Source organism: Thermobia domestica, chromosome 12 (genome assembly GCF_964235325.1).
Source record: "Thermobia domestica chromosome 12, izTheDome1.hap1.1, whole genome shotgun sequence".
Classification (NCBI taxonomy): domain Eukaryota; kingdom Metazoa; phylum Arthropoda; class Insecta; order Zygentoma; family Lepismatidae; genus Thermobia; species Thermobia domestica.
Genome location: NC_137465.1, coordinates 173,208,656 through 173,352,834, shown reverse-complemented (window position 1 = coordinate 173,352,834; position 144,179 = coordinate 173,208,656). Strand labels below are relative to the sequence as shown.

Sequence of the window (144,179 nt, the reverse complement as noted above, 5' to 3'; positions counted from 1 at the left end):
TTTCAAACTACGGGGCTGCCGTTTTCAAACCCCTCTGAGTTTCGAAACGAGACCTATGCAAATCGTTTAACAACATTTGTGTCGGAATGTATCGCAAACATTTTTGTTTGTATCACTTCCAGTGCAAAAGTATGACAGTTTTAACTAGGGGGCTGCCGTTTCCAGAACCCCCCATCTTGGAATTTCGAGATAAGACTATGTCAATCGTTTGTGGTACGTTTTTACCGGAATGTACCGCAAAAAAAAAAAAAGTGCCTGAAGTTGGCCCCCCACCTCTTCCAAATTACACCAAACGTTGCACATCGTTAATGCATCGTTAGTGCACGTCAGTGCATTTAGAACTAACGTTAGTGCTATCAGCGTTTACGAGATATTGAAGAATTTGGTGGGGGACCAACTTCATATGAAGTTAGCCCCCCACCCATCTTTATGCAGACAGATTTTCACTAAACATAGCGCATCGTTAGTGCATCGTTAGTGCACTTAAATACACTAAGCACTACCGTAAGTGCTACCATATTTTGGGATTATTCAAGATTTTCGGTGGGGGGCTAACTTCAGAAATATCAAATTCTATACAAATAGAGGTAGAAACATGGGGTTGACGGTAATCGTTAGTGCATTGTTAGTGCACTTAAACGCAATAAGCACTAACGTTAGTGCTACCATATTTTGGGATTTATTCAAGATCTTTGGTGGGGGGCCAACTTCAAAAATATCAAATTTTATACAAATAGAGGTAGAAACATGGAGTTAATGGCAATCGTTAGAGCGTGATTAGTGCACTTAAATGCACTAAGCACTAACGTTAGTGTTACCACATTTTGAAATTTATTCAAAATTTTTGGTGGGGGCCATTTTCAGAAATATCAAATTCCATACAAAGTGTCAGTATTTTCAGGAATCAGTAACGAATGCACTAATTACTTTGTTAGTGCTTGAAGAGGGCGCAAATTCACGCTGACCACCAAAGATATTTTACTTGTAGCACCTACACTAATTGAGCACTAACGTTAGGGGTTGGTGCACGAAGAAGCACTAACGATGGACTAAGGATTGTACTGGAAATGATTTTTAGTGCTTTTTAATTTGGCAGAAATTTGACACAATGAAAAACTCCCCTTAAATTTCTTATGTGAGTTTCCTGAGATGTAACTGGATATAACTACACTAATAGTGAAGCACTAACGAAAACGGCTCTAATTTTTTCGTTATCGGTTGAAGTGGGGCGCCAAGTTCATGAAAGCTTCCAAAGGTTTTTTTACTTGTAGAACCTACACTCGCTAAAGCTCGCTGGGGGCTCCGCCCCCAGACCCCCGGTTGTGGCTTTGCCATAAGGTGTCAAGTTCTAGAAAACTATTCCTTGAGGAATTCACTTCCCTTTACAGCACACATCTGTTACCAACACATACTTCAATTGAACCGGTATTATTTCTTCCATTTAACTTTGGACAGCAAACACACAATTTATAAGAAAGAACTCTATTACTACTTCTATTCTGGCAATCATATACATGGCTAATTACATACACTTTACGCACATCTATACATGTTAGAGACAATAACAGAGTTTTTTTTTCTGAAACATAAACCGCGGAAACTGTCTTGCAATAGCCTACCAATTAAACCTTTCATTTTCCGAAAACACTCACTGTTTACAAATGTGAATTTTTCCACCCTTTTAAATATTATGTTTTGCAGTGTAATTTAGTGCGTACAATGTATTATAATAGTGTCCCTGTTGTTAATTCTACATACTTTCTGCACTAAAAGTAATTCACATCTGTGATATAAGAGTGCGAAAATATTTCAGGCTTCCTGTATATTTATTCTTGTATTTACAATGAAGACTACAATTTACTAGGTAATTTACAAATATTAATATTGTTGGAAATATTTAAATTTTTTTCATAGCATTTGAGTGAACACTACTTTTGTACTGTAATGTAGTACAGTGGATTATAATGGAAACCTTGGGCATAGTTGTACATATTACTTGCAGCAAGACTTTTTCAAATATTTCATATTTACTGGACAATTTCTTGCAGTCAACCAGTATCTCTCGTCTTGTATTTTCAATAAACACTACAATTTGTAGGTAATTTATAATAATGAATTTTGTTAAGGCTTTTTAAACATTAGTTCAAAACATTTGATTCAACACTAGTTTTTGCAGTGTAACGTAGTACATCTTATTATAATGGTGTCCTTTGGTAAAAAATGTACTTACTGGGCAGCAAGACTTTTTGAAATGTTTATATACACTGGGCAATTACATAGAGTCTTCGTGTATCTTTACTCTCATATTTTCAATGAAGACGAATATTAACTAAGTAATTTAGAATATGAATATTATTGGAGGCTTTTGAAAATTTGTTTATAGCATTTTAAACAAACCACTTTTTGCATAGTAGTATAACAGTGTATTAGAATGGTGTCTTTCTAATTTCTTATTACAATTAAATAAAAAGACATCATTTCCTTAATGATACTAAAAAACGCATATATAAACCGATTACTATTCCGATTTTAGAGGTGTAATTCCCCACAGATGCAGGCCGCAACGTACCAGTATTATGTAAGCAGTAAGAACGAAGTCGAAAATCTAAGGAAATCGGTAGTGTAGGGGATTGACGTGAGCCTACTGGACAGGAGACCTGGGTTCGATTCCTAACAATCTTTTTCTCACTTTTTCTTTCTTTGAAAGTTTATTTTTATAGCATATATTGTTTGCCTAAAAGGTTGAGTCCATTATAAAACGCATTTCACTCCAACCGGTCCTGTAAACAAACTACTGAACCGAAAGAGGCACTATTCCACGTATCCCGTTGGTATACACATCTATCTAAACGACCAGTATAAAAAGGGAGATTGTTTGCAATTATTTCCGGTTTGAAGCACACACTATCCTCGCGAGACAAAATGTATTTTTGTCTCGTCTCTATACTATATCGTGCAAATGATGCTCAATGTTTTTTTCCAAAATGTTTTTTGGGGGTACACTGCCTCCTTGGGGCTCTTAGAGTGCCCCCGCAGGAGACCAAATAATACGTGTATAATAGAATAATAAATAGAAAACTATGAGCAGTGCCCCTGGGAATACTAACTGTGATCCTCAGGAACATTGTTTCTGAAAGAAACACTGGTGTTGCCCCACCTCTAAAGCTACATATCTTTCTTTCTAAATAGTTGAGTATCGTCTCGAAGCTTCACACGATCAAACTGCCTAGTTTCAAGACGATATCAACAGTTAGTGTATAAATATATTCTTTTCGTCTATGTCTGTAATAACGAAAATATTTTGTTCACGCAATGCCAACAGAAATTATTTTGATAAAACGAAGCAACATGATAAGAAAAAAAACAAGATAAAACAAGGTCCGGCGGGGAATCGAACCCAGACCTGCTACTCAGAAAACAGACACTTTACCACGGAGCTAACTTAATACGTTGAACTTTGTATGTTTTATTCTCCTCAATATACCACATAAGAGTCCAAATGAAGGCAATTCAAAAATATGGCAATTTTGCATTCAAGATGGCGACTTCTCGAATGATTTGTTTCTTCACTTAAACTGAACTACGTCCTTAATAACATAGCGAAACCTGGCTTACCTACCAAGAGCACAACTTACAATTTTCATGGTTACAAATTTTTGAGCCGCCATTTTGAATCGAAGATGGCGACTTTTCCAACATGTCGGAATTTTCCCCTCACATACGCTGTAATCTACATACTTGAACGCAATTTCGTGATTCCACCATATCTACAAGTTGTGTAGAATTAGACGCCCCCTTATAACATTCCTAGCACCATCTTACACCGAACATGACTATTTCTTTCAAGTTTAAGGGCGGATTCGCAAACTACGCATCAGAATAAACATCACCTCGAAATTTCAACGTCCTACATACAGCCATTACAAATTTCACATTTTTTCGATTTGCGCCGCGAAACGAAAACGAATTTTAATGCCCTTTTTTCTATCATAAACTATGTTCCTAGCTTCACTGCCTGACAAAATATGACGTTTCTATTGTGTGTGGAACTACTCTAAAAACCAGCATTTCGAAACGACGAAAAATTTCGACACTTCATTTCCATGGAAAATGTCGCCTTTTTCGTGATATCGGAATTTTCCCATTACTCACATCCCATGACGAACAAGTATGCAAAATTTGGTGTTTGTATGTTTTGTGGAAGTATGCAAACAATTAAGTGTGTTTCCGATTATAGAGGTATATAATTCCATGGACGCGGGCCCGCTACGTACCAGTACTATGTGAATAGTAAGTAGGAAGTCCAAAATCTAAGGAATTGAGTAGTGTAGGGGAACGACGTGAGCCTACTGTGCAAAAGATCTGGGTTCGAATCCCAACGAGTTTTTCTCTCACTTTTTCTTTCTTTGAAAGTTAATTTTTATAGCATAGGAGATTGAAAATAAGCTTGCCTTTATTATATACGGCATTTCATTCCAACCGGACCCGCAACTAAAACTATTAAATCGAAAGCGGCACTTTTCCACGTATCTTATATATTAAAATTATGTACGCTGCCGACGAGACAATTTTCAAAAGGTGCCCATTTGTGTGTGTGTGTGTGTGTGTGCGTGTATGAGCGTGTGTGCGCAGTAGCGTACGCAGGAATTTATTTCGGGAGGGGCCAAACTCAATATCAGTGTATTTTATATTGAAATTCCTAAACTTGTACCAAAAATTAGGCTAAATTTACTCAAAAATTGAAATTTCGGGGGTGGTCCGGACCCCCAGGACCCAACCCCTGCGTACGTCCCTGTGTGTGTGTGTATTTCCTTAAAATTAATATTTTATACTTTCCATTTGTGGTATTCACTTCAAATTTGGTATACGCATATATCTTAGCGAGGAACATAAAAGGGGAGAGAGATATTTTGCAATCGTTTCCGGTTTCAAGCAGACACTGTTGTCGCGAGACAAAATGTATTGTTGTCTTGTATGGACACTATATCGTGAAAATGATGCCCAATGTTTCTTTCAGACTCTTTTTGGGGGACACTGCCTCCTCAGAGCGCCCCTGGCGAGATCAAAATAATACGTTTATAATACAATAACAAATAGAATGTTATCAGCAGTGCCCCCGGGGTAATACTCCCCTCCCCCGAACATTGCTTCCGATAGAGACACTGGTGATGCTCCATTTCCAAAGCTACATATGTTTGATTTTAAATACTTCAGTATCGTTTCGAAACTTTACACGAACATACTGCCTAGCTTCGAGACCATCTCAACAGTTAGCGTATAAATATATCCTTTCCGTCTATGTCTGTAATAACGAAAATATTTTGTTCACGCAATGCCAACAGAAACTATTTTGATAAAACTAAGCAACGTGGTGAGAAAAAAACGTAAGATAAAACAAGGTCCGGCGGGGAATCGAACCCAGACCTGCTACTCAGAAAGCAGACACTTTACCGCGGAGCTAACTAACAACGTTGAATTTTGTTTGTTTTATTCTCCTCAATATACCACATAAGAGTCCAAATGAAGGCAATTCAAAAATATGGCAATTTTGCATTCAAGATGGAGACTTCTCGAATGATTTGTTTCTTCACTTAAACTGAACTACGTTCTTAATAACAGCGAAACCTGGCTTACCTACCAAGAGCACAACTTACAATTTTCATGGTTACAAATTTTTGAGCCGCCATTTTGAATCGAAGATGGCGACTTTTCCAACATTTCGGATTTTTCCCCTCACATGCGTGGTAATCTGCACACTTAAACGCAATTTCGTGATTCCACCATATCTACAAGTTGTGTAGAATTAGACGCCCCCTTATAACATTCCTAGCATTTTCTTACACCGAACATGACTATTTCTTTCAAGTTTAAGGGCGGATTCGCAAACTACGCATCAGAATAAACATCACCTCGAAATTTCAACGTCCTACATATAGCCATTACAAATTTCACACTTTTTCGATTTGCGACGCGAAACGAAAACGAATTTTAATGCTCTTTTTTCTATCATAAACTATGTTCCTAGCTTCACTGCCTAACAAAATATGACGTTTCTATGGTGTGCGGAACTACTCTAAAAACCAGCATTTCGAAACGACGAAAAATTTCGACACTTCATTTACATGGAAAATGTCGCCTTTTTCGTGATATCGGAATTTTCCCATTACTCACATCCCATGACGAACAAGTATGCAAAATTTGGTGTTTGTATGTTTTGTGGAAGTATGCAAACAATTAAGTGTGTTTCCGATTATAGAGGTATATAATTCCATGGACGCGGGCCCGCTACGTACCAGTACTATGTGAATAGTAAGTAGGAATTCCAAAATCTAAGGAATTGAGTAGTGTAGGGGAACGACGTGAGCCTACTGTGCAAAAGATCTGGGTTCGAATCCCAACGAGTTTTTCTCTCACTTTTTCTTTCTTTGAAAGTTAATTTTTATAGCATAGGAGATTGAAAATAAGCTTGCCTTTATTATATACGGCATTTCATTCCAACCGGACCCGCAACTAAAACTATTAAATCGAAAGCGGCACTTTTCCACGTATCTTATATATTAAAATTATGTACGCTGCCGACGAGACAATTTTCAAAAGGTGCCCATTTGTGTGTGTGTGTGTGTGTGTGTGTGTGTGTGCGTGTATGAGCGTGTGTGCGCAGTAGCGTACGCAGGAATTTATTTCGGGAGGGGCCAAACTCAATATCAGTGTATTTTATATTGAAATTCCTAAACTTGTACCAAAAATTAGGCTAAATTTACTCAAAAATTGAAATTTCGGGGGTGGTCCGGACCCCCAGGACCCAACCCCTGCGTACGTCCCTGTGTGTGTGTGTATTTCCTTAAAATTAATATTTTATACTTTCCATTTGTGGTATTCACTTCAAATTTGGTATACGCATATATCTTAGCGAGGAACATAAAAGGGGAGAGAGATATTTTGCAATCGTTTCCGGTTTCAAGCAGACACTGTTGTCGCGAGACAAAATGTATTGTTGTCTTGTATGGACACTATATCGTGAAAATGATGCCCAATGTTTCTTTCAGACTCTTTTTGGGGGACACTGCCTCCTCAGAGCGCCCCTGGCGAGATCAAAATAATACGTTTATAATACAATAACAAATAGAATGTTATCAGCAGTGCCCCCGGGGTAATACTCCCCTCCCCCGAACATTGCTTCCGATAGAGACACTGGTGATGCTCCATTTCCAAAGCTACATATGTTTGATTTTAAATACTTCAGTATCGTTTCGAAACTTTACACGAACATACTGCCTAGCTTCGAGACCATCTCAACAGTTAGCGTATAAATATATCCTTTCCGTCTATGTCTGTAATAACGAAAATATTTTGTTCACGCAATGCCAACAGAAACTATTTTGATAAAACGAAGCAACGTGGTGAGAAAAAAACGTAAGATAAAACAAGGTCCGGCGGGGAATCGAACCCAGACCTGCTACTCAGAAAGCAGACACTTTACCGCGGAGCTAACTAACAACGTTGAATTTTGTTTGTTTTATTCTCCTCAATATACCACATAAGAGTCCAAATGAAGGCAATTCAAAAATATGGCAATTTTGCATTCAAGATGGAGACTTCTCGAATGATTTGTTTCTTCACTTAAACTGAACTACGTTCTTAATAACATAGCGAAACCTGGCTTACCTACCAAGAGCACAACTTACAATTTTCATGGTTACAAATTTTTGAGCCGCCATTTTGAATCGAAGATGGCGACTTTTCCAACATTTCGGATTTTTCCCCTCACATGCGTGGTAATCTGCACACTTAAACGCAATTTCGTGATTCCACCATATCTACAAGTTGTGTAGAATTAGACGCCCCCTTATAACATTCCTAGCATTTTCTTACACCGAACATGACTATTTCTTTCAAGTTTAAGGGCGGATTCGCAAACTACGCATCAGAATAAACATCACCTCGAAATTTCAACGTCCTACATATAGCCATTACAAATTTCACACTTTTTCGATTTGCGACGCGAAACGAAAACGAATTTTAATGCTCTTTTTTCTATCATAAACTATGTTCCTAGCTTCACTGCCTAACAAAATATGACGTTTCTATGGTGTGCGGAACTACTCTAAAAACCAGCATTTCGAAACGACGAAAAATTTCGACACTTCATTTACATGGAAAATGTCGCCTTTTTCGTGATATCGGAATTTTCCCATTACTCACATCCCATGACGAACAAGTATGCAAAATTTGGTGTTTGTATGTTTTGTGGAAGTATGCAAACAATTAAGTGTGTTTCCGATTATAGAGGTATATAATTCCATGGACGCGGGCCCGCTACGTACCAGTACTATGTGAATAGTAAGTAGGAATTCCAAAATCTAAGGAATTGAGTAGTGTAGGGGAACGACGTGAGCCTACTGTGCAAAAGATCTGGGTTCGAATCCCAACGAGTTTTTCTCTCACTTTTTCTTTCTTTGAAAGTTAATTTTTATAGCATAGGAGATTGAAAATAAGCTTGCCTTTATTATATACGGCATTTCATTCCAACCGGACCCGCAACTAAAACTATTAAATCGAAAGCGGCACTTTTCCACGTATCTTATATATTAAAATTATGTACGCTGCCGACGAGACAATTTTCAAAAGGTGCCCATTTGTGTGTGTGTGTGTGTGTGTGTGTGTGTGCGTGTATGAGCGTGTGTGCGCAGTAGCGTACGCAGGAATTTATTTCGGGAGGGGCCAAACTCAATATCAGTGTATTTTATATTGAAATTCCTAAACTTGTACCAAAAATTAGGCTAAATTTACTCAAAAATTGAAATTTCGGGGGTGGTCCGGACCCCCAGGACCCAACCCCTGCGTACGTCCCTGTGTGTGTGTGTATTTCCTTAAAATTAATATTTTATACTTTCCATTTGTGGTATTCACTTCAAATTTGGTATACGCATATATCTTAGCGAGGAACATAAAAGGGGAGAGAGATATTTTGCAATCGTTTCCGGTTTCAAGCAGACACTGTTGTCGCGAGACAAAATGTATTGTTGTCTTGTATGGACACTATATCGTGAAAATGATGCCCAATGTTTCTTTCAGACTCTTTTTGGGGGACACTGCCTCCTCAGAGCGCCCCTGGCGAGATCAAAATAATACGTTTATAATACAATAACAAATAGAATGTTATCAGCAGTGCCCCCGGGGTAATACTCCCCTCCCCCGAACATTGCTTCCGATAGAGACACTGGTGATGCTCCATTTCCAAAGCTACATATGTTTGATTTTAAATACTTCAGTATCGTTTCGAAACTTTACACGAACATACTGCCTAGCTTCGAGACCATCTCAACAGTTAGCGTATAAATATATCCTTTCCGTCTATGTCTGTAATAACGAAAATATTTTGTTCACGCAATGCCAACAGAAACTATTTTGATAAAACTAAGCAACGTGGTGAGAAAAAAACGTAAGATAAAAGAAGGTCCGGCGGGGAATCGAACCCAGACCTGCTACTCAGAAAGCAGACACTTTACCGCGGAGCTAACTAACAACGTTGAATTTTGTTTGTTTTATTCTCCTCAATATACCACATAAGAGTCCAAATGAAGGCAATTCAAAAATATGGCAATTTTGCATTCAAGATGGAGACTTCTCGAATGATTTGTTTCTTCACTTAAACTGAACTACGTTCTTAATAACATAGCGAAACCTGGCTTACCTACCAAGAGCACAACTTACAATTTTCATGGTTACAAATTTTTGAGCCGCCATTTTGAATCGAAGATGGCGACTTTTCCAACATTTCGGATTTTTCCCCTCACATGCGTGGTAATCTGCACACTTAAACGCAATTTCGTGATTCCACCATATCTACAAGTTGTGTAGAATTAGACGCCCCCTTATAACATTCCTAGCATTTTCTTACACCGAACATGACTATTTCTTTCAAGTTTAAGGGCGGATTCGCAAACTACGCATCAGAATAAACATCACCTCGAAATTTCAACGTCCTACATATAGCCATTACAAATTTCACACTTTTTCGATTTGCGACGCGAAACGAAAACGAATTTTAATGCTCTTTTTTCTATCATAAACTATGTTCCTAGCTTCACTGCCTAACAAAATATGACGTTTCTATGGTGTGCGGAACTACTCTAAAAACCAGCATTTCGAAACGACGAAAAATTTCGACACTTCATTTACATGGAAAATGTCGCCTTTTTCGTGATATCGGAATTTTCCCATTACTCACATCCCATGACGAACAAGTATGCAAAATGTGGTGTTTGTATGTTTTGTGGAAGTATGCAAACAATTAAGTGTGTTTCCGATTATAGAGGTATATAATTCCATGGACGCGGGCCCGCTACGTACCAGTACTATGTGAATAGTAAGTAGGAATTCCAAAATCTAAGGAATTGAGTAGTGTAGGGGAACGACGTGAGCCTACTGTGCAAAAGATCTGGGTTCGAATCCCAACGAGTTTTTCTCTCACTTTTTCTTTCTTTGAAAGTTAATTTTTATAGCATAGGAGATTGAAAATAAGCTTGCCTTTATTATATACGGCATTTCATTCCAACCGGACCCGCAACTAAAACTATTAAATCGAAAGCGGCACTTTTCCACGTATCTTATATATTAAAATTATGTACGCTGCCGACGAGACAATTTTCAAAAGGTGCCCATTTGTGTGTGTGTGTGTGTGTGTGTGTGTGTGCGTGTATGAGCGTGTGTGCGCAGTAGCGTACGCAGGAATTTATTTCGGGAGGGGCCAAACTCAATATCAGTGTATTTTATATTGAAATTCCTAAACTTGTACCAAAAATTAGGCTAAATTTACTCAAAAGTTGAAATTTCGGGGGTGGTCCGGACCCCCAGGATCCACCCCCTGCGTACGTCCCTGTGTGTGTGTGTATTTCCTTAAAATTAATATTTTATACTTTCCATTTGTGGTATTCACTTCAAATTTGGTATACGCATATATCTTAGCGAGGAACATAAAAGGGGAGGGAGATATTTTGCAATCGTTTCCGGTTTCAAGCAGACACTGTTGTCGCGAGACAAAATGTATTGTTGTCTTGTATGGACACTATATCGTGAAAATGATGCCCAATGTTTCTTTCAGACTCTTTTTGGGGGACACTGCCTCCTCAGAGCGCCCCTGGCGAGATCAAAATAATACGTTTATAATACAATAACAAATAGAATGTTATCAGCAGTGCCCCCGGGGTAATACTCCCCTCCCCCGAACATTGCTTCCGATAGAGACACTGGTGATGCTCCATTTCCAAAGCTACATATGTTTGATTTTAAATACTTCAGTATCGTTTCGAAACTTTACACGAACATACTGCCTAGCTTCGAGACCATCTCAACAGTTAGCGTATAAATATATCCTTTCCGTCTATGTCTGTAATAACGAAAATATTTTGTTCACGCAATGCCAACAGAAACTATTTTGATAAAACGAAGCAACGTGGTGAGAAAAAAACGTAAGATAAAACAAGGTCCGGCGGGGAATCGAACCCAGACCTGCTACTCAGAAAGCAGACACTTTACCGCGGAGCTAACTAACAACGTTGAATTTTGTTTGTTTTATTCTCCTCAATATACCACATAAGAGTCCAAATGAAGGCAATTCAAAAATATGGCAATTTTGCATTCAAGATGGAGACTTCTCGAATGATTTGTTTCTTCACTTAAACTGAACTACGTTCTTAATAACATAGCGAAACCTGGCTTACCTACCAAGAGCACAACTTACAATTTTCATGGTTACAAATTTTTGAGCCGCCATTTTGAATCGAAGATGGCGACTTTTCCAACATTTCGGATTTTTCCCCTCACATGCGTGGTAATCTGCACACTTAAACGCAATTTCGTGATTCCACCATATCTACAAGTTGTGTAGAATTAGACGCCCCCTTATAACATTCCTAGCATTTTCTTACACCGAACATGACTATTTCTTTCAAGTTTAAGGGCGGATTCGCAAACTACGCATCAGAATAAACATCACCTCGAAATTTCAACGTCCTACATATAGCCATTACAAATTTCACACTTTTTCGATTTGCGACGCGAAACGAAAACGAATTTTAATGCTCTTTTTTCTATCATAAACTATGTTCCTAGCTTCACTGCCTAACAAAATATGACGTTTCTATGGTGTGCGGAACTACTCTAAAAACCAGCATTTCGAAACGACGAAAAATTTCGACACTTCATTTACATGGAAAATGTCGCCTTTTTCGTGATATCGGAATTTTCCCATTACTCACATCCCATGACGAACAAGTATGCAAAATTTGGTGTTTGTATGTTTTGTGGAAGTATGCAAACAATTAAGCGTGTTTCCGATTATAGAGGTATATAATTCCCCACAGATGCAGGCCGCAACGTACCAGTATTATGTAAGCAGTAAGAACGAAGTCGAAAATCTAAGGAAATCGGTAGTGTAGAGGATTGACGTGAGCCTACTGGACAGGAGACCTGGGTTCGATTCCTAACAATCTTTTTCTCACTTTTTCTTTCTTTGAAAGTTTATTTTTATAGCATATATTGTTTGCCTAAAAGGTTGAGTCCATTATAAAACGCATTTCACTCCAACCGGTCCTGTAAACAAACTACTGAACCGAAAGAGGCACTATTCCACGTATCCCGTTGGTATACACATCTATCTAAACGACCAGTATAAAAAGGGAGATTGTTTGCAATTATTTCCGGTTTGAAGCACACACTATCCTCGCGAGACAAAATGTATTTTTGTCTCGTCTCTATACTATATCGTGCAAATGATGCTCAATGTTTTTTTCCAAAATGTTTTTTGGGGGTACACTGCCTCCTTGGGGCTCTTAGAGTGCCCCCGCAGGAGACCAAATAATACGTGTATAATAGAATAATAAATAGAAAACTATGAGCAGTGCCCCTGGGAATACTAACTGTGATCCTCAGGAACATTGTTTCTGAAAGAAACACTGGTGTTGCCCCACCTCTAAAGCTACATATCTTTCTTTCTAAATAGTTGAGTATCGTCTCGAAGCTTCACACGATCAAACTGCCTAGTTTCAAGACGATATCAACAGTTAGTGTATAAATATATTCTTTTCGTCTATGTCTGTAATAACGAAAATATTTTGTTCACGCAATGCCAACAGAAATTATTTTGATAAAACGAAGCAACATGATAAGAAAAAAAACAAGATAAAACAAGGTCCGGCGGGGAATCGAACCCAGACCTGCTACTCAGAAAACAGACACTTTACCGCGGAGCTAACTTAATACGTTGAACTTTGTATGTTTTATTCTCCTCAATATACCACATAAGAGTCCAAATGAAGGCAATTCAAAAATATGGCAATTTTGCATTCAAGATGGCGACTTCTCGAATGATTTGTTTCTTCACTTAAACTGAACTACGTCCTTAATAACATAGCGAAACCTGGCTTACCTACCAAGAGCACAACTTACAATTTTCATGGTTACAAATTTTTGAGCCGCCATTTTGAATCGAAGATGGCGACTTTTCCAACATGTCGGAATTTTCCCCTCACATACGCTGTAATCTACATACTTGAACGCAATTTCGTGATTCCACCATATCTACAAGTTGTGTAGAATTAGACGCCCCCTTATAACATTCCTAGCACCATCTTACACCGAACATGACTATTTCTTTCAAGTTTAAGGGCGGATTCGCAAACTACGCATCAGAATAAACATCACCTCGAAATTTCAACGTCCTACATACAGCCATTACAAATTTCACATTTTTTCGATTTGCGCCGCGAAACGAAAACGAATTTTAATGCTCTTTTTTCTATCATAAACTATGTTCCTAGCTTCACTGCCTGACAAAATATGACGTTTCTATTGTGTGTGGAACTACTCTAAGAACCAGCATTTCGAAACGACGAAAAATTTCGACACTTCATTTACATGGAAAATGTCGCCTTTTTCGTGATATCGGAATTTTCCCATTACTCACATCCCATGACGAACAAGTATGCAAAATTTGGTGTTTGTATGTTTTGTGGAAGTATGCAAACAATTAAGTGTGTTTCCGATTATAGAGGTATATAATTAATGAAGAACTAACGTTAGGTTTTAATGCACTAAGAAACACTAATAATTTCAGTAGAAGAGGTCATTAGTGCTTTTGATTTTGGCGGAAATTTGACGCAATGAAAAATTCCACATGAATCTCTTATGGGATTTTTGTGGCATATAATTGGCCATATCTACATCAATAGTTAAGCATTAACGGAACTATGAGTGTTTTGCAGAAGCGCTAACGATACATTAACGAATGGACTTATTTTTCGTTACTGCTTGAAGTGGAAACCAAGTTCACGCTGGCCCGCAAAGGTTTCTTACTTGTAGCACCTACACTAATGAAGCACGAAACTTAGGTGTTGGTGCACTAGGAAGCACTAATATTACAAGGAAAGAAAACTTTCGAATTTATCGTGAACTTAGCCCCCACTACAAGCACTAACGAAAAAATTAGTTTTATACGTTAGTGCATTGTTAGTACTTCTAGAAGATACAAGTAGTTTCGTTAGTGTTTCACCATTAGTGTAGAAATGGCCAATTATAAGACTCAAAACTCCCATAAGAAACACATGGGAAATTATTCATTGTATCAAATTCCCATCTCATTCAAAAGCACTAATTACCTCTGTTAGTGCAATTGTTAGTGCATCGTAATTGCTTCTTAGAGCACAAACACCTAACGTTAGTGCTTCATTAGTGTAGGTGTTACAAGTAAAAAAAACCTATGGGGAAGTCAGCGTGAATTTCGCACCGACACTTTAAGCACTAACGGAAAAAAATAGTCCAATTCGTTAGTGCTTCTATAAAGCACTAACAATTTCGTTAGTGCTTCACTATTAGTGTAGTTATGGCCAATTACATATCACGAGACTCACAAGAAATTAGGCAAATTTTTCATTGAATCAAATTTCCGCCAAATTCACAATCACTAATGATCTCTTCTAGAGCGATCGTTAGTGCATTGTTAGTGCTTTTTAGCGCATCTACACCTAAGGTTAGTGCTTCATTAGTAAATGTGCTACAATTAAAATACCTTTTGAGGCCAGAGTGAACTTAGCGCCCCCACTTCAAGCACTAACTAAAACTTAGTGCCATTCGTTAGTGCATTGGTAGTGCTTCTGGAAAACACTAACAATTTAGTTAGAACTTCAATATTAGTTTAGTTATGACCAATTACATGTAACGAAACACATAATAAATTTATGGGAAATTTTTCATTGCGTCAAATTTCCGTCAAATTCAAGAGTACTAATGATCTATTCTAGTGCAATCATTAGTGCATCGTTAGTGCCTCTAGAAAACACTAACAGTTTCGTTTGTCCTTCAATATTAGTGTAGTTATGAACAATTAAATGTCACTAAACTCCTATAAGACATTTATTGGGAATTTTTAATTTCATCAAATTTCCGCCATATTCAAAAGCACTAATGATATCTTCTAGTGCAATTGTTAGTGGTTCTTAGTGCACCAACCCCTAACGTTAGTACTTCATTAGTGTAGGTGCTACAGGTACAATATCTTTGGAGGGCACGGTGAACTTGCGTCAACTTCAAGCACTAACAAAAAATTAATGCCATTCATTAGTGTATTGTTAGTGCTTCTAGAAAGCACTAAATGTTTGTATGAAATTTGATATTTCTGAAGTTGGTCCCACCAGAAATCTTGAATAAATCCCAAAATATGGTAATGCTAACCTTAATGCTTAGTGCATTTAAGAGCACTAACGATGCAACAACGATTGTCTTTAACTGCATGTTTCTACCTCTATTTGTATAGAATTTGATATTTCTGAAGTTGGCCCCCATCTAAAATCTTGAATAAATCCCAAAATATTGTAGCACTAACGTCAGTGTTTAGTATTTTAAGTGCACTAACGATGCACTAACGATTGCCGTTAACTCTATGTTCCTATCTCTATTTGTATAGAATTTGATATTTCTGAAATTGACCACCCCACCAAATTTTTTGAATAAATCTCAAAATATAGTAGCGCTAACGTTAGTGCTTAGTGCGAATAAGTGCACTAATGATGCACTAATGATTGCTGTTAACACTATGTTTCTATCTTTATTTGTATAGAATTTGATATTTCTGAAATTGGCTCCCCCACCAAAAATCTTGAATAAATCCCAAAATATGATAGCCCTAACGTTAGTGCTTAGTGCTTATAAGCGCACTAACGATTCCCGTTAACTCAATGTTTCTATCTCTATTTGTATTGAATTTGATGTTTCTGAATTTTGCCCCCCACTTTAAAACTATTATAACTTCGTACCGGAAGTGGTACAAACGAAAATTTTTGCGGTACATTCCGGCACAAACATAGCACAAACGATTGGCATAGGTTTTGTTTCGAAATTCCAAGGTTGGAGGCTTCCGTTTCTCCAGCCCCCCTCCCCCCCACTTATAAACCCTTATAACTTCGTTCCGGAAGTGGTACAAACGAAAATTTTTGCGGTACATTCGGGCACAAACGTAGCACAAACGATTGGCATAGGTTTTGTTTCGAAATTCCAAGTAGGGAGGCTGCCGTTTCTCCAGCCCTCCCACTTTAAAACCCTTATAACTTCGTACCGGAGGTGGTACAAACGAAAATTTTTGCGGTACATTCCGGCACAAACGTAGCACAAACGATTGGCATAGGTTTTGTTTTGAAATTCTTGGGTGGGAGGCTGCCGTTTTCCCAGCCCTCCCACTTTAAAACCCTTATAACTTCGTACCGGAAGTGGTACAAACGAAAATGTTTGCGGTATATTCCGCCACAAACGTAGCAAAAACGATTGGCATAGGTTTTGTTTCGAAATTCCAAGGAAGGGGTTGCCGTTTCCGCAGCCCTCACATTAAAACTCTTATAACTTCGTACCGGAAGTGGTACAAACGAAATTTTTTGCGGTACATTCCGGCACAAACTTAGCACAAACGATTGGCATAGGTTTTGTTTCGAAATTCCAAGGTTGGAGGCTTCCGTTTCTCCAGCCCCCCCCCCACTTATAAACCCTTATAACTTCGTACCGGAAGTGGTACAAACGAAAATTTTTGCGGTACATTCAGGCACAAACGTAGCACAAACGAATGACATAAATTTTGCTTTGAAGTTCCTAGGTGGGGGGCTGCCGTTGGCCCAGCCCGCCACTTCAAAACCCTTACAACTTCGTACCGGAAGTGGTACAAACGAAAATTTTTGCGGTACATTCCGGCACAAACGATTGCCATAGGTTTTGTTTCGAAATTCCAAGGTTGGATGCTTTCGTTTCTCCAGCCCCTCCACTTCAAAACCCTTATAACTTCGTACCGGAAGTGGTACAAACGAAAATTTTTGCGGTACATTCCGGCACAAACGTAGCACAAACGATTGGCATAGGTTTTGTTTTGAAATTCCTAGGTGGGGGCTGCCGTTTCCCCAACCCCCGCTTTAAAACTCTTATAACTTCGTACCGGAAGTGGTACAAACGAAAATGTTTACGGTACATTCCGGCACAAACGTAGCACAAACGATTGCCATAGGCTTTGTTTCGAAATTCGAAGTTTGGAGACTGCCGTTTCTCCAGCCCCCCCCCCCCACTTTAAAACCCTTATAACTTCGTACCGGAAGTGGTACAAACGAAAATTTTTGCGGTACATTGCGGCACAAACGTAGCACAAACGATTGGCTTAGGTTTTGTTTCGAAATTCGAAGTTTGGAGGCTGCCGTTTCTCCAGCCCCCCCACTTTAAAACCCTTATAACTTCGTACCGGAAGTGGTACAAACGAAAATTTTTGCGGTATATTCCGGCACAAACGTAGCACAAACGATTGGCATAGGTTTTGTTTTGAAATTCCTAGGTGGGGGGGCTGCCGTTTCCCCAGCCCCCGCACTTTAAAACCCTTATAACTTCGTACCGGAAGTGGTACAAACGAAAATTTTTGCGGTACATTCCGGCACAAACGTAGCACAAACGATTGGCATAGGTTTCGTTTCGAAATTCCAAGGTGGGGGGGCTGCCGTTTCCCCAGCCCCCCACTTTAAAACTATTATAACTTCGTACCGGAAGTGGTACAAACGAAAATGTTTGCGGTACATTCCGGCACAAACGTAGCACAAACGATTAGCATAGGTTTTTTTTTCGAAACTCCAAGGTGGGGGGGCTGGCGAAATGCACCTGTAAGAAACGTTTTGTAAGTCGAAAATTTTCTTTCTACGTCAGCAGAAGTCACTGGTGCATATAAAAATCATCAAATGTCTTCCTGTGTTACGTTCTCTTCCAATTCCATGGTTCACCATTAAGTACATTTGCAATGGCACATGTTGTTTTGTACCCGGGATTTTTGCCTAGAAAATAATACTTTGCAAAGTTTATCTGACGCTATTTTCGCAAGACCGTGAGTTGTTTCACTGGACAAAGTCTGCGATAATTCGCCCAAAGGAGAAAAAGTCCGCGATAACAAGGAGAGTGAATGCTGCAAAGCATTCTTACGGGATTCCAACTGTCTGATAATTTCAGGTATTCTTGAGAAGTGGTTGTGTATGTACTTAATTTTGTTCTCAATGCCACTTGCAGAGAAACATTTCTAAGACACATAAATAGCGGCTTCATCATCGGGACTTAATGAGTCTACAACTGTCTTCACTTGATTTCAATTATATGCGTAATACGGCACAGCTTCTAGCTACGAACTCCAATGGTTGAGAAGGTAATGGAAAATTTTTCGCAACTTCGCGAAAGATAGGTACGAGCGACGGATCTTTGAGAAATATTAATTCACAAATATTCTTAGTTTATTACAATTACAAATATCAATATCCGAAAGTGCCTGAAGCTCTACCTAGGTATTTTCACTTAGATATCTCATCTCAGGTAAGTAAACAGAAAAAGGAAGAAAAATTGAAGTCTTGCAAGTAAAATGCAAACAAATTTACTAATGTTCAGAAGATGCTGTGTAAAATGCACTGAGCAGAGTGGGTTGTAGGTCAGAGTGGGTCACGGTGGGTGCTGGGTCGCAGTGGCTCACATCCTGTTGACCCACGACCCACTGACTCACAAATCTTGACCCACAACCCACTGACCCACTCAATTTCTGGATGTACTTGAATGTTTGGGAAGAGCACGGTAGCTCAGTGGTAGAAAAATAATCTCTATTGTAAGGAATCTCTGGTTCGATTCCAGGCCAAGTGAGTTTGTGGTGTACAACATCATGACTTGTAGATTTTCCTGGAATTTCCCGTTTGCTCCCACATTATAATTCCACCAATTATTTTATTATCATCCACTTTCATTAATAATTCATCTCGTTTAGTCTAAAGAGCATTTGGAAGTCCATAGGCGAATATCATTAAACATGGTTTTCTTATTTTTTCCTTAGGAGTATAATCTTATTACTAAAATTATTCAATCAATATTCGACTTAGTGTTTCCAGAGACATGAACAATTCTTAACTCTACTAACATCCTAATCTTGGGAAATGGAATTAGGTGACACTGACTTAAGGAATAGCCAATGTTGGCTTCCTCACAGTATAACCTGCAACCACCTTTTGAGCCCATCCTAAAACTTTTAGTTGCTTGTTTAGGTAAATATTTTGTTATTGTTAATATCATTACAATAACAAATAATAATAATAATAATAAGAAATACAAAATAACAAAAGTTCATTTTGGTTGCAAGGAGAGATAGAAAACCTAATTCAAAATTTTACCTAGTTTTTCCGGCCTATTGTTTCTCGAACAGAAGAAGACACTTTTGTTTGTTCGTTTGTTTGTTTTCTTGTTAGTTTACTTTATAGTGGAGGTTTCTGTTCTCGTTAACTTGACGTCAGTTCTTTACATTATTGAAGAAGGGATGGATTTAGTCATTTCTTGTTTTCAGAAATTCAAGTGTTTTGTCAGAGGCAGTATTTCATTTGTTGTGGTACTCTGACTATCCCAGTATTTTCTTTCTTATTTTCATCAGACATTATTTTTTTTTTTCTGGAGACTGGCGTGCATTCAGAAATGAATATTCAATATGCAGAAGCTGTTAAAATCAGATTAAACTGTGCAACTTGTTATCATAAATGTATTCAAACTTTTTTCTTGGTATACGTAGCTCATTAATGAAAATAGTACAGTGCAACCTGTAAATGACAACCACTGGTGGAACGTGATTATTTGTCCGTAATTGAAAAATGTCCGTTACAAAGAGATTTCACAAATTTTGATTACAATTCATGTCATAATTGTATGCTGTATCTATGCAGTAACCATATTAATTTCAAAAATTTAAACATAAGCTAATATCAAAATACAGCATTCTGTATTCGAATTACTGCAGGAATATGAGGTGAAAATTTCTCCTGTGTAAAGAAACTATAAGTATCGATGAGAGATGTATTTGCATGTTATATTTGTACTACAAAATAGAATCTTTCTATGATAAGTTTCTTCTCAAGCCCAAGTCATATCATACCTCTATAACAGTATCTTCATTCCGTTCCTACTGTTAAAAGTAATTCAATAAGAATATTCAACAATATTACAAATTTCATGGAATAAAGTCTACAAAAGTTGTCTGCCCTGAAATTCTGCAGACTCTGGTTTCTTACCTAGCTTGGCTTAGCTCAATTAAACATGAGTTTTCAAATTTGCAGAAAGCATTTTCCATTCAAATATTCTACGTCCGAGCTGAGAATAATTGCTATCCGTTATGAAGAGATTTTGGGGTAGACTATGACTGTCCGTGTCCGTATTTGGTAGTGTTTTGTAAAAGGGAGGGTTCTTTCCTACTTAACAATGCTTTTTTTTTTTTTTTTGACAATGACAAAAAAGTCTGTTCGTATTATAGAGGTCTACTATTGAGAGATGTCCGTTAAGGGATGTTTCATTATATTAAAAATATTTTGATTATGGCCCTAGTAGGCCAGAACATTTAGACAGGATGGCTGAGATTATTTTGGGGAGTAACTTAAAAACATCTTACATTTTTTCACGGCTTATTTTCTTAAAAGACATGCGCTATATTTATCTAAACAAACAGCTAAAGGCTTTAGGGCGGCTGGGAAGCGGAAGCGATTTCTATCGTAATTTGGAAAGCTCATTAAGGTATGTTTATTCCCACATATCGAAGCAAAGATATGCAGATTATGGGAGGTTCAGGCCCAGTAGAATCGTTGCCCATGGCGCTGAAATACATGCTTGGGACACATCTAGACTAGTGTTGCCACGAGACGAGACAGAACCCTTTTAGACGAGACACGAGACGAGACGGGACGTCTCGTGAAATGTCTTGTCTCGTCTCGTGTCTCGAAAATCAAAACGCTGGCGGGAATGGCCAAGATTGAAATTGCCAGTGGTCATATAGATTGCAAAAGGAAAATCCCCTTTGTGAGAAAACATGTTGAAAAGTCTTCATAGAGAAGTGTCCTCTGTCTATTGAATGAAACAATCGTGATACGTGAGCATCCAGGAATATCATCCTTAATGTCTTGTCCCCAATTCCCCTTGCTGTAAACTGAGGAATTCTCATTTTTTTTTTAAATTTCTGGCTGGAATGACAAACAAAATCAAAGACAGGGAAGATTTTTACAAGGTGAAGAAACCGAACTACCACCACCATCTATTCAATTTGAAAACTGGGTAAGGTCTACACTCATTACAGGCTGTAGTTTAAAGTTCTGGCTGAGATGACGGAAGAGAACAAAACAGACTACAATTGTATTTATTCTCTGGTGGCGGTATTCTTTTTGCTATATGAACCGAAAACGGCAATTGAAGTATGTCATCTTGCAACTAAAATTTTGTATTCTCTCTCTCTCACTCTCTCACACACATAGGCCTATATATACACACAAAAACACACTTTTACCATTTTACTAATCGCTCGCTTATTATACAGCAGTCATGTTGTAAAATTCACCTCTTCGTTTGGAAGGCAGGCGAAGGACAAAGAAAGCAAAGATATTATCGACGAACCCTTCAAATTGTTTGTTTTCAGCAAATTTATGATACTAATAATAACAGTTTAGGTGAAGAGGTTTTACAGAGGGACCTTCGTTTTGTTACGCGGAAATGTTTGATCTGACCAGAGTGCGAAATTGCCCTCTGCTTCCATGTTGAGAGGAAGGAAATACTACCCTTTCCTAGTGAATAATATTCATTAGGACCTGAATTATCTTCAGAAATGGTTTCTTGCAGAGTGTAAAGAACATTTGGTATAATATTCATGGAACTCCGTTGAAAGCAGAAAATATCATGAGAATGATCAAAATTCGAACATTGAAGAACATAATTAACAGAAAAGAAATAAGATACCGAAAACATATTTTTAAACCTACAATAAAATGTATATCCTATATTTTTACTAATTCCTTACTTCCATGAAAGTATCCTGGAGAGGATATTCTCTCCATTTTTTTCAGACTGAAATCCTTTTATCCCGTACTATCCCCCCCGACACAATACGAAAAAACAAATGCTGTTAAAATCCATACACATGACCCTTCCGGGACTCAACCCAGGGCCTTCAAGCCGGTGGTCTATCGCCGCAGACCGCTCGGCTTGGTATGAAGATGTATGTTGTATGATTGCGAATAGATCACGACAATATAAGAAACTTTAATCCAAAATGGCCACCCAAAAATCAACTTTTTTATATACCACTAGCTAATCTGGGTGTACTGTCATGAGTTTGTTACACAAACGGGGCCACCACCACATAGTAGCACACACCCCGCGGTTATGAGAACAGATTTGAACCATGGAGGTGAAGACTGGCCCGAAGCATTCTTTCGTCCGATGTGTCGTTCAGCTCCCATTACTATGGCACTTTAAGTAGAGCTTACTGTGCAGTAACATATAAAATTTCAATCAAATACTTTCCATTACTCAATAAAATTATTTGGTTCCGAGCTTTTTTTTTCAATAATAATAATAATAATAATAATAATAATAATTGCAAAAAATCTAAACATGCCAAAATGGAAAGTAGTTTTTTGATTGGTATGGGTTAACACTGTGAAACCTAAAGGTTGGAATATATGAAATCAAAGTGTACACACATATCTATCTCTCTATTTATCTATATATCTTTCCATCTCTCTCTCTCTCTCTCTCTCTCTCTCTAGTGTATATATATATACACTATAAAGCAAGTGGGCTGATAGTATACGATAGTGTCGGGGATGGTGACACCTTCACATCGACCTTTGCTTGTCGTGTAAACATTATTTGACATTAGTGTCTTCATCTTCGACGTACCTATGAGCAATTTACTGTATGTTCGTGTATTGAAACTGGTGAAACAAATTTCAATGTTTCAGAATGTAAAAAAAAAAAAAAAAAAAAAGCCAGGGTCGAGAAGCCTCAGACAATTAACAGCAGAGATATATTACCTTGTAAACTATTTGTCCTTGCCTTGTGAGCTTATTTGAATTTATTTTTAAGACCTTTAGGCAACTTTGGCCGAATGGATGATGATGGGAAATTTTAGGGGAATGAAGAAAGTGGTAAAATACTAGACAACTTCGAGAAAACATACACATTCGAAAAATGAAATGAAATCTTTGAGTTTTACGTCCCACAGTTATGCCGGTTAGGCTAAAGGAGACAGTGATGATGAGTAATGAATGAAATGGTGGAATGAAGAAAGTGGGAGGAAACGGGAGAACCCCGAGAAAACCCACGCACACGGTGTTTGTCCACCACAAAGTTCACTTGGCGGGTGCTGGGATCGAACCCGAGACCCCAAGCACCTGAAGTGAACGTTCTACCACTGAGCCACCGCGGTCCCCAAACACATTCAATGTTTGTCCACCACAAAACTCACATGGCACTAACTGAGATCGCACCGAGTACCACATACACCAGAGGTGAAGGCTTCACGGTGTAGCTACCGTGACATTTCTTGTCTTGTGAGTTCTGGGTAATACTTGTAACTTAGTTGTATCATGATTAGCATGGTGCAGCCTGCCACATTTTACTTTCGTTCCCATGGTATGTTGCTATATTTTTTACGAGACAAGACGAGACAAAACGAGACAAACGGGACGACGAGACGGGACAGAACCTCTCGAGACGAGACACGAGACGAGACATGCTTTGCACGAGACGAGACGAGACATGCTTTGCACGAGACGAGACAGCTTGAAGTCTCGTCTCGTCTCGTCTCGTGGCAACACTAATCTAGACCTATATTTCTGGTCAAGTTTTCCAATATTCCCAACGATGTACTGTTTGAGTATTTAAACAAGAATTTTAGGAATGTTCCCAAAAAAATGGATCAAAAGATTGCGATCTCTGCCAATAATTAGTTTTTGGATCAGGGGTCACACAATTTTTGATTTTTTTTTTTTTTAACGGAATAAATACATCATACTGAGTTAAGTGATAGTTTGGGTTTGGCTACACTCTATGTAGTTCTCCAGATATAAGGCGTACAAGAAAATTTTGGCCTGAAATATTTTGGATCTTTTGATTTAAAAAAAAATGCGTATAGTGTATGGAGGAAATAGCAGCAGACCAAATAGTAGTGTTAAAAATATGGATCAAGGTATAATTTGACATGAGATAAATCATCACCCAGACTTATCTTTAGTTAGATTCCTACGTGTCTCTTCAGCTTTAGTCTCCATGTACTAATTTGAGTGATAACAAAAATCCGAATTGTAAACATTCCATTGCGGAATCTGGTCGCAGTCGCAGAGAATCCCCTCTCTCGTCCTCCTCCCGGAAACTTCTCGGCATTTGAGTATAATATTAGCCTGTGGAGACATATAGATCCTCGCTTCGCAAAGCCAATTGTGTGAGGCGGGAAAAAGATTATATAAACAAGAGGATGCGGTTCATCTCTGAAGAAAGAACAGACATGTCTTTGCTGTTGTGGCACCTGAAATACAATCATCTCTGGTTTTGCCAGTTGCCCGCCGCGTGTATATAAATGGCTCTCATTCGACTTAACGACATAGAAAAATAAAGAAGGAATGCTCATTGTATATTGTTATGGAGACGACTGTTCGTGTTCGATGGGTCTCGGCGCGCGAAAGAAAGAGATAAAAAAATCGGTTTGTAACAATAATAACAGAGCGAAAGGAAGTTTGGTATTGACTTTTCACGAAAATCACGTGTTGTCTTATGAAAACACACGTGGCTAGGATTGGTGAGGGTTAGAGGGGCGGAAGGCGAAATAAAAAAAAACGAAGACTTGTTACAAAACCCCTTTTAACCACGCCATTTTACCCTCCTGTCTCCACACATTGCTTCCTCTTGGAACCTCTCACCGAACTCTTCATTGGCCGACGCATCCACTCGTGCCAGGCGTTGAGTACTGTGGGGCGGGACTTGTGTCTTCATGACGTCACGTATCCTGTGCCGCCTCTTTCTTGTGTGTTGGATACCCCGGATGACTCTTCCTCCTCCAAACCGAAAAGATAAGAAACATTGAAGTAGCGACAAACTATCGGAACAGTAGCCGGCTGCCCTCGGTTTTTTGGGGACACACCGTAACTAATCCAGTGACGTTTTTGTTCGAATTATTTCCCTCCAAAGATGGTTAGAGTTGTAGTGATCTCAACTTGACTCTTTTATACTTTTCTTTGAGTGACTTGAACTTTTTTCCAAAAAAAAAAAAAAAAAAAAGGAAAACTTTTAAAGTTTAACCAGTGTTGTAGGGCAACATTGGTCATTCTGTCAATCAAGCAGGTCATGGATCTCGTGCCAACGTCACTTGGCGTGGGATCATCTGTGACCCCCTTCTCCATTTCGGACATTTTGACCAAAGATGTTTCTAGTAGAGGACTTCAATTAGTGGCACATAGTTCGAATCCTGGTGTTACGAGAGGAATGGGACAAGACGAAGCACTGGACATGACGCAAAAGCCGTCAATAAAACAAGGTATGTTTTTTTTTTCTTTTATTTCTCTACATAACATAGGTATATTTTATTTTTATTTATTAATTATTTTTTTTAGTTCAATGTTCCCACGATTATGCACAAAGGTTAAGGGAGACGGTAAAGGAAACGGGTAATTAGATGGTGATATAATGACGGAAGAAAGTAAGTGGGAAGAAACGAGAAAAACTTCGAAGATGCATAGATACACGGTGTTTGTCTACCACAAAGCTCACTTGTCAGAAGTTAGGATCTAACCAGGAACACCTCTTAAGGGTCTTCACTACAGCGAAATTAAACTACCGCTAATTTTAGAGTTTTTCTGTAATATCTTCAAAACAAGTAAAAAATATTCGAAAAGTAGAAACGTAGTAAACTAGACAATACAATTTTGCATGTGATACCTTTACCACAATTCACCTATCTGCTTTTGGTATGCCGCTATTTACAGAATCCGCAAAAAAATGCTAAATCTATCTACAGTTGCAAATCAAAAGCAGATAGATGAGTTGTGATAACGGTATCACATGCAAAATCGTGTTGTCTAGTTCATTACGTTTCTACTTTTCGAATATTTTTATTTGTTTTGAAGATATTACAGAAAAACTCTAAAATTAGCGGTAGTTTAATTTCGCTGTAGTGAAGACCCTTAATAGATGTTTAAGTACATATATTTTGTAATGTAAGTCTGAGAATATCGATTGTTTCAAAAATATTTCTTTAGATTTTACTTACTTAAATTCATGAAAATTGTGAGAATATCTCTACGTTTGTTTTATGTCGTGGAAACTTGTGTAGAGTGTTCACATTGCGAGAGGTTCTTGGTTCGATGCTAGTCTACGTGGACAAAAATCGTGTCAAAGGGTTTTCTCGAAATTTTTCCAGCATCTTTCCCTGGTCTTATTTCACCTGTTCTCACACAATCATTTGCTTGTGAGTTCATCATCCGCCGCCACCTTTGGTGTAAAGAACGCAATCATTGTGTATTGGTTGTTACACTAACAACACTGGGTGTTACATACTAGATCCCAAAGTAAAAATTCCACTTAATTTACAAATGTCATACAAGTAATATTTTAATAGAAAATATTACTGAAATATTTACTGAAAAGTATTATTTACATATTATCTCCATTTCAACATTTACATATTTACATATTATTTACATATTTATAACTATTATGTACATATTCGATACTTTTCATAGAAATGTGTATGATCCAAGGACTAGGCATTTGCTCGAGATTAGAGTTGCGAGATTTTTCAGTGAAAAAAAAAATTTTTTTTTTTTGAGCGATATGCAGTATTCATTATAAAACGTTCCAAAAAAACATAAAACTTAAGATCAGGGAAAACATAAGATCTGGTAACCCTTCCTAGATGTAGGCCTGTATTAGAATTCATATAAATAGATGTTTATTTATATACCAGCGTATATACACATTAAAATTATGTACACATTAAAAATAAGTATAATTACAGCGAATTACTGACAATTGTGTTGTCATTATGTCGTTATTATGATTCACTGTATTAAAATAAACAATTGTTCGCTCTTATTTCATATCATATTCATGTAAATCGATAATTCGATAATGTATTCAATAATTCGATATCATATTCATGTAAATCCCATACCTTTGTTTACGTCTGATTGTAATTAAGCAACGGAACAATTGGCAACAAAATTGTCAATTTTTAACTGTATTCTCACATTTTTTTTCGTAAGTTTTACGCAGACGGTTCACCCTTCAAGTGTGGATGGCGTGTTTTAACGTTCTTTGCAATATAGAGTTGTAGTGCGGAATTCGTATATAGACTATACGCTCTGAATTTCGGTTCTATTGGATTTGAATATGGAAGCCGTAAATATAGGCTCTAACAGACATCTTTTCTTGCCAATTTCGTCACGGAATTAGTCGTAGTTTTGTTGCAAAGAGTACGGTGAAAATACAAATTTATTTATTTATTTATTTTTAGCATTTTCATTTCTACTTTCAAACAAATTTGCAAGGGAAGAAGTATACCGAAAGACCTTACTTTTCAAAGATGATTAGTACCGAATAATTCCACACTTGAGAAGTTGCCGTATGTTCATTAATGAGATTTAATGTAGATTTTATTATTATCATTTACTTGGCCTAAAATTTTTTATATCAACTTACAGCTAAATTTACTAAAAGAGACCATTATAACAGGTAAAAGAGATAATTATAATAATAATTAGTCTCAACATTAAAGGCGATTCTATTTTTAAATTTTATGCTTTTAATAGACAATTTCTTCACTTCTTTTTATTTTTACCCATTTTTTAAATTGAATTTATTTTCCCTTAATTTTGTAAAAGCACGTATGAATTACTTCTAACAGCTAAGCCTACCTGATTTGATTTGATTTTGAGTTTAGCGGTCTTTCAGCAACTAGGCTATATGAGACGCGGACCTACTACTTAAGGTGGCATACGAACCGCATGAGCTCCCATCGGGAATCGATCCCAGGTCTCCCACACCAAAAACATGTACGCCAACGGGTTAACTACAAGCGAGCTCAGCAGTCTTGTTTAAAGTAACTTGTTAGAGGTTTCACCTTTCTTCATATATGTTGCACTGTTACGAAGGAAAATTTTAGTAGTCTACTTCCGTTTAGTAGCTATCACAATTGTATAAAGACGATTTACGTTTGTTCCAATTAGATACAACTAGAAATAAAAATAACTAATTGTTTTTTCAATGAAGGCTGGCAACCCTGGTCTTTTTTTTTACAAGGAGTAAAAAACATATAATTGTTTAAAGCACTTACAGAAAAGTCTGTATTAGCCCAATCACTACACTGAAGTAGAGTAATCCAGAGGACGAGGTACAGGCATAGAACATTTTATAGAATTGTCTTACAGATGGCATTAATATGAAATAAAAGGAGTAACATTTACTATTATTTGTTCAGTCTAACTTCGATACAACCATAAACAAAAAAGCATGTACAGTGAAACCTCTTTAAAGCGGACAACCGTGGGGAATCAATAATTGTCTGCTATAGAGAGGTGTTCGCCTTAGAGAGGTCTTGATATTTTCTTATGTAAATTAGTAAAGAAGGTAATATGCAATTAGTAACAATATTTTTGGATGAATCATGTATTCACGAATATTACCAAAATGTTACTGTACCTGTGTTGTCCTCTGCTGTCCAATACTCTGTGTTCGAGGCACAAGATGGAAATAAGATGTTATAGTTCTCTGCACTTTACACTTACGTTTTCAGTATGTCGCTTTAATTTGTGGGTTAATTGCAGTCCAGTAGTGTTTTTTGTGAAAATACGCATACCCGCAGGCAAAAACTACCGAACTTGTCTTCGTTAGAGATTCCAGCAGGACAGTAGAATAACGTGTTATTTCAAATGGCGGGCAACTGTCACTTTTGTGTCTAAAACAGCTTGGGTGGGAGTGGAATGCAAGCAAAGGACATGAGAGTGTTGTTAAACAGAGACACTTAATCTGGATTGCTGAGTAGACAGTTGAGGAGACAAAATGTCACAATGCTTTCTTGGTGACACATGTATGAATTACTAAAAATGTATTTTTACAATACTTTTCAACTTACTTATAGAGAAAGTGTCCGTAATACGGAGGTAAATAATACCTATAAAGGACAGAAAAGACTGTCCGTGTCCGTACTAGAGAGTGTCCGTTTAAGAGAGGTTTGTCAATATGTTTTATCCTATTACAGTGTTTGGGGATTACAAAATATGTCCGTTACGGGAGGTGTCCGCTTTATAGAGGTGTCCGTTAATAGAGGTTTCACTGTATTACGAAACATGCTGATTTGCTCCTGGCTTATTGACGCATATGCTTATATGCAAAGTGGTGCATCACTAGGAGTATAATATAATTATGAAATAGACATAAAAAAAAATAAGACATTAGAATGAGAGACAGTAAAAGATAAAAATTACGTTATAATACTGCAATTCAAGTTTACACTTCATGAATAGTGTTATCACGAAATGAGAAATTTCTCGTCTCGTTTATATTTTCGTCTCGAAAGTGAGACGAGTTTTGGAACAAGAAGTGCATTTTCAAATTCGAGTCGAGACGAAAAACTATAAATCTATAAATTGATTCTACGAAGATGATGGAGAGCAGTTATCAACGTTTAAAGATAAAAACGTCATTACACACTAGAATATAGTTCAATAATAAAAATGTTGTTTTACTGTTGTTATTTAAATAATTCATGAACTTCTCATGACGCGGATGGATTCTGAGAACTACTTGACGAAATTATGAAAATCAGGACATAAATTTTCCATAGAAATTTTCGAAATGAGATAAAAAAAAATTCTCAAGATAAGACGGGAAAAGCTTTCCGAGAGTCGAGATGAGACAACAAAGAATTCGAGAATCGAAAACAGACGATAATTCGACCAAAAAAAATTACAAGACGAGGCGAGAAAACTTTATTTCAAGTCTCATACTGTCTCATGGGTAATACTAATAGCTATTCAGGAAATAAGAGACATATTCCATATAAGCATCTGCGATGGTACACTTTCTCATGACACCAATTTGTTGTAAGTTGAGGCGATGACCAGGGGTAAAAGTGCCTGGGAACGCGGAGGGACGCCGTCCCCTCACTTCCCGAAAATACAGTATCTGTGGGTTCCCCCTTGTTTCTAAAAAAAAAATTACAAGGGGCAAAGATAGGCACGGGGGACAGCTTGACGTCATACGTCCCCCTACCTTTTCAGATACACTTTTACCCCTGGCGATGATTAATTCCTGTTTAGCACTTGTGCTTATCAGTATAAAATAATTGGTTGACCAGGAAATTTTAGCAAATAAAAAGAATAAAGTTTTACAACGCACTCAGACTTGTCGAAAAACACGTGTATAATTTGTATCTCTCTGTAAATGTAGAATTGAGAGGGTGAGAGCAACAGTGGTCTAACCCATATTTTTCAAAAATGGAAAAAAATCAAGTTAAAGTTAAACACATGTGCTTTTTGTAAAATATACCAAAAGCAACCATAAGAGGTTAAATGTGTCATACATTGTATACACGACTCCAAAAGTGCATTACCACCTGCAATTCTCCTTTTCCTGCAATAGCAGGCAACCCAAAAAGCTCGGCGGTTGGGTTGGTTACGAATTCGAAAGGCGTTGGACAAAACCTCAATTTTGTCACAAATATATCAGTGTGGCAAACTGCAAATAAGGGAATAAAACAAATTGTTAAGAATGACAATTTTATTATTGTGATGGAGTTGGATGACATCAAAAGATACAAAATGACTTACTTAAGCAGTTCAAACAAGATGAATGGTAAGAAACAGATATCAGAAGAAAGCATTTCTCTCTTTCCCCCCGCCCCACCCAAAAAAAAGAAACTCATAAAAAGAAAAAGTTACATAATATAAAAGTTTCATATAAAAGCCTAACAGCACAAAAACAAATATCTACACGAAACGAAAAAGAGACAAACACAGAATAGGGGACACCAGTGGCGTAGCAGACTTGCGGCCTTCCCATGCAAGATAAAGAGACAAGACCCTAGTTGTAAACCCCATTGTTATAATAATAATAATAATAATAATAATAATAATTATTATTATTATTATTATTATTATTATTATTATTATTATTATTATTATTATTAAAAAGTCGTTTCCTTTTCTAAATCTCTGACTCTGCCTTAGAGCATAAATGCATATAGCGATCATGTGTGCACCTTTTGTCAATTAGCGGTCCCAAAGGCCAAAAGAGATGGTAATCTCCAAGGAAGAGAAACAAAAAACTTTCTTGCGGTAAATTCTAGTTCAAAGTTCGAAGTACTTGCTTTTCCACGTCATTTTTTGTTTCTTTCTTCAGGGAACAAAAAAGTTCTAGCTCCTAAGAAATTACATCATATAATATTGCAAATTTGCAAGTGGATGTATTTACATTGCAATGTTTGGTAATAAAGATATTATGATTAGAAAGCAATCTTGCAAAAAGTAAGTTTAATTTCTTCATCCATCGCAAGTCTTAGGGGACCTTTATACCTCGCATCCCCACACCCCGAATATCGATATCGAAAATTTAGAATGATTATATTCATGTCCATATATTTGCGATATCGAATGTTGATATATGATAATATAGATATTGATGATAGCGATATATCGACATATCACAGGCCCAGATTCCGAGAAGTGATGCTTGAAATATACTGGAATCAACAATCAAATTCTAAATAAGTTTTTCATTTCCGTATCCAATGTTGAGGGGGAAGGGTGGGAGTCTACTTAGCTACAGAGGCCATATCAATTGTGTTCTCAAACCAGCCATTACACCTGCTATTATCAAAGTGTTAAGTCAGCCATTGTCTGCGAGTTACCCCAGTTCCATTTGAAGTTTGAATTGAAAACCAGAATTACAAAACATCCCAAGTCCACTCTTTTTCTTCGTATTTTTCGTTTTCTGTTTTTTATGTTAGCATCTATGTTTCAGAGATATTCACTTGCATAATACGTAAGTCCAAGTCAAAACTTTTTTTTAAAAAAATCAAAATAATTTCAGCTAAACAGAATAGCATTCCAAGTATAATCTTCTTGTCTTTCTTCTAAAAACAAAAAAGTACTCCGGTGGACTTCGGATGTTCTGCAATTCAGATCCTCAATTTTATTTACGGTCTTTAACCATCTTTAACTCGCAGGCTCCTTGCTTTCATAAAAAGCATTTTTTGTATAGATTAAAATCAAAAATGAATTAATCTATATTCTTGGGAACTTATTGTTGCACCAACACACATATATACAGGGTGTAACAAAAAGGTACGGCAAAATTTCAGAGGTGGATTCCTTATGGGTAGACAAGCAAAATCGTTCATATGACCATATGTCGGGAAATGTATCATTACAGAGCTACGGCCCTTGAGCCGCCTAATGGTGGAAATAGTCATATTCTGGTCGCTCCTTAATGTGACTCAATTTAAACCTCAATAACTCAGACCCTAATTAACCTAGGAAGATATTTTTGATATCTATGTATTTCTAAAGGACGATGCTTTCCGCTTATATATATAGGGTGAGTCAAAAGTCTTGGACACCAGCATAAGTTTTAAAATCGACGGGAAAAGTAAAAAGTGATGATGGGAAAAGAGGTTTGATGAGGGGCTGCAACTTTTGGAGTGTATGTCATTCATGGCCGCCATCTCAAAATCCGCCATTTTGGATTCAAGTCTTTTTTAAATGGGAAAGTGTATGTCACATCAAATAACACTAACTTGAGCTAAGAAATTTAGTGGTGTAATTTGTTTTTTTCTATCTTGTACAGTTTAGAAGTTATTTTATTAATGTTCAAAAGTGGGAAATTACCTTGATACTGACCCAGTTCTCTCTGTTCCATGTGATCTAAAATAGGCCTGACAAGTGAACAGAAGATCGAAATCATCCTTATATCAGTGGAACGCAGCTACCGAACAATAGCAGCTGACTACAACCGACGGCACTCAGACAGAGAACCGGTATCGCACAGCACGGTGGCTCACGTGATCACCAAATTCCGAGAGACGGGCTCTGTTCAAGATAGGGCACGTAGTGGGCGACCAAAGACTGCCACCAATGACGAAACTGCAACGGCGGTTGTTGCGTCGTTTGTGAAAAGTCCTACACGAAGTAACCATCGTGTGTCCCTAGCATGTCCAATAAGCCAATCCTCCTTTATCCGGATATTGCACACCAATCAGTGGCATCCTTACAAGCTGCACATGCAACATAAATTGAACGAGGATGACCCTGATCGCCGGTTGGAGTTCTGCATGTGGGCTACTGAACAACACGAACTGGATCCGGCGTTTGTCAAGGGCATACTGTTCAGTGACGAGGCGTATCTCACTTTGAACGGGGAGGTTAATCGACATAATTGTCGACATTGGTGTGACGCAAATCCGATCTGGGTTGGCCCGAGTCGAGAACATAGTCCAGCGAAGGTGATGGTTTGGTGTGGCATATGGGACACCCGCATCATTGGGCCATTTTTCAGTTACAACACCTTAACTGCACCACAGTATCTGATGCTGTTGCAGGACTTTGTGTTCCCTGCCACACTGAACGCTGACGGCATTTTCCCATCTTATTTTCAGCACAATGGACCCCTCCACACTATAGACTTGGTGTCCGTCAATGGTTAGATGAACAACTGCCACGGAAGTGAATTGGTCGCCGTGGTCCCGTGGAGTGGCTGCCCAGATCCCCTGACTTAACGCCCCTTGATTTTTATCTATGGGGACATCTTAAGCAGATAGTGTATGCTGAGACAATCCGTGATTTGAGACACCTGGAGGAACGCATCCAACAAGCCTGTGACCAAACTTCTCCAGACATCTCCTCCGTATGAGACTCCAGTCAGAGTGGTTGCAGGGACTATAGTTGTGCATTGCACGAAATGGACAACACGTAGAACATGTGTTGTAGCATTCAGTATCAAAGTAATTTCCCACCTTTGAACATTAATAACTTCTAAACTGTACTAGATAGGAAAAACAAATTACACCACTAAATTCCTGAGCTCTCAAGCTAGTGTTATTTGATGGGTCATACACCCCCTTCCCATTTAAAAAAATGACGTGAATCCAAAATGGCGGATTTCAAGATGACATACACTTCAAAAGTTGCGGCCCCTCATCAAACCTCTGTTCCCATCATTACTTTTTACTTTTCCCGTCGATTTTCACTTATGCAGGTGTCCAAGGACTTTTGACTCACCCTGTGTATTTTATGTATGTGTGGGAGTACCACGGTGGACATGGGAGGGTAATTATTTGTTTTTTGTTTGATTTTTGCATCAGCATTTTGGAGATGTCATTCCTTGGGGATACACTCATAAAATGCATGTCAGCGGAAAGCTTAATTTTTGCAGAACACGTTGCTACTAAAATTACCTTCCTATCTTAATCAGAGTTTGATATATTGAGGTTTAAATTGAGACACATTAAGGAGCGATTAGAATGTGACTATTTCACACCAGTAGTCGGCTCAAAGGCCGTAATTCTGGAACGACGCATTTCCCGACATATGGTCATCGGAACGTCTTTGCTTGTCTACCAATAAGGAATCCACCCATGAAGTTTTGTCGTACCTTTTAGTTACACCCTCTATATACAAGATCCGTTTTGTTGATTTACGAAATCACTCTTTTTTCCTCAAACAATTTACAAAAAGGGTCTTGAATGAGGTGGTCGCACTAGTAATGACATCCCGTAGCGTCGTTACGTAACACACACAGTATAAATAAAGCTTCAAAACCACAAATTGCAAGTTCTGCCGCAGAAAATTCGGTAAGGTGTCTGCTTGTTGAGTGGACAACCCAGATTCATATCACGGCTGGTACGGTTTGCTTTTTTTCCCTTTCAAAATACGTTTCTATATGTTTATATTTCCTCTTAATAATTACTTTCTTGCAATCTTAAATTAGTCGGGGTTAAGTAGTCAGAAGATTAAAACACATGTATGACTACTTTATCCGTGTGTGTGTACTCATATATGTATCTTTACATATTTGTTTCTTTCTTGGGGCCGCGGCGGCTCAGTGGTAGAGCGTTCAACTTTGGTGCTTGGGGTCCGGGTTCGATCCCAGTCCCCGACAAGTGAACTTTGTGGTGGACAAACACCGTGTGCGTGGATTTTCTCGGGGTTCTCACGCTTTGTTCATTCCACCATTTCATTCATTACTCATCATCACCGTCTCCTTTAGCCTAACCGGCATAATCGTGGGACGTAAAACCCAAAGATTTCATTAGTTTCTTTCTTTCAACTAGTGTTGCCACGAGACCAGACAGAAACCTTTGATACGAGACACGAGACGAGACAGATTACTTGTCCCGTCTCGTTTCCGAGACGAGACGAGACGTCTCTTGAAATGCCTCGTATCGTCTCATATCTCAAAAATGAAAAGACAGTTTTTGAAATTGTTTAAAAATTTATTAACTCGGAATAAATTATTGCCTTCGAAAGTATACCAGCGTTTACTATTTCAAATGAGAACTATGATAAAAGAACAAGGAAGACCTAAAGTTTTTTTTAAATGATTCTTACAAACAGCTTTCATTTCTATTTTCCAACCGATTCAAGTTTAAATATTTAGTGATACTGTTCCAGATTCAAGTAAAATGTTAAACCATTCTTTGAGATCAGTGTTTCAGAATATTTCATTCCGAGGGCTGGTGGTTATATCTATGTATAAAAATCCTTTATAGAAATACAAGTTCTCTTAATGCCAGTTTCATCAGCAACTAACCATTGTTCATGAGTTTTCTCGTTCCGAACAAAGACAGAAACGTGTAGGCCTTTTCCTCTACTGAGTTTGAAAGGATGCTGGTTTGACAATAAAATTTAGTTTCGTTTTATTGTTTTATGTTGTTATTCGAACCAAAGTCATTTTTGAAATCAGAAAGTCACATGGGCCTTCTTATATTTTGAAGTGGCTCCAGAGGTTTTGAAAAAAGGATTTCAGAATAAGTGGGGAAGGCTTGCCTTTCGACTGTACCGACGATATTGACAAATATTCCTGTCGTAATAATTCATTACTGGAAACCATTGGCGCCCGAAGAATTTTTAAGGGGGTCATCTCCTTGATTGCTATATTACGCTTGATATTTAATATACGTAGTTTGCTATATTACACATATATTTTCGTGAGCAAGGGCGGCCGGGCCCCTTCCCCCTCCCTTCGGGCGCCCGTGGTCGATACTAAGTAGTCGTTGTTTTAAGCAGTGTTTCTTCCAGACATGTTTTTGGGGGGCTACCCCCTGGAACTCTAAAAGTACCCCCCACGGGGAGACCAAAATAATACATCTATAATAGAATAATACCAGCAGTACCCCCGGAATTCTAAATATACCCTCCCAGGAACATTATTTCTGAAAGAAACACTGATTGGAAGATTGTAGTCGTGTTGTGTGTTGTGCTGATGACCAAACAAATGTGGTTAAAAGCTGTAATTTTAACCACTTTGTATAACAACTCCTTTTTGTGGGCCTCATCCGCTCTAGTGTTGCCACGAGACGAGACATTTCTCGTGTCTCGTCTCACGAGACTAGAGAGCTTGAAGTCTTCTCTCGTCTCATCTCGTGGAAACACTACTTTCGACCATGTGGGTTACTGCCTCGATCTTGGAAATGTCCTCGAAGGGATTGTGCTATGAATAACAGATTTTATTCGAACTAATTGACTGACTCCGATGCAACATTGTTCCAATTTCGCCTATTCGCAATGTAATGGAATAGACAAACATACGTTTATATGGTTACATGAAGGCGGTCCCGTGTTCGATTCCTGGTGGGGGCACTCGGTCGAAAAATTTAAAAGTTTTTCTGGCCAGTCACCTTGAATGAGATTTTCCTTGGTTTTCCACATTCACACCAGGAAGATGCCAGGGTGATACCTTAGGTTTCAGATCACTTCCTTTCTTCCCCAATCCTTTCTTCCTTCCCTTTCCCTGGAAAGTGTGTTCGCCTAGAGATGTCATCCCTCGAACGTGACGGGTTAAATGGTCTCAGATGCCGAAAGCCCAGAAATCTAAATCCTAAATCCTAAATTTACAAAGTTACATCTGGGAAACATTGTTCTTTCAAAATATATTTCTATATATTGATATTTATTATTATTAATTGCTTTCTTGCATCTTTCCTACATTATTCTAGATTAGTTACCATCGGTTAGTTTAGTCACATTATGTATAGTTAAATACGGTTACGTATGTTTACCGTTTCTTTTCTTTTTTTCAAAATACGTTCCTATCTGATCACATGTATTGTTAATAATTTATTTGTTGCATTTTTTAATAATTTATTTCATACACACAACAGATAAAACAACTCATACATTTTAATTACACAGCAAATAGTTCTTTGACATGGAGGGAAATCTCCTTTGGCTATAGGAACATATAGTATTACCAATGGGGATTTCCCTCATCCCCCTTGTAATTCGCACATCGTCAACAGATATAGAACATTGTTGAACATTTCTTGAACCACTTTATCACACTCCTGGCCTTGTGACATGGTGCATTATTTTGTCGAAAAATGCCACTACCGTTGGGAAACATGGTCGTCATCAAGGGGTGTACGTAGTCTGCATGCAGTGTGCGATACGCGTTGGCCGTCATTGTGCCTTGCTCGAGCTATACTAGATACATGCTCACGTGTATGTCCCCCAGAGCATTATTATTATTATTATTATTATTATTATTATTATTATTATTATTATTATTATTATTATTATTATTATTATATTTGAAGTACAATTAAACATCACGACATTAATTATTAGTTTTAATTAACGGAATTGAGCTGAAAATTAAATCTTGATTTCGAAAGATTAACCATTAAGTTTATGCGTTCGGTACCTTTCTAAAGTAATAAATACTGGAATTGGTTTCAAGGCTGTTTCTGACTGAATACTTTCTTCAAAATAATATTAAAAATTATAGAAAGATTTTCGACACATTCGAGTCGAGTCGAGATTTTTACGAAAAGTCTCGACTCGACTCGTGTCTCGGCTCGAAAATTAGAGTCGAGAAATAAATTTGTCTTGACTCGTCTCGAATTTTACAAAGTATGTCAACTCGAATTTCAGTCCAGATTCGAGACATGTCTCGACTCGTGCGCATACCTAAATATTCATATTTTAAATGTGCAATACTACCTCGCGAAAAATGACCCCGAAGTTAATTTACCAAAGTCTACTTTCTTCTTGTTAGATTAGTGATCGTGGTTTAGGATAGATTATGTAAAGTCAGACATGGTTATGCATGTTTACAATTTCGTTTCTTTCTTTCAAAATGCATTCCTATCTGTTCCCATTTATTATTAATAATTTATTTCTTGCATTTATTAATAACTATCAGAAAAACCCATTATTCGCATGGTGGCTGTATTTGGAAGTCAACGCCTCTATAGTATCACCGTTGATTTCAGCGAGTGCGAAAACTTTGGATTTGACATTAATATCGGCTATTTTGGATTATTTTTACATGTCAGTTATCATCTCCGGTACCCTGACCCTCAACTAAGTAAGATTAATTTGGAAGTTAATACAATCGGAGTTTCACCATTGACCTCAGCGACCGCCAAAACTTTGAATTCGACACTAATATCGGTTATCTTCTACTACTTTTACATGTCCCTGTAAACGTCTCCTGAGACTGCCTGGTTCGATTTAAAAAAAACGCTTCCTCTTGATCCGGAACCTGGGCCAAGGTACCCAAGATCAAAATTTGGTAACTCTCGGTCCTCTTGTCTGGTCTCCAGGCAGCACACAGATACATACATACAGACAGACAGACACACAAATAAACTTTTTATTTTATTTATATTAGATTAGGTGTATTTCAAATAGTGCTTCTTCCAGAAGTGTTTTTAGGGGTACTGCCCGCTCGGAGCTCTGAGAGTGTCCCCCGGAAGAGACCAAAATAATACATCTATAATATAATAAAACATAGAAAGTTATCGATAGTGCCCCCGGAATACGAAATGTGCCCCCCGGGAACATAGTTTCTGAAAGAAACACTGATTTCAAACACAACAGATAGAACCAACGGCGCCGACTTTCCAAAATGTATGTGGGTGCATATCAATGGCGGGGCGTGTTATATGTTTTCAGGGGAGTCTCGATTTTTTTTTTTTGATTGATTTCTTTTTAGTTAAAATCTTTTATGAACACTGTCATAAAGGGCTGTGCTGTGATAAAGTAAAATATACCGGTAATATAAGGATAAGTTGGGACTGTCCTAGCTCAGTCGGTAACACGGCTGACTTAAACGTAAAGAAACAGGTTGAAACCCGGGTTCAAGTTTAATTCCTGTAATGCATATTCCCAACATATATAATCGTGGTATTTAGTGTATATTTTCAACAACTTACATGATGCACAATGAGTGCAAGAGGCAGTGATATTATCAAACGTTACTAAAAGAAAATACTACATTCATACAAATTAAAATGAAAATATCATCATAAAAGAAAATAATTTTAATGGTATTGCAAAAAGAACTTGCAAGGATTTTGAAAATGAAATCTTTGAGTCTTGCGTCCCACGATTATGCCGGTTAGGCTAAAGGAGACGGTGATGATGAGAGATGAATGAAATGGTGGAATGAAGAAAGTGGTAGGAAACGGGAGTGCCCCGAGAAAACCCACGAGCACGGTGTTTGTCCACCACAAGGTTCACTTGGCGGGGACTGTGATCGAACCCGGGACCCCAAGCACCAGAGGTGAATATTCTACCACTGAGCCACCGCGCCCCCTGCAAGGATTTTGTTGTGGACACAAAGTATAAAGTGACTAACTTAGTGTGTTCCTTGGTTGCCTTTGCAAAAACACACTTGAAACAATCAATTATGTTTTAGAGGTTAGAAATTTTAACTCCCATCTCTATGTTTTAATTGTTTATTTTTTAATAGTGTCAAGCGAGAAATATTTATTTTATTATGTTTATTATGTTTCGAAACTAAAAATCTTGCCTGCAGCGGCCCTGACAAGGTTATTTGTGTGAGCGCTTTAACCAGGGAACACCAAGGAGGCGGCGCACATAGACAGAACAACCCCTAGCATTTCTTACACAGTACAACATTGTTTGGCATATAACGTTGCTCCTGTACTAGCGAGTTCCAGCTAGTTAAGCCTTTTATTAACAGCCGGAGGCAGCATTCTGTTATATCGTTGTAGTGAGTGGCATGTTAAAATACTCCTAGTATCAGTTTTTTCATTGTTCGATTGACCTTGAAGGACCAACAAATGCCTTTCGAGGAATGCAAGTTCCCTTTAATTCATGAAGTTATAGAAATGACCTTCAAACCTATGCTGTGCATAAATGCTGGAAGTCTTATAAAACGGTTTTATCCGTGTGTCTGTAGACCAGAGACCTGCAAAGCCAGGCCCGAAGACGGCCCGGATGGATCTGTATTCTGTGTCCGTCTCGACCCGATCCGGCCCGAATCTCGAGTCGGGCAGAGAATGGGGCGGACTCTAAACTGGCCGGGCACAAAGGAGCCGGGCTCTAAACGGGCCGGGCGTAACCAGCCTGAGAACAACCAAGTTGATAAATCAAGTCAATCCTTCAATATGTAATGGAAAATGAGAAATATGTCGTCATAATATTGCACTGTCTATTTGTCCTTCTCAAATAGGAAAATCGTGTGAAAAGTTACCCAAGGTTTGTTTTCTATATCCCTATACTGTCTGTCTATTTGTTATTTGTGCTTGCTCTGTCCAGCCATGTTTATTATACAATAATACAGCTCATGGACGTAAAAGTCTTATACTACACTCATTAATGCATTACAAGTAACAGAGAAGATATGTAAAACTTCTACATCGTATGTGATACTAATACTACAACTACTACTGCTAATACTATTATTACTATTGCGATTACGAATGCTAGTGCTAATTCCACTATTGCCGCCACTGCTACTACTGTTACTATTACAACTACTGCTACTACATATTACTATACTAATACGACAGCGAATACCACTACTGCTATTACTAGTAATACGAAAACAAAACAATGCAAAAGAAATCTTTGAGTTTTACGTCCCACAGTTATGCCGGCTAGGCTAAAGGAGACGGTGATGATGGTGGAATAAATGAAATGAAATGGTGGAATTGATAAAGTGGGAGGAAACGGGAGAACGTCGAGAACCCCCACACACGGTGTTTGTCCACCACAAATTTCATTTGGCGAGACCTGGGATCGAACCAGGGACCCCATCCACCAGTGGTGAACGCTCAATCACTGAGCCACCGTTCCAGGAACACCTAATCCGCCCTGGCGTCTTGGTGATTTATTTTATCATAATATTTTGTTATATTTGTAGTATCATACTATGATATAAAGAATACAGGAACATGTAACATCATTTGGTATTTGGCTTGCTAATTGAACATAACTACAAATTGCACTGATCTTATGAGCACGCCAGTTCACGGTTTTGACCTCCGTGGTCTAAAGGTAGCGTACCAAATTCTACTTAGTAGGTCAAGTACTTGACTTTGTCATACGTTCTTTAGGTAACTACGGCTCAGGCTGTATGGATGATGATGGGATGAATTGGTGGAATGAAAACAGTGGGAGGAAGCGGGACCACCCCGGAAACTCCAACGCACACGGTATTTGTCCACCACAAAGCTCACATAGCATCTGGGTGGTAGTTCTGTACGGATCCAATGAACTACGGAATAACGTAGCAGAAACTCCCTACTCTGTAAATATATACTGCTAATATTCGTAAGTTTCAAGCTTGTAAAAGAACGTAGCTGTTTTGTCTTTCTATTAAGATTTACGATATTTCTATCGTATCTTGTCTGAGCTGCAAAACGAGAGGTAATACGTTTATCGATTTATGGTTAGGGATTGGTCCTTTAAAACATTTAATTAAATCGAGAGGTGATAGAAACCTACTATCCCGCGAAAAACGTACATTTTCTTTTGTGACAGATGATAACACTACTTCAAGTTTCACTATTGAATTCATATTGTTTGGAAATCTTCGTTTCATTCTGTGAAACGATACTCACTTCTTTTAGTTTGGTATTGGTACTGGTAACTCCTCTAATATATGCAACAAGTTGAAACTCTTCGTCATAGATTAAAAATGTAGCAATACACGTTGAAACCGAGCTTGGCTAACTTCAGCTACTTCTTTTTTGAATAGGAATTGGTGGAAAGTATTCTTGGGATGCTGAATTCTTGGAGGAACATTTCCTTACGACTCTGATATATTTAAAAAAAACCGTATCTTGATATCTCCTATTGTTTTAATTCCTGGAAACAAGAATTGAAATAGGAAATGATAGTTAATTGGAACCACTTCCTGTTGATCGTTAAAAAAAGCCGTATCCTGATATCTCCTATTGTTTTGATCTATGGAAAAAAGAATTGAGATAGGAAGTAATAATTAATTTGAACCACTTCCTGTTCCAGTATGGTGTTGACAATAATTATGGTATGTTGCCTCGAGACGGTAATTCGTTTGGACAAAAATGTTCTATCTGTTACTGTTTTTGCTCTATGGCGAGGAACGTTCAAACATAATATGGCTAATTTTAACAAATTCTGCTTTGATCAAAGCTGCCACGGAAATGGAGGAGGCTATTCTTGAGACGATGAATCGATTGCAAAAAGCCACTTTTTAATATCTTTTACCATTTTTGCTCTACGGAAATCAGTATTGGAACAGGAAGTACTAGTAAATTTGAACAATTTCCAGTTTTAGTAGAGTTATATGGATAGTAACGATATGTTTGTTGAGAGGCTGAATCGTTTGCTTAAAACCGTTTCTAGCTATCTGCTGCCGTTTTCATTCTATAGCGATAAACGTTGAAACTGTTATTGAAACCAGAAGTTATAATAAATTCTAACTACAGCCGAATTTAGTATTGTAGATATTTGTCTTTAGACTCTAAATCGTTTGTAGAAACCACTTCTCACTATCCGTTATCATTTTCTTTATATATCGACAAACGTTGAAATCGGAAATGGCTAATTTGAAGCAATTCCGGTTTGAGTAGAATGTTAACGGAGGAAATAAAATATATTCTTTCGATACTGAATTAATTGCAAAAGACCACATCTTGAAGCATTTACTATTTCTATTAGGCGGAAATTGGAAATTGAAACCGGAAGTAATAGTAAATTTCAACCATTTATAATTTCGGTAGAATATTTTGTGTACCCATGATGTTGACTTTAGATGGTAACTCGTTTTCAAAAATCAGTTCTCGCTATGTTGCCGTTTTATGCTATGACGATGAAAGTTGAAACTGTTGTTGAAACCGGAGGTAATAATAAATTTAAACCATTTTCAATTTTAGTAGAGATTGTGAATGACCATGATATGTTGTCTATACACGTGCAATCGTTTACAAAAAAAAAAAAAAAAAAAAAAAAGTTTTCATGTATGTTACCGTTTTCATCTATGGGTTAAATGTTAGAACCGGAAATTGCTAATTTGAACCACTTCTGGGTTCAATATAAAGTTAACGGATGAGATGGAACCTATTCTATTCATTGGATGAAGAATCAATAGCAGAAAACCATTTCTCTATACAGGGGTGGATCCAGGACCGACTTCTGGGGGGGGGGCGGTGGGTTGTCATAATGCTACTTTTAAGGGTTCCAAACTCTGAGATGGATTTTATTTATATAAAAAAAATAAGAAAGTTTCCTCTTCTGGGGGGGCATCGCCCCGATCGCCCCCCCCCCCCCTTGGATCCGCCCCTGTCTCTATATCACTTTCTGCCTTTGCTTTGGTATCTGTCAACAGACACACGGATGAAACCACTCTATAAGATTTCCGACTTTATGCACAGCACAGTTTGGTAGTTTAAAACCTGTCTTTGGTTCCATAGATATTATTAACACTAACATATCAATGATACTCTTGTGTATGATTCAAAAAGTTAGCCGTGAAATTTAATGTAGATTGGAAGTAGTTGTGGAAAGGCCTCTTGCTATAACAGATTTGTGGGTGTTCAGATAAAACCAACATAATATTTCTATTTCACAACGGATGAGTAATGCATAGGTCATTTCTACTGTATATCAACTTCACGGACCAAAGCGACTTGTGACTTGATGTGAAACCATTTGTTAGTTCTTCAAGGTCAATAACAACAAAATAGCTAATACTAGCACTACACGCGACCCATTACTTCGATAGAAGAGGCAGATTCAATAGACGTGTTTACGTATAAAAGAAGCCCTCCGGCACTTAGGCTGGGTGGAAGCAACAACATTCTATGCGAAAGAACGCTGTTTGTTCTATCTGTTCGAGTTTGCTTGTGTGTCTGTCTGTGTGCGGCCTGGGGATCAGACGAGTTGACAAAAAGTTAATAATTTTAATAACGGATACTTTTGTCCAGGCCCCAGACCAGGACCAAGTGGTTTTTATTTTTAAAAAATCGAACCAGGGGTCTCAGGGGAGGGGGACGTTTACCGAGACATGTAATAATATTAGAAAATTGCCGCTATTTGTGTCGAATTCATAGTTTTCACGGTCACTGAGATCAATGGTGACACTTCAATTAGCGATGACTTTCAAAATCAGCTACCATTGCGTGCGGGCCGGGGTCACCGGGAGGGGGGAGAGGTACAGAAACACGTAAAAATAATCCAAAATGACCTATATTAGTATCAAATCCTTAGTTTTCACGGTCGCTGAGATGAATGGTGATTCTTCCAGAGGCGTTGAATTCTAAATACAGCTCCCATCGCTTGGGAGCCAGAGGCGTTCTTTTTAAATTTTGAACCAGGGGGTCTCAAGGGGCGTTTCCCGCGATATGTAAAAGTAGTAGAAAATTACAGATATATTTCCGTTTCGTTGTTCAGTTTGTTTACATACATATTTTATCTGACCCATGCGAAAAGTGGTTATTTTCAGCTAGTTATTATTAAATGCAAGAAATAAATTATTAATAATATACAGGGTGGCCCAAAAGTACGTATACAGTACCGTACTGATCAGCTCATTGCATTTTATATAATTTCTTATTTTTATCCATCAGGTAGACTTAGTTTCTTTATTATTTGTTCTTTATTATATAATAATTCATACATTATAGATGATTCAAAATAAAACAAGTAGTTAGCTCCTCTAAAAACTCTTAGGCTGTGTCTGAAAAGTCAAGAAGTAAGTCCTATTGCTATTATTACAATTGCAAATATGATCAGTTTCCTAAAGTTCTGCAAGAGTGCCTGAAGTTCTTTCTTCAATAGAAACAAATGAAAAAGAAGAAAAAAGAAGGTCTTGAAAGTAAAACGTAGACAAATTCACCAGTTCTCAGAAGAAGCTGTCTACAATGCACTGAGCAGAATGGGTTGGCGAGTCACAGTAGTTCGGTGGGTCAGCGTGGGTCAGAACGGATTGTTCGGTCAAAGTGGGTCACGGTGGGTTGTGTGTCGTCCTGTTGACCCACAACCCACTTAAAAATCTTAATCCAATTGACCCACTGACACTCCATTATTTCAGTCATTTTTACCGAAATCCAGAACATCAACATTTTCGATTACTTTCCAAAATTGGCCCTGTAGTGGCGAAACGGTCAGTGAGTAGTGCTTGTGCCTATTAAATCCCTTTCTCAGAATCACAATATCTACAACATATCAGAGTTTCAGTCATTTTTACCTAAATGCAGAACATCACCATTTTAGCTTACTTTCAAAAAAGTCATCTCGTAGTGTCCAAGCGGCCAGTGATTATTGGTTGTGCACATTAAGACTTTCTCTCAAAATCACAATATCTACAACATATCACAGTTTCAGTCATTTTTACTGAAATGCAGGTCATCAACATTTTGGGTTACTTTCAAGAAAGTGGCCTGTAATGGCCAAACGGAAATTGATTAGGGTGTGTGCCCATTAAGACCTTTTCTCGGAATCACAAGATTTACAACATATCACAGTTTCAGTCACTTCTGTCGAAATCCAGAACATCGCCATGTTCCGTTACTTTCAAGAAAGTGGCCCGGTAGTGGCCAAACGGTCAGTAATTATTAGTTGTGCCCATTAGGACATTTTCTCAGAATCACAATATCTACAACATATTATAGTTTCAGTCATTTTTAGCGAAATCCAGAAAATCAACATATTCGATTACTTTCCAAAAAGTGGCCCTGTAGTGGCCAAACGTTGAGTGATTAGTGGTTGTGCCCTTTTCTCAGAATCACAAGATCTACAACATATCACAGTTTTATTTTTTCGAAATCCAGAACATCATCTTCGATTACTTTCAAGAAAGTGGCCTGGTTGTGGCCAAAGGTCAGTGATTAGTTTGTGTGCCCATGGAGACCTTACAAGATCTAAAACATATCACTTTTCAGTCATTTGTACCTAAATCCAGAACATCACCATGTTCCGTTACTTTAAAAAAGTGGCTCTGTAATGGCCAAACTGTCAGTGATTAGTGGGTATGCCCATTCAGACCTTTTCTCGGAATTACAAGATCTACAACATATCACAGTTTCAGTCATTTTTACCGAAATCCAGAACATCACCATGTTCCGTTACTTTCAAAAAAAGTGTCCCTGTAGTATCGAAACGATCAGTGATTAGTGGTTGTGCCTATTAAATCCTTTTCTCAGGATCACAATATCTACAACATATCACAGTTTCAGTCATTTTTAAAGAAATCCAGAAAATCAACATTTCCGATTACTTTCCAAAATTGGCCTTGTAGTGGCGAAACGGTCAGTGAGTAGTGGTTGTGCCTATTAAATCCTTTTCTCAGAATCACAGGTGCATTTCGCCAGCCCCCCCCCCCCCACCTTGGAGTTTCGAAAAAAAACCTATGCCAATCGTTTGTGCTACGTTTGTGCCGGAATGTACCGCAAAAATTTTCGTTTGTACCACTTCCGGTACGAAGTTATAATAGTTTTAAAGTGGGGGGCTGGGGAAACGGCAGCCCCCCCACCTAGGAATTTCAAAACAAAACGGATGCCAATCGTTTGTGCTACGTTTGTGCCGGAATGTACCGCAAAAATTTTCGTTTGTACCACTTCCGGTACGAAGTTATAAGGGTTTTGAAGTGGGGGCTGGGGAAACGGCAGCCCCCCACCTAGGAATTTCAAAACTAAACCTATGCTAATCGTTTGTGCTACGTTTGTGCTGGAATGTACCGGAAAAATTTTCGTTTGTACCACTTCCGGTACGAAGTTATAAGGGTTTTGAAGTGGGGGGCTGGGAAACGGCAGGCCCCCTCCTAAAAAATTCAAAACAAAACCTATGCCAATCGTTTGTGCCGGAATGTACCGCAAAAATTTTTGTTTGTACCACTTCCGGTACGAAGTTATAAGGGTTTTAAAGTGGGGGGCTGGAGAAACGGCAGCCTCCAAACTTCGAATTTCGAAACAAAACCTATGGCAATCGTTTGTGCTACGTTTGTGCCGGAATGTACCGCAAAAATTTTCGTTTGTACCACTTCCGGTACGAAGTTATAAGGGTTTTAAAGTGGGGGGCTGGAGAAACGGCAGCCTCCAAACTTGAAATTTCGAAACAAAACCTATGACAATCGTTTGTGCTACGTTTGTGCCGGAATGTACCGAAAAAATTTCGTTTGTACCACTTCCGGTACGAAGTTATAAGGGTTTTAAAGTGGGGGGATGGAGAAACGGAAGCCTCCAACCTTAGAATTTCGAAACAAAAACTATGCCAATCGTTTGTGCCGGAATGTACCGGAAAAATTTTCGTTTGTACCACTTCCGGTACGAAGTTATAAGGGTTTTAAAGTGGGGAGCTGGGGAAACGGCAGCCCGCCACCTAGGAATTTCAAAACTAAACCTATGCCAATCGTTTGTGCTACGTTTGTGCCGGATTGTTCCGCAAAAATTTTCGTTTGTATCACATCCGGTACGAAATTATAAGAGTTTTGAAGTGGGGGGCTGGGACACGGCAGACTCTCACCTAGGAATTTCAAAACAAAACTTATGTCAATCGTTTGTGCTAGGTTTGTGCCTGAATGTACCGCAAAAATTTTCGTTTGTACCACTTCCGGTACGAAGTTATAATAGTTTTAAAGTGGGGGGAAAACTTCAGAAACATCAAATTCTATACAAATAGAGATAGAAACATTGAGTTAACGGCAATCGTTAGTGCACTTAAAAGCACTAAGCACTAACGTTAGTGCTATCATATTTTGGGACCTATTCATGATTTTTGGTGGGGGGCCAACTTCAGAAATATCAAATTCTATACAAGTAAAGGTAGAAACATAGTGTTAACGGCAATCATTAGTGCATGATTAGTGCACTTAAACGCACTAAGCACTAACGTTAGTGCTACTATATTTTGAGATTTATTCAAAAAATTTGGAGTGGTCAACTTCTGAAATATCAAATTCTATACAAATAGGGATGAAACATGGGGTTAATGGCAAACGTTAGTGCATCGTTAGTGCACTTAAACGTACTAAGCACTATCGTTGGTGCTACCATATTTTGCAATTCATTCAAGATTTTCGGTGGAATGGGCAACTTCAGTAATTTCAAATTCTATACAAATAGAGATAGGAACATAGAGTTAACGGCAACGGTTAGTGCATCGTTAGTGCACTTAAAATACTAAACACTGACGTTAGTGCTACAATATTTTGGGATTTATTCAAGATGCCAACTTCAGAAATATCAAACTGTATACAAATAGAGGTAGAAACATGCAGTTAAAGACAATCGTTATTGCATCGTTAGTGCACTTAAATGCACTAAGCATTAAGGTTAGCATTACCATATTTTGGGATTTATTCAAGATTTTTGGTGGGGCCAACTTCAGAAATATCAAATTCCATACAAACGTTTAGTGCTTTCTAGAAGCACTAACGATACACTAATGAATGGCATTAACTATTTATTAGTGCTTGAAGTTGACGCAAGTTCACCGTGCCCTCCAAAGATATTGTACCTGTAGCACCTACACTAATGAAGTACTAACGTTAGGGGTTGGTGCACTAAGAACCACTAACAATTGCACTAGAAGATATCATTAGTGCTTTTGAATATGGCGGAAATTTGATGCAATTAAAAATTCCCAATAAATGTCTTATAGGAGTTTAGTGACATGTAATTGTTCATAACTACACTAATATTGAAGGACAAACGAAACTGTTAGTGTTTTCTAGAAGCACTAACGATGCACTAACGATTGCACTAGAATAGATCATTAGTACTCTTGAATTTGACGGAAATTTGATGCAATGAAAAATTTCCCATAAATTTATTATGTGTTTCGTTACATGTAATTGACCATAACTAAACTGATATTGAAGTTCTAACTAAATTGTTAGTGTTTTCCAGAAGCACTACCAATGCACTAACGAATGGCACTAAGTTTTAGTTAGTGCTTGAAGTGGGGGCGCTAAGTTCACTCTGGCCTCAAAAGGTATTTTAATTGTAGCACATTTACTAATGAAGCACTAACCTTAGGTGTAGATGCGCTAAGAAGCACTAACAATGCACTAACGATCGCTCTAGAAGAGATCATTAGTGATTTTGAATTTGGCGGAAATTTGATTCAATGAAAAATTTGCCTAAATTTCGTGTGAGTCTCGTGATATGTAATTGGCCATAACTACACTAATAGTGAATCACTAACGAAATTGTTAGTGCTTTATAGAAGCACTAACGAATTGGACTTTTTTTCTGTTAGTGCTTAAAGCGTCGGTGCGAAATTCACGCTGACTTCCCCACAGTTTTTTTTACTTGTAACACCTACACTAATGAAGCACTAACGTTAGGTGTTTGTGCTCTAAGAAGCTATTACGATGCACTAACAATTGCACTAACAGAGGTAATTAGTGCTTTTGAATGCAATGGAAATTTGATACAATGAATAATTCCCCATGTATTTCTTATGGGAGTTTTGAGACTTATAATTGGCCATTTCTACACTAATGGTGAAACACTAACAAAACTACTTGTATCTTCTAGAAGTACTAACAATGCACTAACGTATAAAACTAATTTTTTCGTTAGTGCTTGTAGTGGGGGCTAAGTTCACGATAATTTCGAAAGTTTTCTTTCCTTGTAACATTAGTGCTTCCTAGTGCACCAACACCTAAGTTTCGTGCTTCATTAGTGTAGGTGCTACAAGTAAGAAACCGTTGCGGGCCAGCGTGAACTTGGTTCCCACTTCAAGCAGTAACGAAAAATAAGTCCATTCGTTAATGTATCGTTAGCGCTTCTGCAAAACACTCATAGTTCCGTTAATGCTTAACTATTAATGTAGATATGGCCAATTATATGCCACAAAAATCCCATAAGAGATTTATGTGGAATTTTTCATTGCGTCAAATTTCCGCCAAAACCAAAAGCACTAATGACCTCTTCTACTGAAATCGTTAGTGCTTCTTAGTGCATTAACACCTAACGTTAGTTCTTCATTAATGTAGGTCCTACAAGTAAAAAAAACCTTTGGAAGCTTTCATAAACTTGGCGCCCCACTTCAACCAATAACGAAAAAAATACAGCCGTTTTCATTAGTGCTTCACTATTAGTGTAGTTATGGCCAGTTACATATCAGGAAACTCACATAAGAAATTTAAGGGGAGTTTTTCACTGTGTCCAATTTCTGCCAAATTAAAAAGCACTAATGATCATTTCCAGTACAATCCTTAGTGCATCGTTAGTGCTTCTTCGTGCACCAACCCCTAACGTTAGTGCTTAATTAGTGTAGGTGCTATAAGTAAAATATCTTTGGTGGTCAGCGTGAATTTGGGGCCTCTTCAAGCACTAACAAAGTAATTAGTGCATTCGTTCCTGATTCCTGAAAATACTGACACTTTGTATGGAATTTGATATTTCTGAATGTGGCCCCCACCAAAAATTTTGAATAAATTTCAAAATGTGGTAACACTAACGTTAGTGCTTAGTGCTTTTAAAGTGCACTAACGATGCACTAACGATTACCGTCAACCCCATGTTTCTACCTCTATTTGTATGGAATTTGATATTTCTGAAGTTGCCCCCCCACCGAAAATCTTGAATAATCCCAAAATATGGTAGCACTTACGGTAGTGCTTAGTGTGTTTAAGTGCACTAACGATGCACTAAGGATGCGCTAAGTTTAGTGAAAATCTGTCTGCATAAAGATGGGTGGGGGGCTAACTTCATATGAAGTTGGTGCCCCACCAAAATCTTCAATATCTCGTAAACGCTGATAGCACTAACGTTAGTTCTAAATGCACTAACGTGCACTAACGATGCGTTAACGATGTGCAACGTTTGGTGTAATTTGGGAGAGGTGGGGGCCAACTTCAGGCACGTAAATTTTTTGCGGTACATTCCGGTAAAAACGTACCACAAACGATTGACATAGTCTTATCTCGAAATTCCAAGGTGGGGGGTTCTGGAAACGGCAGCCCCCTAGTTAAAACTGTCATACTTTTGTACTGGAAGTGATACAAACAAAAATGTTTGCGATACATTCCGACACAAACGTAGCACAAACGATTGCAATAGGTTTTGTTTTGAAATTCCTAAGTGGCGGGCTGCCATTTCCCCAGCTCCCCACTTTAAAACCCTTATAACTTCGTACCGGAAGTAGTACAAACGAAATTTTTTGCGGAACATTCCGGCACAAACGTAGCACAAACGATTGCCATAGTTTTTGTTTCGAAATTCCAAGGTTGGAGACCCGTTTCTCCAGCCCCCCCACTTTAAAACCCTTATAACTTCGTACCGGAAGTGGTACAAACGAAAATTTATTCGGTACATTCCGGCACAAACGTAGCACAAACGATTGCAATAGGTTTTGTTTCGAAATTCCAAGTTTGCAGGCTGCCGTTTCTCCAGCCCCCTCCCACTTTAAAACCCTTATAACTTCGTACCGGAAGTGGTACAAACGAAAATTTTTGCGGTACATTCCAGCACAAACGTAGCACAAACGATTGACATAGGTTTAGTTTTGAAATTTTTAGGTGGGGTGGCTGCTGTTTCCTCAGCCTCCCACTTCAAAAGCCTTATAACTTCGTACCGGAAGTGGTACAAACGAAAACTATTGCGGTACATTCCGGCACAAACGTAGGACAAACGATTGACATAGGTTTTGTTTTGAAATTTTTAGGTGGGGGGCTGCCGTTTCTCCAGCACCCCACTTTAAAACCCCTATAACTTCGTACCGGAACTCGTACAAACAAAAATTTTTGCGGTACATTCCGGCACAAACGTAGCAGAAACGATTGGCATAGGTTTCGTTTCGAAATTCCAAGGTGGGGGGCTGTCGTTTCCCCAGCCCCCACTTTAAAACTATTATAACTTCGTACCGGAAGTGGTACAAACGAAAATTTTTGCGGTACATTCCGGCACAAACGTAGCACAAACGATTGGCATAGTTTTTTCCGAAACTCCAAGGTGGGGCGGGGGGGGGGGGCTGGCGAAATGCACCTCAGAATCACAATATCTACAACATATCACAGATTCAGTCATTTTTACCGAAATCTAGAATGTCACCATCTTTGGTTACTTTCAATTGGCCTGGTTGTGGCTAAACGGTCAGTAATTTTTTGGTTGTTCCCATTAGGACATTTTCTCAGAATCATAATATCTACAACATCTCACAGTTTTAGTCATTTTACCTAATTCCAGAACATCACCATTTTAGCTTACTTTCAAAAATGTGGTTTCGTAGTGTCCAAACGGCCAGTGATTATTGGCTGTACCCATTAAGACTTTTTCTCAGAATCACAATATCTACAACGTATCACAGTTTCAGTCATTTTTACCGAAACCCAGGCCATCAATATTTTCGATTCTTTCAAGAAAGCAGCCTGCTTCTAGCCAATGGTCAGCGATTAGTGGTTGTGCCTATTAGGACCTTCCCTCAGAATCAGCAATCTACAACATATCACAGTTTCAGTCATTTTTACCGAAATCCAGGACATCAACATTTTCGGTTACTTTCAAGATAGTGGCCTGTAATGGCCAAACGGAAACTGAGTAGTATGTGTGACCATTGAGACCTTTTCTCGGAATCACAAGATCTACAACATATCACAGTTTCAGTCATTTCTATCGAAATCCAGAACACCACTATGTTCCGTTATTTCAAGAAAGTGGCCCGGTAGTGGCCAAATGGTCAGTAATTATTGGTTGTGCCCATTAGGACATTTTCTCAGAATCACAATATCTACAACATATCACAGTTTCAGTCATTTTTAGTGAAATCCAGAAAATCAATATTTTGGATTACTTTCCAAAAAGTGGCCCTGTAGTGGCCAAACGGTCAGTGATTAGTGGTTGTGTCCTTTTCTCAGAATCACAAGATCTACAACATATCACAGTTTCAGTCATTTTTACCGAAATCCAGAACATCACCATCTTCGGTTACTTTCAAGAAAGTGGCCTGGTTGTGGCCAAAGGTCAGTGATTAGTTTGTGCGCCCATGGAGACCATTTCGTGGAATCACAAGATCTATGACATATCAAAGTTTCAGTCACTTTTACCTAAATCCAGAACAGCACCATGTTCCGTTACTTTAAAAAAAGTGGCCCTGTAATGGCCAAACGCTCAGTATTTATTGGTTGTGCCCATTAGGACATTTTCTCAGAATCACAAGATCTACAACATATCACAGTTTCAGTCATTTTTACCGAAATCCAGAACATCACCATCTTCGGTTACTTTCAAGAAAGTGGCCTGGTTGTGGCCAAAGGTCAGTGATTAGTTTGTGCGCCCATGGAGACCATTTCGTGGAATCACAAGATCTATGACATATCAAAGTTTCAGTCATTTTTACCGAAATCCAGAACATCACCATCTTCGGTTACTTTCAAGAAAGTGGCCTGGTTGTTGCCAAAGGGTCAGTGGTTAGTGGGTGTGCCCATTGAGACCTTTTCTCGGAATCAGAAGATTTACAACATATCACAGTTTCAGTCATTTTTACCAATATCCAGAACATCACCGTGACCCTGTAGTGGCCAAACGCTCAGTAATTATTGGTTGTGCCCATTAGGACAGTTTTTCAGAATCACCACATCTACAACATATCACAGTTTCAGTCATTTTTACCGAAATCCAGAACATCACCATGTTCCGTTACTTTCAAAAAAGTGCCCTCGTAGTGTCCAAACGGCCAGTGATTATTGGCTGTGCCCATTAAGACTGTTTCTCACAATCACAATGGTTACAACATATCGCAATTTCAGTCAATTTTACCGAAATACAGGCCATCAATATTTTCGGGTACTTTCAAGAAAGTGGCCTGGTTGTGGCCAAAGGTCAGTGACTAATGGTTGTGCATATTAAGACCTTTTCTTAGAATCACCACATCTACAACATATCACAGTTTCAGTCATTTTTACCGAAATCCAGAACATCACCATGTTCCGTTACATTCAAAAAAGTCGCCCTGTAGTGGCCAAAGGTCAATGATTAATGGTTGTGCCTATTAAGACTTTTTCTTAGAATCACCACATCTACAACATATCACAGTTTCAGTCATTTTTACCGAAATCCAGAACATCACCATGTTCCGTTATTTTCAAAAAAGTGGCCTAACGGTCAGTAATTATTGGTTGTGCCCATTAGGACATTTTCTCAGAATCACAATATCTACAACATATCACAGTTTTAGTCATTTTTACCGAAATCAAGAACATCGCCATCTTCGGTTACTTTCAAAATAGTGGCCTCGTGGTGGCCAAACGATCAGTGATTAGTAATTGTGCTCATTAAGACCTTTTCTCAGAATCACAATATCTACAAAATATCACAGTTTCAGTGATTTTACCGAAATCCAGAACATGGCCATCTTCAGTTACTTGCAAGAAAGTGGCCTCGTTGTGGCCAAACGGTCATTGATTAGTGTTTGTGCCCATTAAGACCTTTTCTCAGAATCTCAATATCTACAACATATCACAGTTTTAGTCATTTTTACCGAAATAAAAAACATCGCCATCTTCGGTTACTTTCAAAACAGTGGCCTCGTAGTGGCCAAACGATCAGTGATTAGTGGTTGTGCTCATTAAGACCTTTTCCCAGAATCACAATATCTACAACATATCACCGTTTCAAGCAATTGCTATGAAATCCAAAATAACGTTAAGTTCTGCTGTTGGCAAAAATGTGGCTCTGTAGTTACCAAACGGTCTGTGATTGGTGGTTGTGCTTATTGAGACTTTTTCTCAAGATCACAACATCTACAACCCATCACAGTTTTACTGATTTTCATTGAAATCCAGAATATCACTGTTTGGCTGTTTTGAAAAAAGTAGCCCTGTAGTTGCCAAATATCAGTGTTTGGTGTTTATGGCCATTAGGACCTTTTCGGAATCACAATATCTACAACATCACGGTTCTAGTATTTTTGCCCAAAATCTCGAATGTTGTTTTCTTCGGCTTTTTTTAAGAAAGTGGCCTCATGGTGGCCAAACGGCCAACGATTTTTGGTTGTGTCCATTGAGACTTTTTCTCAGGAACATAATATCTACAACATAACACGGTTCCAAGCAATTCCACCGAAATCCAATTTCCATAAAGATTGTTCGGGGTCCTTTCTGATATCGAAGGAGCATTGCCTCTGCAAAACTTCTCTGTGAAAAACTTGAAAACCCGTATTTTGTACTTTGAAGTCATCTTTGCATCGGCAGAGTATCGTTCCTTTAATTTGGCCCTTTTAAATCAAAGGTACCCTTTTTAAAAGGGACCCTTTGCCTCCTTTAACCTGTTCTCCGAAAGAAACAAAAAAAACATGTGTGCATTTATTTTCGGTCTAGTATATATGTGCCAAGTTTGAAGAAAATCAGATGTGAATAGAAATGCTTGTGAAGCTATCTCCTTTATAGTTTCACTTCTTGGACTTGACAAGTCGTTTTTCCCGAAGTCCTCAATTTCTTTATTACCTCAAATTGCATTGTAAATAAATGCACTTGCAAATTTGCAATATTATATACTGTAATTTCTTCGCCGATACAATTTTCTGTCCCCGAAAAATCAAGAAAGCACCCGTCAAAAGCAATTCCTCGAACTTTCCCCTAGAATTTATCATAAGAAAGTTTTTTGTTCCCCTCTCTCAGAGATTTGCATCCCTTTTACCTTTAGGGCCACTCATTGACAAAAGGTACTCACATGACCGCTATATACAGACATGCTCTTAGGTAGGTCAGAGATTGGGAAAGTAGACGATTTTTAATAATAATAATAATAATAATAATAATAATAATAATAATAATAATTATTATTATTATTATTATTATTATTATTATTATTATTATTATTATTATTATTATTATTATTATTATTATAACAATTAGGTTTACAACTAGGGTCCCATCTCTTTATCTTGTATGAGAGGCCCGCTAGTCAGCTAAGCCATTGGTGTTCCTCATTCTGTGTTTCTCTCTCTTTCTGTGTCGTGTGGATGTTTGTTTTGGGGTATTAGGCTTTTATATTAAACCGTTACATTATATAATCTTTTTTCTTTTTTACGAGACTTTCTTTTGGAAAAGGAAAGAAACTGCTTTCCTCTTATGTGTGTTTCTTACCATTCACCTTGTTTGAACTGCTTAGGTAAGATGATTTTGTAACTTTTATGTCATCCATTGCCATCACGATAATAAAATGGTAAGTCTTAACAATTTATTTTATTCTCTTATTTGCAGTTTGCCACACTGATATATTTGTAACAAAATTGAGGTTTGGTCCAACGCCTTTCGAATGTGCAACCAACCCAAGCGCTGAGCTTTTTGGGTTGCCTGCTATTGCAGGAAAGGGAGAATTGCAGGTGGTAATGCACTTTTGGAGTCGTGTATACATATATATATTGTACAAAAACCACATGTGTTTAACGTGATTTTTCTCCATTTCTAAAAATGTGGGTTTAGACCACTGTTGAGCTCACCAACTCAATTGAAGCATCACTGATCAATTAGTTTCTCTTAGGAGAAAAAAAGCGGAAGGATACAAATAATTTTGTTTATTGTAGTGTAAAAGTAACAGGGTACAGAGAATAGTTGCGGCTACGTATTGGAATTTATTTCTTCTTCCAAAAGTTAACTGCTTCTTGAAAGTATGCTTACAAACATTACAAATTTCATATTTTTTAATATTTCAAAATCAGTATTCACCCTGATAAATCTAAAAATTGATGCATTGTAATCATACGCCATTTATTGAAATGGGGACTGAAACCGAACTATACACCAATCAAGCATTCCATTATGGCACTACGATTAATTAGATATGTATAATCCAAAATTACGAGATGTGTTTTCTAAGTATGTATGGTTTTGAAATTCGGCCACTGCACTGCTGTAGTCGTTATCCCTCACATGCATGCTATGTACCTACATCTGTTGGCAAGGCAGAGACACTATTGCGGAAACATTCGATCGTGTTTGTTTGTATATAGAATATTTAACATGCTTCCGGCGATTAAGAACCCCTCCAACTGTGAAATACACGCTATGATTCGCTTTGTTAATGCTAAAGGCTGAAACTCATTGCCAAGTTAGTGAAGTGTATGAAAAATACAGTATGAGCGATCACATATAACGACGAAATCGTAAAGCGTCTGTTCTCTTAACTTCTTGATCAACTTTTTGCACCAAGTCTTCAGTGATGACAGAAGATCGCCCACTTCGTTTCTCATCATGAACATTCATGCGGTCATCTTTAAAAGCTCTAACCCACTTCCGTACCATTCCGTCGCTCATAATGTTTTCTCCATACACTTAACTAATCTGGCGATCAATTTCATTCGCTTTCACATCTTTAACACTAAGAAAAACGTATCACAGTGCGAAATTTCACAGTCGGCGGGATTCTCAAATCGGCAGAGGCATTTTAACTACTTACGAACGTGTACATACACTGTACACGGTCAAAACTTTTTGTAATAGTGTCTGTGGCTTGTCAATAGATGTAGGTACACAGCGCGCGTGCGCTGGATGCTGACTACAGCGCTACAGCGGCCAAATTTTAAAATGGTACTTATTTAAAAATCCCACCTCGTATGACTATTTCTTCTTTGAATATGATATATTGTTCAAAGATAAGGCACATATCAATTAACAGATCATATTAAATGAACAAAACTATACACTTGAGGGCAAATTCTTATGCGTAGATTTCGAGAAAACAAAGAACTATATTTTATAGCGCTAAAAATAAATGTCGTTCATTTCCAAAATAAATTGATAGTTTTCATTCTCCTTCTGATAGAACAAATTGGTTTATTATTTTTTCTTTTTTTTTTAGTTTAAAATTTATGCAAATACGCTGTCACGTATGAGATTTGTATTTATATTGACGTTTATCATCTCCAATAATTGTAATACAAATAGTATTAGCACTGACACATATTGTTGTAAGCGAGGTAATTCAAAACAAAATTGAATATGAAATAACCGTGAATAGAAACAAAATTATTTCAAATTTGAGTAATGTTTAGAATGCTGGATAACGTACAATAGTAGGGCTACATGGTATTGTTCCTCAGATGCGTTTTGCCCCCTCCCCTTCACTTGGAATTTCGAAATAAAACGTATGTCAATCATTTGTATTACATTTATACCGGAATGTGCCGCAAAAAATTTCGTTTGTTCCAGTTCCGGGACAAAGATATCAGTTTTAAACTGGGAGGCTGCTGTTTCCATAGCTTCCACCAGCTTGGAATTTCGAAATAAAATGTATGTCAATCGTTTGTACTACGTTTGTACCGGAATTTACCACAAAAAGTTTCGTTTGTACCACTTCCGGCACAAAGATATGAGTTTTTATGTGGTGGTCTGTGGAAAGGACAGCCCTCCCACCTTGGAATTTCATTAAAACGATTCTACAGCCCCTCCCACTTTAAAACATATATCTTTCTACCGAAAGTGGTACAAACGAAAATTTTTGCGATACATTCCGGTACAAACGTAGTGCAAACGATTGGCATACGTTTTATTTTGAAATTCCAAGGTGTGGGGGGGAGGGGCTGGCGAAACATCTTTGTTCCGCTTCCTGGCCAAATACCTAAGGCTCGTGATTTCGCAAGCACCTGGTTCTGGGGTCGATTCTCGGTAAGGCAAGAGTAGAGTCTATTCTCCTTGGATATAAACCTGAGTTCATAGTTCAGGTCCCGCTGAAAAGAAATGTTGAATTGCAACAACCGACATAATATTTGACCTGAAGGAAACCACTTTTTTTTTCTTTCTTTCTTCTTAAAGATATCTCAGAAGTGGAAGAAAAGGCTATAAAATTTTTTTGTGTAATTTTTGTAGCACCTTAAGTACAACAAACTACTGAGTAAGCTAACAGATGGTTTCTACATAGCCTTCATTCTTGCTCAGTTCAATATCAAACTCTACTAAGTCTTAACACTTAGACCTATAATTAGTACTAGGACTACACGTGGCACTGTAAGGACGATATACAGTATGTCACTATTATTCTGAAAGAAGACAAAGAACAACAGATGCAACCTGCTATGTAACAGTCCATTTTTTTTTTACATATATTCGTACAGTAAATGTATAAATAAATAAACAACAAATATATCCCAGCAGAAATCAATTATTGAAATCTCTCAAAAACCTTTCAGTTTAACGTCCCACGCTTATGTCCTTTAAGCTAAGGGAAACAGATGATTGAGGTAAGTTAATGATAATGGAAAAATTGAAGGAGTGAGAATGTGGGAGGAAATTGAAGTGCCCCGAGAAAATCCACGGACACGATGTTGCCCACCACAAACTTACCAACGCCAGGGATCGAACTAGTTACCCTACGCACCAGAGGTAAGCGCTCTGCCACTGAGCCACCGTGCTCCTCCTATAAATTGTTATTGCTAATGAACGACATTTTTTTAAGGTCACAGAAATAATTTTCCTCTCATAAAATAAGCATGATAATTTACCCTCAAAGGATATCAATTTTTTGTTTCAGCTCGTTGCGCGATTGGTATGTACGTATATATATAGCTTAACTCTGGCCAGGCCCGTAGCCAGCCCAAAAACTTAGGGAAGGCCCGGCTGAAGTTAAGGGGGCTCGATCCAACCATATGATAGTTCATTACCATATTATAGTTCTTTTGCAAGCCTACTGTAAAACTTTTAGGGGGCCAGCAAAAATTATGGGGGGCCCGGCCCCCCTAGACCCCCCTGGGCCTGTCTCTGGCCACTATTTTAGTTAAACAAAAATTAAGGTTTCAGATTTAATCCTAATATTGAGTATGTCATTAACCATACTATACACCGTCGTCTTGCTAATGTGATAAGATAAAGCTTGATTGATGCATATGTTCATTCAACCATTTCGACCATTTCAACAAATGGCGTGATCAGTTTATGCTTAATCGTCAGTTTCATCTCAACAGGTCGGGTACTTATCATTTACAGCAGTGATTGCCAAACCGTCGATCGCAAGCTACTAGTAGCTCGCGGGGACGTTTTCACTAGTTCACGTTAATGCTCCGGTTGTCTAACCTTGATTCCTTCACTGAGCTGATGCTACGACACGGGGAAGCTGGCAACAACAACTGCTTGTTTGTCTCGCGCCAAGTTCCACTGTCAGCCTCATCATAACAGTTGATTGTATACGTGCGAAGTTGTGTACGTTATGTTTTGCGTGTGTACATTAGACATTTGGTAACTTGGATAGTAGGATATTTTACTAGAAATGTAAGTTCATAGCAAATAAACAAATGTAAGATTTCTTTAAATACAAAAGTTAGTAGTTCTTTTGCTTGGTAATACTATTTGTAAGTACTAAATCACTACTCTAAGAAATCTTTATGTTATTCTTTGATTCTGCAGTACTTCAAAAAAAAAAAAAAAAAAGTGTATATGTATTCATATACATCGGGAGGAAGAAGAGAGAAAACTTCAACTCTAGTTGTCAATTGTTTCATCATCTATATTGCTCTCCAAGTTAATTTCAACATTGTTAATTTTCTTTTCACAGCTATCAGTTTCTAATATACTGCTATGATATTAGCCTACAATATGTAGGGATTTGCACGAGTCGAGACAAACTTGGTAAAATTCGATACGAAACGAGCCAAACTTATTTCTCGACTCGAATTTTCGAGTCGAGACTGCTCGTAAAAATCTCGACTCGGCTCGAATGCCTCAAAAATCTTTCTAAAATTTTAAAGATTATTTTAAAGAAAGTATTCACTTAGAAACAGCCTTGAAACCAATTCCAGCATGGGGCCACGGTGGCTCAGTGGTAGAGCGTTCACCTCTGGTGCATGAGGTCCAGGGTTTAAACCCTGCTCCCGCCAAGTGAACTTTGTGGTTGACAAACACCGTGTGCGTGGGTTTTCTCGGAGTTCTCCCGTTTCCTCCCACATTCTTCATTCCACCATTTCATTCATTACTCATCATCACCATCTCCTTTAGCCTAACCGGCATATCCGTGGGACGTAAAACTCAAAGATTTCATTTCATTTTTTTCACCAATTCCAGCATTTATTACATTAGAAAGGTACTGAACGCATAAACTTAATAGTTAATCTTTCGAGATCAAAATTTAATTTGCAGCTCAATTCAGTTAATTATTGAAGTGCTGGCCGTGTGTAGAATGGAGAAGATGCGTGATTTGAGTTTGACCGATGGTCGTATTGGCTCGGAGACTCGGCACGAGAATTTCGGAAACTGCAGGATTTGTCGGGTGTTCGAGGAGTGCTGTGATGACTGTCTGCAACAAGTGGTGAAACAGAGGGGAAACGGCGTTCAAACGCCGATAGGTTGGGCACCTCACAACTCATTACAGATATCGGACGTCGTCGACTGGGCAGACTGTAAAATAGGACAGGCAGCAAACTGTGGCGGAACTAACATCAGAGTTTAATGCTGGGCAAAATATAAGTGTGTCTGAACACACAGTGCACCGAACACTCCTAACGATGGGCCTCCGTAGCCGACGACCCATCCATGTGCGAATATTAACACCACGACATCGGCAACTACAACTGAAATGAACACGTGACCATCGCCACTGGACCTTAGCGCAATGGCAGAGCGTTGCATTATCTGATGAATCCCGATAACTTCATCATGACGATGGTAGGATGAGAATCCGTCGTATTCCAAGGGAACAGCTCCTTGACACCTGTACTGCGGGACGGAGACAAGCTGGCGACGGCTTATTTATGCTCTGGGAAACATTCACGTGAGCACCCATGTGTCTAGTGGAGCTCGAGCAAGGAACCACGACGTCCGAGGAGTATCGCACACTGCTTGCAGACTACGTACACCCCTTTATGACGACCATGTTTTCCAACGGTAGTGGCATTTTTCGACACAATAATGCACCATGTCACAAGGCCAGGAGTGTGATGTGGTTCGAGGAACACAGAGGCGAGCTCCAAGTGATGTGCTGGACACCCAACTCGCCGGATCTGAACCCAAACTCGCCGATCGATCACATCTGGGATGTAATTGAACGTGAAGTCAGAGCGCATCGCCCCCTCCCCGGAATTTACGGGAATTAGGTGACTTGTGTGTGCACATGTGGTGCCAACTTTCTCCAGCGAACTACCAAGGATCATTGTATCCATGCCAAGACGCGTCGCCGTTGTTATCCTTGCCAAAGGTGGACATACTGACAATTAAGTAAGTAGTCATAATGTTCTGACTGATGTGTGCGTATATTTTAACTCTTATATTTTGACTCGAATCGAATTCGAGACGAGTCGAGTCGAGACAGGCTTAAATCTCGACCCGACTGGACTCGTGCGCATCCCTAACAATACACTAAGATCAAGGCACTAAATAGGTTTTGAAACGTCAAGAGTCAAATAAAACAATATAGTCTTTTTATAACAACAAAACAAGGAAGGAACAAAAAGCGTCAGGAAACAATTTGATAGTTTAGACGGAAATAATATCTTTTTCTCGATGTGGAACAGCCCACCAGTTAATAATTTATTTCAAGCAATTTTAGTGATGAAGCTTTCCCAACAGCTTTAGATAGACTCACCCTAATGTTTATGTGATAAGTTGTGATCACTTTTACAGAACACTGATTCAATAACTGTTCATGGATTCCCTGATAATATTTAAGTGACAAATACTGTGACCATTTATGCGGAAAGGGATTTCAACAGCTTTTGATGGATTCACCAGTAATATTTACTTGTCACAACTGTAGCCACTCTTGAGAAATGCTGTTTCAACAACTTTATTGATGGCCAATGATGTAATACTCTCTAAGAAGGACTACAAGACATTAGCAACGAAATACTCTCTGAGAAGAAGAACTGAAAGACACTAGCAAGCAAATACTCTCTGAGAATACTACAAGATAGTAATAATCGAATACTCTCTGAGAAAAACTACAAGACAATAGCAACCAAGTATTGTCTGAGAAGAAATACTACAAGATAGTAGCAACCAGTACTCTCTGACCAGGGAACTGTACGAATGGGGCACTCGAGTTGCCGAACGAGGTGCATCACATGTGAAAGAGGATGTAAAAAGATGTCCATACGCAAAATTGTAGCGGCTGAGGGCAACATGGACGAGCGTGAGAGGCGGAAGAAGTGGGGCCTACAGTGGGACTTAATAACACAAATATGCAGAATCAGACGCTTCGCTCCCGAATGGTGAAAGAAATACATGTCAAATGTATTGGAAGTGGAACATGAGAAGAGGTGCTATATTGTGGGGGATATGGACATCATGGGCGCCATCGTGAAAGTAGCCATCTTGAATTTGAATTCAAAATGTTAAATGAAAAGTGGGGCATGTGGTATATCAATTCAGACTGAAATTTTACCAGAAATTCATTGCTGTGAAAACTGCTTTTGTAACTGTCTTGTGAATTAGAAAAAACGAGCAGGTAAGAAAGAGCACAGAGATGGGTAAACAAATGTCACATACCCATGAAATAAACCTTAAGAATAAAAAATCCAAAGGTAATTAGGTTGAGGCTAACGACCGTTTCTGATTCGTATGTATTGCTTGTTGCATTACAAGCCTACAATGATGGAATTTTGGCACGTAGGGGTTTGAACACTGGACAACACAAAGAATGTCGGAATAAGTGACTGATATTATAATGCTGTACTCTTCTTATAGAGGTGCATCCAGTGACTTCATTCTGCGAATGGTTTAGATAATATGGTTTTCCACACGATCACTGTCATACGTGTACAGTATATCTTTTTGTCATGTATTCTTTGCTGGACAATTGACTTGTACCTTAACAGGACTCAAATGAAATATTGGCTATGTTGCCTATGTCCATATATCACCTCCAGACGTTGTTGCATGTTCGTATTTCTCAACTTACAATAAAGAAACTATAAAATTATTCACACCAATGCATTTCTGGTAAAATTTCAGTCTTAATTGATATACCACATGCCCCACTTTTCATTTAATATTTTGAATTCAAATTCAAGATGGCTACTTTCAAGATGGAGCCCATGATGTTCATATCCCCCACAATATAGCACCTCTTCTCATGTTCACCTTCCTATACAGTTGACATGCATTTCTTTCACCATTCGGGAGCGAAACGTGTGATTCTGCATATTTCTGTGTTATTAAGTCTCACTGTAGGCCCCACTTCTTCCGCCTCTCACGCTCTTCCATGTTGCCCTCAGCCGCTACAATTTTGCATATGGACATCTTTTTACATCCTCTTTCACACGTGATGCACCTCGTCCGGCAATTCGAGTGCCCCATTCGTACAGTTCCCTGGTGAGAAGAAATACTACAAGACAGTAATTATTAAGTACTCTCTGAGAAGAACTAAAAGACAGTAGTAACCAATATTTTCTGAGAAAAGTACTACAAAATATTAGTAATCAAATATTTTCTGAGAACTGCAAGATAGTAGCAACTAAGTGTTCTCTGAGAAGAAAGTCTACAAAATAACTGATAATGGCTGGGACGCGACAGTCAAACATTTTCAAGGCTTCTACTTAATTGTTCTACTTAATTAAATATTAAGGAAATTATGTTTTCATCTGCAAAAATATATGCAATTTTTGAAAGCAAGGTCAATAAAGATTAAAGTTGAAATTTCCTGTAATTGAACCCATACTACAAAATTTTTAATTGGACGAATAAGAATATTTAAAAGACAGATGTTAGAGGGGTTAATTACAAACTATATCTTTTAAGTTTTTAATATATTTCTGTAACAGAAATATGATTACATTTTCTTTAGGTACTTTTTTTCTCTCCATAAATCGTATCTTTCCTCTTTCCTATTATATCTTCACTTTTAGATCAGAGCACTCATCAAAGATAACGTGAATTAGAAATAAAAAAACTCTAATTTTTAATGTCTTTTGAATTAATTAATTTTCTGTTTTTATATGATTATGGTGTGATTTAGTTTTCGAGGAACTACCCTGAGTGTTATCAAAATTGAGCGTTTCTTAGTTATAGTTCATTTCATTCAATTTTAACAGTATTCAATAAAGTATAAAATAAAGTACAATCTAAGTTAAGATAATTAGTGGAAGGGTGGTTAAAGCGGCCACCTTAAGGAATTTTAATATTTTTCAGTCCTATAGAAACATACTGGCAAGTAAGTATAAGTTTTGTAATGTACTTCTGTCCTTAAATGTTAAGATATATTTAAATGAATCTGTTTTGAAGAAACTTTATGCAGTAATTATTGATAATCTTAAGTCATACAAAATGTTCATTTTACCCGACCTAGTCGGGCAAAGGGACACGCATCCCCACAATGTCTGTTGCCTATGGGTTATCATTTGCGGCGCCATAATACGGTGTGAGAATTTAAGAATTGAAATTGACTTGTTAATTTAGGGTGTTAAAGTGCATCTTTATATCCAATAGACATCTATTAAGAGTCCTACCTAATCCGAAAGTCTGGCAGAAACTGTTATTATAGTAGGTTACCTATAGTCGTACGAAAGTTAGCTACTACTGAATACAGAGAATTCAAATAGAAGCTACCAAAAGCCCACCTTTCAAAATAGTCAAATTGCATTTATTTGTTAACAGAACAAGATAGCTTAATAACTTCTATACCATTTCGATCAAGAATATAGACCTAAGTCTACCTAGCATTGCAAGTATATAACAGGTGAACCGTTGTTTCAATATTAAAATACTAAGCCTAATTTATTACATAATTTAGCAATATTTGGATCAATTGGAAGTGTTAGGCAAAGTGGCTACAGGCACAGTGAGAGGCCGCCTCTGCCTCTGACTACTCTACCCGATTGCACGCCATACTGTACATTTCTCTGAACAGCAAAACTTTAACGCTATTAAATAATACAAAAATTATGAAGAAGCGTTACACTTGATAATAAAAGTATTATATTGTCTTCAAGTTCTATATAGTTGGGAAAAAATCATTGTTAAACTAATACTTACCCTTAGATCAACAATAGATGAAAACACATTTTTCTTCATACAAGCAGAACAACAATTGTGTCTGGCGTCTTTGTCATCTAGAACTACAATGGCAACTAGCGCAACTGATTGGTTTTACTTGCGATAGGTATCAGGTATATACAAGCGAGAAAAGTGCCGATGACCACTTTATCCGCCCTGGCCATTATATACTCCCTTCTCCTACATTATCGATAAAAGTAGTTTTAATTTGCAAGGATTATATCCTGATTATTTATTGATACAATTAGTATTTGGGGAAAATTTTAATATTTATCTTTAACTAGCTATAAGCGTCTGTCGTTACAGGTCATTAATTCAGAACCTTGATAAAAAGAATTCGTTGCGAGATCGTAATTCAGAGCCTGGATGAAAAGAGAAGTCCATTCTCAGATATATGTCCTTTGATGTTATGTAAGCCCGCAAACTCAGAATGTTAAATGGGTTGCATACAGGCTAGGTGATTCTAGAAAACGCAAGAAACGTGCATACAGTTTCATTCACCTTCTGGTAATTCACCAAAACCGAAAACCGAGGAAATGGCTTCCTATCCACTTAGATTGATAAAGATCTATTTGCGAACAAAATTTGTTGGCTCTGGGTGACTCCTTTCAACGTGAAAAGTTCATGACATCTATCTATCTATCTATCTATCTATCTATCTATCTATCTATCTATCTATCTATCTATCTATCTATCTATCTATCTATCTTATTGTCTGTCTATCTATCTATCTATATCCGATTATCCGACCTCCGTTTTATCCGATCACCCAGTAAGCAGGCACGTCTACAGTAATTTTAAGGCTTTCCCGAGTGTAAATTTCAAATCATGCTTGGAGCCCCGATAGCTTTGACGTATAAACCTGTATATGGTTAGACCACATGAAGGAATGAAGGCTGCACAATAATGCTTGCGTGTCAGACTTATCCTTACAGGTTACCACTGTGTATGAATTTGCCAAGTGTAAATTTTAAGTCATGCTTGATAAATGTATCAATTTAAAGAAATTTTAAAACTAGCTCTACTGTATTATTGTCAAGTCTGAAACAAGCTTGCAATCTAGGAACTAGCAAGTTTGCTATAACCTTGGTTAAACCTGCAGCCAGATAAATGCAAACTTGTGCAACTCATCAGACTTAGCCTTGAAGCTTTGAGTAAGGCTATTAAAAGTCTACAATACTATTAGGGTCTAGTTCAAAAAAAAGAAAAAAAGAAAAAAGAAAAAAAAGAAAAGAAAAGAAAGAAAGAAAGAAAGAAAGAAAACAAAAGAAAACTCCGTAACAAAATGATTAATAACATTGTGTTACAAACGAAAAAGGAACTTCTCCCTTTTTTCTGGAGGAAAAAGTTGTTATTCTTATAGATATTTGAAATCTGAATTCAAATATGTGTTTAGTTTTACTACATCAAGGGTAACTTAAGAGTAATCATTATAATCATTATCACAGGTATTCTGCCATTATTCACAAGTAACTTCCCCATCTGAGAAGTTTCCTCATACCACGGTCTCCAGCTAACGTCTCCGTATTCAAGTAGAAAGTTTCGGTTTCAAATACAGTACATCAACTGCAACCTCTTTCATCCCTTCCCTCTTTTACTTGGTACACTCCGCATCAAATAAAAAATTGCGACAGCTAACGCCGTGCAGTTAGGCCACCCAATATACACCTTCTTATTCCATAATTGTGTCACGTAAAGAGACCCCTTCTCTCTCCTCCATTCTACTCTCCCATACTAAAATTAGCTAACAACATGAGCGCAATTTTAATTTCAAACTACATATGTATTAGTTTCGATAAAATGAAATAATAAAACCAAGACGGAACAAGATTCATAAGATGATTTAGGGAGAAACTGAAATACACACAATGAAAAATTGGAACCAATGGATGTCTATTACACAGAGATTCTGAAATTAGGCATATATATATATTGAGAGAAGAAGGAAACGAAAAGGGAGAACAGATAAAAATGTGGAATTCAAACGTCGTAAGAAAAGAACTTAACATTATAAAGTTCCGCTTCCAGAAATCCAACAGTAATATAGAAATAGCGTTTGTTTTTACATATTTTTTCAGAGCTATTCGAACTTATGGAGGATGCTTTAAACATTCATTAAGTCACTTTCAGAAAGGATAACATACTGAATTTCCATTAGAACTGTAGATCACCGAGACACATCTAGGATAATGTCAAAAGTTTAACACACATGCTTTGTTTTGCGTGGTTCAATTGCAAATTCGGTAATGTTCGTTGGAACGTACTGATTCAAAATACATTCTAATAAACCCAGTAGGTAGCGTACGTCATATCCTCCATTTCACACTACTAACGCAAACTGAACAAAAAAAAAAAAAACCGAAACGAAAAGAAAAAGAAAGAAAGAAAGAGAAAATTGAATGATTGCTATTTTAGTGCTAAATTTCTATCAGAAATACCCTATATTCAACGTCCAAACTGTATCGTAATGAAAAGTTACAAATGTTCGAAAGGAAAAGTTTATGTTCCTTATAAATGTAGCATGTTTCAACTTTCAACGTGAATAAAATACATTGAATTATAGGATGGAAACAAATTTTGTGTTGAATAGTATAAATAAACTTTAGTTTTCAAAGAACCAAAGAGGGTACTATTTTCTAGTCTTTTCCAAATATCCAGCATCGATTTCCTCTCTTGCAGATATAACGTAACTTGCACAGATAGAATGATCACGCTAGAGCTCAATAGAATGATGTTGGTTAGGTTACAGACCACCACTGGGTCGAGGATTCAAACCCGTAGTGACCCGGGAATTCGAATGAGTCTCGGTAACCCGGAAAATAAAAAAGAGATTTTACTTATTCCTTTGCGTTTAAACAGTATTTCTGTCAGAGATGACCAGAACTGGAGATGTTTTCCCCAGAGCACGAAAAACACGACGCCGAAGTTTCCAGTTAGTTAATTAGATTTTCTTGCTTCATTTTAACTTTTCAACACTCACATGCACATGAAGTGTGTGTGTGTGTGAGAGAGAGTGGGGAGAAGTAAAAGATATAAAGATAGGATAGGGAAATATCGAGAAAGAGAGAGAGAGAGGACGACTATAAATATGTAACATACTTATCATTACAGTGTATGATATAGAACGCACACACTGTTTACTCTAATTATCGTCAGTGATGCATTGTAAGTTCTTCATCAGAAGAAAAATCTCCGTTTGCAGCCATTATTTTATGCAAAAAATCATACTACCTGATGGGGAATTGAACCGATGTTTTCCATTTGTAAGTGTAGCACTTTACCACTACACCACCGATTGCTTTACCCAAATTTCATTTAACAAATGGTGTAGTGTTTCTTTCTGAGAACGATAACACGTAAAGTATATACTGCAGATCAATGATGTGTTTAGAATGTTTTGGTAATTCCCTTGCCCTTTCCCAACCAACATTCGTAAATCGTCTCTATCATGATACAGGTGTTTGCTTCCACATTCTTACGTATTGCTTGTCCAGTATGATAAGTCGATTCTTCCCAATCACTTTGTAAAAAAATCAACTTTGGCGTGAACAGGATTTGGACCTATGTTAGATAGATGTAATACTCATAAGGCCATTACGTTACCCCTACACTATCAATGCAACTTAAGTTACAAGCCAAATATTACTTACTTTAGCCCTGATCTTTGGAACGAACTGTCTTTTTCCTGTACGATTATTTACACCAAAGTGCACAACGAAATTAATTTATTCGACGGCCTAGAAAGAAGTTAACGCCCACTAATAAAGAAAAACCTTACAATCCAGGAAAAAATACAGAAAAAAAACATATTTTGCAATAATTTCGTCGTGCAAGTTGAAAAGGTACGCAAATAATAATAATAATAATAATAATAATAATAATAATAATAATAATAATAATAATAATAACCTATTATATATATACAGGGGCGGATCCAAGGGGGGCTATAAGAGCTATAGCCCTCTTGACACTCAGGTATACACTGGATAAAATGGGCTTCAATTATGCTCTCCACTGGATAGAGCGGCAAACTATGGTTTAGCCCCTCCCTTGATCATATCCTGGATCCGCCACTGTATATATATACGTGTAAGATTTAAATGTTCGACTTCCTTTTTCTCAATGATTAGTAAAACGTAAAGTACAGTACATAACACACTTATAGTATACTGACCTACACTAAGAAATCAGAAAGTATGAATGTTACTGGGTTTTGGTACTTTTTTAAAAAAAATAATAAAACGTGTTTTTAATGGTTTGGGTGGGGCAAGAAGTGCACAATTATTATAGATCTATAGTCTATCCGGTTTTTTCCTGATCTGAACTGCAATTTTATTATTATTAAAGACGTTGATCGTGTTAAACTTCAAAAATATGCTATACTATGCATACGGTTTCGTAGTGTAGTGTAAATCCTAGAATAAAGCGGTAATTGATAGTGTGAAGCGGGCTTTTTGAAATTGATTCAGCATTTCAAGAATATATTCCATCTCTACCCTATATATATATATATACTAAGACCGGAAGTGGTATAAATTTACTACTACTTCTGGTTTTAATAATAGTCTCCATAGAGCAAAACACGGTAAGAGATAGCGAGAAATGGCTTTTTAATACGAATTCAGCATGAAAGTAAGTTTCCTCTCTTTACTGTTAAAACAGGAATTACGATTTCCAGCTTCAACTTTGATCATCATAGACAGTCAAAGAACTGTAGAAAGATGACGAGAAGCAGTTTTTCTTTAGATGGATTCAGTGCCGCAAGAACAGGCTCCATTTATGGCCTTATTCTTTTATTGTAACTGGAGATTGTAGTTTAGTTTCTTACGGTTCTATTATTCGCCTAGTTCGGAAGGCTACCGTAGTTTCACATCGTGAAACAAAACTCATTTGTTTTCTAGTTAGGCGCCTTTTAGGACAAAGTGGACGATGACAAACAGTACCGTGCCGAGAGAAGAGAAGCGCAAAATTCGGTATGAAAAAAGAAAAGAGATATATATAAGTCATAAAAAGTCATAAAGAGAAGGTAAAAAGTCATAAAAAGTGCTCAAAATCAAGGAAAAGCAGGGTTTATTTTTGAAAATTTTCCTACGCTTTGCGGCTGGTCTATGTCGACTTTAATCATATGTACGGAGGAGCCGTCGTATTCTCTCGCCCTGTGCGCTGATCTTTCACGGTACAGCACTGATGACAGATTAAAATCTTGGTTGAAGAACAATATCTAATGCCCATGTTGTGAGTAGAATTCGAACTCGCGACAAACACCAGCTTTAATGCCTTCTAGTTCTCTCGATCATACCATCCGTTTATTGTCAATATTGTCGCTTCCTAAAAAATAAAGAGAGAAAAATAACATGTACTTCACTTTATTACGGCATACTACCAACATCAGTATCCCCACCACTTTTGGATGGAGAAAAATAAATAATGCCATTCGTTTCTGCTACGTTAGTGCTGGTTAGTGCACAAATTTCAGCGTTTGTGCTATCAAAATAACACTGTTACTAAAAATTTAAATTTCGGGGCCAACTTGACGTCAAGTTTTTCCCCGCTTTTTTCCCTAATTGAGATAGAATTGATTTTCTAATGCCAAATTTTGCACTACGTTAGTGCTAGTTAGTGCCCAAATTTGAGTTTTACTGCTGTTCAAATAACACCAGTATAACGAAATTAATTTCCGTCAAGTTGGTCCCGCTTTTTTCCCTAATTGAGATAGAATTGATTTCCTAATGCCAAACGTTTGTGCTACGTTAGTTCTGGTTAGTGCTGAAATTTGAGCGTTAGTGCTGTTCAAGAGACACTGGTATAATAAAATTAATTTGCGTCAAGTTGGCCCCTGTTTGAGGTAGAATTTAATTTTATAATGCCAAGCGTTTCTGCTACGTTAGTGCTTGGTTGCGCCTTCATGTCTTCGATAGTGGTGTTGAAATTTCACGTCCGTGAACTTGGCCCCCACTTGACGCACTAACACTAAAATCAGTGTTAATCGTGGGCTCATCTTAGTGCACCAACCAATAACGTTTGTGCTTCATTGGTACACACGCTACAAGGAAGAAACCTTCAGAGCTCGAAGTTCACGCTGGCCCCCACTTCAAACACTGAGGAAATAATTAATGTCATTCGTTAGTGCATCGTCAGTGCTTGTAGAAAATACCAACACTTTTGTTAGTGTTTCAATATTAGTGTAATTATGGCCAATAACATGTCACGAAACTCCCATAAGAAATACATGGGTATTTTTTTATTGCGTCAAATTCCCGCTATATTCAAAAGCATTTATGTTCTCTTCTAATGCAATCGTTAGCGCTTCTTAGTGCAATAGCCCCTAACGTCAGTTCTTCATTAGTATAGGTGCTACAAGTAAAGCACTTTTGGAGGACCAGCGTGCACTTGGTCCCATTTTAAGCACTAACAAAGAAATTAGTGCCATTCGTTAGTGCATCGTTAGTGCTTCTAGAAAACACTGATAGTTTCGTTAGTGCTTCACTATTAGTATAGTTATGGCCAATTACATAATACGAAACTCCCATAGGTAATACATGGGTAATTTCTGATTGCACCAAACTCTCGCCAAATTCGAGAGCACTAATGCTCTGTTCTAGTGCAATCATTAGTACATTATTAGTACGTCTTAGTGGAGCAACACCTAACGTTAGTGCTTCATTTGGGTAGGTGCTACAAGTAAAGTACCTTTGGAGGGCCAGCGTGAACTTGGCTCCCACTTTAAGCACTAACGAAACATATTGTCATTCGTTCGTGCTTCTAGAAATCTCTGATAGTTTCGTTAGTACTTCATTATCAGTGTAGTTATGGGTAAGTTTTGATTGTGACAAATTCCCACTAAATTCAAGAGCGCGAATGATCTCTTTTAGTGCAATCGTTAGTGCATCGTTAGTGTTCCTTTGTACAGCAACCTCTAATGTTAGTGCTCATTAGTGTAGATGCTACAAGGCTACAAGTAAAAAAACTTTGGGGATCATGTTCACGCTGCCACCACTTCAAGCAATGACGAAAAAATACTGCGTTTCTTAGTGCATTGTTAGTGCTGTTTAATGCGCTAACCACTAACGTAAGTACTTCTTAGTGTAGGTTCTAGAGCCAAAACAATAGTAGGGGTTAAGTACAGGCTGCCCCTACTTCTAGCACTAACGAAAAAGTAGTGCCATTCGTTAGTGGATTGATAGCTTTTTACTGCACAAACACCTAACGTTAGTGCTTCATTAGTGCAGACTCTAAAGCCAAAACATGACAGTGTGTAATTACACTATGGTCGCCACTTCAACCAGTAACGAAAAAATTAACGCCATTCGTTATTGCAGTTGGTGCTTTTAGAGAGCACTAATAGTTTCGCTAGTACTTCACTATTAGCGTAGATATGGCAAATTACATGTCGCAAAACTTCCGTAAGAAATACATTGAAAATTTTTCATTGGCTCAAATTTTGTTCAAATTCAAAAGCACTAATGATCTTTTTAGTGCAATCGTTATTGCTTCATTAGTGCTTCTTAGAACACTAACTCCCAACATTAGTGCTTCAATAAGTCGGACGCTAGAAGCAAAAAAACCTTAGCCCTTAAGAAAGCATTAATGATGAAACCTAGTGAAATCGATTGTAACGGTGTTCGAGTCCTAGTTCGGGGGCGGAATTTGTAATGCTGGGGGAATCAAATTTATGACAAGATAAATTTGATTTCCAGTCTTAGTTGTGAAATTTTATTTGAATAATTACGTTAAAATTGTGTTCGGGTTCGCCAAATATTATTTATGAATATGCAAATTGTTTTTGCATATTTACTCGCCGCCCTGGCAAGTTATAACATGCCTAAAAAGCAGAAAACTGAAGATACGTGCGTTGATTCATGAAAGCCTGATTTACACCGCACGAGGCTCGATTTTTATAATCCTATTTTCCCCATACGGTACTCCAGAGTGCTAGGAAAATAGGTGCGTAGTTAATTAGAAACATATTTCAAAAGATAGTCACGTGCTGCATAGCTGAAATAAAATCACTATTGTAGTTTTATTGGGAAACAGTTGTACTGGCCGTCACTTCGCTAAGCAATTAAAATTGTTGCATAAATTAATTTAGTTATCAGACTAAAAGAATTTATGTAAATGTAGAACGAAAAATTTACTATAAATACTAATAACTGTATCTGTGAGGGTCAGCTCAGCTAGGTTCCCAATTGTTTCGAAATAATATACGAAAATTCTCTAATTGGCCTAGAATAGGTTGGGAAATCTGAATTGTTTTTGAAATGACACTTTAACAAAATTTAGGTAACAGTAATAAAATTTTAATTATCCAAACTTGCAATAAAATTCAAATTGAACAACAATTAAAAAAAATGAAATGACATGATCATTTTAAGTTGAAATGAATTGAGACAAATGTCACTAAAATAATAAAAAAATGAAATATGGAATACCTTGACTGAAGAATCTGAAGGATTCTTATTTTTGTTGTTGTTGTTGTCTAAAAATAAATTTTTGGCAATACTTTCAAATAACAAAAGTTTGAATTTAGTGAGAAGTTTACCTTTCTTTTATAACTGCTTATTATATAAATTGCAAACAATATTTTCTGTTTTCCACTTTTTAAAGATGAATATTCTAGATATTCAAAAAAAAATTAAATGTACATGGCATCATTGTTTCATCTTTCTGATATAACCTTTTGTGTGTGATTTATTTAGTCCAGAAGACAATATTTTATTCAGCAAGCACAGAAGGAGAAAGTAGGGAAATGCCTATGCTTGAGAAATAGATAGTTGACGAAGGTGGGAAAAATTAGATGATTTTGAATGCTAGCAAGACATGACTATTATTTAGATTAATTAAAGATGAAAAGATAGTGAAAGCTTTGATTTGAGCAGTGCACTGATTTGACTTTAACTGTCTACTTTAAATTGAAAATTCTCAACACATATGTATAGATCTAAGATAATAATAATATCCAATAATAAGAAAAATATATTGTAATATAAAAACAAACAATCATATATACTTGGACACATATACTAGATAGTCATATGATATATACACAATGATTACTAGAACACATATATAGATATCAGAGTTTATACTTAACTTGGCCAATATTCCTTTCTAAATGTCGGTACCTTATATTTGTTTATTTTACTTTGCGCAATATTTTACTTCATAATTATGAAGATCTGTCTGTGCGGCGTTTGCGCAGACAGATATCTTTTTTTTTATGTTTAGTTGCTTATTTACGAGTTAATTTTGTCCTAATGATATTTTTCTCTATTTACATGCTTAGGGCAAGAATTATACTCTATGCCTTTCAATTTAGGTACACCCTGTCAATACAAATGAAAATACCTATATCTATCAAACAGATTACATTCGTCTTCTAACTGACAATTACGAGCTCTCTGGGTACGTACTTGGTAAATAAAAAAAATCTTTTGATAGAAATACATGAAAACATAAAGATCATTCATCCAATTAATACTTGAATAGTAATGCTTTTCTGACACATTAATCTCGTCGTGTAATAACCTAACTTTTTATACTGTCACAAAATTTTCTACATATAATATCTTTAAATGAGCAAACAACGCTAACATTTAGAATATAAGGAGATAATTTTCAGAATCTAACACTAATTAGCTGTGTGAATATAAATGGTTAAAATGACAAAAGTTAATCACAAATAAATTTTAAAATATCGATTTCAGTTATAGTTTCTTTAAAAAAATAATAATAATAATAAAAGATAACTGTTCAGTCCGTCTAGGCCGGATTACCACGATTCAATTCTCGTTTCGATACATTAGTGAATTTGGCCAAGGTAAGAGGATGCGCTCGCCCACGGTAATGTGGCAACAAATTCCAAATTGAAAATTTAATATAAAGGTTTTGTCATACCTTCCCGTCGATTCCCATGTTGAAGCTACCACTTTTATTCACCTCTGGTCGACCACTTACAACACTCAAGTTCCCGTGTTCATGTGACTGCAGCATCCCGTTCGACTCCTGAGATGTTTATGGTCACCCGCCGATCTCTGACTCTCTCCTCCTTAGGCCTTTGGCTCTCTCTGGATGTTTAGGACGTCATCATCGAACTGAAGCATCCAAATTCCTCCTCATATCTAGGCGTCTCGGCGTCTCTTCATAGGTTGTCTCGGTCAAAGTGATTATAGAAGTCCAATATTGGTGAATCCAACTGATACACTGATTAACAAATTATGTATCCGTAAACTGATTAACAAATAATGTATCCGTATATATATGTTGATCACTATTATCACAATTGGTCACAGTCACAAATCAAACTTTAGTTGCACTCTGTTATAAGTCGATATAAATGCAAAATAGATTATAGTTGTAAGAACGTTCGGAATTTGATTTAATTGTATCAGTGTTTTTATGAGTGAACTCGTTGCGGCACTATTGGGTGTGTTAGCACTTCATTGTCTATAGTTGCTCAACACGATAAAAATAATTAATAAAGTGTGTGTGTGTGTGTGTGAGCTCTGTATACGTGTTGTCTGTGTCACTTCTCAAACTTAACTGCCCTTTCTTTTAGTATCTTGCAACCGTCTTTCTATTTTTTTAAAAAAATAACGTATGTTCTCCCTATTCCAGTTTTAAAATTTTAAAATTGCCAAAATAGGTTGTTGTTTGTGCGTTGTCCTTTCTTTCTTCCTAAAATGTTAAAATGTGCTAATGGACTTCTAGCTTGCAATATCGTGCCGGTGTGGTTCCTTCAGTTTTATCATGCGCTTGCGAATATACCTCTTTTCTACGATAGCTATTGTGAAGATTCTCTTTCTAGACAAACTGTCTAGCTTTACAATGGAACTTGAGTGTGTCCACTGGCTGTGGGTGGTCGTGGTGAATAAAGACTTTTAAAGAGTTCCGTTGCTCAGGTGTCTCATTTACCGCTGAAAGGGTGGATACCGTTGGAAAGCAAATAAAAAAAATACGTGTTTGAAGGAAAACAGAAATACAGATTCTTCATTTTAAAAGAAAAATGATGTTTCAATATATGCACTAAAGAATATACTAATAAATGATTTACTAATTAATTGAGTCGTCATAGCAACTGTCACAATTACCCCCCTCCTAAGATGGAGCAGATGATGCAACGTAGTTGAAGCAGATCTCCATCCTAAGAGAAAGTGTGTAAGTGACGTTGCGCTTTGTGTTACAAATTCTAGGTACAAAAATAACATTACATAAAAATCCTAACCCTAAAAAAATTCAGTTTAAATGAAAATGAAATTACATTAAAATCCTATCCCTAATGACTTTTGGTGAAAATTCTTACAATTTTTTTTCTTTTTCTTTCTTTCTTTCTTTTATATACGAAGTCTCAGGTGTCGAGTTTCTGGTCAGTTTTACGATAGTGCATCGTTAGTATTTCTAGAAAACTAATAGTTTCATTAGTGCTTTGCTATTATTGTAGATATGGCCAATTTTATGTCAAGAAGCTCCCATAAGAAATACATGCGCAGTTTTTCATTGTCTTAAATTTACGCCAAATTCAAAAACACTAATAATCTCTTCTAGTACAATCGTTAGTGTTTCATTAGTGCTTCTTGGAGGAGCAACTCCCAACTTTAGTGCTTCAATAGGTTGGACGCTAGGAACGAAATTTTTTAGCCTTTTATGAAAGCACTAACAATAAAACCTAATGAAATCGATAGAGCATCATTAGTGTTTTTAGAAAACACTAATAGTTTCCTTAGTACTTCACCATTAGTGTAGATATGATTAATTACATGTCACGAAACTCCCTAAGAAAGACATGGGTAATTTTTCATTGTCTCAAATTTCCGCCAAATTCAAAAGCACGAATGATCTCTTCTAGTACAATCGTTAGCGCTTCTTGGAGCATTAATTCCCAACATTAATGGTTGAATAGTTTGAATGCCAGAAGAGAAAACTTTGGGTGGCCTAAATGCATGTTAGCTTCGTGAGAAAGCACTAATGATGAAACCCAGTGTATCGGTCGTGCTTCTATAAAACACTAATAGTTTCGTTAGTGCTTCACTAGTACACTGTAAAGAATAAGGTGTTGAAACAACACAAAATGACTACCACTTTAGAGTGTTACTTGTGTTAATTCAGCACCAACCACATCGCCTTCCGAGCATATCAAAAATAACTCGTGACTTTGCGAAATATATTTGGCACTTATGCCAGGTAACGAATAGTGTTCTATGTTTTCTCTAATTGGTCACAATAATATTGTTGTAAATCTGTGAATCGTCTGACAACAGTTACATAAGCAACAGTTCTGCCATATTCTGTACATACTGTACGTGCTAAGACACAAGAATAACAGATAAAGAAAATAGATGGAAGCACTGCTATCTGTGTAACTGTTGTCAGATGATTCAGAGGTTTACAACAATATTATTATGACCGTTTACAGAAAACATAGAATGTTATTAGCTACTTACCATAAATGTGAAATATATTTCATAAAGCTTTGCGCATATCAAGCAATAAAAAACAATGCAAATACTCACAGCCAGTAACCAGGTATTTCTGATATACTCTGAAGGCGATGCATTTGGTGTTGATTTCACATACAAGTAACACGCTGAAGTGGTAGTCATTTGTCTTGTTTCAACACCTCATTTTTTGCTATGTAGTGTAGATATGGCAAATTATATAATGAAATTCCCATAAGAAATACATCGGGAATTTTTCATTGGGTCAAATTCCCACCAAATTCAAAAGGAGTAATGATCTCTTCTAGTGCAATCGTTAGTGTTTGCTAGTGCACCAACTCCGAACATTAATGGTTCTTGTCGTGAATGCTTTTGAGGAGAGCTAGCGTGTAGTTAGCTTCCCCTAAGTTTCATTTTTTAACGTCCATACAATTGGAGTACTAATATTAGCAGTTCTGCAATAAGACCCCCTGATGTAATAGTTACACTATATATGTTCATTAGTGCTTTTAAATTTGGCAGGTATTTTACAAAATGGAAAAGTGGTAGAGGGTTTACCTCCGGTGCTTGGGGTCCTTGGTTCGATCCCAGCTCGCGCCGTGTGGACTTTGTGGTGGACAAACATCGTGCTCGTAGATTTTCTCGGGGTTCTCCCGTTTCCTCCTACATTCTTCATTCCACCATTTCACTCATCTCATAATTACCGTCCCCTTTAGCCTAACCGGCATAACCGTGGGACGTAAAACTTAAAGATTTCATTTTTATTTCCTAACTTTTCAGTTATTACTAAAATAGGTCTATAGGTAAATTTTTATGGAACATGATAAGCTCGTTTATAAAACCTTGAGCGAAGAAAATTCTCACACAAGAGTAAACTACCCTCTTGGATTTGTTTCAAGAGAAATTACAGATGGTGATCAGGAAAATGGAAACACCTGTAGTTGGCAACACGTCAGATGTATGGGTTGGCAGTGGTGTCGTGGCGCCCGCAGCGTCGGACCGCTGGTGGTGGTGTGTTAGGTCGGTCTCCATACTACGCCAGGCGCAGTGGAACAGCAGTGTCCAGTGGCTGCAGCAGACGGAGGTAGTGTAAAATGGGAGACCTCTCAGATTTTCAAAGAGGTCAAATTGTTGGAGCGCGGTTATGTGGAGTGAGTGTGACGGCAGTGGCTACTGTGTTAGGTGTGTCGCGTGGGACAGTGTCGAAGGTGATGACGGCCTACACAACACACGGGAAAACCACATTGGGGAAGCGGAACAGTGGGCGGAAGAAAATCATGAGTGACAGGTCACGCCTTGTATTAAAGCGCATTGTCACGCAGAACCGTCGTGCCACTGCGGAGCAAGTGACGGAGGAACTCAATCAGCACCTCCAACACCCTGTTTCGACAATCACAGTCCGCCGCGAATTACATGACATGAACTTACGGAGTCGTGTTGCACGGGCCAAACCGCACATCAGGGACCATAACGCTTTCGCACGCCGCAAATGGTGCCGCAACCATGCAACTTGGACCGGTGAGGACTGAAAACGTGTGATATGGTCGGATGAGTCATCCTTCACCCTATTCCCAACCACGGGTCATGTTTATGTGTGGAGAACGTCCAAAGAAACTTATGATCTGCAGTGTCTGCGCCCAACTGTGAAACATGGCGGCGGCTCGGTGATGCTGTGGACCGCCATATCATGGTTTTCATTGGGTCCTGTGGTCACACTTAGCGGACGAATCACTGTCAACGATTATGTCGCAATTTTAGAAGACCACTTGCATCCTATGGCCCGGATGTTGTTCCCGGACAATGACGCCATCTTCCAGGATGATAATGCACCCATTCACACAGCTGGTGTTGTTGCAGCGTGGTTTGATGAACATCGGGATGAAGTTCAACACCTCCCCTTGCTCGCCCAATCCCCAGATCTCAACATAATTGAACATCTGTGGTCCGTCTTGGAAACACGACTCCGGCGACGATTTCCACCTCCATCATCTCTCACAGAACTGGCCGATGCCCTACACGAGGAATGGTGTAAAATTCCACTCGCTACCATTCACGACCTCTATGCCTCCATCCCACGTCGCATCAAGGCTGTTCTGAAGGCGAAAGGTGGCCCGACACCATATTAATCTGGTAGTTGCAATTTCATTCAGGTGTTTCCATTTTTCTGGTCACCATCTGTATTTGTGTCGTGTCGTAGAGTTATTAATGAAATGTTTCTTTGTGAAATATGAACAAATGCCGTTTTCAAGAAAGTCGTCCGAAAAGTTCACCTCCAAGTAAAAACATTCTTTTTGGATATTTCCTAGTCACATGACTTATGCCAAATTATAAAGATGGGAATTAAATTTCGATTTATTTTACGCAATATGAACAGAGCCATTTTCGAGAAAATTGAAGAGTATAATTTTCATCTTCCAGTGTAGTACCGTTAATTTTAGGACCAGGAAAAAATGTAAAATATAGGCATAGAAAATTTTATAAAAACTTGCTAAGTATAAAAGTATAACGAACGGGGGTAGGTTTGAAATGGGGGCAGGCCATCGACACGTTAGCGTAAAAGACAGTAACTTCATTCACTTATGAAGTTCAGGTAAGTGGCAACGATATATTTTCATTTAACATTAGGCTCATAAAGAGTGTACAGCCCAAACGACTCGTCCGATTTAAAAAAATTACTTCACTTTAGATTGAAACCGTTTCTCCTCTTGTTGTAACTCTGATAACATAATTTTTAATGTTTTTTAATACAAAGTAATCATAAAACAGTATTATGATTTTCGATATTTCACTTGGGAGCAATAATACTAAACCTATTAGTGAGCGGGAGTGGGGCACTAGGAGTCAGGTTATTGAGCAAGTAGACTGGTCTCCCCAGGTCCCCTTATAGCACCGTCACTATTTTGGGGTAAGTACAATATTCTTCAATGCAAAGTTTTCCACAAACGCCTTTTATATCTTCGTTCATATTTCGGAAATAAATGTTTTCGTAGTAACTACAACATGATTTGTTTCAATTAGGGAAATGAGAGGGGAAAGTTTATATAGTACAGTGGCCCGTACTTTTCATTCAGAATGAATTTACATTATTATTTAGCCTACATTAAATGACATTTATTCCAAAGTTGGTCGTCTGCCTGGTTCTCGACAAAAAGCGTAATAGCATCTACGAAAATTTAAAAATTGTAACTTTTTTAGGACAGCTTTAAAAGGGTAGGGTATAGTAGAGTAAGGTAGGGATAAGTAGGGTAGGGTAGAGTCGGGTTAGTTTAGGATTAAGAAAGTTTGGATCCATTTTTTTTTAAATTAATAGTGTAATTTCTCGTCTCTGCTTAAGGATAATAACTGGAGGTCTCTGTACACCTGTAGCCATGTTCAGAATACGAATGCTCGTTACTTTCCCAGAATCGAATCGTGCGGTAACCTTGCGTGAAGTAGTTTCCTGCGCTTGCGAAATAGTTCCATGTTTATAACTGCTTAGCTATAAGAAAAAATAAAGATAACTTCCATTGTTCTTACATATTATCAAGTCCAAGGGTGCCCATCCCCCCCAAAGCTGATGGCGCACTCCCCCCCCAAAACTAATAATCTCTTCCCTCCTCAAAACTCAAGTCCTCTAAAAACAATTGCCTAGTGTAGCAGTAGTTTTTATAGTACTAGTAATTGTTATTTTTGTAGTTGTTTTTATTTCCTGTAGTAGTATTATAGAATGCTTGTAGTAGCAGTATAGGCAGTAGTAATTATAAAAATGGCATTACTTTTATTAGTAGTCTTGGTAGTGTACAATACTAAATATGTTCTATAAGTATATTGAAGGGTATAAAAACTTCTACACACTGTGTATGGCACAGGTATTCTTTTTTTTTTTTACAATTAGTAGTATTATTTTTTTCTTTACAAAATGTTGATATAATTCCCTTGTATATGAAAAGTAAGACGCAAGTTATAAGTTATTGAGTTTGATACCAAAAGAAAATGTTATCCTCGAAATTAGCCTACAAAAAGAAGTGATATCCAACAAAAAACATTCCTGTAAAAGAGCCAAGTACGAGTGGCCTTAAAAAGAATTGAAATCACAAAAATAGGCGCCAAGTTTTGGTGGACAACAGTTACAAACACTCACTGGCTCACTTCAAATTTAGATTTGAAACTTGGCTGTTGTCTGTATGGTTACCACTAGCTCACAATTATGTCAAACTATTTATAATTTTCAACAGACAACATAGGCAAGTTTCAAATCTAAATTTGAAAGTGATTCCTTGAGTGTCTGTAACTGTTGTTTACCAGAACTTGGCGCCATCCTTTCATATAGCAACTTGCGCGGTACTTCATTCATAGAGTTTCTAAGCAGGGGTAGGGGGATTCATTCTCGAGATTTTTTTTTAAAAAAAAATCGCATCGTGTTCCAATGTTATTCTGACGACAGCAAAATTACTTATTCGACATTAGAGTAAAATTCTTCCCCAATTTTTTTATTCCCCCAAATTTTTTTCTCGATGGCACAACTTGCGCCATTCATCCCTCCTGTGGGTGGCCCTTCTCTCTTAAAACAAACCAACCTTTCCTTTCATACGGCTACTTGCGCGGTATTCATCGAGTATCGAAGCAGGGGGTACGGGGGTTCACCCCGGAAAATTTTTGAAAATTAGCTTCTCAAAATCGTGTTTTAATGCTATTCCGACAGTAAAATTGCTAGTTCGAAAGTAGAGTAAAATCCCCCCCAAATTTTTTCTCAATGGCGCAGCTTGCGCCATACATCCCCCCCGTGGGCGGCCCTGATCAAGTCCACAAACGAGCAAATTATTCATTTCTTTCCGGTGAATCTTCAAAATTTTGCTAGAAATGGATGACCAACTTTGGAACTTAACCTTATTAAATTTGATTATTAAATATTAAAATTGTTTATAACACAAATTTAATTTTCACGAAGTCAGGGACATTTAAATAGATTTGAAGAATAAGATTAGTAAAATCAAACCATTAGTATTCTAATTCACTTCAAAGGAAACTAATTTCCCATATAAGTTAATAGGGTAAAAGAAGAAAATAGATGGTGTAAAAGAAGAATATACATCACTAGTTAGAACTGGTTTTCTGTGCACAAATTACGCAAAGAATATCCCTCTCATCAGAAATGTAAGTCCGGAGGTATCTTCACATCTGTCATCATAAGTAAAACAAAAGCCTTTGCAATCAGCCTCCACACGTCTTAATTTATTTACTCTTCAAAATAATGATTAGAAGTATTCTAAGAAAACATTGTTAATTAACGGGTACTGCACTTGGTTTACTATAAAAAACTCAAATTTATTATGACAACATAAGGTTTACATTTTGTCGCTAATGTATCAATTAAGATTCAAAAAACACTCCAGTCAACAAGTTACACATCAGCAAACTCCATAATCTAAACCAAAGTTTCTCAACCTGAGGAGCGAGATGGGGGTCGCAAAGATAAACGGAAGAGATGATTATAATTAGAATCTAATACCGGAAAATGTTTTTAAATATTATTTTGAATTTTGTCCTGATAGGTATATTTTTATTTTTTCGTATACTTACCGTCAAGAACAACAACAACAACAACAACAAAAAGGTTTACTAAACATATTCAACAAGTACAGAGTTGTTTAAAAATCCATTTAAATGAAAGAGGTACGATAAGAAACTAATGAAAACTATATATTGAAATACTAGAAAGAATACAAATGCAACAAAACCTGTATATTGAAATAAATTAAAATTGAAAGCTAATGAGATACCTTAGCATGGTATGATTTCACTAGTGCGGCAATGCTCGGTTCAATCTTCGTGACGAACGTTATCAAGTCATTTAAAATACTCGATAACTTTTTAAACAACTGTCCAAGTTTTTTAAATCAAAAGCAGAAATCACTTTATTTTTTTTTAATCATATGACCCCAAATCAACGGATTTATGAAGTTTTAAAATTTTCAAACGGCCTCCATTTTGAAACAATATGACGGATCGAATTCGATATTTATAATATGAATGAACTGACCAAATTTGGTTTTAATCCATTCACTTTTACGGAAGTTACTGTCCACTATATATAAGAAATGGATTCTACTATTATAGAAATAAATGGATATCTTGAGAACTCCGCAATAGATATATTTGAAAATCCCACAAAAGCTGATTTCAAACCAGAAATTATACGGGGGTCGCTGGCAAGACAATGTGATAAAATTTGGGTCGTGATAGGAATTAGGTTGACAACCACTGATCTAAACCAATTATGGCCAATAGGTGGCCCGTGAATCCTGATGAATCTTGGTCTTGCACTGGAACCCTTAGTTTTCGTTTCGGTCTTGGTCTTGTTTCCAAAAGTCTTGCAAATCTTACTATTAAATTTAAAAGCAGGCTATCCTTTTTAGAGGGAGCGTATCAGTTAGGTTTAGGAGCATATCATTCACCAAGAGGGATGCATATAGGCACCCCTAATCTGATGGCCCAAGAATATAGATTAGATAAATGGTCACGTTCGATGAGTACTATTTTACTCATGGAACGTTTCGCAAATGAATTACCACATACGAAATTTTACCTGCTTTCAGTTTCTCTTTTTCAAAACATTGCGTTTTAATAAGATTCTTCCTATTCATGAGAAGTTGGAATCTACTGAAAAGATTGCTACACCTGTCATTATCAAGCGTTAGATTTCTGTCAACTTTTTAACACTTCTCATCTGGTTTAGCGTCAGCGAAACATACAGCTACCGAGAGCGTAAGTATATATCGCTCCGCACATAATCTTTTTCTACACATGTATGTACACCAGATGACAACACCTGCTATCTTTATATATATAATTGTGAAATCCATTTGGCCACCCTCTGTGATTTCCTCATAACATCATAACGAGTTGAGTGGATGGTTGCATTTGTTGTGTCTTCACGTGGGTGGTAAAGAGGAAGATAATTTTTCTGCGGCATGGCGTGCTTTGTTTATCCTAAAAGGAACATGGTATTACAGTTCGTGTAGAGAAAGAATGACCTGTACGTTTTTTTGTATACTATGCAAAAGCTTGCAACAGTAGTTCTTGTATTGCAGGCGCGCAGCTAGATGAAAAGTTTAAGAAGGGGGTCCAACACTAAAAGATGCTACGTCTATGTAGTAGTATTGGACCTGATATTTTCATTACGAAGTTTAAAGGGGTTCCGGACCCGGTAGACCGCCGCATGGGTGCGTCCCTGCTGCCTTGATTAAAATCAAACACCGATGTTAACAGTAGCCTACTTGATTATATATATTTATACCGTATAATTCCGATCAGTTGAGATTTACGAATAATACCGAAATCCTTTATTTTCCATTATTTTATGAGGTTGATATTTTGAACTTACTCGGGATGTACTTGAATCTGCACCCACAAAGTGGGAGTGATGTATATATTTACTGAAAGCTTGGGTCAAGGTAAGATCAAAACCGGTTACCAAAATTGGGGAGGTCTCATGCATTCCGTTTGGAGGCAGCACTTCACTCATTTTTATTAAGATATTTAAGCCTGTCTATAAAGTCCGTTGCAACCTCGAAAAATCTGAAACGGTGAGACAGATATGAAAAAAGGAAAACATGTCTTTCATCATTTCAAAAGTATAACGTATCAAAGTAAAATAAATTGTCCCAGGGTCTCCCGCAGAGTCCCAGATGGGGTCCAACTCAAACTTTTAAATGGAAAGGGGGGTCAACTTGGATAACGTATGAAAGTTGTTATTAAATGAAAGAAGATAAATCAAGTCTTGACTCTCTACGATAAGCCTGTGGGTCAAAATGTCAACACAAGCGTGTTGAAACATTCTAGTTTTTTTTTTTTTTTTTTTTTTTTTTTACCTGCCTCACATTGACCCACCGCCATTTTGCACAAAAAGTGGGCGGACGTTATTCAAATATCGGCAATCGAATGCAGGACTGCACGCAATGCATGCAATATATTGACCGTTCAATCACGCGAAACTACAATACTTAAAGACATTAGGCATGAAGGAAGTTTGCCAATGAAAATTCATAGTATGGGTTCTTGGAAAATGTGTTTTTAAATTTTTGGTAGGACTTAGGTTCCGTAAAGAGATACATTTAGAAAGGGCAGTAGCGGATGAAGAAGGTTTAAACTGTTGGGGGGGAGGCAACCAGAAGCAAGATTATAATAGGTATACCATGAGTTGACTATAAACTTTCAAAAATATATAAATAATAGCTTAAATTAGTTTTATCGGGCGCCGCCCAAAATCTCGCGGCCGAAACCTCGCCGCCCAAAATCTCGCCTGGATAAAACCTTGCCGTCCAAAAACCTCGCGGACCAAAATCTTACTTGATCAAAACCTTGTGAAATGAAACCTTTCCTTAAAATTTACCCAGTGAGTTTCTTAACATGCAATTCTATATTACTACTACTACTACTACTACTACTACTACTACTACTACTACTACTACTACTAATAATAATAATAATAATAATAATAATAATAATAATAATGGGAGAAGAAGAAAAAGAAGAATATACAAAATATCGTGTGCGTGGCTTTCTCGGGGTATTCCCGTTTCCTCCCACTTTCTTCATTCCATCATTTCCTTCATCCTGATCATCTACGTCTCCTTTAACCTACAAGACATAATTGAGGGACGTAAAAGCTCAGGAATTATTTCATACTTTCATAAATATTATTAGATTTTGTTAAAATTTCCTAAAGTCATTTTCTAAGTGAAATAAAACCATCCCAGGTTCAAACCCCATATATATTGAAATTTTGATCGAGACCAATCGAGTGGTTCAAGAGTTATTAAGTCACAAACGCAGCCACTTTCATTTTTATATATTTCTATATGTCTCCCCCTTTCCGTCAAAGTGAAATGATAAAAACCATGCCAGGCTCTAACCTGATCTGTGTGGCAAATTAGATCGAGATTGCTGTCGTGGTTCAAGAGTTATTAAGTTCCATTTATTTTTAATATCTCCCCTTCCCCTCGTTGTGCCGTCAAAATGAAATTATAAAATACATCCGAGGCTCGAACCTCATCCATGTTGAATATTTCATCGAGATCGGTCGGGTGGTTCAAGAAGCATGATGTCACAAAAATACTCATTTTCATTTTTATATAGGATAGATTTGTAGCTAGAATGGAAGAAAGTAGAAACGCTTTCAAAGTCTTGACTGGTAGACCCATAGGAAAACGACCATTAGGAAGACCTAGGCGCAGATGGGAGGACAATATTAAGATGAATCTCGCAGAGATAGGAATACAAAGTAGAAACTGGATGCAATTAGCTAAGGATAGAAGTCAGTGGAGAGCTTTTGTGAACGCGGCACTGAACCTCCGGGTTCCATAAGCCATAGAGTTAGTTAGTTAGTTAGTTAGTTAGTTATAGGATAGATTTTCAAAGCACGTGTTACAATTTTTTCTTCTCATTATTTTAATGCAATTATGTGTTATTAAAAAATATATACTTATAGCAATATATAGAGCATTCTACATCGAAGAAATCTTAGTGACGACGTTTTATACTGATGACATTTCTTCCCAGGCGAGATTACGACCCGCGTAGTCCAGACGAGATTCTGTATCCCGAGATCAGGACCGCGAGGTTTGGCCAGGCGAGATTTTGGGTATGACGAGATTTTGAGACTCGAGGTTTTGGCCCGGCAAGATTTTAGCCCGCGAGGTTTTGACCAGGCGAGGTTTCAGCCCGGCGAGGTTTTGGTCCGCGAGGTTGTCGCCGCGAGGTTGTCGCCGCGAGGTTGTCGCCGCGAGGTTTTATCATTCAAAAACTCGCTGATCTTCCGGCCCCAGTCTTGATCCGCTTTTGAGGGAGGGGCAAGTTGTTTCCCCTCCCCCTAATTTTTACTTGATAGGAAAGTGAAAGTATGGTAATCGTCAAAAACAAACAAATAAATAAATACAAATAAAAATAGAAAAATTAAATTAGCTACAAACATTACATAATGGTGGTGAGTTAACACTTTGTTCGCCGAGAATTGAACCCAAACCCACGTACAGCAAAGATGCGTTCTATCCATTTCGCTACGAAAACCCTCTGCTGCGTTTTTTTCGTAACTGTTACAAACGTAAAGCCTAGCTTCGATCGTCAGAACATGCTTTGAGGTCGTCAATTTCCATTTTGCTTACAGGCACAAGATTGAGTGCATTATTGTTTGTATACAGTATTAGCATTACGTCATTAATTGAAATGAAATTTATCCCTTACGAGAAACCTCTTCTCAACTGTTTTGCTTTATTTGCCTGGATTCTTTTCTTTTTCCTCTCAAAAAGATGGGTTTTTAGTCCTTTTATTATAATTGGCGGATAATTTTCATTCGTCCGTTTATTCATAAGTGATTTCCGCAAAAGCTTAAAGGAACAATCTCTTTGAGCTCCAAAGAGGACAACATTGTTTGTAGAGCTCTTGTGATAATGGACGCAAAAGCCATTGCAAAGAGAGGGGGGAAAAAAAGAGAGAGAGACCGCAATGAAGAGAATATGTAAACGAGTGACAGTGAAGCCTACTGTAGATTGGAAGCACTAAAATTGTCCCTCTTTCGAACTGACTTCGCCTACTCGCTCATCCATTTGGTCCCCTTCCAGAAACTCTCAAAATGGATGGGGGATGACTGACATGTTGATCTCACGACTTTGGTAATAGCTGGATCGTGTTTCCTATTCCAAACTCTCCACAGTCAGTGTTTCCAACTAATCATCAACAGAAGAGGCACATACACTTTCGTTCAGTAATCCTTTGAACTCTGAGAAGCTAAATTCTGGAGCTTTTAACCAATAAAAGAGATACAATCCGGCTATGTGTTGTACATTCTGAAGTTGTGAGATTTGAGATCCCTCTAGAATAATGACCTCACCCGATAATCCAGTTGCAGTGGTATGCAACCTTTTTTTCCCTAGGCACCCCTAACAATACTTTTCCATTCAAGTTGTGTTGTCTACATTGCCCATGGTATAGAAATCTCGTCTCGTCTCAATTCACGATGAATCCTTTCCTGTGTCATTTCGATTATGGTAAAGCTTTTCTTGTCTGCTTCGTAAATTAAGGTACAAAATTTATGTCCGTTATTTTTCTCTCAATTTCACCTAGAAGTCATCAGAATTCTTCCACATCATAAGTTCACGAAGGGGACTTGATCTAACCAGTGGCGGACCTAGGCCGAGACCGGTGGGGGACTACTAGATCCCCACTTTTTTGTGAGGAAAATTAATTCAACTATTATTTATACATTTTTGAAAATCTTTGAGTTTTGCGTCCCACGGCTATGCCGGTTAGGCTAAGGAGACGGTGATGATGAGTAATGAATGAAATGGTGGAATGAAGAAAGTGGGAGGAAACGGGAGAATCCCCAGAAAACCCCCACACACGGTGTTTGTCCACCACAAAGTTCACTTGGCGGGGCTGGGATCGAACCCGGGACCCCAAATACCAGAAGTGAACGCTCTACCACTGAGCCACCGCGGCCCCTTATACATTTTTGAAAGTGTATAACAAACTCATGATATCCCTATCATAGTATGGGTTCTGGCTGGTTCCCCTATACTAGTTTTTATCTTCTAACATCTGCCACTTCATCTAACAACACCTTAACCTTATTTGCTATTTGAGAACATTTTGTAATGACCCAAGTACTTTTTAAAAATTGAGAAACGCTCTTCGTTGTGTTCGTAGAATTACTTTATTCATCTATAATTAATCTATAGTTAGTTTATTATAGATGAAGCAAGTAACACTAAAACAGTGCTTGAGGTGTAAGACTTGGGAAAACTAGTGTTGACATCGAGAATCTTGAAATTTCTCGTCTCGTCTCGAAATTTTCATGTTTCTGGTCTCTTCTCTCATGGGCAACACTACATTTCTCATCTCGTGGGTATTACATTCAACCGCTACTTCCAATTTTAAGATATCATTAATTCAAATTATAGGTAATTATGTCAAAAATAAACTATACAATATACGTATTTCTTATTAATGAAATAACGCAGTTTTATTACAAACAAGAGAATCAAGACATAAATTAATTGAAACTATGTTATTTTAAATTTTTTGTACGCCCTATATTGCATACCTCATGTTGAATACCACTGGTCTAGTAGCTAGCACGCGCATTTCGTGTTCGTGGTTCCATCTTCGTTTCCAGGGATATAACATTGAACGCATTACACAGATTCGGATTACAGTTTCAATTGTAGGTTGACATCTTACTTTTTTCTTTCCCTCAATACTTAAAAGGGATGCTAAACTACAATAAACCAAAACACATAAATAGCCAACAACTTGTAAATTCCACTTGCAAGCAGAAACTAGCTGTTTATCCAGACCAGAGACGGTAAAATCATGTATTAGGTATGCTATAGGTAGGGTTCATATATGTCACAGTTTTATGGAATCGTTCCTTATTACACGGTTGTGTTTTACTGCCCCGACAAAGTTCTTCGAAACACAGAACTGTATCTTAATTTATGAGTTCGTGTTTAACACTATAATTCTTAAATTTAAATCTGTAATTGCTAAGAAATAGCTCTCGTCATAGAAAATGTCATACAAGTTGGCTTGGCAGTATTGTTATGTTGCGAGAATAGTGCCACTAGCGTATCAGTAATAAAGTATGTCCCAGAAAAAAATGTAACAACTTGTTAAAATAAGTTCTCGTAAATAACAAGTAGAGCAGGACTCATTTCATTGTGTACTTAAAGCTTGCAGTTGTGAGTAGTGCTGTAGCTAGTAGACGTGTGGCGTTGTCAAACAGTCGTGCAAGATGGCATCAAAACAACTACAGACACGTAAACAAGTGATTTACAAATATGTAGAAAATCCTGAACGGTCATATGCATCCATAGCAAAAGAACTTAAATTGAATAGGAAAACCGAAAGGGACATTACATATTCTCCGTTTCAAGGATACATTAACGTGTGACAGGAAGAAAGGAAGTGGAAGGAAAGCTGGTGTAAGTGACAGTGCATTAGTGCGAAAAATTGTGAGTGCACATCGAAGAAATTCAGCACGTCTGTACACAGAATGGCTGAAAGATATAATTCAACAAAATCAATTGTAAAGAGGATTAAAAAACAGCAAGATTTAAAGTCGTTTCGAGCTGTTAAAGTGCAGGACAGAAGCGAGAAACAACAAAATATTGCAAAAATGCGTGCACGAAAACTGTATGGGAATATGCTTCGCAATTTTCAAGGTGTCTCATTATGGATGACGAAACTTATGTTCTGGCCGACAGTCAACAACTGCCAGGACCAAAATATTATGTGGCAAAGAGTTGAATGGACGTTTCTACAGACGTAAGAACCAAACGCACAGCAAAATTTCCACTAAAGTTCTTGATATGGCAAGCAATTTGCTCCTGTGGAAAGAAAAGTGAGGTGTTCATCACTTCAGGGACAATTAATCAGGATATTTACATATTATAATGTTTAGAAAACCGGCTTTTGCCGTTTATTCGGCAACATAATGCTAATACTATTTTCGGGCCCGATTTGGCTACTCCTCATTACAGTCGCAGGGCTTTAGTATGGTATGAACACAATAATGTGAACGTTGTGCCAAAAGCTGCCAATCCACCAAACTTCCCTGAACTTCGCCCCATTGAAAAATATTGGGCAGCAATGAAAAGAAAGTTGAAGGAGAGCAACGTAGTAGCGAAGAACGTGCAAGAATTCAAACGGCAGTGGAAATGTGCTAGTGATAAATTGGACAAAAACTTTGTAAATCGCCTTATGTCGCGTATTAAAGCAAAACTCATTCGTTTTTTTTTTTTTTTTCGGGACGTATTGATTAGTGTTCTTTGGTGGTAGAAACGAACATATACACCCCAACATATGTACAGAACATCCTCTCACATCATTACAATTTTTTGTTTTTCTACTCATGAATGTTTTAATTGTTACATTTTTTTCTGGGACACACTTTAACTAAGTACGAGTTATTTGATATAAAACTGATCTAGTATGACAGGAATTTCTTTTGTTGTTTCATGCGCCTTCAAAATGTCGAAGAGAAAGTATGTTCTCGCAGAAAAGCTAAGGTCTGAATGCATCATTATCATAGTGTTTCAATAATGAGGTAGTTAGGATTTTAGAGTATTTATTTTTGGTAGCTAGCTATTTTCGCTTTTTATTATTTACAAAAAGCAAGGATTTTTTTCATGAACTTAAAAAACTAAGGATACAAACTAAATTTTTACTATTACTCGGGAAACCAATTCGTTGAGCTTGGAACCTTATAAAAAAAAAAATAGCATTTGATACACAAAAGTGAAAAATACAACTTACGGTAATAATAGCAATTTTCCACCCATGTTTAAGTCCAGCTATATCTTTGGATTCAAATTTGAATGAGTACTCGTTTTTTTTTTTTTTTTTTTGGTTAATTTTTGGATAATGCCTGTCCTCTCCTTTCCCTTTTAATATGCAATGACTTTCATTATTTAGACCCTGAGGTTCTCCATAACAGCTTTCTCTTTTTTTAATTGCTCTTCACGTTACGTGACTGCTGAAAAAACCTCATTAGTTTACGATAAGTTGTTTACTATTTGTTAATTTTCTTTTTACCTAGTTAAGTATTATTTTATATTTTTTTTACATACAATTACTACTTTTAAAAATATAAAAACAATATTGAATATTTCACTAAGAATAAAAACTTTTAGTATATTTTATACAACATGATGATTTTTTTTTTCAAATTTAAGTTTTATAATTTCATTACAATAGGTATTCTGCCAATATTGGCAAGTCGCTTGCTACAACTGAGAAACTTCCATGCTCCACGGTCCTCTGCTAACCTCTTCGTCTTGACATACGCTTTTCCTGTTTTGATATCATTCATTAATTGAAATCTCTTTCACCCCCTCCCTCCCTTTCCTGCCACCATAGGCCTACCCTCAAGCACGTCCCTCATGATACAGTTCCTTCTTAGCCAATATCCCAACCAATTTCTCCTTCTGTTCTTAATAATATCTAAAATTGTTCTTTTCTCCCTCACCAGGCACGTAGCCAAGGGGGGGTCCGGACCCCCCCCCCCTTCGAGACCAGAAATGGAAAAATTAAGGAAGGATGAAACAAAATGAGCTCTTTCTTATGAGGAGATTTGTATTACTTGCAATACATGGTGGCGAGGTGAGCGAGATATCCTGGAAGTCAGGGAATTTGAAATTTCTAGAAAAGTTACGGAATTCTCAGAATTTCTGCTACTAGTCGGGGAGATTTCAAGCTTCCGAAAGCATAGTGCCGTTGTGTAACAGCGTGGACATTTTTATCATAATTTTTTTGTCACTAATGCTCCTTTAGCCTGTCATTTGGAACAAACAGTAGTTGACGGAATAATAAAAACAAAAAGTTATGTGGAAAGGAAGTTCTGTTCACTGGCGGATCCAAGGGGGGGGCGGAGGGGGCGACCGCCCCCCCCAAAGGTCTGGATTTTACTTCCAACATTTATCGTTGAAAAATACAAATATTGTCTTTTCCCGACCGATTCAATCTGTGTGACAAGCCTAGCAGAGTCTAGTCAAAATGTGTGGTACTTAGTAGTACTTAATAGAGACAAATTTGAAGAAGTGAGTACTTATGTCCCTAGTTCCTTGAGGCGGTCACTATAAGCCCCAAAGGAGTGAGAATATGATTCATTCGTTGGACGAACAGCTGTAGGAAGGAGGGTAAGACGCCTCACTCTTTGAACTAAAACGATACGGTATATTTTAAAATTGTGTCCTAGAAAAAGGATATGGAAATGGAGTTCGTATTCCGAAACTTCAAGTACCTGTACCTTGAATAAAGAGAAATATAGAATCTTACCTAAAAGCTCTCTGAATCTGAGACTTTTCGGTTGGTTGATTGATTGATATGTATTTACTTCGTTTGTCAAAAGCGATGCTTTACAGAACGAGAATTAGAGTTTAAAGTTGGATCTGAACCACTATAGTGCGTTCTGTGCTCATTCACCGGGAATCAAACCACAGAGCCTCATGCATCAAAGATCAAAGATATGTTCGCTAGCTACTAGATCAACGAAGAGAGCCCTGACTTTTGGGGTTCAAACACGGAAACATTAGGAAGGGACCAGGGATTTATTGTGACTTTTAATGGCATTTCATCTTTTCTTGGAAATAACAGAAGCTGCTATATAAAAGACGAAGTCCTGAGTGAGTAACTGATCGCACAGACCAAACCGCTCAAGCTAGAAACTTGGAATTCAGACTGTAGATAAGATCTCTGGCGTAGGGTATCACTAAGGAAGGGTTTCTTGGAAATTCGAAGGGAAGGGGTGGCCATCTCTCCGAATCCCTTAAGGATGAAGACTTGAAATTTGGTATTTGGATTTCTCATTTTAAATAATTTGACATATCTTTCAACGTTTTTTGATGCTTTAGTAAAATGTGGAAAAGAGGGAGGGGAAGAAAAGGGAGCGGGGTTTGCAATTATAAAAATAAGATATCAATATCTAAGAATCTTCAAAGGTTAGAAACATGAAATTTGGTGTATGGACTTCTCACTCAAAATAATTCAATATGTATTTTAGCGTTTTTGATATTTTACCTAGAAGGAAAAAAAGGGACGGTTATTATTATTATTATTATTATTATTATTATTATTATTATTATTATTATTATTATTATTATTATTATTATTATTATTATAAGATGCTCATATCTCGGGATCCTTTACGGTTAGAGACATAAAAGTTGGTAGTTTAATTTTTCATTTAAAATAATTAAACATATTTAAGCGTTTTTTGCCACTTAACGTAGAAGTGAAGGAAAAGAGGTGGGGGGTGGTTCACTAAAATGTCTTACGAGGTGTTTGAATTTCGTCACAGAGTTTTAGCTCAATCCAATGCTATATGAAAGAGATACGTAGAAGGAAGAACGCGAAAATTGTGCCACGGTAAAACGTAGGAGCATTTGCTATACTGTGTGAGGCCGTATGCACAGCAAATTGGGGGTCTGGGGGCGAAGCCCTACCTAGGCGAAGGCTAGTATAATATAATTTTATTGTTGTAAGCATAGCTATAATTATATTATGTTTCTAACAACTGCATTTAAGAAATTCCCTAATAGAGCCAATTTCCAACCCCGTATTCATAGTGTGGTATAATGCTTTTTTTTTTTTTTACATACTCAATTACACTACTGCAAAAGAGGGGGTGTATTCGTACAAAATACCCTATACAAAGCATCAGCCGAAAGAACATTTTAACACTAAAGAGGTTGAAGACAGTCAACGGTCCTGGATGGGTGCAGATCGACTTAGCGACCTGGAACTACTATATACGCACCAAGACAAACGTAGATTACGCTCGTGTCATATACAGATTTGCCAGGAACAAGATAGGGCGTAGATTTGAGTTTGTGCTGTAACTTTTACAGAGATAGACTGCAAGGTGACTAAGGCTGTTGTTTGGTTTTTGCCCGTCGTGGTGTTTGCTCGTAATTATTTTCAACTTGTGGTTACTCCACAAAAGTCATGACCCTGAGTATAAGTTGAACTCCTTGGATGTATCTGAATCGCAAACAAAATCAAGAAAGATGAACGAGCTCGAAAAAGTTTCTGAAATTGCTTTTTTAAAATCTTTAACTGAAACAAAAGGGCACAACCACAATCGTAAAAGATGTGTACCGGTATATAGGCTATATTATATTTTTAATAAACAGTTTTATATTATACATATGATATTTGTTTCTTTAACGTCCCACGAGTGTGCCAGAACGGCTAAAGGAGGCGTGGACCTACTGATTATAGTGGAATCCGAACCACTTTTTCGTTCAACTGTACCCCCACCGGGAATCGAATCCGGGATCACGCGCACAAAAGGCAAGCGTGTTAGCCATTAGACCAAACGGGGTTCATATTATATCTGAGATGAAAGAAAAACAAGTTATACGTACTTTATTCTCTATTGGTAATTTTGTTTAAACGTGATTTTTTTTTTCAAAATTAAATTTTAATTTGCATTTTTAAAAAATCTGATATTGTCAAATAATATCGCGTCGGTATGTTTTAGGAAATATAGCTTGTGTGCTGTAATGAACGGAAACATCACTTTGGTTTTACATTTCTGGTCTTCTTTCGTTCATTTTGTTGTAGACTTTGCAAATCTTTCAGAGTTTTTTCGTTTTTACTAGTTATATATTATAATAGCTTATATTGTAATTCTATATAATTTTAATTCGTGTGAAATTTATACACATTTCGTGCTAGATAGGACAAAATTTCGGTTGAGTTTGTGTAAGAGAAAGTTTAGTATTGATATTTTTGTTATTACATTATTTGCAGTATTTTACTGAATAAATTGTGCGTTTACCTTAGTAATCTATATATATAAAAGAGAACGTACAAATCCTTTGTTCCCTCATCACGCTAATACGGCTGAACCAATTTCTTTTATTTTTGGGGGGTTATTAGGATTTGGACCCTAGATGGTTTTTATCATATCACTTTAATTTTTAATTACCAGTGTCTTGAGATAATTGACCATTCAAGTGTCCATAACGTACAAATCCTTTGTTAGTTCATCATAGGTATAAAAATAAACGTATTTATATGCAACCCGCATGACCGTGTCACTCGGCGGGTTAACATAAATGACAGGCGATATAATGTTAACATTTACTGCAATCTACTATGGTTTTTATCATATCACTTGAAAGCGAAAACTTCCGGGGTGACCGCAGCGAAGCGGGGCGGGTTAACATAAATGACAGGCGATATAATGTTAACATTTACTGCAATCTTCTATGGTTTTTATCATATCACTTGAAAGCGAAAAAGTAAAAATTATCTAAGTAACAAAGTTTATTGCGTTCCGGGGTGACCGCAGCGAAGCGGGGTGAACGCTGCTAGTCTTATATATAAAAGAGAACGTACAAATCCTTTGTTAGCTCATCACGCTAATACGGCTGAACCAATTTCTTTCATTTTTGGGGGGTTATTAAGATTTGGACCCTAGATGGTTTTTATCATATCACTTTAATTTTCAATTACCAGTGTCTTGAGATAATTGACCATTCAAGTGTCCATAACGTACAAATCCTTTGTTAGCTCATCATAGCTAAATCTAACCGTATTTATATGCAACCCACATGACCGTGTCACTCGGCGGGTTAACATAAATGACAGGCGATATAATGTTAACATTTACTCCAATCTTCTATGGTTTTTATCATATCACTTGAAAGCGAAAAAGTAAAAATTATCTAAGTAACAAAGTTTATTGCGTTCCGGGGTGACCCCAGCGAAGCGGGGTGAACGCTGCTAGTGATTTATATGGTTAAGGAGTACTGCAATATATTATATTTATGTAGGATTTATATTCACAATTCATTTCTATGTATGTTAATGCTGTAGGTCAAATTCAAATCGTCGCTCTGAATTCATGTTAGCAGTACAGTGCAAGATTTAAATGCAGTGATGATTAGTAGTGTGTATTAGAAAGTGTATTCATTTCATTCTCCTGTACTTGATCTGTGCCCTTGAAAGCGCAGGCCATAGTTCTTTTAAGGCAAAAACCATAACATCCTTATTTCGGGGAAAAGCCACGAAATTCAAGTTCGGGCAATCACTACCACGAGGAATAATCACGGAGCCACTAAACATCCTTGGAGTTCAGTTTGAATATTATATTTCTTTCTTTTCAATTTTCTATTTGATGAATTATATCTGATATAAACAGAAATGAAAGCAATATGTAAAGATTGCTCCCCTATAATTTGGCCCATTTGAACACTGTATGCCATATACTATTAAACATCACTTTATAATAATTATAAAGTGATGCTTAATAGACCAAGAAACGTAAACAGAAATATCATAATGTATTTTGTTATTTGTTGACATTTTGTATTATTCTTTATGCATGTATACATTTGATATAATTTTTGCGTACACCGAATCTGTCTTTTTTTTTTCAGCTGCTGTTACGCAATTGTTATTCAAAATATAAATGATTAGAGCAAATTGTACAGTATTTTTTTTGTGCAAGTACTGTGAAAGACAGCGCATCTGGTATATTGCGGTGACTTGTAAATCATGACACCACCATGTCTCCGAAATGAAAGTGCGTATTTAATTTAAATCTTCAGAATACTTTCATTTAAAAATTAAAAAAAAAAAAAAAAAACCTTACAAATTCGGGTCTCAAAATGGAATCTGGGAATCAGATTTAACTAAATCAGGTTTAGACCCCCCCCCCTCAAGTCCCGCATTCATATGCGTCCGATTTTTTCAAAGTAAAATTCTGGTCACCTTGAGGCTACGCTCATCTTCCAGGAAGCGAACCGCCCCCCCCAAACGATCCTTCTGGATCCGCTAGTGGTTCTGTTAACATTTGATTCAACAGAGAAAGGAACGCAGATATTGTAAAATATTTAACAAGACATTATTGAGTATTTAGTTTTTCTAATAGTGAATATGTACTTTTTATAATAGTTGAGGCCATAATGAAGGGAAAATGGTTATATTTGAATAAGCAGAGGAAGGACGTAAATATTGTATAATCCTTTTCAATACGTTTGTTTATAATTTTACCCGAGATTTCTTCATAGTTTGTTATTAAAATACTCACCAACATATCCTCATTTTATTGTTCTAATAAACCAATATATGTTGTCATTAAAATAGTTTAGATTGGTCGAGCTCCTGGGCCTTCAGAATTTCATGTCACGCCCCCCCCCTCCGTTACGAAATCCTGGCCAAATGAACCAGTATATGTTCCAGTAAAATAGTTTAGAATGATGGAGCCCCTGTTGTGATGACTACAGTATTTCATGTCACGGACCCCTCCCCTTCACGAAATTCTGGCTACGTGCCTGCCCTCACCATTTCTAACACCCTCGCATTCGTTTTCAGTTCCACCTAAATAATTCCCCTCATTCTTCTCACACACACACATTTCGAAAGCTTTCAGTCGCTTTTCATCATTTTTGCGTCATGTTCATGTTTCTGCCCTATACAGTACAATATAATATTCCACACGAAACATTTTATGGGTCTTTTTCTCAACTCTTTATTCAAAGTCCCACAAAATAGTATTTTCTTTTTCCTAAAGCTTCTTTCGCCATTCCTATCCTTGCTTTTATTTCTCGTTCGCACTCATGTGGTTCGGATTCCACGTTAATCAGTAGGTCCACGTCTCATATAGCCTCGCTGCTGAACGGGACGTTAAACTCAAAATCAACTCAACTCAACTCGTTCGCACTTCATATTACTACTATACTACTCAGTTATCGAAAACTAGTCACATGTATTTTCTCTCCTCCTACTTCCATATTTGACATCGACCACTTCGTTCCAATCATTATATGGCTCGTCTTTTATTATACCATGTAATTGTGGTGACAATGTGTCACATTTTTTCTTGCATAAGTACATGAACCCTGATTATAGAATACCGGCGGGAGTTCACGTGATTTGAATCGAATACTAAGCTGTAGGTTCACGTCTCATATTGCCTTGTTGCTGAACGAACACTAAACTCTAATCCAATCAATTAACCAACCCATTTATATGTATAACTTTTTTTTTCCAATGTGCTTATCTTATATGCCTGTTCGAATAGTTATGATTTTGATATGAAGATTCAGAGTGACCCAACAAAATCTCCCACGTTTCAAAGGTTAATTGAAAAAAAAGAAAAAAAGGAAAAGAAAGAAATTAGAAAGATAGACACTCGCTTATTCAAAAATATAAAACGGTATTGGACACAGTTTGTAATCATTATGTTCTATTGTGTGTTGAAATTACACAACAATTGCAATACAATTATTGTAAGTATCATCCACTTTTTGATCGGCTGTAGCACTTTCAGAGGAGGGGGCAAGAGAAGTATGTAGAGTTCGTCGCTTTCGCTCACCTCTCCTGCCGTTTTCAGTCGTCATTATGGCTTGTCCAGGCGCTCATCTCTCGTACGTACTGGAAATGTTTTTCAAAAACAGCGGTTCTATGATTACAGTGCAAGGAGCTTTTCACTTAAACTTTGCTATTCTACGTAACGAAAATGTATCTAATCGGAAGACCATCTTGCTCTGGGTCGAGAACTTCCGAACAGGTTGACTATTGGAATATCAAAGCTGTGAGACAGTCTACTTTGCAATCCCCAGACTGTTCTGCAAAGAAGTAGCCTATGCTACAGCCGTTGGGCTTCCTAGGGACAGTGTAGAAACAGAGCAAATCAGAACAAAATAGTTACAAATTCTTTTCTATACCATTTTATACTTTTTAATAAACAAGTTTCTATTTGTAACACTTTTTGTTTTATACGAGGGTGAACTTAGGAGGACCACTTTTGAAAATTATAAATATTTGCATACCATACGTTTGTACTGCGTTTGTACCGGTTCGTACCGTAAAAATTTTCGTTTGTACCGGTCTGAAATTCGAAAAAAATCGAAAAATAAAGTGGTCCTGCTAAGTTCACGTGAACATAGCAGGACCACTGATAAACTTCTACAAATCTGAAGATTTTTCTGTACAAATCGTTTGTATTGCGTTTGTACCGGATTGTATTGTAAAAATTTTCGTCTTAGTACCTGTCTTAAATCCGAAAAATAAAGTGGTCCTGCTAAATTCACGGTAACTTACCAGGACCAGAATACAAATTTCTACAAATCTGAAGATTTTTCTGTACGAATAGCTTGTATTGCGCTTGTACCGAATTGTACCGTAAAAATTTTAGTTTGTACCCGTCTCAAATTCTAGAAAGTCGAAAATGAAAGTGGTTCTGCTAAACCCTCGTGAACATAGTAGGACCAGAATACATAATTCCACAAATCTGAAATCTTTCTGTATGAATCGTTTATACTGCGTTGGTACCGGATTGTACCGTAAAATTTTTCGTTTGTACCGGTTTCAAATTGGGGAAAATCGGAAAATAATGTGGTCCTGCTAAGTTCAATTGAGGATAGCAGGACTATTGACTAATTTCCTTAAGTTTCAAAAATATAAATATTCCAATAATAATTAAACAAGAAGTAAATTATTACAGAACAGAAATCAAACTTTATTTATATTGTAAAAACAAGACCTGTTTTTACATCGTATATGCTTAATAGGGTGTCTTAATTAAAGTGCAAACAATATCCATAAACTAAACTGAAGGATTTAAACACAATAAATAAAACAAATAAATTTACATCTATCATTCGATACAAGTAGGAAGATAATAAACACTTAGATAGTTTCTTTAGGGAACTGTATAGAATGTCGTCTTATACGCACCAAAAATATATGTGCAACTGATTCTCTATTGCATGCATTTAATGCTCTCTATTGTGACAGTGAGAAGTTCAGGGAACAAGTTGACTGTAACTCCAGATACAAATTCGGTTTCTATTATAAAACTAATGTGGAAATTTTACAAGGCGGCATTTGCTTTGTCAATTGTGAAAGTACTGTTTGAATATATTAAAACGAACCGATAATTTTCAGATCGCACATTTTAATGCCAATATAATGCCAATAATTGTTGAGTATTGCAATAATTATAAGCATGGTTCTCGAAATTTTAGGATATATCTTATATCTAATCTTATCTCTAATCTCTAATCTTATTTCTAATATCTCTTATCTCTAACTTAGCAGGACTACTTTATTTTTGATTTTTTCGAATTTGAGACTGGTAGAAACTAAAATTTTTCCGGTACAAACGCAGTACAAACGATTCGTATAGAAAAATCTTCAGATTTGTAGACATTATCAGTAGTCCTGCTTTATTTTTCGATTTTTTCGAATTTGAGACTATTACAAACGAAAATTTTTACGGTACAAACGCAGTACATACATATGGTATGTAAATATTTATAATTTTCAAAAGTGGTCCTGCTAAGTTCACACTCGTTTGTTTTATTTACTTTTGAAATTTGGAGACCTATTACACTGGTCTACATATGAAAACTTTTTTTCTGCTGACTGAGGTATTTAACTTGTTTTTTTTAAAATCGAGGTCGCTGATTCCAGTGGTGTAGAAAATAGTTAGTTTTTGCGTATCACGTCAGAATTTTACGCAATCTGATCATACTTACACTGACAGAATTTCTTGTTTGTTCCATATATCTTAGTAAGAAACTTACATTAAATATTGTACTATTACCTTAATATTAATATAAATACGGAACAAGTTACGATAAAGTTACTGATACCCACCTGCACATACTATATATATATATATACGATTTGATGTTTATGATTCCAGAATATTACGTATGGAGTAGTTTTACGAACCTATTTGTCATAATGATAGAAAGTTAAGCAAATCTAATACATTTTTTAATTTCATTTACGACCTCAAGCTGATAAATGCACACAACAAAATAACACAACGTGCTTACCTATTTAGGCAAAAATCTTCGTTTCTTTGATTTTCTGGAGTAAGTGGCGTCCGGAACGTCATGCTGCAAGCACCAGCGGTAGTTCGCCATCATTTTTTCATTCCACCTTCCCTGGTACCGTTTCCCCATGGTTTTGATATCCTGGTGAAATCGTTCACCCTGTTCTTCACTAAGGGCACCAAGATTGGAAGGAAAATAGTCTAGATGGCTGTGTAGGAAGTGAAGCTTCATACTCATATTTACTCCTAACTTCTGAAATGTGGCCAACAAATTGTCAACAAGTTCCTCGTAGTCGTCCGCTTTAAAATTTCCAAGAAAGTTTGTAACAACGGCACAAAAAGCATCCCATGCATCTCTTTCTGTGGGGTTCATGGTTTGTAAGAACTCTTTATCTTTCATTAGCAATCTTATCTGGGGGCCGTCAAAAATACCAGCTTTCACTTTCTCCTGTGTCAATGCAGGAAATTTCGAGCAAATATATTTGAAACAAGCACCGTCCTGATTCGAAGCTTTTACATACTGTTTTATTAATCCCAGTTTTATGTGTAGTGGAGGGAGTAACACTTTCTTAGGGTCAACAAGCGGTTCGTTCTGGATGATTTTCACTCCCACTTCAAAATCTACTCTGGTAGGCCACAATCTTCGTACCCAGTGTTCATTCCTTGCACGGCTGTCCCATAAACAAATAAAGCAAAGATGACCAACAGGAATGGATGCCAACTTATTGCCATTATCCAGCAATACACACTTTAAACTTCTCTTCGAAGAGTTAATAAAGAGCCTCCATTCATTCGCATCATAATCACATTCCATAGCTTCAATTAGTCTTTCTACATCTAAACAATACACAAGTTCTTCATATTTTTGAAAATATTGTAATAGATGCTTCTCTTTGTCCCGATAGTTTTCCTGGTGCAACATATTCCTTTCTTTCAGTCTTGAGCACAGCAATTTTGCTGATGCTTTTGGTAGAGCAAGGTCGCGAATTAAATCATTTAATTCTGATTGAGTGAAGGATTCGCATGAATTGCATTCATCAGATACCACAAAATCCTCGTCACTACGTTCTGTATTTGTGTTGACAGGGCAATCGTCATCATCACTGGAACTTGCAAACGTGCTGCATGTATGGATGGGAATTTCATTACTCTGAGGAACAGGTCTTCTAGCAGAGTAAAGATCAGGATACTTAATAGTACAGGGTAAAACCGGCCCGTAAAGTGAACACATAAAATGAAATGTAATGTATTGAATATGACTACTCACCTTCACAGCAGCCTTCACAGAAGGTGCTGAAAGTGTCCTCCGCCCACTTCAACACACATGTGAGCACGATTGAGGAGATTCATATATACCCTTGTCAGTTCTTGTGTTGTAATGCTATTGGTGACATCCTGGATCCTGGTCTTGAGTTCTGCAATTGTGTGTGGATTTGTTTCGTATACTCTTCCCTTTAACAGTCCCCATAAGTAAAAGTCACGCGTGGACAAGTCTGGTGACCGAGGAGGCCACAAGCCTTTGCTGATTGTCCTCTCTGGTGTAAACATCTCATGCACAAGGGACAATGATGCAGCTGATGTGTGGCATGTTGCACCGTCCTGCTGAAAGTAACATAACTGACGCTCCTCTTCGGTCAAGTGTGTATAAAACTCCTCCAGGATTCCCATATACACGTCACTGTTCACTGTCGTCTCAAAGAATATGGGCCCAATAACGCGTGTGGCGGAAATGGCACACCAAACACCAATCTTCTCATCATGCAAGGGTACCTGGTGGATTGCGTGTGGATTTTCTGTCGACCAATACCGGTTGTTTTGGGAATTTACGTACCCAGACAGGTGGAAACACGCCTCGTCACTCATGATGAGCATTAGTGGATCCAAGAAACCACTGGCAACATTGTTCAACAGCCATGAACAGAAATGCACCCTCTTCTGCAGATCAGGCTCCTTCAGTTCTTGCACAACACTTATCCGGTACGGTTTTAACTTCAGTCTCCTTAAAACACGTCTGCAACTTCTCTCACTCGCATGAACCTGTGAACTCAATCTCCTGGTTGACTTTCGAGGACTTCTTGTCATTATCTCCTCCACCTGCATCTTTAATTCAGATGTGCAGACAGATGGTCGTCTGTTCCTGGGAGCATTTTGAACCGATCCTGTACGCCGCCATTTTTCAATCAATTCCTGAATGGTGCTTTTTGCTGGCACAGAACGTCCTGGAAATTTCTCCCGAAACAAATTCTTTGTTTTCACAAAAGATCCAGTGAGAATGAACCCTTCAACAATGGCAACACGCTCGGGTATCGAATGCGGCATTATCACACACTGACACTCACCCGGCTTAACACAACGAGGCCTCTTTCTCAACTGGTTTCGACACGTTTCACTGGCTGCGGCTGCACGTGATTGCTGCAGGTCACGTAAGTCGACCCGACCTCGACACGCCATCTCTTGGTAGGAAGGTAGATTATTTAAGTGTTGCCAAAAACACAATATACCAGAATATTACGACGGGCCGGTTTTACGTGCCGCACCCTGTATGTTTAGATTTCCTGCTCATACAAGATACATTTACTATACAGAAATAGCAGTCATTTACATGATTTTGCTGCTCTCGCCACACCATTGAAATTCCAAAACTAAGGCTTGTTCTTCGACCCTTGCTCCATTGTCTGAGATGTTCTACACAAGTCCTGCATACTTTATGTGGTGCCCATGGTTTATCTTGGTCGCCCAATTGAATTCCGAAATATGCATGATACACTTTTCGTATAAATTCCGAAATATTTGCTCGTTGTTTCGGGGTTGTGAAAGAACTACAAATACAGCAAAATATATCCGGATCGTTCTTACACTTTCTACGAATAGATGTCATGTTATTTAAACTCGGTACAACTGGCAAATTGATCACAATGTGTGTAGTCTACACTATAGTAGTTGTAATCCTGTAGATATCACTACACCAATACAGCGCACCATTACTAGAAATAACCAGATCAGTAAATGTTTGCAAAATTTCTATAAAATTCTAGCACTCATTTCGCAATCTGTTAACTCGCCATGTTTTCCATAAACAAAGAGTCCCGCGTAATTCGTCACCCTGCATAAAAATTCAGGTGCAAGTGCTCCTTTATTTCAACCTTTTACATACGTAATGTCCTCTTCAATTTTAATTCAACATGATTTTAACTCGTAAAAATAAACAGTGTATGTGGTGACATCTTGTAGAACTACGTTACGATTAATGGTTCTAAAGCATACTTGAAATATTAGATAAAATTTCATTTTGTGAAAATACGTGACGTGATAGAGAAAAACGGATTTCATTTTTGGATTCATCACACTCGAATTATTAAAGAACAGCTGATTGCCTCCAGTCAGCAAAATTGATTTAGACCAGTGTTATAGTTCAACAGTTCAAGTAGATGGAAGAGAAACTAAATAAGGGCTATATTGAACAGTTTCTTTTCAGTCGAATTAAAAGGTTTGAACGCTTGGGTACAAACCATTAAGTCATTCAGGTTTCACTGATATAAAGCCGGATTTTCTTTGTTGGTAATACAAGACTCCAAAATTTTTCGAGTCGCATTGCCTTTTTGTAAAATCGCAAACTATAAAATTTTTCTCCCTAATTTCAAAGTAATAATTGCACATCCTACCGAGCGTTTTTCGTATTGATTGAATCAAATACTAAATTAAGAAATGGAATCTGAAGTGTTAGTATGCTGAGTACCGGTATATTTACACTCTGAAATTAATTACTTTTCTTTTATTTTCCCTGAATATTTCTGTGAACATTTTAGCATATATATATATATATATATATATATATATATATATATATATATATATATATATATATATATATGCTATTTTCAAGTTCGTCCTTTCGCTTCTAAAAGTGCAAAATTTTGTGTATCATATTTCAGGCGCGCACCCAAAAATTTATGTTGGGAGGCAGGCCAGTAGCCAGCCCAAAAATGTAGGGGGAGGGCTGAAGTTAGGGGGGCCCATCCAACCACATTATAGTTCATCACCACATTATAGTTCATTTGCAAGCCTACCGTGAAAATTTTATGGGGCCAGCAAAATTTAGGGAGTACCGTGCCCCTAGACCCCCCTGGATACGGGCCTGTTGGGAGGGGCCAATTTTTAAACCACTACGTCTGTCTAGTATTGAAGGGGTATTGTTCTGCACACGAAGACTAATTCTAAATTACTTCCATCTATATTTTCAGAAGAGAAAATGATAGAATCATATTGTTCTTATAAGAGAGAAGAGTACAGATTAAGTGCAAGATCAAATTTTCATGCTACATCAATCATTTCCCTATTTTATTGAGCAAATGTACAAATAGATGTTGCGTTAGGAAGTTTTGGAAAGATCCGAACTTGGTGGACTCCCCTCCCGTAGGTGCGATCGTGTATTATAATTACCGGTACTTCATAAGTTACGATGCTTTTAGTAGACATTTTAAGTCCGTCAAATATTTGAAGATTTTTTTAAAGATCTTCTGCATGACTATGTATGTTTTATTATTATTTTCTTAAATCTGCATCATTATGGCAAAAAAAAAAAAAAAATAAACTATTTTACTTTCCAATAGCAGATTAGCACAGAGAAAAATTAAAAAAAAAAATTGTATGAGTTCCAATTAGGTCCTTTTTTTGTGAGACGAATTTCCTATCAAATGTTAAAACTTCAATTATTTCAAACTCCGTTCTAAAAGTTGCAGCGAACCCATACTTTCACGTAGCAATGGAAGTAGATTCCATGTCCCTGAAAACCAATGTGCTCTATAGTTTTATTAGTATGGAAAAAGTTAAAAAAAAAGAGAAAAGAAAAGAAAAGAAAAGTCTGCAATTTGAGAAATCTCATGGCTATTTTTTAAGGTTGATTGTGTCGAAATATAAAAGAGATTTAAAATTATATTCTCAGAAGCGTTGGCAAACACTAAGTTTATGATGTATATTATAGATTTCCAAGAAGTTATATGAAAAGTTATTTTTCATTGAAGAGCATCTGCGTGATATAAGGTTTGTTCGAAAAGTAATGTCACCAAGTCTACAAGTATGAATAATATTAATTTTAAAAAAAGCATTTATTTACTTAATAATAAAATTAATAATTTCTGTACATTAAAATTCTTCACACTATTGTCCTCCTGCTTCGATATATCTTTGTCAGTGGATTTCCAATCTGCGAACTCATCCTGGAAAGTCTGTTTAGGAAGTGCGTTTAAAGCCATCACAAACTGCTTTCACGTCGGCAATTGTCCTGTAACGATGTCCTTTCAGACAGGTTTTAAAACGGGGAAACAAAAAGAAGTCTACGGGAGTCAAGTCGTGACTGGAATATCCACACTTTATCATGTGTGATGACATTATCAAAAAGTAAGGATCATTTGCACATATTTCCAAAACTTCTTGACAAATTTCTACTCTGCGAGATTTTCGGTCGTCAGTCGAAATTCTTAGGGGAAGCTTCGAAAAACCTTTCCGTATGTGGAAATCCTTCGTCATAATCTCGTGGACGATAGTTTTTCGAATATTTAACATGTCGGCTATTAATCGAACACAGTCTGTTTGAAAGAGGCCTTTCACATGAGTCACATTTTCGTCGTTTGAGGAGGTTGATGGGCGTCCAGCGCATACTTCGTCTTTGGCATCTTCATAGTCTTCCAAAAACACCTTGTGCCATCTGTAGATTTGCCTTTCTTGTGATAAACACTGATCTCCGAAGGCCTGTTGAACCATTGAAAAACTTTCTGCTGCAGACTTGTCGAGTTTCACACAAAATTTGATGATCAGTGAGAGCTGCATTGTGGACTTGTACAAGAGACGAAACAGAAGTTTACAAAATCGCCCTTCCTTTACCTCCGAGAGGTCGGAGACAACTGAGCAAGCACTCATTTGATAGTTGACTTACACCATAATTGATCGCAGTAGATAGAGTACTGTAACGTACACTCATGTCCAAAATTATTGTCGCATGTCTATAAATGTTGTTGTAGGAATATAATTTGATAACGAATTCGCCCGGTATTTCTTATAATGCTAGTACGTGTATAATCGACAAAGACATGTGGCAAATTTCATGTCAAAAGAGCAATAAATAAGAACAATAAAACGAAAATAAAATTTTATTGTCCATTTAGCAACATTTTGTTTTACTCATTCTAATTTTCGTATTTATAATTCTTTTCCTATGAAATTTACCTCAAATATACACACGTAAAATCACGTAAAATTAGTATTAAAAAGTACCCTGCAAAATCATTATCATATTATATTCTTACAAGAAGACAATTATAGATATGCCACAATCATTTTGGACATGAGTGTACATTCACTTCACAATAAAATGTATGTCATTACTTTCCGCACAAATCTTGTAAAAGGAATGTTATTTAATGTGAATCAATCTCTTAAGTTGTTTGGAAATTATTTACGTATGTTATTTCATACATTAACGAAGCAGGAAGTTCAGAGATGTCTTCAATCATGACTGCATTTTTCTAAATAGGCTGGTTTTGAGATTTTATTTTATGGAACATAACAGAAACACCTAATATTAGGATTGTAATTTTGAAATGTGTTACGATTATCAAAAATGAGATTAAACATTAGGGATGCGCACGAGACGAGTCGAGACAGGATTTTCCTGACAAAATGCGAGTCGAGACACGGCTCTTCCAATAGAGAAATATACATTTTTCGAGTCGAAACATCACTTTTACGGCACATTTTCGAGTCGAGACAGCCAGAAATCTTGTCTCGTCCGCATCCGTATTAAACATACATTGCAATATTCTCTTCGACAACAATTTCTCAGAAAATCACAAAATCAATCATAATCGTCTTTCTTGTAGAATGATCTTAACTTTTTCCTGAATTAATAGCTTAATGTATGTATTAGTTCTCTTCACGCAGGTGGCTAAATACCAATAATCTTGCATCCCACCCTCACAGTGTGAATATAGTATGATATCAGAGCCTAGCAGTGACGTACGCAAGGGAGGTTTCGAAGTTTTGTTTACTCGCTCCCTTGAGCAAGATATTGTGCAAACATAAGTAGTATTAACCTTATTAAGGTATATATACAAACACCTTGAATTAAATGAAGTTGGGAGATTGACCCCACCCCTTGACGAAATTCTGCATACGCCAATGCAATTAAGTATTCCGTCAAGGTTTTGATAATCTCAATCTTTCTTAAGCAAGTAAACCATAAAGTGGGAGCACGAATATAAAGCATAAAGTTTGACTAAAACTGTCACTTGTAATATGTTAACATAACAGTCAGCAACTGAATTCTTAGTGAATGTGCCAACAGTAATCAATTCGTGCAACTGAAAAGAGGACAGGCGTCAATATGCCAAGGAGAATTTTCGAATTGAATAAATTGTTGTTACAGAATTAAGTCACGCAACACGCAACACTGTCTTCATCTCTTCATTCACGTACTCTAACTCACGATCAACTTGATGTAATGTAGTTGGACGGGAATCAGTTTTTCAAGTTAGAGATTTGACTCAAGAGTCCAAATTGCAAATAGATACTCTCTTCCCCGTCAGTTGACTTGAAACTGGTGTTGTGTTTGCTGTTATTACATTCAGAATCATTATTTTCAGACACCTCGAGTCTGGAGACGGAACTGCTCAATTCACCAATAGTATTTGCGAAAGTGTCATGTGGTTCGGATTCCACGTTAATCAGTAGGTCCCGTCTCATACAGCCTCGTTGCTAAAAAGGAAGTTAAACTCAACTCAACTTAGTTCTAACTTATAATAAACGTATCTCAAGTGGAAGACGATTTTGAAAAAAATACAAAAGCACTCAAAAGCAACTTGATTTTTATATGCTAAATCACATGTAGCTGAAGGTATTTTCTTTTATTTTAACGTCCCACGATTATGCCCTTTAGGGTAAGACAGTCAATGATTAAGTCAAGTGAATAAGGATGGAAGAATTGGTGGAATGAGAATTTGGAAGGAAACGGAGATACCCCGAGAAAAAGCATGTATCACCACAAACTTACTTAGCTGGAGATCGAACCCAGGAACTCCACACACCAGAGGTAGGCCTAAGCACTCTACCACTGAGCCACCATGTAGGCCGGTAGCCAGCCCAAAAATGTAGGGGAGGCCCGGCTGAAGTTAGCGGGGCCCCGATCCAACCATATTATAGTTCATTTGCAAGCCTACCGTGAAAATTTTAGGGGGGCAGCAAAAATTTAGGGGGGTCCGGCCCCCTAGACCCCCTGGATACGGTCCTGCCACTATGCCCCCACATTTAGATGAAGGGAATATTTTTGTTCATAGTACATGTTTTGGTGCTGCCTACAGAACTGTATTCGACTTGACTATTATGGGTTTTTATAAACTTCAGAACATTATCAATGACGTATGAATAAGTATGAAAGTCAGGACATTTTAAAGTCCCAACTGACCCATGTGGGAACACGGGACATTTTCCCCAAAATCATAACGGATGGCAAGCTTATAAAGGTCGTCACGGCGTTGATAAGTTATTTCGAGGTGGAGGCTATATATAAAAAAAATACCTAGCAATTTTTATCCTCTGTGTAAGTTTTCTTCTAATTAGCTGTGTTAAATTATAATTAAAAAGTTATTGCTCATACACACCTTCAAAAATGCATGAAAATAAAATTACTTCATTATTTTATGCAAACTATACATATACCGCTAGTGATATCTATTGATAGTTAGCAACCATGTTCCGCACATTGCATGTTTCAGAAGAAAAAAGCATCCCGACGACAACCAACGCTTTAACAGCCGAGATGAAGAAATGTTTTCATCTTGTGATAGAAGTGAGCGCAAAGCTGTAAGTGACGTTTAAACTTAAACCCTTTTGCTTTTCGGTGATTCAATCAACTAATTTCTTTCTTTATTTCTTTTGTTTGTTGGGATTTTAAAAAAAAGAAGAAAAATCAAAGTTAAAAAAGCGGCCGAAGGCTTTCTGGAAATAAGCTTGTCTCTATTTTCAAATCACAAGATTTAAAAATAAAGAGTTTTATTCAATCGCCTGAACAGGCGCTCGCTGTCCGTAGAATTAGAGCAAATGTCAACAGCTCTGAAGACCGGTAAACCTTTTCTTTTTCACTTAAAAATACCTCCGATTGGTCTATAAAGTAATACCGTTGTTCAACAAACGATTTGCCCCTTTTTTGTTATTTCAAATTTGTACACACCTCCATCTTTCATTTATTTTAAACAGCTAATTCTTTCCCCTTTAACCCTTCATTCTACTCTGCCGCCATCTTTTGACAGAAGCACTCACTACTTAAACATACGCACGTGTTTTTTGATGGGGCTTAAAAGCTTTCTTGTTCTCTTAGAAGCTCTTTGCGCAAATTCTTTGTTTTCTTTCTTTTCGCCTCCGACTGGATGAAGAGTTTCGTTCAACTAAAGAAAACAAACAAAATACTACAAGCTAGGAGGCTAAAGTTCTGCTTTGATTTTTTTTTTCAATCGTACTTAGTTGATTTTTGACGCCTGTATTTATGTTTCTCACTAATTATAACTGGATGACTCAATGGAAATGATTTCAAATATATTGAATGGTACGTGTAATTCCGGGTTCCTCTTACTCGGTCAGTGTCCATTTTCTTTTCTGCTGTTGGTATCATATTTTAGTGTGAAAAATTTTGTTCTACCGTAGACAGAGTTTACATTACTCTTCACTTTGTGAAAGTATCAGAAATGCCCTTATACAGGACCGAATTAGCTTGGACTTAGGGGGGGGGGGGGACTGTAGAGCCTGGCCTTCAAGTTGGACTGGAGCCTTTATCCTGATCAAAATCTCAACTGTCTCTCTGGAAAAAAAATCATACAAGATGCAAAATTCCTTTAAGTAGAATAGCATCTAATGCATGACATGGTTGATGTAGAACTACGTGTATTCTCTTAACTTTCCTATTGTACTTTCGCAGAAATGTATTGGGCTAGGTCACCAGGGGCCATATGGTTTTTCTAGCTCCGGGTCTCTAGATGGGTTAATCCGGGCCTGCCCTTATGTTAGAACTGATGTTGCCCCATGAGACGAAAAGAAACGAGAAATCGCAAATCTGTGTAGAAGCATCGTCTCGTCTAATGGTGGATTTAGCCTGGAGCCGAGACTGCCTAGATTCCCCAGTTTTTTAAGTGACAAAGATAATTTAAGCTATTATTTACATATTTTTGAAAGTTTATAGTGAACTCATGATATACGTATCTCAGTCTGGGTTTTGGATCCGCCACTGATTTCATCTCGTCTCGATTCTCAAAGGATTCTTTTTCGTCTCATCTTGACACTCGAAAAGCTTTCCTCGTCTCATTTTGTAAATTTTTTGCCCTGATTTGTCTTCTTAATTTCGTCTACAATATATCAGAATCCTTTTGCGGCACAAGAGGTCCACAAAGAGTGTGATATAACTATATTTAAACTATATTTATTGAGTGTAGGAGGAGGAATTTCAGGAAACGTCATCTTTCTTCTGGTATCCTGGACACCATGCACGTCAAATACATAATAGTACATTTCGTTCTGAGACCAAAAATGGTAATTTTAAAGTGCTACTTTTTTTTTTTTTTTGTATATTTTGCCCATTTTCAGCTTTTACATCATTTTTAGTTCAAACGATCCAATATATTTCAATCAAAAAAATTCTTGTAGACCTTATATCTGGAGGCCCGATGGCAGAACTTTCCTTGTCTTTCTGCGATGAGCTTTTGTAAGTCAAAAGTTTTCTGCAGGAATTCTGTAAAAATTTTCTACACAAAAAACGCTTGTGATTCTTAAAAATACGCTTTACGCGACGTAAAAAAACAGTACAAACTATATTTATGCGAGTAGTATGTCCATTTAAGACATCTACACACAGCAGGCATATTTTTATACGTTTCTGTTGGCTATTTTTTTCTCCTCTGGCAATTTTTCTGCACAGGCGCGGCAAAATTTCTGCGATCACATCGCAGATCGCGGTATGTTCTGCTACGGGGTCTGGAGGACTACACATATTAGCCAAAACCAAATTATCACTTAACTCAGTATAATGTGCTTATTCCGTAGAAAATACGAAAACTCGATTTAGGGGCTGTTCAAAAATGTAATGGCTCCTGATCCAAAAATATAATTATTGGCGAAGATCTCAATCTTTTGATGTAACTTTTTGGATCATTTCAAAATTCTTGGCCAAGATTGCAATCTTTTGATCCATTTTTTTGATCATTCCTGAAATTCTAGTTTTTCGAATTTAGGCGATATTTTTTGTAACTTTCCTAAGATTCAGTATTTTTTTTTCATTTTCAGTATTTTTTTCATTCAGTATTTTTTTCATTCAGTATTTTTTTAATCCTCGCAGTACGGTAACACGCAGGACATGAAAACACACCATCCTACATAGTAGACCAAGATGCGGGAAAGAAATGGATTTTACGCTGAATAATTTGTTGTATTTATCTCATTATTAAAAAAAAATGCGGTTATTGCTATTTAAAACCAAAAAGCTAGTTAATTTTTTTTCTGGTATCACGGGCACGATAACCGATTATTTGGTATGTTTGATATATTCTTTTACAGTTACAGTTAAAATTTAATCGTCATTTTCACAAGTTTTAGGTCATTTTTTCCATATTTTTGAGAGAATTTTATAGGTCACATATCTATATTTTTTAGATCATTAGCTTCCACTTCCTAGTACTCACTTGCGTATCTTCAAACATTGATAAATGCACTTCATTGTGTTTGGACGATCACTTTATGAATTTATAGTGTTTGTACTGTCAATCATGTAACACCAAAACAGTGTTTGAAGTCTAAGATTTGGGTGAACTGCTATTGTTCACGAGACTTGCGAAATTTTTCATCTCTTCTTACATAAGTGCTTCTCGTCTCACGACCAGCAGTAATTACCGTGCAACTCATCATGAATTATGACTGATTAGACTGACTATCATGAATTAGACTTTAACTAAGTGATGTGTGGTAAGGGCATAGGCAACAATTACCATTGTTTGTACAGACCTGAGTTCCTACCGCGTAGTTCAAGCAGCTCTTCTTTTGCCTCATGATGATATAAAAAATTGTGATGGAATACGGCAGCTCATTGATAGATCGACCACCTCTGATGCTTGAGGTCCCTGGCTTGATCACTGTTCCCGCTAGTTTGTGATGAACAACATCATGTTCCTTTGTTTACTTGAAGCTCTCTGATTTCCTTCCATATATATTATTATTTCGCCAAATCTTTCACCATCACCCGTCTCCTTTACCCTAAAAGCCATAGCCATTGGAACTAAAACGAGAAGTTTCATTTCTCCGAAAATTCTGTGCTTTTACCGAGATTTGAATCCACGATCACGCACATCAGAGGCATTGGGTGGTATCAATAAAACGGGGAAGTTACTCATTATTCCCAATTTTGTAGTAGTTACTCGCATTGGTATCAATAAAAAGAGACCTCGGAGAAGCCCCGCCCTTTTGAAGTAACCACACCTTTATTCTCGAGCCGAGTAGCTACTCCGCGTTTGATATCAATAAAAATCAAAGACTCCTCTGTGATGCTAGTAACTTCCCCAAATTTGTGGAGCAAGCTAAATAGGTGACCGTGCGAAATATGACAGAGTATTGGTTGTTTGCTACGTAGAAAAACTTATAAACTGCATAGAAATGTTGCAAATGGAAATTACAAAAAACATTATAGCTTCATGAAAGAAAATGTAGAGTAGTTAGCATAATATTTTTTAGGAGAATCAACCGAAATTCGTGGTGGTGCACTACGTAATGATGAAAAGAGGCGGGTTTTCTTGCGTTACGCGAGTGATCCGGGATTCCAGGTCGGAATGTTAGGGGATGCTGGTGTGGCTCAAAGTACTGTGTCTATGACTACTACAAGTGTAATGGATGCGATTATTGCGATATCTGAAAATTGGTTGTTTCCGGAAGTGTGCGTACTATGCAAACAGCAAAGGCAGGCTGGCAAGAACAATATACATTTCCGGGTGCTATGGGAGCACTTGACTATACACACGTGGCAATAAAGAAACCTAGTGCTTTGGAGACGAATACGCCAATAGGAAGAGCTCCTTCGTGGCTAAGCGGTTAGCGTACATGCTATTGGCATGAGAGACCCGTGTTCGATTCCCGGCGGGAGCTCATGTGGTTCGGATTCCACGTTTATCAGTGGGTCCCGTCTCATATGGCCTCGCTACTGAAAAGGACGTTAAACTCAAAATCAACTCCAACTCAACGTTGATAGGAAGGGTGTATACATGAGAATATATTTTTTTTATGCCAAGGCGAAAGGGGACACGTATGGTGTGGAAAACGAAATCGGATGGACGTTTTATGATGTGAATGGCTGGACTTTTTTTAAAAAAGGAAACAAAGGGGCTAAGTGTCTGATTTCGTTCTTAAAGCTAAACAATCTACAAAGACCTTGGACAACACGTGATATGCGCTTGTCGTGTTAATCTTGATATTGTTGGATTCGAACTTTCTTGTTTCCCGTGTTTTTTCTTTTCTTTCTTTCTTTCTTTTTCTTTTTCTTTTCTTTCTTTTTTTTGTTTTATTCTCACTCGCTTTGTTTTATTCTCTTTTGGATTTGTGTCTCAGTCGTAGGATGTATTTGATATTTCGTTGCATTTCACTGTACTTGCCTTCAAAGTTTCGGCTTTCCTTCGTTTACTTTCTGGTAACTGTGACTTTGAAAGTACCACTGGAAACTCTTTTATAATATCCACAAATGCACTTTGATTGAAACTGTCGTTGCTACTTGTCCCTTCCATGGCGTTTAGGATACTGCGCCATAAGTTACCCACAACGAAATGACCGCCCAACAGATGGGAGAAATGAGTAACTACTTCTTTTATTGATACGACTCAGTGCTACGTGCAGAGGAAGCGCGAGTAAACGTTCATAAATCTGGAGCAGACTAGACCTGAGTAGTGGCTTGTTTTATTGATACGAAATTGAGGGAGGAGATTACTCCAGGTGTAGTTACTCCGATTCTCGAGCAGGACTTCTCAGGAGTAGTTACTTATTTTTATTGATATCACCCAGTGTTTCACAGAGAACATAACGTTGTAAAGACTATATCTATTTTCGTGAAAGGTCGTACTAAGAGGAGGATATCACAAGCGTTGAAGATGAAGATGAATAAATATTAATAAAGAGGTTCAGTGTTGGAATTCTGTACCTTTCCGTTAGTATTGCTCAGTGAGACGAAATGAGACTGCATTTTCATGGTGATATATATACAAGACGAGACATAGATCTTCCAATAGAAACCAATTTACTTTTAGAGATGAGACAGCTTTTTCAGGACACATTTTCGAATCGTTATACAGTCTCAACTCTTGTTTTGTGGGCAACACTACTTTCTACTTCAACTATACTGTAGTTCCTTTAGCGTTTTCACCTCTGCCTCCCCATTTGAATACTGGGATGACACCTTTAAATATAAAAGTACAGACCCGGGCGAATATTACCGTTTTTTTTTCTTTCTTTCTGTATTTACTTAATGAATATGGAACTGAAAATAGGCTTGAGAATTCGATTTGTCTTTAGGAGAAATTCGAAATACATTTTGACGCCTCTATTTGTCAACATCACATACGAGTATCTAGAGATTGTTACTCTAGTTATTTTGCACAAATAACTGTGAAACGATTCCGAAAAAAAGAGAACTGATTTTCTCAGAAAATCGATTTTGGGTTCTGGAAGCCGGAAGCGATTTTCTCAGAAAAGCTTTTTAAGTTGCACGCAACGAATTATTCTTTTGTTTCTTTCGAGAAAATCGGTTCCGATTCCGAAACCAAACACCCATGGTACTCATTTATGCAAATGCAAATGAAATGAAATTTTTCAATTTAACGTCCCAGGATTGTGCCATTTATGATAAGGGAGGCCATGATTAAGATAAATGAATGATGTTGGAAGAATTGGTAGAATGAAAATATGGGAGGAGACGGGAGTACCCTGATGAAACCCACGGACACGATGTTATTCACCAAAATTTACTTGGTCGGAGAACGAACCACGGACTCCATGCACCAGAGATAAGCGCTGTCCCATTGAACCGCCATGCCACCAGGAACTGATTTAGGCATCTCGGTTCTGTTTTCGTTACCAACCCTGATTTAATTGTGTTGGAGTAAAACATATGTTTGAAATTTCGTTGTTAAAATTAATAATAAAGTCTGGATACATGTCTAACTGCCTTTCAAGTCTCTTGAAAAAGTTTTCTTGATTTTTTTTTTTAAATAATATCGCTTCCAGAAGTATTTTTATTGTTAAGTGCTGCAATAGGTAGCGAGAGGGGAGCCTCGACTAAGCCTAAGGGAAAAGTCGTATTTATTAAATTAAATTTTAGTATTTGTAAATGAACTTGATCTCATCAGGAAGGGACCCCTACACGCGGGTTTTAGGACGGAGGTTGCACCTGTGAGAATATTTGTGCGGGGGGGGGATAATTTTCCATTGAAAATGGTATAAAATACTAAAGAATGCTCATTTGGAGTGGGAAAGGTACACTCATGTCCAAAAGGTACACTCTGTTTTATTGCAAAAAAGCAAGGACCAACGTATTATTGAAATCACCAATTTGGAGAATGTGTTCTACTTATAACAAAATATGTATCAAACACAAAGAAATTGGCATCTGCAATATGAACTCTATGTTTAAGAAAACTATTGTAAATGTATTATGTAATACACCAACACTATAATTGGGCTTATGCCTGTTGTGTTGATGGCAAATAAATAATAAATAATAAATAAATAATAAAATTACTGTCGCATGTCTGTAAATATGTTGTTATAGGAATATAATTTGATAACGAATTCGCCCGGTATTTCTTATAATATTAGTATGTGTATACTCGGTAAAGACATGTATGTGGAAAATTTTATGTCAAAAGAGCAGTAAATAAGAACAATAAAACGAAAATAAAACTTTCTTGTCCATTTAGCAACATTTTGTTTTACTCATTCTAATTTTCGTATTTATAGTTCTTTTCCTATGAAATTTACCACAAATATACATTTCCCGTTTACAGTGTTGGGAAGTAACGTAACGCAAGTAACGCGTTACTTGTAACGCGTTACTTTTTAAGTAACGCTTCCTAGTAACGCGTTACATTTTTTCCAAAGTAACTGTAACGGTAACGCGTTACAAATTTTTGAGTAACGTACCTAGTTTGCGTTACTTTTTTCGCGTTACATTTCGGATGAGTAACTACAATATATGTATATTTTTTTCGGAAACAAATGTTTCTTTCCTGTAAGTGAATTTCTCAGAATGAAACAATCGAGCATGAACTACGTATGTCAGTGACCGACAGTCACAGACACACAGAGAAACAGATAAGTTCGTAGTGCCACTTGCTGTTTTTTGAAGATGAGGACAGCTTTAGGGAAATCACGTGTACTGATTGCAAGCACCTGGAAGATTTTGTCGTAGATTTTGACAGCTCCAAATCAATAAATTCAGTGAGTGAACTAGGAGTGCAATGATACCAGTAGTATATTTTACCTTGATTGGTGGTGTTTTTATAAAGATGGAGAACGAAAATATACCGTTCGAACATTTGAAAGAATACTTTTTTCTTAAGAGCTGAGGATGATGGTGGACAGAATTTAAAAGTAAAGTGTCTGAAGTGCCCCGGAGGAAAATATTTATCAACAACTAGGGTGCCATAATTGACGATTTACAGTAAGGTCTTGATATGAATAAACTGTGTTCTGATGAGCAGGTCTACTTTATTACTAGAAATTAATTTGCTGATGGTATGTAATATTGGAGTTCTTTCAGATCAGTTTGCTTATTCTAGAGTCCCGTTAATTATAGAGTAGTGTAATGTTTCTCTATATTCTTTATTTTTAGTTTTACATAACATTGTCGTTATTATTACATAATAAGTTTAACAGAATAATAATAAGCAACCATTTTTCCTAACGTATAGGGATGAGCACGATTCAAGCTAAAACTCGACTCGACTCGAATTCGAGTCGAGTTTCGAGTCAAGTCAATGTTAATATCCTAAAGTCGAGTTCCGAGCCGATTCAATTTTTCGCGTCGAGTTTCGAGTCCAGTCGAGTTTGATAAATGGCTCGTTCGTTTTAAGTCGTCTTGAAATCATGGCCTGATTACACTGGAAACCGAAAGCCATGAGAAATGTAAGCTAAACAGTAATATGGAATACTTTTAGTGTCGCTCACGAGAGAGGACACGGCTCGCATCCCGTCTCGTCTCGATAGCGAGACCACAAGAGATTTTTTTATAACAAGCTCAGCTTGGCTCGGCTCAACTGAGAAGATGGCTCGAGCAGGCTCACTTAGGGTGAGCCATCGGCTCGAGCTGGCGTGGTAGGGATGAGCCATTTGCTCGGTTCGTTGACAATTCTAAACCCGGGCAGAGCAGTTTTGAAGATATTTGGCCAGTGCCCTCTAAATTTTAACAGTGTTTGGCTCGAGCCCGAATACTCAACTTGGACCCTCAACCCAAATTCAGAAGCTCGTGAACAATGTCCTTGACTACTAGACTTCATGACTACCGAGGTTGGCAATCAGTTTTTTAGTATTCAAATACAAACCGCCTATCTTTCTTTTTATATAGAGTGTTGTTATAATAATAATAATAATATTAATAATAATAATAATAATAATAATAATAATAATAATAATAATAATAATAATAATAATAAATATACGTTGTAGTAGTAGTAGTGTCATTGATAATACTTTTACTGTCTATGTAATATACTTAAAGAATGTACTCGAAACTACAGACCGGATTTGGCTCGAGTCGACTCGAAATTCAACCCCAATTCGAGTCGAGTTGGAGGAAATTTTCCGAGTCGACTTCTCGGGTCGAGCTCAAAGATGTCTGTTTCTAGTCGAATCGAGTATCAAAGAAAATTCGCTCGAACTCGCTCGTGTCCATCCCTACGAGTAACGCAGTATGGCATTTTATCAATGTTATATTATATGAAAATGTTCATATATCAAGTAAAAATTTGTCCTTGCATTTACATAAAGCGATTCAGAACGTGCAATAATAATAATAATAATAATAATAATAATAATAATAATAATAATAATAATAATAATAATAATAATAATAATAATAATAGCGGTAGTAATAGTAGTACGGAAAATTGAAGTCATATTTTATTTCCACTTTTTTAAAGTTTCGGACCTCAAAGTAACGCGTTAGTAACGCGTTACTTTCGAAGTAAAGTAACAGTTACTTTTTGGGGGCAAGTAACGCGTTACTAACGCGTTACATTTTAAGAGAAAGTAAAGTAACTTGTAACGCGTTACATTTTTTCAAGTAACTTACCCAACACTGCCCGTTTATATTCTACACATAGTATCAGTATTAAAAGTACCCTGCAAAATCATTATCAAATTATATTCTTACAAGAAGGCAGTTATAGATATGCGACAATCATTTTGGACATGAGTGTACATTTGGAGTCCTTGGCTCCTCTCCTTCCTTTACATTTGTCCTAATTCTGAATATGGCCTTTATTGTTGCAACTTAAGCTGAAAATGAAATGAAATAAGAATCATTAGATTTGATGTCCAGACTGTACAGTATAATAACCTGTAGTCCTTTTATCTCCTACTATATAAATAAATAAAGCAAAAAAAAAAAAAAAAAAAAAGTTACAGCAGTTACTTGGCTATCAATGGATACTACAACCACCCGCTTTTAAGTAGCACCGTGTGTGCTGCTTCTGTATATTATTTATTCATCAGTTTTGTATCACATTTTTTTTAACGTTTGTCACACCTTGTGTAAGAAAAAACTAGGAATTATTATTATATTCCTTTTTCTTTTTTCTTATCAAAGGAGAAAAGAATTCCTATTTATTGAATATCCTTTCTTTCAGTGAAAATAAAACCGTACCTGGCAACCATTTTCCTCAAGCAAAGAATTTATTTTTTTTCTTGTTTTCGCAAAAAGTAATAATAATAATTGCTCTTCATGAAAAAAAGTAGAGGAAAAAGAAGCATTAAAAAATGACCCAATTTCTTTCAATGTAAATTGTTTTTTGAAAAATATTCTCAGCTTGTATTGCATGATTTTGATTTGACTAAAAGAAAAGAAGAAAAAAAAAGATTGAAAGGTTAGATTTATAATGTTTTCAATTATATACATTATATTTTTTCCTCTTTTAACCAAGGACATGGTATTTATATATATTCCTTTATAAACCTTTCATGTAAATGTAGATAGTTTTGACCCTGTTAACACAACATTTAGAATATTATATTCAACTTGAAAGAAAGAGTTGGACAAACAACTTTGCAAGAGATGTCTGTGGGTTTCCACTTCATATTAAAAATGCCAATTTGCTTTCTTGCACTTTCTTTTTCTTTTCTTTTTTCTTTTTTTTTAATTCAAAGATGTATACGTCATTTAAAAAAAATGGAAGAACGATTTTATTTGTGCGTATGTGTGTCAGGAACAAGAAAATAAATTATACATCAAACTCTCAATTAATCGTGCGTGGATTATTCGGTTTTTTAAGTAGCTAAACGTACAGGGTGTTTTATTATTATTACTTTATTTCACTCAAGATTGAGACGACAAGAAATTTCGAATGGATGTTGAACTGAACTTGTACAATTAACAGTGGACATGTTATAAACAATAAATTGAAATATAGCTGTAGCCAGTGTTTGTAGGTTTCCTTTATAAAATTTCCCTCAACTAACTCAAAATTTACTCTTCTCTTATCAAATTTTCCCTAATTTCTTGAGTGTCCAATGAATATGACAAAAAAATTATGTGATAAGATTAATTTAACTATAGTAAAGCAAGTGCCAACCACATTTGTTTTATTTATTTGGCTTTTGCTTCTTTTTTCTTTTTTTTTTTTTTACTTTTTCCATCAGTTTTTTTTTCTTCACAAAAAATACACCCAGACAAAAATGAATCCATAGTATGCTACTTTGAACAGAAACATGCACACACATACACAAATTATTGCTATTGTATTGATTTATTTCTGAAGAACAATGAAAAATTTAAGCGTTTATATTGATCAATCAGTCACTGCGAAAAATTTCCCTGAATTTTCACATTTTATCGAAAAATTCCCTTTTTGATAAATTTACCTATAAAATTTTCCTAGATTAGGGGAATTTCTCTCAAACTACGAACACTAGCTGTAGCACAAATACAGTATCATACTACATGCACCTAAATTGAAGTGTCAAGGTGAATCAATGATCTCGCGATGTGCTGTTACCAAACCTCCAGGGAGAAATTTGCCTTCAACAATTTGAGTAGATCTTGTCCTACTTAGAACACACAGTATGTCGGTAGAATCTGACTTTCACTTCCCAGTGTTCACAACGTCGCTCTAGTCGGATTGGTCGACGTGAAAACAGAACTCAACGTCAAACGTCAATTCGGCTGCAACGCACGATAGATAATAACACGAACCAAAATTGAAAAACAAAATATATGGAATCTAAATCAAACAACATAATTTCAATACAATGATGTATTTTACTGGAAACGATGGTGAAAAATATAAAATATATCGTATTTTGTCATATATTGTGTGTAAGTTGTTAGCATAAACTCTCTTATGACTTGTCAGCGTACTGTTTAATATTGTAGTTGCTAACCGGAAAGTCTGTGTAGACATGATAGTTTTCAAAGTAGAGTCCAAGATTAGGAATGGATATTATGAGAAGTAGTAAGAAGAAACACGATGATGGTTATTTGAAGAATACTTGATGTTGAAAGCAAAAAAACTATTGTAGTAAATAAGAAAGATTAAGAATAATAGAAATGAAGAAGTGGTTTTATGTGTTGCACATTTATAATGTAAAATTTGAAAAATGAAAAGAGAAAGATGCCGGTGGTGATCGCTTGTAGCGCCAGGTTTTGGTAGTGATAAAAATAAAAAAAATAGACAGCGGGTTTTGGGTTCACATTCCGTCTGTCCCTATTTATTCCCTTGCACCAGCGTTAAAGTCTTCGTTCCCCGAACTAAAATGGTTTGTGACTCGATAAGGATTGATCTCACGGTTAGGAAATCCTATCTCCCCGCGGTGTCCCAGGGCTTTAGGGAAATAAGATCCCTCTAAAACCGTGTAAGCAAATGAAACTTGATATTACTCGCATACGTATCCTGAATTCACATGCTGCAACGCTGAAAGAGAATTTTGCTCTAATGTTTGGTTTGTGTGAACGAACTAGACTGACTCTCACTTTCCAAGTGGACTGAACAATGATAGTAGTAATAAGAATAAAACCAGAAAATAAACGAATATCTAGAATTTAGAATTTAGTTGAAAATTCTGAAAATCAGTCTAATCCCCACTATAGTCGAGAAATGCTAATATTGCCTAATTTGCCTATCAGATCCTTTGGAAACCAATGATATGCTTGAGGTTTGGGATACAACTTGTTTATGAAAGAAAAAGCTTACGAATTTGATTAACAATGTAATAAAAGTTTTAATGAGCAAATGAAAACAATAACAAAAAAATGTTTTCTAAAAAAATTAAGCAAGCTGAAGGTTAATATTGAATTTTGGGTTTTCTGACAACAAATGTTCAGAATAAGGCATAAGGCCTTAACACAAAAAAAAATCAATTTAAGTAAATTACATTGAACTATGTAGTGAATGAATTGTTATCATTAACCTGATAATAATAAACAATCTGTGGAATTGATGTTTATAACCAGTGCTAGATGCAATCTTACATTGTTTACATTTTATATATATATAGCTTTCCTGATTTACATAGATATCATACCAAACTGGTTAAATTACAATTTTGCATTTGAAAAATACCTAATTATTTGACATCGCATGCTAAGTATATAGTTTACGTTGATCAGCTGATATGTTTTGACTATAACCTTTTTAATATTTACTAGATTAAGATATTACATAGCTAGACGGAATTTTGAATATAATAACCTATATTTTATTCGGGTGAAAACTAAGTATTGAAATGATTTAAAATGAGTTAAACTAGTTGAAGTAAGTGGAAATGAGTTGAAGTAACTTGAACTAAAATAAAATAAATTGAGAAACAAGTCATGACTTTGATTTGAGATTTGTGGGAAGTATGAAAGAAACATAGAATGATTTAAAGGAGTTAAGTAAACCTACTGCCTGACTGTTAACCATTTCTAATTATTTAAATTAATAACTGAGAATGAGAATAAGTGCAATAAATATGCAATTTGACATTTACCTAACAAGCATACACTATCAAGTACATAAAATCAATGAGCGTAGCATTACCATTTCGTTATGCATAAAGGCTACATATATATACTCATATTAACACAAGTAGAAAATTAATGGACACAAACATATATAGATATATATATATATATATATATATATATATATATATATATATATATATATATATATATAAAATCATAAGTAAATACATGCATACACACATAAAAATCAAATAACACATGAATATAAATAATAAATGTCAAGACGTCTCTCGAGATTTCTTTAATCTGAATATATTGAGTTTTTCGTGATTTTCTCTTTATCATTAATAGGATTGGTATACGGCCGGACATTTTCATGTATTCCTCTATGTTTGTTCGTCTAGTTTATGCGCATAAACGTCTGATCGCTCGATTGTTAGAGGATCAGACTGACGTAATAATTGCGGCTTTACTTAGCCTACTTCGTATTTTTCATCCGTATTCTACCTGACTGTACTAATGTCGGTTCCGCTTTATTTATGGATTACGTATCTCCAACCAAGAAAATGATTAATTGCGAGACTAGTCGCATATACATCATAGTTACTAATTAATCCTTTAGCTCTCTTACGTAACATACATTTGATGACTCATTACAATATTATTTATTAGAGTTTTACTAGTATATAGATCGAAATAGACTCATTTAGTACGTTCACTTCTATGCAAAATTACTTTACAAACACTATAATCTTTGGACAATTGAAGCAATGTCTTGAATATATTTTCTAGGAATATCTATTATGTCTTGTTCAAAATTATCTTAAAGTTCTCATATTACATGTACATAGCGCAGATGATGCATTTTTACTTCATACAAATTTCCATATGTTAAAGTAAATACTTCTTTCATCGTTAAAGGTCTACAACCCGTCATTCGATCTACTTTTAAATTAACTTTCTTTATATGTTATCAAAAAATCTAAGCCACAAATAGAGAAATGACCTAAACTACTATCTCCTTAATAAAAACAACGACATATTCACTAAAGTCACAGAATATATATATATAGAAGTATCATTTTAAAAAGTATCTCTATTTTTAATAAGCCCTGCTCAAAAAGAAAGAAAAAAAAGAGTTCTAATTGTTTAGCAATTACAGTTCGAGTTGGAAAATCTTTTCTCCACGCGGTGTAAATACGTTAACACTTTTTAAATAGTTCCGACTTTTATACCGCGAACGTCTTGCATTCTATTCAATGACGAAAATTTCCCTTTTGGAATCAACAAAAAATAATTTGGATGGGTCCTACCTTTCGTCGTACACACTGCTCTCACCACTAAGCTCACAACACACATACAGATGTCCCTGCGTTTACTGGCTTCCTTCTTTCGTGAGAAGTGTCCTGGATTCGGAGTTCCTCTCTTCGATTCCCGCTGCGTCTCCTCTCAAACTGGAAGGGGCGTCGCTCTTGGGCGTCTCCTGATCCATCAAGGTGGGGCTTCTGTTGGTCCATTTCTGTTAGGATGCACTCTCACTAAAAGCACTTTCAGACGTCACAATGCACCAACATCACTCTCGGTGTTAAAAGTGTAGTGTTACACGGATAAACAGTGTTTATTGTTTTTAAGCATTGTGTATAATACTTCAAAAACTGATTATGTATGATTAAAACTAGTTCAAGTGCTTTCGGTGCGTATGTAGGTTATTCTAATTGTCTGTAATAGCTCGTGATTACGTTTATAAGTACGAAACTCTGTCACTCAAAAACAATGTTTGTAGGCGTTTCGCGATCTATATATATATATATATTAGCAGCGTTACAAAGTTTATATATATGTGTTTATATATATAAATATATTTTGAAGAAGATCAATGTGTAGGTTACTATGCTAAGGAAAGATTGTAATTTCGTACACTCGGCTTCGGTGAGTTTAGCCGCACATTGTTATTGTGAACTTAACTTTTGATTATGAATGTAGTGTGTGTGTAAGTTCCGGGTATGTTTTTGTGTTGCGGTGGTACGCTGTTTCCCGGTGAAGAATTATTTTACGACTGACTCGGAGTTTTGAATTTTTAAGCTGCCGAACTTTTTGGATACGCCTCTAACGGTGTCTTCGATTTCGTCTCTGCTCTCTTATTCGTTAAGTTATTTTGGTGTCCTAAATTTTGATTCTCTTGGTCTCCGCCTATTTACGGTTTTCGGGCGTCGTTTCTCTAACGTACGTGCTTCCTTCAAATTTCACATGTTATATCGAAAATTTTTATGAGAGTTGATTTGGCTCCTAGTCGTCTCGTGCATGGTTTTGGACCATTTCACAGTTCTATGTTAAAATTTTATCTTGGTTCTGAGTGGCGACATATGGTCTATGCTGTGATTTTGACAAATTCGCAGAGATTATATTTCTACTTGGATTCTATTCAACGTGTTAGGACTTTATTATTTTTCTCAATTTCACAAAAAGATGCTAAAAGCTGTTTTGTTCTTCTTTCTTGCGTTCACGCCGGGAACTCTGCTGTGTGTGGTTTTCTACGTGTGTGGCTTAGGCAGTGGTATTGAGAGACAATGGAAGGGTCTTTCAACTGTCCTCGCCGCACGGACAGGTATACAGAAAAAAATAAAACATGTTACTTCTCGGATAGTAAGGGAAAATAAAGAGAATGTTCTTTGGCTCTTTAAACAAACAAAAATGAAAATGAAGATTATATGCACTAATGTTCATAATTATACGCAAAATTGGGTTTAAAAGATTTATTTAAAAATTAAATAAAAATGGTAATGATGCAACTGTCACAATAATATAACTACGATTTTCAAGTTAGTAACACTCCTGTATATACATAAAAATACACACACACTCTCACACATCAGCGGTCGCAATTCATCAAAGACAAGGCGCAATACGTGAGCAGTGTCTTGTGTCTATACGAATGGATTAAAACATTCAAAAATGATCGCACAAGTGTTACGCACGAGGAAGAAGTCGGACAACCATCTACAGCCACAAATGATGACAACATTAAACGTGTACGTGACATGGTACGCCAGGTCCCATACACTAACGTATTGACAGCTGCTAACAAGACTAGCGTATGAAATTTCATGGTTACGTCTGAAAAATACGTCAATGTATGACTGACTTTAGACAGACGAATGACTATTGATGATGTGGCACATCGTCTGGCCCCTGATACACCTTCCGACCACATAAACCGGATTACTGGTCATTGTTCCTCTTTGGTGCAAACTTCTAATGGAGTGGCCATGATCTATCTGCAACAAAAGGCAGACAAATGGAGGAATTAGGATCAAACTTCCATAGCATGACCACAACAGCATAACAATAAAATAAACGAGGACAGACAGTATGAACAATGTGAGAAGAATTCTGTCAAAATTGCGGATAATTTTTGACTTATCCTCGTATATACGAGTTGCTTAACAAAATCTGTTGTCAAATTAGTAATTGCCTTTTCTAGTTGCTTACAATGTTGCAAAAGAGATAGAGAGAGGAGACAAAGAAGCTCATAAGATTGCATCTTGCTAACAAATGTTTGGATTCTATTTAGAAAAGAGTAATCACGTGCTTTTTCAGCGATCCATTCATCACGAGTTCTCCTAAAGCACTAGCCATAAATATTTCAATTTTTGTTCAATACTCATCTTAAATAATAATTCTGGTTAAGCTGCTTTTAGTGAAGTTTGACTTGTAATATGTTGGACGAGGGAAGGGAAATTTAAAAGATTTTTCTCGGCTGTACACAATGTTTTAGTTAGAAGAAAATGTGTTTTAGATGAAGAAAATGTGTTCCATCTTTTACTAGGATGTTTGCACGAGAAGATTTGTTTCGTTACCCAGTAAGAAGTGTGGAAGTTTAATAGGGAGATAGTGTGAAAAGGCAGATAAATAGCAGCGATGATAAGGATGCCTATGGTACTGGGGCGGACGCTATTTACGGCTAATTTTACTTGAAATACACTAGATCCTACTTTTGTATATCCATATATTTTTCTTATATTACTTCCATTATTTCACAATATCACTCCAAAGCATGAATTATCTCACTTTTTTTTATTAGTGTCTTTTATTAATTACACTTACCACACGTTAGAACAGAAGAAAGTAAAATACCTTCATCCTTGACACTGCACAGTGGCTTAATGTTGAATTTCATCGTACATGGCGATCTCATGCGATATGTGAGAATTGAGCATATGAATGCTTCGTATGTACGTATGTATACATGTATAATATGTAAAACAGTGCATCTACATAGGTTGCACCAGTTAGTCTTTCTAGCAGGTTTAAACTAGGGATGGCCTTTTTCGAAAAATCTGTTTTTCGATTTTCGAAAATTTCATTTTTCGTTTTTTCGTTTTTCGCTTTTTTGAAAAATTTTTCGTTTTTCGTTTTTTCGAAAATTTTTCGTTTTTCGTTTTCCGAAAAAATTTCGTTTTTCGTTTTTAGTTTTCGAGAAAGCCATTTTTCGAAAAAGTATTCGAGAAAATGTGGCCATCCCTAGTTTAAACGCTACTCGACTCTCTTAATGAATTGATTTTTATCGAGATGTAGCTGACATGTAAGATTTGTATCAAACACAATAATAAGCTATTTCGCTTTAATTTACCAACATTTGTAACAAAAAATGTTTACTCGTACTGTTGATTGTGAGGCATACTAGGTTATTGCGTAATCGTACAAATCTACCAATGACAACCTGCAAGAAGATATTAATTTATTTTATCTCTTTATTGTACCTCACGATAGCAGTATTAATTGTCAACAAAAGCGAGTAGATATTATTTGGCCGTCATAGAGGCCCATCCAAAACAACTCATTTTTGTAATTGCTTTTTCAACAGTTCCTTGGAGATTGCTCTGCCATCTCTCCTTAATCATATTATGAATGTTGTTTACCATAGCATATTTTGGATGACCTAATGATTTTTTTTTTGGATCAAAAGATTCAATATATTTCAGGCAAAATTTTTCGTGTAGGCCTTATATCTGGAGAACTACACATGATGTAGCCAAACCCAAACTCACTTAACTCAGTATGATGTGCTTATTCACACTAGCGTGCGCAGGACATTGGGAATGTGGGTGCCAGATCTAAAGTACCACCATATGGAATATCGTCCTCCTCCCCTCTTTCCCCTAAGAAAAGAAAGCGTCGTTGCACCCAACGCTGCGTCGGCGACGCACGGCACATACATACAGATGGGAAATAATTCACACGTAATCTCTTCTCAGTTTGTAATAATTCTACATAAAAAAGTTTGTCTAATGGGGGTGCCAAGGCACCCATGGCATCTACGTTGCGCACGCCTATGCTTACTCAGTAAACAATACGAAAACTCGATTTAGGGGCTGTTCAAAAAAATTTTTTTCTTACCTGATCCAAAAAAATCCAATATACGGTATTTCATTCAATCAAAACTTTTTTGTACGCCTTATATACGGAGAACTACATACATTGTAGCCAAATTCCAATTATGATTTAACTCGGTATGATGAGCTCATTCCGTAAAAGATACGAAAACTCGATTTAGGGGTGGTCAAAATTTTGTGGCACCTGAGCCAAAAACTAATTATTGGTCAAGATCACAATCTTTTGATCCATTTTTGAGATCATTCCTAAAATTCTTGTTTAAATTACTAAACAGGATTCTTACTTTACACAAATACTTGTAAATAGTAATATAACGCTTAAATACTGGATAAAACTACAGAAAAACTAGTCAAACTACAGGTAACGCGAGAAAATAAAATTATATGCAAGGAATATGGAAGAGTTCAGAGGAGTAGTGTACATAGAATTTCGTTAAAAGGAGATGTGGGATGTTCAAGCACTAGGGTTTCTAACTATTCGATTTGGGCGGGATTAACAAAGAATTCTACGGGAGGAATTTTTTTGTTCACCGGGACAGTTAGAATCCCGGAATTTAATCTACTCTCTCGAACAACAAGTACATGCTACGTTGGTTACAAAATAAACAAACAAATTGCAACTTTGCAAACTATCACCATTGTAAATCACTGGAAAACAATCGAGTTAAAAATTCAGCTGATGTAATGACGACTGACCATCCTTGCAGCCTACCTTCTCCATGTGTGTTCATGGAATTTCTTTTATTGTTTGCACTGAAAATTCTTTTAAAAAATGACTTGAATTGATAATTTTAGCAGAACCCAAAATTTTGTTATTTTTTCTATCCCAGTAAGTTATAACGACTCTATAGAAAAGCGTCGTCAACCTGGTTCGTCTTGTAAAATATCAGTTACGAAGCGATAATTACTTTTCTTTATGCAAAAATCAACTCAGATATTCAAAGATTATTAGTCTCACCTTTATTGCTTGATATGTCTTAAATATTCTTTTTAAGATCGTAAAATACATAAATTCACTTGACTAGGTCAACACATAACATGTACATAGCCACAACTATCCCATAATAATCTCTTACATATATTAAAAACATTCTTCTTTTTTTTTAATTTAAAATGAACATTCTACTAAGTATATTACATATTTATGAACACTTTTTGCCCAAGGTACAGGTTAATATTATACAAACTAAAGTATTTCGTTATAGAAAATGTCGCCCGAAAAAGGGACTGAATATAAAAGTCATGAGTGGGCTTGGCTTTTATATTCAAGAACCACTGGTCTGATTAGATTAATGTTCGTACATTACATATGTTCTTTATATTTTGATCACACCTCGTATATATCTTCATTACATTTTGGTTAACCCTCATATATATATAAAATATTTATTATCATTCACATAAATACATTCACAATAAATCTTTGATTTCATTAATATTTCTCTTTTATTACATTATTATTTATTCTTTATCATTAAAAACATCGTCGCTTAGAAATATAATTAACGAGGGTGAAACACAAATTATCAAGATTACTAGTTTCGATCATTATTACAAACGATGATGTGACAAATAATATTTGTTCTTTTCGGGCGCATTGTATAACAAATTAGTTAGATGTTGCAATTGTAATGTATACATAGTAGCACTAAGATGTCCAAAATAAAGAAGAATTTCACTCAAGGTAGTCATTGAATAATTGATTTTATAGAATGGATCTTATTCTTAACATAATCTTTGATAATTAAACACAAATCAATCTGATATAAATAATCTTTGCCTTTAACTAATTATAAATTGAATTATGATTCTTCACATTAATAAGAAAGAATAAAAATTAAACATAACCTACGTTTGAATAATCAAATGGAAGTAAATAAATTTATTTTACAGAAACAAAAGACACCCTTTTGTTATTAAATAAACACATTTTTCATTATTATTGTTATTTTTCATTCTTATTTATTTGAGCATTTCAAATACTTATAACAATCGTTTTCATTATTAATATTAACACAAACTTTAAAACGAAAATTCATAAGAATCTATAATCAACATGGGTTTAACCTAATTTCGTTAACGGTAATCATGTTACATTCGCACTGGCATATGAATCTAATAAAGTGCATTGTACCGCACAATCGTTGTTAGGTTCTACATTAGGTTGTACATGTCTTTCATCGTGATTTGAATTTGGATACGAAGTACCATCTCGTGAACAATGATTATGTCTATACATAGTATTGGTAGCCTCTCTAGGATTTCGACATGTATTTCTATTATTTTTGTGTCTACTTCGGTTGATTAGGTTAGGCGGATTCCCTACATAGCCTTGTCTATTTTGTTCATTTTGATTGCTAGAGTATACTCGTCTTGGGTTCGATTCAGTATTATTCATACTTCGGATATTCAAATTCCGAACAGGGACCAAATGATCTGAATTATTCTTATTTTTACCCATTCCTGATTGTGTTAGATTCATAGCATAATATTGAGTTTCGTAGCATTGTACAAGCATTAATAAATGACTGAAACTCATACACTGTGTGGAAAATAAGATCTGCTGTAATTTAAATGGAAGCAAATTGCGAATCGATGCAATTATTCTTGATTCCGATTGCAAGGGATTAACAACCTTTAATTCATTATAGACATTTACAACAAACTCTACAATAGATTTGTGCAATCGAGGATTGAAATGTTGATTTCTAAGAGTGGCATCTCTGTTTGCCAGCAAAAAGTCATTTTCGTAATTCGCGATCAATGCCGCTTTAAATTCCTCATATGTACTAATGTGATCACGTATTGCCTTAAACCATAAGGAACAAGGTGGGAGTAATACATGGGGTATTAATTTCATGTATTGTGATCGGTCGATAGACATTATATTGCATTCATCTTGGAACTTCTCTAAGAAAGAACTAGCATTTTCATTGCACTTACCACTAAATTTACTCATGGCTTTGATTTCGCTCATCTTGACACTTAACTTTACCTTTCTTTTCTCACTCCTTGTTCTTGTGGTGTGATTGTTCCGGTCCGTAGCGTGCTGTGTCATGATACCATTTATATTTCGTTCATCAGTGATCTTCGGACAATTTTCCTCTAATATAATATCCTCCTCAGATTCCGGCGAAGGCGTATTTATATCCGGTGATTGGGGAAACTCGAAGCGATCACTGCCCAGATTATTGCGATAAATGTTATCTCTAGCCTGTAACGTTTTAATTTCTTCCTGCATAGTAGCCAACTGGATCTTTTGATGTTTAACGGAAGATTCTATTAACGTTAAATCCTTTTTTACAGCACAGATTTCATGATTTTGATGATCGTGCTTTTCTTGACACTCATCGGCTATCCTTTTTAACTTCTCTTCAAACTGCGAGGATATGTCGTTCATCACCTGGACGATTGTTTGTTTCGTATCGTCTGATTTCAGTTCTATCCGTTCTATTCGTTTACTTAATTCTTCATACTGCTTGCTAGCTTCGTTAAATTTCAGTTCTATCTTCTTTTCCATGGTCTGGTTAGCTTCATAGAACTTCAGTTCTATCTTCTGTTCCATGGTCTGGTTAGCTTCATAGAACTTCTGTTCCATGGTCTTGTTAGCTTCATAGAACTTCTGTTCTATCTTCTGTTCCATGGTCTTGTTAGCTTCATAGAACTTCTGTTCTATCTTCTGTTCCATGGTCTGGTTAGCTTCATAGAACTTCTGTTCCATGGTTTGGTTGGCTTCATAGAACTTCTGTTCCATGTTTGTGTTAGATTCATTGAGCTTCTGTTCCATGGTTTGTTTTATCTCAGTCGTCATTTGCATAATTTGTCGCTGCACAGCTAACAAAAGTCGATCCTCAGATGACAAACTTGGTGTTGCACTAATTTCACCTGGATTACTGGTATTAGATTCCTGTTGCCCTATTTCACTATCCATTTTTCTTTTGATGACCTTACCGCTTCGTAATACGGTTAAGTTCGTATTCATAAATGGTAATATCCAAGTAAATTCAGCCCTACTTTCCTTCTTCGGGAACTGAATTTTCAAAAGTCCCGGGTTTGGTAAACCAAATTTTTATAACGACTCTATAGAAAAGCGTCGTCAACCTGGTTCGTCTTGTAAAATATCAGTTACGAAGCGATAATTACTTTTCTTTATGCAAAAATCAACTCAGATATTCAAAGATTATTAGTCTCACCTTTATTGCTTGATATGTCTTAAATATTCTTTTTAAGATCGTAAAATACATAAATTCACTTGACTAGGTCAACACATAACATGTACATAGCCACAACTATCCCATAATAATCTCTTACATATATTAAAAACATTCTTCTTTTTTTTTAATTTAAAATGAACATTCTACTAAGTATATTACATATTTATGAACACTTTTTGCCCAAGGTACAGGTTAATATTATACAAACTAAAGTATTTCGTTATAAAGTATAACCTGGACATTACTAGGAATATGCAATGACTAAAAGTTCCTTTTTGTGTGCTTTTGGTTATGATAATGACACTTTTGAGAAATTTAATTTCTCATTAAAAATATATATGTATTTCATGCAGTTATGCTGTAAAAATGCAAACCATAGACCTTGGGTTACGAAAATATCAATAAAAATAAAACTAATGTTTTGAAACAGTTTTCTAATTCAAGTTATAGTATAAAGTTAAAAAAAAAAAATCTATCTCCTAATAAGTACGTTCCTCGATTCTTAAATCACCAGGGACGTAAGCAAGGTGCGGATCCTGGAAGTCCGGAACCCCTTGCCCCGAAATCCCGACTTTTCCGGAAATTTAATCTAATTTAAAGGATAATTCGCAAATTCTAATGAAATGAAATTTTTAAGTTTTACATCCCACACCTATGCTGGTTAGGCTAAAGGAGACGGTGATGATGAGAAATGAATGAAACGGTGGAATAAAGAAAGTAGGAGGAGATGGGAGAACACGAGGAAACCCACGCACGCTGTGTTTGTCCACCACAAAGCTCAATTGATGAGAACTGGGATCAAACCAAGAACCCTATGCACTGGAGGTGAACGCTCTACCGCGGCCCTACAAATTTTAGTGTAATTTATAATCGTATTAAATTCGCATTTCCCTCTCAAAGTTTTGGATCCCTACCGAAATAAATTCTTGCGAATACATTTGTAACTCACCTCCAGATAAATGAGAATGCACCGGCGTATCGTCTAATATTTGTTCTGGAATGAGTCTATGCATACTTCGGAACCCTATCAAGCACCCAAGCTCCTCAAGAAATGCAATCTTTTTCATAGTTTTTTAGCCTGGATTTTTTTAAAAATTCAGTTTTAATGAAGTACATCCCATCTTCCTTTTCCCATTATTACACTTAAAACAAATTTTGTTACTGTATTCTAAAGAAAAGTCATGAAAAAATCAAGATTCAAAAAAAAAAAAATAGCTCATTCAATAGGAAAGATAAGGGCGAACGGGTAGGCATAGTGGTTTTCTACATCCAACAAATTGTGTATACGGTAGGGCATTCAACATTTTTTAAATAGAAAGTTCAATAGTAGTCTACTATCAAGAACTGTTCTCAAAACGTAATACATTTCGTGGGATATCTAATTTAAAAATTTATTACTAAAATAAGACTTCATTATAACTACAATGTGATTTAAGAATCGAGGAATTACAATGTTTAACGTTTATTGAGGCCGTCAAAATTTGAGGGTGAAAAAGTTAAGGACTTTACAAACTATACTATTTCAAACCTTTTGAAACAAGATACAACAAAAAAGAAATAAGGAATTTTGTGAATAATGACGTATTACTACCATGGTAAACTAACATTATACTCCCCCCCCCCTTCCGATAAAAGCCATTTATGGATTTAATTTTGTAAACTCAACTCATAACAGGTTCTAACAAAGTATTTGAACTTTAGAATAAAGTGCTTCCCAAACAGACAATGAAAAAATGTAAGCGAAAATTTATACCGAAATCGGAATGCTTTCGAAATACTTGGTTTAAGACAGTATTGTTTTATTTCTTCTTGCCCGTGAGGTAGTTCGTATTTAGACAACCAGTAAAACATGACGAAATGTAGAATTCTTTAGGCACTTCAAAAAATAGTTAGCCAAACAACGTGACACGTGTGTTATACTGGATTGTATAACGAACACTTGCTTTCAATCAGTTTAATACCAGTTTTAAAATCAATCAAGCTAGCACAGTCAGACCGAACATAGGACTCACTAGTGTTTAATGTTGTAAACGTCTCGGAAGTAAAACTGGAAGCATTTGAAATGTATAAAATGGTAAGATATGGTGAGAACTACTTTATTTAATGGATTCAATGTCAGAAGAGTAGGTTTAATTCTTACCCTTATTTATCTACTAAAATGCAATCGGTAGAAATTTACCACAACTTATAATTCCAGATATTGATTTCCATAGAGCTAAAATTTTAATACAAGGCGACGACGGATTTTTACCATAGATTCCGAATTCCCATGAATAGGGTCTATGTATTTCATGTGCACATTATTTTTATATTAAAGCCGGAAGTAGAAAAAGTGGTACGACTTTACGTTTCAGTATTAATTGCTACATATTAATGATAGTAACAGATAATGAAAAACTGTTTTTGATGTCGATTCAGCGCCCGGTGGACAGGCTTAATGTCTCACATTGTCACTCTATTACAGCCAGAACATATAGATTTATTAATTGCTTTCAGTTTTCAATAGTCAATCCCCATACTTTCTAAGTCTACTATAGTTTCACAACGCAAAACGAAACTCATCTGTTCATGAAAAATAATTATTATTTATTAATAATAATTAATAAATATTATAAAAATAATTAATCATGAAAAATAATTATTATTTATTCATTATAATAACAACAATGAAAGCTGTTTACAAAATACTATATTACGAACATATGTACACATATTATTCAACATACCCATCACATGATAACAATTACATTACATTATTCTCTCAAAATTTTTGAAAAGATTTTGTTAAAATGATTACCTTCTGTCTCGCAGAATTGCCTAAAAAGTTTTGGTATCATCTCAATGGTAGATTTACTTGGAAAATAATAATAATAATAATAAACACACAGAAACACAAACCTTTTCTTGATTTGCTGAAGCATGCGTGTGAACAAGGACTTAGTTTTGCTTTGGAATAAGCAGAACAGGAGTGAAAAAACCTCCCCGTACAACGTGTGCTGGTAAAGCAGCTATCTTGATTTTCTCAATATTTTATGAAATACAGAGGTTCTTCATTCTACATTTGGCCAATTTCGACTTACCTAAAAATTTAGAAGAATCCATGGCGCCAGGTCCGTAAGTGCTCGATATGTTTCCCTTGGTTCCTAACAATAGCCCGACAGCGTTATTTCCACTGTAATAGGCTTCTCTGAAAAACTGGGAGGGGAATCTTGTCCCATTCCATTTGCACAGCTTTCCAAAGTCCTTCCACTGTTGTCACACGCCGTTTTCCCAAAGCCCGCTTCAGCAATCCAAATCCACAATAGTCCATAGGAGATTTAACAGGTACCTCATTGAAAGGTATCACCGTATACCACTTGCCTCCTCCATCTCCCTGTAGAATGCGAGGGACGATCGTGAGGTATGTGATGAGGCCTTGTTCATGTGAATGCGCACCAGATTAGCGTCATTTCCGTACATTGTTGGAATCTCATGCCCGTAGATCGGCCGCATGATCTGCTCCTGAAAATACTGAGAATTTATTTTGCAGTTCTTCGCCACCCTACGAATCTTCAGTTTACCTCGGCAACAGTAGTCAGTAACTACCATGAACCTTTTTGGGAAGGATTCTTTACAGACACGGACCCACCTTCCAAAGTTCTTGGCGCCCTTCTCTCGGTACATGATAGCTCTCGGTTTGCCGCAGTCGGAAAGGTAAATCCATGCTTCATCGAGCGTTACGACGTACATCCACTTGTTTTGCCAGATGCCGTTCGTACAGCTTCCGGGCGTTACACTTTCGTTCCTTTTGGTGGGCATCCGTGAGAAGATGGGCGCGAGCTTTCATGACTTTTTTCAGCTTGAGTTGATGATGTAACCTCCGGCTCAGAGTCCCCAAAGACACGTTAAGACGATTAGCCATACAGCTTTGTGCTGGCGGATTTTCTTACATTGCCATTTTGCGAAGTTTCCTCTGCATGGTGGAGGTGGCCTTGGTGCATTCCCGCTTCCTAGGCAACTTCGTTGGTGATCCAAATGGTGGAGTTTCGTTGCCCTTGTACTTTTTAATAACTTTTTTATTTCACTTAAACTGATGTTGCAACCATTCTTCTTATACTGTTTTCTAATGACAGAAACACTAAAGTGGGCGACATAAAGAGCTGCAACATAGCCTTCCCAAAATCGGCTTAGTTTGGGCGGTATTTTGATCACAGAGCGGAAACCCACACACTTGGAAACAAATTTAACACAACACTCACAATATAGGATCCTGTTTTGTGCATTATTGTCCTTCGCGCGGAAAAATAACTCCGTTCCCAGGAAGCCACTGCACAACACTGCAGGACGCCACGAGCCAGGTCGGGTGAGTCCATTCTGCCCAGAGGGGGGGGAGGAACGAAATCGGCCAAACGTAAGCTGAACATCCTCTTTAATTTGATTGTTACTTGTAATTTGTACATGTGATTACAGTATTACAATGGAATCAATTTCCAAACGATGGGATCTGCTTCTTAACATGTAACACAAATATTGGCGTTTCTCAACATGTAATACAAATATCGGTGCACTTCCGGAGCAGTACAGATTTACAACAAACCTATGTGAAAAATGAAATCTCTCATTCTGTGAAACAGTACCTTACGCATTGGGCTATTTTTCTGTTTTACGAAACATGTCAGAGTTGACGGTGAGAAATCAGTTTGAACCCCTTTCTGCGGAATAGGACGCACATTTAAAATCACATAAGATTTTACTCACTTTCATTTTTCCCAGTAGACTAAGATAATATATTATTTTATACGCGAACTAAACTAACTTCTTGTAAGTGACTATTACTAGTATGATTAAAACATTAAATCTACTTCTCATATAGGATTAAGAGAATTATTCTTTCATTTCAGAGGACGGCATCGGTGATATTTCAAAATCAGAGGGCAAACCCCGAAAGAAGAGATCACGAGCCGCTTTCTCCCATGCTCAGGTGTACGAATTGGAGCGACGATTCAACCATCAAAGGTATCTCTCGGGCCCCGAAAGAGCGGATCTCGCCCAAGCACTGAAGCTCACAGAAACTCAAGTGAAGATTTGGTTCCAAAATCGCCGATACAAGACGAAACGAAAGCAACTGCAGCAGGACATGTTACCTCCTAGTTCGGCAAAGAAAGTCGCAGTGAAGGTTCTTATGCGGGATGATCAAGTGGTGTACAAACCAGATGACTTAACAAGGCCGCTTCTCTACCCTACATTTCCACTGCCATTTCCAGCCGCCTGTTACTATTATCCGTTACTTTGTCCACCCCCTATGACGTCACCACTTCAACAACATTCACCTACTTGTCAATCAAATTCCGTCCCCTGCACTCAGTGATTTACTTGTGTTGTACACATCACCTTTACATGTGTGGTAAAAACTTAAAAGGACTTCAATGGAAGATAAGAAATTATGTTGTGTTACAACATAAGTGAGTATTACAAACCAAAGAGTGAGAACTTAATAAGATTAGTTAAAAACTGTATTAATACCTCATTGCATTGCATAAAAACAATGTTCACTTTATGAGTGATATATAGAAGTATCATCTTAACAAAGTCAAAAGAAACAGTTAAATTTATCTGCTAGTTAATTACGATTAACTACTGCACAACCCATGAGAGTATTATTAATTTTATCAATGATAATAATTGTTTGTGATCCTTGTGACGATCAAGCCTACCAACAAATTACGGACGTACGCAGGGAGTGAGTCCTGGAGGTCCGGACCACCAAAATAATTACTTTTCTGTAAATTTAGTGTAATTTTAGTTTTTTTTTTATTTTTACAAAATTTAATATAATTTATCCTAATATTGAATTTGAACTCTCTCGAAGTAAATTCTTGCGTACATGTCTGCAACAAATTAAGGTAATGCATTTAGTCTTACATGATCTATTCAAGTATTAAAATAATTCCTATCAATGGATCAAACTAACACAGTTATTGTAAATGTTAGAGTTATACTTCCGAATGTGTTACAGCTTGCAGGTTGGTCATATTTAAGACATTGTAAGCAGTAAAATTGATAATTGGGTTCAAAAGAAGAGAAATCTTATTGATTTTGATCTATTAAATAGGTTTTGGAAGGTAAGATTCATTCGTCATCGTTTATCATCATTGTTTGTTTCCATCATTTTTTTAGAGAGTTTGGTTTACCAAAATCTTCTCCAGATACCAGTATTTACTTTGTCTATCTGTGTATCCTGTCCGGAAGACAAAAGATCTCAAGAACTGCTTGATAAAACATACGATTGTCACATTTCTCCACTGCAAATACAGGACACGTGTTGTAAAAATAAACAAATAATACGAATTGCAAGCAGATTTGTAAACATAAATTGCAAATAAATAAGTTATTTGGGCATTTAAAAATGTATTTCCTTGTATACTTCATTACTTGACCCATAATAATGAACTTTATAAGACAATTTCAAACACAGAATGATATTTAACAATAGTCTTCATTAATGAATTTATCTGCTGATTTAGGATTTCTCAGCAACTGTTTCAAGACACTAATGAGCAAATACACTGCCAGTGATAGTAAACAAATACAGGACAAACGTGGATCTTGTACAACCTTCAAACAAGGCAGAAAAATATAGTGTAAAATACAGGAAAATCCTGTATATACAGGAAGTCTGGCAACCCTATGGATCACCATGGATTATGGCTAGGATATAGAAAGTCGGAAGTTAGAAATTAAGTTCCTTGATGGAGGTGGTCCATTCAGTTGGTTTTCTAGATATGGACAATTAAAAATTAGTTCGGTCCCCATATATTCCTATGGGAGTTATTATAAATTATCATCCTTGTTTGGTAGACTACCCGCAATGTTACTGAGGTTTGCAGGTTAGTATAATACTAAGGATGCAAAATATTGCTAGTCTATCCATGCAATATAAGGGAACACCATAGTTTAGTGGTTATAACGCTGGGCTCATGTCGTGTGGTCCTGGGTTCGATTCCCGGCCGGTGCTTCGCAATTTTTGGCGTCTACCCAGCGTTGTGAGGCAAACTGGGGAGTCACGTAAAAACAAGACGTGACAACCAGTAGGTCTAGAAAGCTCCTGATGCGCTTCTTAGGGACAGCGCATCGCAGCGCACTGACAACGTGCTCGCCGCTAGGCTTTGCGTATTTCAGCCGGTCGCTGGCGGATGGCGCTGGAGCAGGCTTAGATCCACAAAATGGGCTGTTACGCCAACTGGTAAGGTTTTGGTTTAATCCATGGAATACAATGCCAAAATGAAACTAAATGGTTCCCTACTCGACAAATTAAAAACTTAAATATTCTATATTTTTCAAATACGCATTTATCTTACTAAAAGTTTTTGAGTGCGTAATGGAGGTTGAGGAAAAATGCAAAAATTCCAAATTCAATTTTCACGTTGCGATCCCTTCACTAGAAGTAGACTGTAACACTGGTACTTGTAACATTAAATTACTACTCTGCAATTGTTACCGACAATACATAGCTATATAGGTAACTATGATCTAGGTCTGCATCTGAAGATATAAAACATCAATTGAGATTATGAAAGAAAAAGATTTTAAAAAGTAATTTTCAAGGATCTTATAAAAGAGAGGATCTGCCCTTACAACAAAATCTTGAAGCCATACGTCACAGTTTCGCCACCCCTAATCTGCCCACTCCGCCCAATAGGATTTCAATGTTTTGAGCCAACAATCATGGCGGAAACGAAAGTAGCCAATCAGACGATGGGAGAAACGAGAGTAGCCAATCAGACGTGCCGGTGCTCAGTTGTTTTTTGGCTTCATCGATTTAATATGATGAAGATACATATGGGCAGATCCTCTATTTATAACATCCTTGGTAATTTTGTAATTTGACCAGAATAACGGATAGTGTCTTGTTACTTACAATTTAAGTTAGTTCTGATGGGTTAAACTAATATGTCATAGACTATTATTATCTCAGATTACTATTTAACATAACTACATTATGATTAACTTTCCACCTCAACAACAGTGATAAGATCAGTGTTGTTGAGGTTTCTGAATATCTTAAATTTGAATATGTTAAAAAAAAATAACTTCACATCCTAATAGGTATTCAGTTTTACAGCTGGCAAATAGTAAATATAAACAGTTTGCGTATCATGATGGCATCAAACTATAGATTAATTACTGTTAGAACTAGTTTTACGATCTTCTGATAAAGTTTCAGTTTGTTATCTGGCAAATAAATCCATCAAATAGTTAAATCAGGCATTGCTTTAGATCGCTATCACATTATAATAAAGAATGTATAGCCACTAGACCCACTTATCTTTTGTTAAGTTTACCATCAACTTATTATAAGATCGTAAAATTAGTCCTTAGTGACTATAAAGGTCATATTAGCCTAATTGAACATTTTATAACAAGAATAACACAAGGTAGATCTATTAATGATTTTGTGGAAGGGAATTAAAATAAAGATACAGTACAAATGCATAGATAGACAGATGGAAAACTCGAACTAACATTTGAAGCACGGAACTATTCCTAAGGTATATATTTTTCTTGTTTGTGTTTTCCATTAGTTTTCTTGTTATGAATCTGTGCTAAAAAAAAAAAAAAAAAATCAACACGTTAAATTGCTTCATCTACTGAAACAATAAAATTGAATCTTTTTTTTTGTAAAAGCCCAGTTAGTTTTTGACTATATCTTTCTTACTGCTTCTCATATATAGAAATCAATTGCCATTAAAATAGAAACATCAAGAAAACCATTATCCTGTTTCTACTATCTGTACCTAAAATAATTTCCACCCATTGTATAGCGTATAATGGACTTTTTTTTTTTTGTAGTACTTCGTCCATATTTATTTCGTTTCAAATTTAACCCCAATATAT

The 144,179-nt window shown here is 36.8% G+C and overlaps 1 protein-coding gene across 1 annotated transcript; it reads left to right on the top strand.

Annotated features, from left to right (window-relative positions):
• Window positions 1-25,262: 25,262 nt before the first annotated feature.
• On the top strand, window positions 25,263-141,703 carry LOC145666837 (homeobox protein Nkx-3.2-like). Its single transcript, XM_081734413.1, has 2 exons — window positions 25,263-25,876; window positions 140,186-141,703. The coding sequence occupies exons 1-2, from the start codon at window positions 25,687-25,689 to the stop codon at window positions 140,650-140,652; spliced, it is 657 nt and encodes a 218-aa protein (XP_081590539.1). The 5' UTR covers window positions 25,263-25,686; the 3' UTR covers window positions 140,653-141,703.
• The last annotated feature ends 2,476 nt before the right edge of the window (window positions 141,704-144,179 follow it).

Excerpts from the sequence above, each read along its gene's own strand:
- LOC145666837 (XM_081734413.1), top strand. The coding sequence starts at position 25,687 with ATGGATCTCGTGCCAACGTCACTTGGCGTGGGATCATCTGTGACCCCC. Across the intron at positions 25,877-140,185 it reads AAAGCCGTCAATAAAACAAG|AGGACGGCATCGGTGATATT; the intron begins GTATGTTTTTTT and ends CTTTCATTTCAG.